Here is a 144,179-nt window from a genome sequence, read left to right as displayed (position 1 = left end):
GCCTTTAGTCCCAGTACTAGGGAGGCAGAGGCAAACAGATCTCCGTGACTTGGCCAGCCTCGACTACAGAGGGAGCTCCAGGACAGCCAAAGCTAAGCAAGGAAACTGTCTCAAAACAAAACAATACAAAACGAAAACAAAGGAACCAGAGGACTTTCCAAGAGAAGGAGGAAGGGGAAGGGAGGTGGATTGATCAAATACATTGCGTAAACATAGGAAATTGTAAAGAATAAACCAAAAATAGAGAGAAGACCTGCTTGAGGTTTGCTTATGGGGTAGGATTTTTCATAGTTTGTTTATTTGGCTTTGGTCTATAGATGTTTTTAATCATTTTTCTAACAGGAAACAAATACAACTTTCTTGAAGCACACTTAAGTAATGTCAAAGTCCAATAAAATTCATGGGTCAAGTTTTGTAAAGTGTTTCAATAGTCTTCCTTTCTTAAACAAAGCTATGAGGGAAGAGTTGTCTCTTTTTAAAGTGATTTACATAATAAAAATAGGAAGCCTAAATTAAATTGATCTCTCCCCTACTATTCATTCTGCCATATTCCCTCTGTAAGATTGATGCTTCATCTTCAATTGTTTAATTTCAACTGAAGTTGAGAAACCAAAGCAACTTAGGTTATTTAATAATAAAATTACCTTGTGCTGCTACAGTTCTATGTATTTCAGAGCACTTTTCCCTTATTAAATTTTGTCTTACAACAAATCTGGTTATTATCGTTTCTTCTCTGATATATGAGTGAAAGGAGGCCAAAATAATCAGTGATATAGCAAAGGCAAAACAGAGATATTTCTCTTTCTGTGATCAAGTTATTTTCTTTCCTATGTCATGATTCCTAATACATGCACGGAAATGAATCAAGAGCATGTATATCTTCATCCTGTGCAATGAAAAATCCACAGATATTGTGAATTCTTCAAATTCTGCAAGAGAGATTGGATAGTATGATATAATTAGTATTATGGTCTTTAGATGAATGAAGAAGGTTCAAGAATATATTAACCCCAGGAAGGGTTGGACAAACACAGTATCAAGAACACTGGCTGAAGTTGAGGAAGCTTAAGAAACAACCCAACAAAGCAGAAGCTTATGGTTAATCCAGACTTTAGCTTTTCTCTGATAAAGAATTTTGACTGGGATGAAGCTCATCTGTGAGAAATAAAGCTAGATAGACTGATTGAGGACATTTTAGTCCTTCAGCTTTTGAAAGAGGAATTCGCAGAAAAAGTTACATGTTACTATTAAGTGTAATCAATTATAAGATCCCAGTACCGAGGTCTGGAAAGGCAGGTAGTGTTGCTTAAAACTAACATATTAGCATGAGGGGTTGGAGAGATGGTTTAGAAGTTCAGAACCCTTACTAGTCATGCAGAGGACCTGGTTTCATGCCTGGCATCCACACTGTAGCTCACAGCCGTCTGTAACTGCAGCTCCAGGAGATTTGATGCTCTCTTCTGGCCTCTGGAGATTTGATGCTCTCTTCTGGCCTCTGTAGCTGCTGTGTAGGTGCACATACACATGTGTAGGTGACACACTCATGCACCTAAAATAAAAATAAATAAATATTTAAAGATATATTAGACTGGGCATGCTAGCACCTACCTGGCATCTCAGAACTCAAGAGGGTAAGACAGTTGAACTCATTGGCACAGGAGACAACTTCCTGAACAGAGCACCAACAGCACAGGCTCTAAGATCAACAATCAATAAATGGGACCTCATGAAACTGAAAAGCTTCTGTAAAGCAAAGGACACTGTCGTCAGAACAAAACGACTGCCTACAGATTGGGAAAGGATCTTCACCAACCCTATATCTGACAAGGGCTAATATCCAGAATATATAAAGAACTTAAGAAGTTAAACAGCAGCAAATCAAGTAATCCAATTTGAAAAATGGGGTGCAGAGCTAAACAAAGAATTCTCAATAGAGGAATACCAAATGGCAGAGATACACTTAAAGAAATGCTCAACACCCTTAGTCATCAGGGAAATGCAAATCAAAATGTCCCTGAGATTTCACCTTACACCCATCAGAATAACTAAGATCAAAAACTCAAGTGACAACACATGCTGGAGAGGATGTGGAGAAAGGGGAACCCCTCCTCCACTGCTGATGGGAATGCAAACTTGTACAACCACTTTAGAAATCAATCTGGTGCTTTCTCAGACAATTAGGAATAGTGCTACCTCAAGACCCAGCTTTACCACTCCTAGGCATATATCCAAAAATATATCCAAAATATGCTCAAGTATACAACAGGGACATTTGCTCACCCATGTTTGTAGCAGCTTTATTTGTAATAGCCCAAACCTGGAAACAACTCAGATGTCCCTCAGTTGAGGAATGGATACAGATATTGTGGTACATTTACAGAATGGAATATTCCTCTGCAATTAAAAACAAAGAAATCATGAAATATGAATGCAAATGGTGGGATCTAAAAAAGATCAGTCTGAGTGAGGTATCCCAGAAGCAGAAAGACACACATGGTATATACTCACTTATAAGTGGATATTAGACATATAATATAAGATAATCATACTAAAATCTGTACACCTAAGGAAGCTAATTAAGAAGGAGGACCCTAAGTAAGATGCTCAATCTTCATTCAGAAAGGCAAATGAGACGGACATTGGAAGAGGGAGAAAAGTGGTAACAGGACAGGAACCTATCACAGAGGGCCTCTGAAAGATTCCACCCAGAAGGGTATCAAAACATATGCTGAGATTCATAGCCAAACGTTGGGCAAAGTGCAGGGAATCTTATGAAAGAAAGAGGAGATAGAAAGACCTGGAGGGAACAAGAGCTTCACAAGGAGAGCAACAGAACCAAAAAATCTGGGCACATGGGTCTCTTCTGAGACTGACACTCCAAACAAGGACCATTCATGGAAATAACTTAGAACCCCTGCACAGCAGTCCATGGCAGCTCAGTGTCCAAAAGGGTTCCCCAATAATAGGAAAAGGGATCATCTCTGACATGAACTCAGTTGCTCTTTGATCACCTCCACCTGAGGGGGAGAGCAGCCTTACCAGTCCACAGAGGAAGACAAAGAAGCCAGTCCTGATGAGACCTGATAGACAAGGGTCAGATGGAAGGGGCAGAGGACCTCCCCTATCATTGGACTGAGGGAGGAGCATAGGAGAAGAAGAGGGAGGGAGGGTGAGATTGGAAGGGGATAGGAAGGGGGCTACAGCTGGGATACAAAGTGAATGAACTGTAATTAATAAAAATTTTTTAAAAAAATTAAAAGAGGCTAAGGCAGGAGAATCATGAGTTCATGGCTAGTATGGGCTACTCTGCAATATTCTGTTCTGTTTGTAGATTTTTTGCTGTTTTGATTTCTTTTGTTTTGTTTCTGGAGATGTACCCATTCAGAATTATTCAAAGTCTTATGCCTCAAATGTCTGCTGTGACTTCAGACAAATATCTGGGTATTCAGATATCAAAGAATACCAGGGTTTCTAAGAACTAGTATTTCAATTCTGAGTATTCAATTATAAGGAAATGAGGTACCTTCCTGTGTGCTAGGAATAGCAATTGCACTAACATGGTTTCAAACATATCAGAAAAAGAATCCCAGTTGCTAAGCATTATATGAGGAATCCACAGTCAGATTTTATTCCTAAAGAGGCAGCCAGGTTTCCTATGAGACAGAAGCAATATGAAAAAGAAGTTTACAAAATTAAGTTCTGAATAAAGGAAATTTGGAAGGAAAGAGATTTGGCTATTCTTAGATTACACAGCCTAGAATGTACTTTGAGCAGGAAAGTTCTAGTTCAAACTCGGGCAGCTAGAGGTGCTTATCACAGTTTAGTCCCCCATCTCCCCACGATAATATTTCTCAAATAAAAGAAAAATAAACCTCAAAAGGACGCACTCACTAATAGGTAGGTGGTCCTAAACTAATCTATAGGCAAACAGGATAGGTAACCCACCTAAAATTAATCCCATGGTGTGTGTCGTAGTTCATGCTGCTCTAACAGCCTAAAATAGAACAGAAGTCTTAAACAATAAACACTTATTTTTTTCATAGTTATGGAATACAGGAAGTCCAAGGTCCAAGTACCAAGAGCTCCAATTATGGTAGGCGTAATTTCCAGTTTGCAAATGACTGTCTTCTCACTAGGACCTCACTATAGAAAGTAGACAGTGAACCCAAACTCTGAATGTCTTTCTTTTAAAGACACTAATCACACTCCAGAGGAAACATTGCCCAAGGCCACATCTCTCAATACCACCTCACTGGAGACAGGGATTTATAAACTTTGGGAGACACAGCAGTCAGTTTATAATACTTGGTATTCCAAGCAAATCAGAGTATAGAGTTCTCTTTCAGAAGGAGAAACAGATTCGCTACCAGAGGGTAGGCCTCTTGGAGTAAACCTACAACGCAAAAGTGACTCTCTCCTCCAGAAACCGAGACCAGGAAATATGAGAGGAAGAAGGAGAAGGAAGATTTGACTTGCTAGGTCTAAAAATCTTCTCAGTCTCTTTTCCCCTTACTTACAAGAAACCTGAGATAGAGATTGACATTCCAAAGTATAGCTTTAAAGACGGTAGGAGGTAGGGAAGGGAAATGAGCATGGAGATGAAGGTTCTGGCTTTGGGGTAATTGAGGACCCAGCTGAGACTTTGAACCTATTCTAACAAGCAACTTTATGTCCCCAGGTGGTTGTAATGAGCTAATAAAAATTCAGATTATCCACTCTGCACAACTACAGAAAAAATTTCTACACTGGGAGATAGGGTGGGGTGAGCAGGACGCCAAGAGGAAGAAGTAGAAATATTTCCTGTATCCATATCCTTGCTCATCCTGGAGTGATTGGTTGAGTCCCAAGATGAATGAAACTTGAGAACCACTTATAAATCTTGTGTTTTCCTTCCATTCATTCTGCCTAAAGAAATCAAGTTGACAAATGGTTTGTTAAGATGACAAATATTTTCTCTGGAGAATATATCGTACCTAGAGAAAAATGTTCTTTTCCCCGAAGCTAGCTCAGGAGAATTCTGTTGTAGGAAAATGTGCACATTTGTTGTAGGGATATTCTACTAATAACAGAATCCTGTGAAGCATCATGTTGTCTTCAAAAATATATTGGCAGGAAAAACTCTAACAGAAGAAAGAGGATAGTCATAGGATCTGAAAGAGACATGTTTCCAGGATGAAGAGGGCTACATATGTAGTTGTCTGGCTTATCAGACATTAGTGAAAGGAGAAGTTATTAAGTCATTGACTAAATGACTGGTGGAGTGAGTTCCACCAGTCCCATTACAGAATTACTTGTAATTAATATCTTTATGGCAGGAAGTGTGTATGTGTGTGTAACCCAGAGTAATGAATTATCTGCAAGCTATTTGAGCTAGCTTATGTGACGATTAATTTTTTTTGTGTGTCAAGTTCACTAGGCTAAAGGATTCAGACAAGTTATTTTGACTGTGAAGATACTACGGAGAGAGGTTGGCACTGGAGTCTATACACTGAGTGAATAACACAGTCCTCATCAATATTGCATGTGTATGCGTACATGTGGGTGTGAGCTTGGTAGGAGGAATCTATTGATAGTCAACCCTCTTGACTCAGAGCATAGCAGAAGAGTGCCTGGAAGCAATTTTCATATGCTACTGGAATGAATCCTTGAAATTTGAAGGTAAAGACAGTCTGTAGTAAAAAAAAAAAAAAGAAAGAAAAGAAAAAAATAAAACAGCATTATATTGGCAGAGTCTTGAGGAAAGTGTCCTGAGGCTCAAAGAGATGTGTTCATTACGTGTTCATTCTGATCAGAAACCTGCCAGCTGATTCTGTTACGTAGCAACCTCTACTAAAATTATAAACGCTATGCCCATAAGGAAGTAATGGCAGGAGTACAAAACAAACGATGAAAATGTCAGTTTTTGACCAGGATTAACGGTAGAAGAGATAGCTATAAAATTGAACAGCCTCATAATAATGAAATAATATGATTTTAGAATAACAGAACCCAGGTGTCATCACTTTATAATTAGCAATGAGGTTGACATAATTAATATAATAGACACAGGGCATATAGTAACCAAGGAAACTTGGCCAACAGGAATATATAATGCTGGTTAGTTGGAAAGTGGAAAAGGAAAACAAATGAACACAAAGTATAATGATACATACATTTGAAAATGTCATTAAAAAGATAATTATTTTGTATGCTAAACTAAGAAAAAAATTTTAGTTAAGATTTTAGAAAGCTCAACAGTCTTTCTGTGAAGTTTAATCTGTTGGGGGGATTGTTTTCCTACCCAAAAAGGTATTTCTTGGAGTTAGATTAATAAGCCACCAATAGCAATTAAATGTTGATTTTTATGACCAAAAACATTTAAAAGCTAGAAGTAAAATAGTTAGTACCAGCCACTGCAGTAGAGAATCATGATGGTGTCTAGATTAGAGTAAATTCTCAGATCTAGGACACCCTGATTAAGAAGCCATGTTAATTCAAAAAAGACCGCTTAAATTTTGTTTGGAAATACCTGATCACTTGAGTTCATTACCTTAATATTCTCTATTTTCATATGGTACAGTCCAGAGATACAGTTCCATGTTCATCAAAGGATCCTCACCAGGACTAATCTCCAGTTACCCACAAGAGGAATCAGCTTGTGAACATGAAATCTGTAAGTCAGTTTTTCCCCGTTTCCCATTCCTCTGTGTCATTCTCTACAATGCTCCCTGCATACGTGCTTCAGGATATTATACTCACATCCTTGCTAAGGACTCGCTATTGGAAGAACCTAAGCCAAGACAATGGATAAAGGTAGAAATAAGGAAAGCATAGCTACAGAGTTAAGGTAATAAGTCACAGAGGATACGAATGTGACAATCAGTGTGGTGACACTTCTTAGGGCAGTACATTGGGCTTCTCCACCAGGCTGAAGAAGCTGCAGAGTCCTGGCTTCTTAAGTAATCAGACTGAAATAACCCACCGTAATGCTCTTTACCAATTAGGAATTGTCAACTCAATTCTAATGAAAAGCTTTCTACTAGTATAATCATCCAATTCAAAATTACCATCTAATGCCGGATGAGGCGAAAGTCGCCAATCAAAACTTCTTTGCCTTACTACCTCCTCATTTACTTTACAAAAGTCTTCTCCTTATGCCTTTTTAATGAAATCATGAAGTGTGCTGGCAGTCTGTAGCTGTGTAATTCATGACATATATCTTTGATCACATGAATTATTTAAAAATTTAATGTGCCAAGCTATCTTCTACCACACAAGATAATTTAATATAGCCAAGAGTAACTGCTTTTTGGCTGTATTTTGAAGTCAGATGAGTGATGATGGGAGAAAGAAGGATTCTAGGGTTTCTGAAAAAAGTTTTGCCTGGGTTAGCTGGAACGATTAAATGTCTTTCAAGTAGATGGACAAGACTTCAGGAATAGTAGATTTTTTTTTCTTTAAAACGAGGAGTTCGATTTCAGTTAGCTTAAGTTGGAGATATCTAGTAGACATTCAGAAGCTTTCAAGGGGGCACTTTGATACATCGATTAAGAATTCAGGGGGAAACCCCACACAAGAGATACAAATTTGAGGTCACTGGTAAATGGATGATATCTTAAATAATGAGAGTGGGTGAGTATATTACAAGAGTAAATGCAGTAATAAAGAGAAAAGGCACAGTGCTTAGGCACTGGAAACCAATGATGCTAAAAGCATGAAAGAACCGGAAACACAGAGGAAGGAGACTGAGAAAAGGCTGAAGGCTGCCAGCAGAGTAGAAGAAAGCCCGGGGACTTGTCTAGGAGACTGCTGAGTGATAAAACAATGTAAATTAACAAAGAGGAAAAGGCCGTCTCTAACATTGCTGCTAAGTCAGCCCAAATAAAGACTGGTCATTTATGAATGATGGCAGGTGAACAGTGTTCAATGATATCATAAGGAATCACTCCTGGAGTGAGCTGAGGTTTAATGAATATGCGAGTATTTCTGGGGCTGAAGGCAACACAGACTTCTCCAACAAAGTGAGGAAGGTGTACATGAACAGAAGGTAGGACTTTTAGGATGAACTACAGCTACTTTCCAATTTGCCTAAAGCTAGCTACGTCGTTGGCGATAAACACTTTAATATGAATGGCAGATGAACAGCCAGCCTTTGTGCCCTAGGGGAGAAAAACGCTAACACCAGAACTCTCCTGGCAGTCAGGCCAGATTAATTTACTGAATGCTTTTGTGGTAGATTTTGCTGTTAAATATTTTGGATAATAGTTTAAACTGAACAATAGTACCAAAAAGTTTCCAATTTCAGAGGGGTTTGGGCTTCTTCCAATCAGTGGGGCGCCACTTAGGTGCCCTGGAAATGGTTCAGGTTGATACTGCCTCTTAACAGCAATGCTAGGAAAGCAGTTGGCAGTACACACTAATTGTTCAATGAGAACCCGAGAAGGATAAATCCTACCCCCCACAAAAGATATAGTATACATGATAAACAACCCATTCAACTCTACCAGGACAAGGAGCAAACTAAGACCACATAATCATTTCATTCACTTTATTATCTGATTACAAACCTGGAACCTGTGCTGGGTCCAGTTGTAACTTTGATGCAATAGCTTTTGCTTTATGATGACAGTATTTGATTTGGATATAGAAACTGTCTTTAGGTGACTTTATCAATATTTAGTGTTTTCTTCTTGCCTGGCTGAAAACACAGGCTTCTCCCTCCATTCTCTAAACAGTAAGCATACTCAGGATAAAAATGCTTATACCATTGTCCTGAAGATCATGTGACTTACAGCACCCTTACAGAGAGGCTCACAACTGCTTATAACTCTAGGAGGATACAATGGGGATAGATATTAACAATTTAAAATAAAATAAAATCAAAGATGAAGAAGAACAACAACAAATGCAAGAAAAGTTCTTACCACTCTCCATTGACCTGCCTAGAATCTCCTTAGCAGGAAGCATCATAGGAACCTACAGAAAAATATTATTGCGTTCGTTTCCACCTGTACATTCACTTTCCCACAATTCAGTCTCCACAGAATCCCTTTTGTTGTGCAACATTATTCCTGCGGAAGTGTAAACAGCTACCTATACCAGGAACTGACAACAGAACAAAGTAAAGACATCACAAAAGCCCAATTTGATGAACCAATGAGTTTTCTTGGGGTTAGTTATAGGCATATGGGTTAGGGGTTACTTACATGGACAACTGGAAGGCAACTATAACACCAAAAGCCCACCCTAGCATGGGTAACAACTCACAAAAGCTGGGACCCTGAAGTTCTCTGCACCACTTCCAGTTAACAGATAAGGGAATGTCTTTGCAGCAGAGCTTATTGCTTGTATAACCTTAGGTACGGAGGGACCTTATAAATCTGGCCAGTTTCAGGGACTCCCTGAGACTTCTGAGTTGTTTATTTCTTGAGTCTTAATGAACTTCCGTTTAGAAGTTTCTGGGTATTTTATATTTATTTTTTATAGAAGTGTATTATAAGTATTTGTGTGTCTAACACACATGTACAAGGACCTGTAAGGTCCTAAATAGGGTGATATATCCCCCAGAACTGGAGTTACAAGTAGTTGTGAGCCACCTGACATGGGGATTGAAAGCTGAACAGTTTGGAAAAGCAGTAAGTGCTTTAACTGCTGAGCCGTCTCTCCGGCCCCCAAACTCACTGAGTTTAAGAGCATCCCTCTGGGATAGACTGCTTCAGTTTGGGGGACATTTCTACACAGCACCTCTCCCTGTCCTTTTCTAAAAATATTTTGTTCTTTACTGATGCTATTTATAAGCCAGGACTCTAAGCCACAGTTCACAGTTTCTTTTTCAGGCATTGGTGCTTTTGAACTTTATTTTTTATTTTTTTTGTTATTTCCTTCATTGTTGTTATTGTTGTTGAAGCATATCAAAATGAAAAGTTACAACGGTTTAGATAAAGGATATTAACTGGCTTTATTTGTGATTCTAGAATCGGGCAACACTTCATTCTATAAACCACAATAAGTGCTCTGATGAGCTGAGCAGAACAGGCTGGTTTTATAGCCAGAAAAGGGCTGATGAAAGTGCAGAGACATGTCATTCCAAAAGTTCTCTCCTTACAAGGAAAACAGGGAGACGGAACACAGCTAGTGCACTAACAGCAGAACAATTCCAGTGACTGGTTGTTGTTTTTAGTTCTGTGGTTTCTTGTGTGGCATGGGGTTGAATTTTGTTTTGTTTTGTTTTCATTTTGGTAAGGATTAATGAAAGAAAAAAAAACTTCCTGCTGTGCTTACATTGGTCTGTCCAGAAATTTATGTATGAGCTCTCCTTGTTTTTTAGAAGGTCAGATGATAAGGTACTTGCGTTTTGGTGATACAGAATTTTAGCACAACTAACACCATTTTGGTTTTAAGTCTATCTGTAGGATCTAGTGCAGTGGCTTTAGACCAAAACAATGACTTTCTGTAATTTTCATTTAACAAGGGTCTCAGCTGGAAAACATAAGTAAAAGTTGGCCCCCTCTGCACTGATGACCCAGTTGCACACTGAGATCCCTGTGGAGGTTGCAAACTTGGATAATTGGGCCCAGGCTTTCTCTTTGCAGGTTCTGATACCTCCTCAGATGCTGTGAGGAGCAGGTGTGCGACTTCCAGAATCCCTGGGCATGGACACCTGCAGGTCTGGGAGCTTCATTAAACTCTGCTACATCTTTCTCCTGAATCCACATTCGTTAATACCCATCCCCACTCTAGATCTATTTTTCTTTATAAAACAACATTTTAACTGCGTAGCAAGTTCTGGGCCTCCGCTCACTCTGAAACTTTGACAGAGCAAAGAGGGGTACTTAAGAAAAGTTTAAAAACACTTATGCTTCTGATCTGCCTATGGAAGTGCAAACAAAACACGGGACGGTATCTTCACAGATGCTTCCGACACACAGCATGGAAAGAGGCTACACCATTTCTTGTCTCTGATCCTCATCTATTCAGTGTGCTCAGTCTCATTCTTAGCTAGCTAACTCCCACTCACTACACATCTTAGTTTAATTTTCATTGGCCACGTTAAACTATGGCTTGGTTATTTCGGTCATTTCTGAAAGTCAAAGATCAGCAATTTCAAGAACGTAGACTTCCTCATTTCCGATGTCCACCGTCAGAGTGAGGAGGAGGCAGGAGAGTCCTCCTGACCTGCGGGTGAGATCCTCCTTCCTTTCCGGGAGGTCCTCCTGTAAAAGGGCGTCCCTTTCCAGGTCTAGGCTTTTCTTTGCAAACTCTTTGAAAATCGTGTGGAGCCTCCCAGGGCAACTGCAGAGTAAAGGAGGCTCCCTATGGAGAGAGAGACCTTGTTCATGAGTAAAGCAGTGTCAGACTGCAGGCAGACAGCTTTGTCTTACTTCTGCTCGGCCCTAAGTGACTTGGAGCCTGCCCTAACCTCTCTCTATCAGTAAAATCCTGCTGAATGTATTCTGACTTTCCCAAGGGTTATTTTGGAAACCAAATGAGATGATGTATTTGAAAGTATCCATAAGAATAAGGGGTTACCCAAGCGCCGAGTCTATTCTTAGCAAGGTGTGTGAGTTTAACATTCATTGGCATTCACAGCCAATCTGAAGATCTTGTATTCATAACTCCCAGTTCTCTACATTGCTTTCTTCTGCTCTGCATTCAGTAGAAGCTGTAATTCCATGTAGATATAAGGACAGGTTTAGACTAGTTTCAGAAAGCAAGAAAAGATTTTTTTTTTCCTAAAAACAATACAAAGGTCTCGTAATGATTTTTTTTCATAATCTTGTTGAATTTTCTTGTGGGTCTCAGTGGGAATCTTCTGAGCCTTCCTTACATTTTCACTAGAGAATACTTATTTTCCCACATAAGTTGAAATATTCTTTCAGTCAGACTCATAAACTGAATTTTGATTATTTATTAAAAACAAGTCATTCCTTCACTTTCAGAGAAGAAGATTTTATGTATTACTTCTTCTAGTTAAATTACATGTATCTGGAGAGGCTTATCTTTGAAAAGTACATTTTTGTGGCATATCAAATATGTGTAGTCCAAACAATAGCATCTACTTCACTTTCCTGCCTGCCAATCTAAGGTGATATATTTCTCCTTTCATCAACTATTATTAATTTGCATCATTAAAAAAGAAATCATTGCTCAATCACATTGGTGGCTTAAATATTTCCAAGTGGTTTAAGTTTTCCTATTTGTGTCCTTATAAATCTACTTTTCCCTGGAGCCAGAAATACTTTTAAGGAGGCAATTATTACCTTATGAAAAAATAATACAAGGATCTATCATTCATTTTATTTTATTTTATTTTATTTTATTTTATTTTATATGTTTGGCCATACTAAAGATCAAACATAGATCCTGTTAGCAAGGGCTCTGCTGCCGAGCTACAGCCAGGTCCTATTTCTACTAAAAATGATATGTACTAGGTAAGAGCATTTATGCTTTCATGTGACTCTAACGTAAAACCCCATGAGCCATAGCAATGCACTTAAAACCATCCAATCATTCTTCAAATTCACCCAACCTACCTCAGGGGGCCTATGAGTGTACTCCACAGCTCTGCATGTCAGGAAATGCAATAGCATACCGTGTATCAGCTCATTTATTCATTTAGAGACAGCACCTGTCTCATAGAACTCAGGATGACCTTGAACTTCAGATCTTCCTGCTTCCACCTCTCAAGGGCTGAGATTTCAGGCACAGGCATGATGACTAGGTGCTAATCAACATTATTTGGGTTGGTAAGCATTGTTTTCATTTATTGATTCATTGACTCATTCATTCAGAACCATTTTTGGCCTACCAGGTACCAGGTACCCATTTAGGTGGACAAGTGGCTGAGCTAGGTATTCAGATGAGTCAGAGAGAAGATCTGTCTTCATGAATAATGTGTTCAAGGAGGAAGACAGTCAGCAAAGCTGTGGAGCAGTCAACAAGAAGCAAGGTTACATGGGAAACTGGTTGTCAAAGGAAGACACAACAATTAATTTATCAAATAACCGGAATGTACCTCTGTGAGGACAGGAAAGTAATACCTAAAGAGAAAGAGGGAGCTGGCCAAATAAAGAATTAAGGGGTGCTTTCTGAATATAGCTACAAGAAGCCAGTGCAGCTGCTGTCTGGTGAGCAGGGAGGAGTGTGATGGACATGAATGTGGTCACGGAAGTAGGGTAGGTAAGAAAGCTTGTGGAAAACAAGCAAAGGGTTAAGTTTCGCTTGAGTGGGAGAGGCAGCTGTGGGAGAGTATGAAGCAGGGATCTGGTTGCCGATAGATCAACCCGAGCTAGGAAAAGTAGTGTACCAGAATCCTACAGGTGTCAGATTAGAGAATGAAATACGTCAGCCAATATTGCTGACCTGCAATTCAGCAAGAAAAAAAAAAAAATGTAGGTCATTCCAAGTTATCTTTTAAAGATATGTTGATTCTTATTTTATGTGCATGAGTTTTTGTTGGCATATGTGTTGCATGACTGTTTTCTTACATTTATGTATGAGGCCACATGGGTACCCAGTGCCAACACTAGCTAGAAGAGAGTGTTGGTTCCCCTAGAACTGGCACTATGGACAGTTGTGACCCAATGTGTAGGTGCTGGGAACTGAACCCAGGTCTTCTGCAAGAACAGCAAGTACTCTTAACCATTGAGCCATTTCTTCAGTCCCTCTTTCAAAGTTTTCTTGGGCACAGAGGATTAATAAACAAGTGTAGAGAACTTGATGGGCTATAGGATTTGGGAGCTCAGTGATTGTGTTAAGACAGAAAAACATAGTTCATAGCCATTTGACAGAACATTTTGAAACATTGGTGCATTTAATTTCATCATATAAGTTTGGAAATATTTTTCCTAGTAGGAAAAACATATGCAGGTGCTATACTATATGTATGTGGTTATACACATAGAACTGGAAATAACCTTGCACATATTTTATGGTCAAAAACTATTGCACTGAATTAATGCACAAATGTGAAAATATAAAATGTAAGTACATGTGCTCATGAAAAAGGCAAGTAAGCATGGCCAACTATTTATGGCTGTTCTAATCTACCTTGATTATTAGATGGGTCCATTCTTAACTGGAGCAAAGCCTAGAGCCAATTTGTGTAAATTATTTTACTTGGGACTTCCAAGCAAAACCATCTAAAGGATCTAGGCAACAAGTAAGTGAGCAAAGGGACTGGAGGTATAGACTTAGTGTCTCTTAACGGGACCTAGAATGCCACAGCTCTTGATGCTTGCACTGGCTGGTTTTGTGTGTCAACTTGACATAACCTAGAGTCATCAGAGAGGAAGGAGCCTCAGTTGAAGAAATGCCTCCGTGAGATCTAGCTGTAAGGCATTTTCTCAATTATTGATCAAGGGGAAGGGTCCACCCCATTGTGAATGGTGCCGGCCCTGGACTGGTACTTCTATAAAAAAGCAGGCTGAGCAAGCCATGTGGAGCCGGCCAGTAAGCAGCACCCTCCCCGGCTTCTGCATCAGCTCCTGCAGCCACTTTCTAGCACTGCTTGAGCCCTTGTCCTGACTCCCTTCAGGACAAGACTATGACTGGGAGTATAAGTAAGCCAAATAAACCCCTTCCTCCCCCAACTTGCTTTTCCATCCTGGTGTTTCCATAGCAGCAACAGAAACCTTAACTGAGACACTACCTATCAGCAAAAAAAGGCTGGCGAGTAGCTACAGGAATGAAATCTTTATGTTGTGCTTTATTCAGAAAGCCAGTGATCTGAGAAGGCAGCCGATTCGCATCTTAAAAAATTTGCCCCGAATCACATCTCCTGCTAGCAAACTTTATAGGGGATGCGAACCAAGACAGCCAATTACCCCAGAGTTTATTCTTGCCATCCCGGTCCAGGTGGTCGGCCTGTCTCTGAGATTCTTGGTGTGGGTCCTTTTCAAAAGGCATCTGTGCACCTGGGGTTGCATGCTGGAGTCACTGGGCTTCATGTTTCCCCTAGTCGTGTCCCTTGGGTTAGAGGTGAACCCGGAACAAAGCTGTAGCAGTGGGTGCAAGCTGAGCTATTTACATGGTATGTGTGCTTGCAAGTACATAACGAGGTACCCTGGGCATGGGACCCAAGTCCAAACATAGAAATTCATTGGGTCTCTACGTACCTGACTTCCATACCTTAAAAAACTGTGAACCGCGTTCTGACTGCACCTTCTATATGAGGTCAGATGTTGTATTTCCTACTTGTGATGGCTTGGTCAGTACTCAACAACTTCAGAATTCGAAGCAGTTTGGATTTTCAGGTCAAGGATGCTTGATTCATATCGGGAGTGGCAAGCATAGAACAAAACAGAGTCCACTTGCTTCGTCGCAAAGGGCAGGTTGGTCTCGGTTTTAGTAGACAATTGCTACTATGCAACGAAGAATCCTATTATGACAAAATTTTCCATTTTTCAGGACAGGAAAAAATAATTTAACCATTACTAAATCCAGAGAGGTTTTATTTGATTGGGTTCTTTCAGACAAACCCTTACTAGGACAAACAAACATATTAATTGGAATCTGGTTCTTGGATTCTTAATTTTGGCCCAGAATTTAATCTTTCTGGGCCTTTTATTGTACAAATCCATGGGTGATATATTAGTGTGAAAAGTAAACTACTTTTTGAGTGGTCTGTATAAGTAAGTACAAAGCTCATTAAGAATCTGGAAGTATGGCTGGGCACAGTGGCACATGCCTGTAATCCCAGCTCTTGGGGGGGCAGAGGCAGGCAGTTCTCTATGAGTTCAAGGCCAGCCTGGTCTACAAAGCAACTCCAGGACAGCCAAGGCTACATAGAGAAACCCTGCCTCGGATGAAAAAAAAAAAAAACAAAAAACAAAAACTGAAAATATGAATGCTTTCCTTAAATTGCCACACTCGTGTTGATATTTGGAATAAATGGTGTCCATCGACTTCGTTAAGCTTGCTAATAAACTTTTAAGAATCATAAGGACTGACTCTAAGACTTCCTTGCTTAATTAAATACAAAACTAAAATATAATGATGCCTATCTTTTTCTATTTCAGACCAAAGTCTGTGGCTCAATTATAATAAAAAATTAAAAAATTAAAAACCTACTTTTCAGTTTGATTTTTCTCCTTGGCCTTGATCATTTATTTTATTTCCTCTATTTTATTAAATTATAGCCTTTTCATTTCATTTATTGTTTTTGTTTTATTGCTTCCATTTTTTCTGTAGTCAGAACATCGAAAATTAGTTAAGCTATAAATAAGTGAATAAATGAATAAGAAATGATAGTAAATTGCAATACAAGTAATAAAAACTTATTCACATAATTCTGTACCAAATAAAAAATGAAAATAACTGTGAGCTAGAGAACAGTTTGTCTCTAGGGTCCTCAGACCTCTGTCTTCTGTTATTTTTCTCTGTGGGTATTGTTTTAACCCTCCTAACTGCTCCCATGCCACCTCAGCCCTCAGAACGCACCATGGTTGTCCATTACCAAAGTGTGTTGTCTTTTGGCAGCAGTCTAGGTCACAAATCCACGCTGGGCTTATTTTCTTAGCCTTTCGCTGATTTTTTTTTCTTTCTCTTTCAACAAAATTTCAGAAGCCCTTGCTAACTGTGTATCGTTCTGACCCTCGATCACATCCTGCTTCCTGATGTCACCGCTCCGCAACATGACTGTGCCATGGTGCTACAGGAAGCTTGGTACCTTGCCCCTCCTTTATAAGCTTCATGGCACCTAGCAAAGTGAGGAAGGTGGATAACGGCTTGGTAAACATAGATTAAGTTTCATAGACATGCTCCTCATTCAAAGCTGCCTAGTTTTTCAGACTATTATTTTCTTTTCCAGATGGGGTAAATCACCCAACAGAAATGTCAGTTTTAAAATAAGTTTTCACCTGGTGATGCAATGAGAGCTGAAGCTACACGGTAACCTAAGGATATGGGCAGACGAAACATTCTTTTCTGGGAACTGTAAGAGCTCATGGTGTAAGGGATCTGGGGGGACTCCAAGGATGATGGGGTGAAAACAGAAAGCTGTGGATTAAAGAGGGAACATACTCTTTAATATAGAGTAGGAAGGTAGGAGCTTATGGTTTCTGATAATTTACCAGCCCATCTTACACTTTTATTAAACCCGTGTTGTTGGAGTAGAAGTTATTGGGCTTTGGATATAGCCTGTTATTCACTGCAAAACACAGCCTTCAAGTAAATGCTAATATGGCTTCTAAAGGTTAATGTTGCCAGTGTCAGATTTTTCTAGGCAGGAGTTTAAAAGGCTTGACATTTGCTGAGTAGCCCCCGAGAAAGCGCCTCTTATTAAAAGTGTGCTCCTCTGAGCTAGCCTCATTTCAGCTAACATTGAGTGCCTACCATATTTGAGGCATACAAGTGTGGGGAGAAAGGTGTTCTTGCCTTTAAGTCAGTAGAAACAGTGAGAGTGTGTTTTTAATAAACAAACACTTGCCTCTCTTCTCCTCACTATTTAGTGAAGAAACAACACAGCAAGGATAAGTGACAGGAGAGTATGAAGGAAGAGTCCATGCCCATGAGAGGACCTTGGCCCAGGAGGCTTTCTGGAGGATAGACTTATGATGTTTATGTATTTTTTTTTCTTGTGAGACAGATGCTTAAAGATGATGCCAAGGTCTGGCATACACTAAGCACGCACTTTATGTCCTTACATCTGGTGTTTATGTTCTGCATCAATGCCGCGTATGGATCATCTATTATTTATCATTTCTTACATTTGTATCTATCCCTGGCACTGAGATGGCAAGCACTAGGCATTTTTAGTGGGTTATAGGGATCTGGCTCAGGTCCTCATGCTGTAAGGCAAGTGTTTTACCAACTGAGATGTCTCTCCACCTCAATACACTGAGTTCCATCAGCATCGTCCTTCTAAAAAAATATATGGAACACAGATAAGCCAAAATAGTGTGTCATAGAGTATGCAAAAATAACAACTCATTTGAAAAGGAAAAGTTTCTGTCTCTCTGTTTCCCTCTTCCTCTGTCTCTGTCTCTCTCTCTCTCTATCTCTGACTCTGTGTGTGTCTCTCTGTCTCTCTCACACATATATGCATACACACACATGCGCACAAACACACATGTACTTAAGTAGAATAATTTAAAGGTTACAGTTTTTTACTTTCAAGTTTTATTAGACTGTTTGGGACAAGGCATGGAGTCAATATATTTTTCTAATAATCACTTGGTTAAGACTAGGTTTTTCTATCAACTACCAGATTTCTATTTAAAGGCAAAGAAAATTTGCCTTTAAAATATTATTTTGAGCACAGAAGAATCTATTAGCTGATTTAATTTTTGTTGTGTAGCTATATGTTTCTGCTTCTGGAGGGAGATAGATTTACAAGACTCAGGAAGTACAAGAAAGTTACAAGGCTCGAACAATTTATGAAAATTCCAAGCCCCTCCCCGTGGTTACATAGGTAGTAAACAATCAGTGAAAGGCCGAAACTGTGGTCTGTGGAGCTGCCTGCAAGTTGAGTAGGGAGACCCAGGGATGAAGCTTTTGTGAGTCCCCACTCAGACTGGGGTTGAGGAAGCATGTCTAGTGATACAGTCACATTTGAGGGAAGCCTCTGTATGTAACCCCAAGAGATTTGTTGGCTCAATAAGGTAGAGTGCAGTGGAGTTGTCTCTTCCATCAGAGGTGAACAAACTGGCATCTGTTAGAATCTCAAATTTTATACTTACTTGATATTACTCATTATTTAGGATATAAAGGAATTCTTGTCTAAAAACCTAAAGGTATCCTAAAAGAAAACCTTTAATATGCCTTGCTTGCTGCCGTACCTTCCCATCGTGGTAGACACTCATCCCTCAAAGACCATAAGCCAAAATAAAGGTTTGTAAAAGTTGCTTCACGGTGCCTTCTCACAGCTACAGAAAAGTAACTAATGCAGTCACAAAGACTCTTATAGTGCCATTTCCAGAATGATAGACTATAAGTTTGTTAGGGCCAGCCATGGGCAGTGCAGGCTTATAATCCCAGCACTCAGGGAGGTTAGCTACATTAGAGAGACCTAGTCTCAAATCAAAAGTAAGTTAATACAAATAATTATGCGCAGTGATCAGCACTTGTCCTTTTCAGAAGAGAGGGGAAGAGGTCACTCCTTATCTTTATAAAGAAGAAGTGCTCTTCTTAACTGCTTTCAGATTAAAATCATTATGCCAAAGGTGTATTTTGTTAGGGTAGCACATGCTGGCCTCAAATAACCATAAAGTTATAAATGAATTTCAAATTGTCATAATTTATAATTACTTTCCATACATATTTGCAATTCAACAAAGAAAATTCTTAAGAAACTAATAATTCTTATGCATTCATTTTTTTTCTGTGCTGGAGATTAAACAAACACTTTGCCACTGATCTACATTCTCAGCCCAAGTTTTACAAATTTAAATTACCATAAAGAAAATCTATGGAAATAGAAAATCTTTTATTTGCTGAGAGATAACCAGCCATATTTAATAGGTAAGCAATTGCTTTTCTCTACTGTATAATTTGAGGTTAAATTTTGAGATGACTGGTAGACTTACAAAGAGTAGAAACATATTCTCCAAATTTGTTAATGTGCCTGAAAAGGTCAGAGGACAAATCCTTTTTTTTTTTTTTTCATTATATACCATTACATAGATGATGTTTGATTGGCTGCTTTTTCCTATCTATCTATCTATCTATCTATCTATCTATCTATCTATCTATCTATCTATCTTTCTATCTATCTATCTCATCACTTTACAGCCTGATCCAGCCCCCTCTTTTCTCCCAGTCCCATCCTCTCATACCCACTTCCCCATTCCTCTCCTCCTTGTTCTCAGAGAAGGGAAAGCCTCCAAGGTGTACCAACCTGCCTGGCACCTCAAGTGATAGCAGGACTAAGCACATTCTCTCCCACTGAGGCCAGACAAGGCAGCCCAGCTAGAGAAAAAGGATCCAAAGGCAAGCAACAGAGTTGGAGATAAGTCCTACAACCATTGTTCCGGAACCTACATGATGACCAATCTGCACATCTGCCACGTATCTGTAGCTGATCAATCCAGTCCATGAAAGCTTTTTCGTTGGTGGTTCAGTCTCTGTGAGCCCCGAAGGGGCCCAGGTTAGTTTACTCTGTATGTCTTCTTGTGGTGTCCTTGATCCCTCCAGCTCCCTCAATCCTTCCTCCCCCTCTTCTATAGAACTCCTCTGATCAAAAACTTAAGTGATAGCAAGGATGTGGAGAAAAGAGAACGCTCCTCCATTGCTGGTGGAAGTGCAAATGTACACAACTACTGTGGAAATCAATCTGGAAGTTTCTCAGAAAATTGGGAATAGATCTATCTCAAGACCTAGCTATACCACTCCTGGGCATATATCTAAAAGACACTCCAGCATACCACAAGAATATGTTCACAGAAGCTTTATTCATAATAGCCAGAAAGTGGAAACAACATAGATGTCCATCCACTAAAGAATGGATAAAGAAAATGCTACATTTGCACAATGGAATACTACCCAGCTATTAAAAACAAAGACACCATGCAATTTGCAGGAAAGTAGATTGAACTAGAAAAGATCATCCTCAGTGAGGTAACCCAGTCTCAGAATACGCATGGATGTACTCACTAGTAAGTGGACATTAGCCATAAAGTACACGATATCCATGCTACAATCCACAGACCCAAAAAAAGCCAAGGAGGTCCCAAGGGAGGACACTTGACCCTCACTCAGAAGAGGAAACAAAATAGACAGCTGAAGTAGATAGAGGGAAGGAACCGGCTGGAAGAGGGGCTGGGGAGGGAAATGGAGGTGGGAATCAGGAGGGGGCAGAGAGGATGAGAAAGAAAACAAAAATCAGTGTGGTAGCATCTTAAGGACAGGGAAGGCTCCAGGGAGTCTATGGGGGGGACCCTAGGTGAGACTCCTAGCAGCAGGGGAAATGGAGCCTGAAGTCACCATTTCAGGTGGGACGTTCAGTGGAGGGAGGGGGACCACCAAAACACACATAAAACCTTCGCCCTAAAATTTGTCATGCCTAAAAGAAGTGTAGGGATACAAATGGAGCAGAGATTAAAGGAAGGGCGAACCAATGACAGGTCCAACCTGAGACCCACGCCACAGGAGACAGCCAACCCCTGACACTATTAAGGATACTTGGCTGTGCTTGCAGACAGGAGCCTAGCATAACTGTGTTCTGAGAAGCCCATCCCAGCAGCTGATAGAAACAAATGCTGAGACCCACAGCCAAAGAATAGGCCAAGCAAAGGAAAACTCTTGAGAACCATTTCTCTCCTGACACCTCGTGGGATCCATGGATCGAACTCCTGTCACCAAGGATTCAGGCAAGAGCCACTGCCGACTGCTGAACCATCCTACCAACCCAAGAACTTTCCCCTTGCCATGCAAATCAAGGAGCACGTTTTGAAAAAGACTTATGTATGAATGTATGTGTAGAGTTTTCGTTTGTTCCTTTTTCTGATGAGGCCTCACTCTGTAGCCCAGGCTAATCCCAATTTTATAGCAATCCTTCCCTTCAGCCTGGTGTTGGCTTACAAGCACAGGCCACCGTATTCGACTTACACATCACCCAGTAAAAAGGTACACTTCGGAAATCTTTCAAAACACTTTCTGAACCAGACAAACAAAATTCATTTTCTACATGAAAATCAGGTCTTAACAATTCAAGCCTAGCAGAACACACGAAACCTCAGGAGGCCTCTATTGTATTATTATTTTCAACTATGTAAAAACAAACCTCCACTCTGGATTTGAAACTTAATCTCTTCCCTATCCAATGTACTTTTTAAAGAAAGTTCTAAGTATCAGTGACTCCCACTGCTTGAATAAATTCTGATCTCTTCCTGTACCGAGTAATTGAAAAGGGGATATGTCTGAATAGCTTTGTTTGTTATGATTCAGCCAAGGCCAGCCATGTAAGCGAGGAACAAGCCATGTTGGTACATTTGCTCCTGGTACATTCTAATGAGTACTTGATTATTTGGATACTCCTTGTTCTGTTTTATAATAGAAGTGAGTACGGAGCACACAAATTAGGTTGCAGTCCAGTCTTAAAAGGCTATCTATAATTTTTAAAGTATATATTTTCACATACCTTGTGGCTGATCTTAATAGACTGTTGTGACCAATAATAAAGCTTCACATACAAAATGTAAAATGATAACTCTTTATAGAACCATGTTTTATCAAGGATTACACTACACTTCTCTTGAACAGTATGGACTACTAATTGTGATTTTTTTTATTAAATATTTTATGATATGTTAAATGTTATTCATATAGAGCACACGTTTTTGAAGAAAGAATATTATGTCTCATTGAAGTCCTATTAGAAATAGTGATATGTAGCCCATGGCAGCTTAGTATCCAAGTGGGTACCCTAGTAGGAGGAACAGGGACTGTCTCTGACATGAATTCAGTGGCTGGCTTCTTGATCACCTCCCCGTGACGGGAAACAGCCTTACCAGACCAGAGAGGAAGACAATGCAGCCAGTCCTGGTGAGATCTGATAGGCTAGGGTCAGATGGAAGGGGAGAAGGACCTCTCCTATCAGTAGACTTGAAGAGGGGCATGGGAGGAGATGAGGGAGGGAAGAAGGGATTGGGAAGGAATAAGGGACGGGGCTACAGCTGGGATACAAAATGAATAAACTGTAATGAATATAAAAAATTAAAATTACAAAAAAAGAAATGAGTCAGAAATTGGAAAGAATTTCACAATTTTAAAATTCTTCTCCTGGCCAGATGTGGTGGTACACGCCTGTAATCCCAGCATTTGGGAGGAAGAGGATCTCTGTGAGTTCAAGGCCAGGGTGATTTACAAAGTGAGTCCAGGTCATCAAGGTACACAGAGAAACCTTGTCTCGAAAAACAAAACAAGAGAAATTCTTCTTTTATTCCACGTTTTTGAGCTAAAATACTGAATTTTCCACAAACATTTTTTAGGTTTTACTGCATTAAAAATAATATTAAATCTCCTAGAAGAACAAGTACAGTGGTTTTGCTCCAGATTTCTTCTGCTCATTTTAACAAACAAGCCATGTGTATGAAGTACTTCATGAGAAATAAAACAGAACAAAATGCCATACCTTGAGTAAAACCTACCTGGAATATGGTTGTATTTCACTTCCCCAAAAGAGTGTTGCCATTTTTCATTTTGAGTTTTTCCTTTACTTAGAATTCATATTGCTTTCTTAACCAGGATGGGATTTTTGTTGCCTCGACAAGACACAGAGTTCTTGATTCATGTTTGCATAGAACGAAAGCACTGTAGTACATCATAACACTTCTAAAGCTTTTCCACCAGCTTTCTGTCATATTATAAATTGATTTGAAAATACCTATGTTCTATAAAGGCAAAGAACCCATTATTCGTGCTTAAATACTATGTAAACCCTATTTAGTGGTCCAGATTTGTTTTCATTTTTTTCCTTCTCCTATGGATGGACACAGTTTATACTTTAGACTGTCAGACTGCAGTCATTTACTGATTAAAAAGAAAGGCCTCCTGTATCACTAGACTCTGTTCCTCTTTAGTCTTATTGAATAATAATGAATCCAGTGATAGATTTCTAGAGATACATATGGATTCTGTACTGTAATATTCGTATGCATTATATCTCTATGTGATAAAGTAGTTACAGTCTATGAGTACACTTGTAAAGTTAGAGAACAATGGAGAAATGCCTCCAGATGCGGACTTAACAACTAAATGAAGACATACTTCACTTTGTGAAAAAGATGTGCAATAATCTACATTACTGTTCTAAGAGGTCTATATCGATACCCGTTGTTATCTATTGTTAACAGTGACCAGTGAGACAAGTACCCTGCTTCTGAAAATAGAGGAATAACGTATTCTCAGTTGATCTTCATGGCAACACTATAGGAAGGAGATTCTTCTTTTGCTTGTGTTAGAGCTAATGAAAGGAAAACACCGGTTGTAAATTCTGTAAGAATTGGCTGCATCACCCATTCACCTTTGTATATCTGGTACCCCACATAGTTACTTTTCCTGTTGCTCGGATAAAAGAGCGTGACCAAGGCAACTTAACGGAGAAAGAGGTATCTTTAGTTCTCTCGCCCAGCAAGAAACACAGATGACTCCTGTGTTTTCCAGTCAGCATGAAGCGTATAGGAGCACTTCCAGCCACCAAGCAATCAGTTCTGTAGTAGCCAGCTGTCACAGTTTGCCGATTCAATTCAATTCAGTTCACATCCTTTCTACCTGGAGGCAGCATTTGAATCACCAGGTTGGGTACTTCAGGTTTGTCCATTACTTCATTTGCCAACTGCAAGCTTCTGATTGTGACGAATAGCATAGGGGTGGCTCACGGAGTTCAGAGAAACACTTATGCACATTTATTCATTTATTATAATGGGTGTCACAGAGGATGAGGTGAAGAGATGCATTAGGCAGGGGATGCGAGAAGGGAGGCGTGGCTTTCCTACCCTCCAGGTGTCTCCAAGTGTTGCATTATCTGGAAGCTGATCAAGCCCGCTGCCTTGGGGTTTGATGTAGGTTGCATTATGCAAGAACATATGATCAGCTCATTTCCACCGGTGATCCATGCAACTGCCAGCCTCCTTCTCCCTTCTCAAGAGCTTGAGGTTAAAAGTCCCTGAGGGCTTGGTTGGCTCTCCCCATTCTGTTGTTACAGTGGATTTTCGAAAAATGACCTCGTTAACAATAAACTCAGCTGTGGATGAGAGGGGCTTATTAAATAACAAAGTGCTGCCTTTTGTCTCAGAAGTCCTTCAAGAACCGTTTAAGGCCAATATTTTAACAAAAGATACTTACTGCTCCAATCATTTAGACAATGACAAGGGTTAAAGGAGTCGAGGCAGGAACAGGGCAGTTCCCTCAAATATTCTGTCCTAGCACTATTTCAAAGCTAATGTGCTTTGAACTAAGTAATACTTGAGAGGTAAGAAATGCACATCTTAAGCAACACTTAACCTTTTTTGAATAATTATAAAGTACTCAACAGAACTGATCTTATCAAGATTGTCTTGATCTTGGAACATGTTGAAGCTCTAGTTTTATTTAAAGAGAAGTACGTAGTATAAAAATAACAGAAGAGGACATTAAGCTATGGTTCTATTTGATTCAATACTAAATGAATACTAAATTCATTCCCCAAATAAGCAGATAAAGTGACTATTTTAATTCAATATTTTTGAAACTTATTTTTAGGGATGGATTTTTTTTTGCTATCTTATACAAATGTTGTATAATAAAAAATTACCTAAAGTCTGAGGATATTTCTGTTTAAATTACAGGTCTTTTTTGTCTGCAGTTCACCTACTAGGATAGAAATAGTTAGATTTTGTGATTCTTGCTCAGTGCTTCAGCTGTTTGTTCTGGCACCCTATAATTCAAGAAAGGAAATTTAATTCCTACTTGGAAATGAAATATAGAAATTTCAAAGCAAGCCACATTATCTATTGATCACAATGGGAGTTGCGCAAAACCTTCAGAGGTCTTTAAAGGAAGATATTTTTTTTTCTAAAGGCAATTGTGCACTGACAATTGAAGTTAATAATTTTGTTTTAACTTAACAAAGGTGGGGTTGGCTGAGCACTTCTTATTTTAAGTTTGAACAAAGAGCAGTATAATAGTCATCCCTGACACGTACGGTTTACAAACTGCTTTTGTATAAGGTGTTCCCTGTTGATCTTGCCAGCAACGCTATGAGAAGGTAATTATTGTTTTGCTTATATTAGAGTTAATGAAAGGAAAAAAGCGGTTGTAAACTCTGAGGACAGGGCCAACTCTTGTCACTCATTCGCGTCTGTCCGTCTAGCACCTGTTTGGTTTTCCTGTTGCTGTGATCGAATATGAAGACAAAAGCAACTTAAGGTAAAACGGATTTTTTTTTTTTTTTTTTTTTTTTTTGGCTCACAATTCCAGGGTATAAAAACCATCATGGTGGGGAAGCTGCAGTGGCAAGAGCGGTGGCTGGCCACAGTAGTGCACCTGTAGTCAAGAGGCTGAGCGTGAAGAAAGCCTGTGGCTGGCTCATTTTCTCCTTTTCAGTAGACAGGGCAGGACCCCTGCCAAGGGGATGGTGGCGCCCACGGTGGACATCTATTACTTTGGTAAACGTAATGAAGACAGTCTCCCTAGGTGACTATAGATTTCATCGAGTTGACAATAGGGGCGAGTCAGCGCACGCAGAGACGGGGCATGTGATAAACACCCCAAAAATCATCCGAGGCACAAGACTAGTTGGGAAGATCAAGATCAAATGGCTCAGTCAGGGCAATAAGTAGCACACACAGTCATGGCATATACGTTCTGTAGAACACTGCCACAGTGTTTTCTTTTCCTGTTGCTCAGTAGGTATTCCTCATCCCCATCTCCTGCCACTGCTTCTGGCACTCATGTTTTGTTTTGTTTGTTTGTTTGAGTTATACATTTAAAAATGTTTCTTTCATTTTGGCTTTAAGTATTCTTCACTACTAAAAAAAAAAAAAAAAAAAAAAAAGCCAGTTGGAAAACAAGTTTATCTTCCCCTTCGGCTGACCATTTGTGGTTTTGATGATTATTATAGCAACATCCGCATACACCTGTAGCGCTAAGCCGGAAAGTTGAGACAGTCTTTGACATGAAGTCACTGAGTGTGAGAATGTGAGATGACGCGATGCGGAAAGCAGTCAGGTTCTATGCTTTGCCCACAGCGCTGCTGTTCCTTGCTCTGGCAGGATGAGCTTGTGGTGTTTGGGATGGTGGAAGAGTCCTGAGAACTGATGGCAGAAACCTAAAGGACTAGCTCCGGAGCCTTTGACCATCTTGTTATGGGAGCAGAATGTTTCTAGCTGGGACAGTGGGATTTTTATACCGGTCCCTAACAACAACAGCAACACAAAAGCACCTGGGTGTGGTAGTCTGTATGCCTATAAACTTAGCCCTGAGGGTCTTTGTGAGTTGAAGCCTGTTTTACAAATCAAATTCCAGGCCAGCAAGGACTACACAGTGAGACCCTGTCTGAAAACCAAACCAAACCAAATAAAAATACCTATTTACAAAACAGCAAAGAGACCTTTCTACCCCAGTTCTACTAAGATAAAGGATTGGGTTTCAGAATAGGCTTTCCCCTCCTCCCTTCTCTTCTTTTCTTTCCTTTCTTCTCTTATTTCCTTCCTTCCTTCTTTCCTTCCCTTTTTCCTCCCTCCCTCCCTCTCTCCTTCCTTTTTCTCGTAATGATTTATATACAATGCTTACAGTTACTTTTGCTTATACAAAAGAACCTACTGAAATGTGAAATTTCTTTACCCTTATACTCAGTTCCACAATTTATACAGCATTTTCCAAGGAGTGAGATCTCATAAATCTATGGATTTCAGAATTTTTCCCATAAAGTACTTATATGGATCTAAAAGAGGATTAAGAGGATTATACAATTGATGTTCCTTGTTTTCACCATGTTCATCTGTCTAACTCCTGAATTTTTTTCTTCTTTTTTTTTTTTTTTTTTTGAGACCTGTGTGTGTGTGTGTGTATGTGTGCAGCTTTGGCTGTCCTGGGCTCACTTTGTAGACCAGGCTGGCTTCTGCCTCCCCAGGTGCTGAGATTACAGGCTGGTACCACTACACCTAGCTTAACTCCTGAACCTTCCACACATTGCCTTTTCTCATTGAGAGACTCCTCTCTTTCCCCTTTCTCTTCTAGTCTCTCTTCTCATCCCCCTATAACTGACTTTTCTCTCCTGGTATCATGAAAAATAGTTTAAGCACTGACCATCGCTGCTTTAGATTTTGATAATATTTACTCACATAGCCAACTGTCTCACTAAGTATTTCCTCCAGCCAGCTCCTCATAGAAATTTGATGTGAAATGTTATATTGTTTCTTTCTTTGACATAGGCTGTCCTTTTTTAACCCAGGATGATCTTGCACTCTCTGTGTAGCTCAGGGCTGGCCTCGAACTCTTGATTCTTCCACCTCAGCTTCTGAGTCCTGGGATTGCAGTCTTACTCTACCACACTCATCTTTAAAAACTTAAAAAAAAAAAATTTTTTTTTAAAGAAATTTTAGGTGCTGAGGTGCATCTCAGTGGTAGAGTGTTTGGTTACAGTGAGATCCTGCTGCTTTTGCTTTCTAGTGCCCCTACTCCCATTCCCGCTTACATGTTCCATTTATTTTTCTCCAGATACTTAGGTTACATTATAACTGCTGTACTTACAACTTTATGTATGGAGAGAAGACGGTGCGGGGAAAGTGTGTAGAGTGAAGCTAAGCTAAGAAGCTTTGAAAAACTGATCACGTTAGAGAGCTTATTGAATACAACCTTGAGACGTGAGCAAATATGCCATATTATTCTGGCAGTACTGTGCTTGGGAGTAATTGTGAGAACAGTCTGAACTTCTATAGCGTGGTAGTCAGGGAAGACACTGGATGTCATATTGGGCAGGGGCCCTGATGTGCTGGTAGACATTAAATGTCCGCCTTTCTTAGTGTATACATATCAACATATATCTTGATCGATAGCCATGTTAAATTAATGAGGAAAAAAATAAAATTTTTCTGCTGGTAAGCTTTAACTCTGGCATTACCAGATAGCCCCCCGAGCTCAGTGCTAAAATGATGGACTTCCTTCCTCAGTTGGGTTCCCTCTTCTCTGCCTGATCTGGGGAAACTCCAGAGGATCTAAGGAGTGTCATATAGCCCTCAGGGAGATGGCAGGCCCAACCTTTTCCGGATGAGAAACCTGTGCAGTGTGCATCTGGGGATTCCTGGAAATACCCTCTATGCTAAGGAGATGTCTTGGTACCTCAGCTTTCAACCAATGACCTTTTTCCTTGCTTGGAGTCCTGTTCCTGCTCCCACCGCACCCTAGCTGCCCATAAGATAATTGAGTATTTCCTTACCCCTCTTATAACAGGACTGTGCCGCTGCATGTAAATGAAGCATCCCTAGCACTCCTGGCCCTAGCGAATCAAACACAGTCACCCCCAAAAGCCCTCCCACTAACCAAGGCCTATAATGTTCCTGATTCATGAAATAAGCTTTCTCACTCCATTCTCCACCATGAATCTCTGAGAGTCATTATTTACTCATGGGAAGAAGGACTCCTCCCCTAAGAAGCCCGCTTGACCACTGCAAGTCACTGACTTCCAAGGAGCAGCCATGGAACCTGCGTTTCGGGCTGTGAACAGATCAGGAACCGGCATTTGCCCAAACTCTGCCATGAGCATGTCCGTTTGGGTATCATTACCAGCTTTGGAACGCCTGAGTTTCCACCCCTGTCTGGAACCAGCAATCTCTTTAAAAAGAGGTCATTGTAACACAACGGAAAAACTCTTTCCCACATCCCAGGTGAGTTTGGAAGTCTTAGCTTGCTCTGAAAGCCATTCCTCCAAAGTTGCATCATTCCCCGCCTGTAAGCTGCAGGAAATACAGAACTACATTCATGGGGTGGCTACTCCCAACCTGACAGCAACAAAGGTGACACGACCACGCCCTCGTGCGTGTTAAGTGCAAAAGCTTTCCACATGGTTAATTCCGACTACCAAGGTGATGTCACTGACCGTCAGGCTGGCAAGAGGTGTACAAAAATATCTTTTCACATTCTATAGTATTTAGTGATAAAAGATAAAAAAATGTAAATAATATCAGAAGCATAGATAAAGAAAACATAGTAAAATATTTGGGAAGTGATGTTTTCAGTATTTATTACATTTGTTTTAAAAACATAATAACCTGTTTGAAGCTGGGGGTGGTAATATATAAGTGACATCCCAACACTTCCGGAGTAGAGGCAGGAGGATCAGGAGGACCAGGGCATCCTGAAGTACTTCAGGAGTTTGAGGCCAGCCTGGGCTACATGAGAATCATCTCAGAAAATCAAAATAAACAACAGTAACAAATTGTGAATTTCATATTCACAAGTGATTTTTGTAGTTATTTTAAACAAACAGCTTATAAAATTCCTGAAAATTTTAATCAATGGTTCTTTTGTTACCGTTGTTGTTAGTGGTGTTTTTTTTGTTTGTTTGGTTGTTTGTTTGTTTGGGGGGGTTGGGGAACAGGGTTTCTCTGAATAGCCTTGGCTTGGCTGTCCTGAACTCGCTATGTAGACCAGGCTGGCATCAAACTCACCTGCCTCTGCCTCCCTGATGACTGGGATCACAGGTGTGCGCCGTGCTTGGTTCAATCAGTGGTTCTTGTAAGCCTTACATATACCAGGTACCACAGGCCATGCAGGATGCCAAAGTTAGAGAAGTGTGGATGGGAATGGGCCTTGGTGCTGTGGGCCTGCCCTTCTTTGGGAGGTACCAGCAGGGGGGCTACAGAACTTTGGGGACAGTCTATACAGTAAGTATAGGTCAGCTAGGACTGCATAACCCATCTGAAAACCAAGAAGCAAAAACCCCAACTACATGTGAATCAATGATTATTTTTAATGTAGCGATGCTTGCTTCCCATCTCAACTACCCCTGAGCTGTTTTAGTTTCTTCATTTTACTCTCTTTCCTTTGATTTGACTAAGGAGTTTTCTCTGTATATGTAAGCACATTACCAGGTGTCTCTGAGAGGACAAAAGTCTCAGCCATTAGCTGCTAATTCCTGTGAATCTCCTTTGGCAAAGGTGACTTTTCACTGGTTTCTCCCCAGATTTTGTCAGTTCCTCAATGAATCCAGATTTGTAGATCCTATAACTGCTACTATCTAATATGAATTAGGCTGAACGAAACAGATTGCTATTGCCTGGCTTTTGTTGACTGTAGAAAACACATTCTATGCTTCCGTTCAGTGTCTCAGATCTTCAGGAAAATGGATGCAATATTTCCTTGTCCGTTGTCTTTGTGTGCTCGCAATTTTGCCCATCCGAAAGAATCCTCCTCCCTTCTTCTGTTTCAAACTGCTTTATTTTCCAGACTTCAAGTTCCTCTTTCCCTTCCCCCACAAAATTAACCATAGCCACACCAATCTTTTTGTTTGTTTTTTGATTTTCAAGACAGGGTTTCTCTGTGTAGCCTTGGCTGTCCTTGACTCATTCTGTAGACCAGGCTGGCCTGGAGTGCTGGAATTACAGGTGTGTGCCACTGCACATGCCTCACATCAAACTTCTTAAAGCAATTTTAAACAGTCTTTCCCTTGACCTCTTTTGATACTTACGTTATTACATATGGAACCAAACACTTTATTACACCACGTACTATTTCCACTGTTTCTTTCATTAGCCTTGTCAGCGACTAGGCAGCCCGTTTTCTGCAAGGAGAGACTATCACGTAAAAGTTCTGTAATGTACAATACACAGTTGTCTGGGAATTAGTGTGCATTTCAATAGATTTGGCCTTAAACGTCATCCTTTGAACTGGCACTAGTTACATATGTTCTGAATGTACGGGCTTTGAAGTCAGAGATACCTGGATCTATTTCTGCACTGTCCTGCTTGTAAGCTGTGTATCCCCGGGAAAGCCACTGATACTTAAGGACCCTGTTTTCTTTTCGGTCAAGATGGATGATAATGGTACCTACACTATAGAGTGATGTGATGATTACGTAATGAATTAGGATTATACAGAGTCTTTTCTCGGGATTAAAACCAGTAGAATAAATATGTGCATTCGAGTGTTTGCAACATGGTTTCATGATAGCTTGGGCTGATCTCAAACATGTGGTCCTCCTGACTCAGCTTTCCCAGTGCTGGGATTAAGGATGTATGCCAACCAGTCCCCCTTTGTTTTAGTTTGTTTTTGACCGGGAACTTGCTGTATAGCCCAGGCTCGCCCAGAATGCTCTATTTGTTCCAGGTTGATCTTACTTAAACTCTGCCTTTTCATGCCTCATCCTCTAGAGTAGCTAGGACTAGAGGGGAGCACAAACACAATGACTTCCTTCTATTATTCAATTATAAATAAATTTGTTTAGTTTCATACAAAATAATAGATTTGTTATTTTATAATTCTTGAATCTAAGCTTTCTTGAATGCAGGGTTCAAAGTGCTGGGATGTATCAATAACATTATGATGTAAGCAACTATGCTGTGTATGGGCTTTTTATTCATATACTAGAAGACATTGTCTATTATTATTTCATATACAAAATATGTAAGGCATCTTTTGAGGTAGTAAGAACAGTTACTAAATAAAGGCATATGCAATAAGATTAAGGTGAGATTTAATAATCTCACATAAAGTGATTAGATTAGGAAACTGAATTTTAATTCAGTTTTAAGTGCATTGCCTCATGGCCTTTTTAAGGGTTCAACCAATACTAATGAAATCAATCCAACACAAACAAGGCATAATTCTCCCAATAGCATATATAATAAAAAAGCTGAAATGCAGTTTATAATTGATCACAACTTTTATTTTAATGGTATATAGTCATTTATTTCCTCTCATATTTATTGAACACATGTTTATGAGGCATATTCAAATATATTGGTTACTTCTCACTTGTCTTTTGAAAGAAATTTTAATCATTGCATGAATTTGATTAAATTGGCTACAGAATTTTGAAGTACAATGAAACCCCAAGTAGGGCCAGTACTCATTTCCTAAATGAACGTTTTATGTGCAAACAAACAGCTGCTGGACTCCAACAGAATTTTAAACAAGCTGTTTTTAAATTTTACTGACAGCTGTTTTCGGTGATTTTTGTCAACAGAATTTTTCAGCTTTGCATCACGGCTTTCTTTTATTACAGTGTCCCTTCAAAGAATAACTTGCTTGCCTTAATCACGTTTACAGAGATTTACGACTTAATGCTTATTCAGTGGTGGGGCTTCTCAACACAAAATGTCACTGAGCCTGTTATAAATTGCTTCTGGCATTGCTACTCTATCTTTTATTTGGCTGGGAGTGTTTCCACCTGAAAGTGATAAATTCCTGCTATAACCACTTTATGTGCTTCAGTAATTACACTGTACCGGAAAAAAAGGGGTGGGGATGGGGGTTTGTTTCTCCTGAGGTGTCTCCTTAAAAATAGCAAGTAATAAAATGCAGTGCAATGGGCCGAACTCTGGCATCTGTTGAACAAAAAGCAATGACCAATAAGCTATCTGTGTCAGATGGAATTTGACAAGTGACTGGGAAGTATGTAAGGTACACAAAAGCCTTTCAAAAACAATTTCTAGAGGGGCCTATTGTTGTAGCTATGCCCTTAGACTGGCTGCTTTTGATCCTGTGACAGAAATGTGGGAGTGCCCACAAAAATGTTGTTTACATCTTCCCAAAAACTATCTCAAAACATAATTGGATGCGTTTATAGCCTTGGGTAATTTTTCACTGAATGCCAAGGTCTACATGACTTTGAGACCTAATCTGTATGTGCAAGTCAAAGAGACTGCAGCCTGTCAAAAGCATTTAGTTATGCAAACAGTCACCTGCAGCCGATATCTTGATCAATATATACAGGCACAACTGAATGGATCAGGAGGAGATCCACATTAATCATTATGATATCCATGGGTGGTGGATATTGACTAATTTTCATCCTACTGGTGTGTTTTCTTCATAAAATCTGTCTATTGTGCACAGGAAAAAAAATAGCATTAATTGCTGAGGATGTTTTCTTCATGAAGGAGAAACACAGCGATATAAGCAAAAGATGTCCAAGTTAATTAAACACAGTCATAAAAATTCTTATTATCAGGCCCTTATGACAAGCCATGGAATCTTAGGGATCCAATAGCTGCTTTATTTAAGATGATACTAAAAGCGCCTTTGATCCTTAAATAGGATTTCAGCTTCCTCTCATGACAATTGCACCATTTTGCAAAGGAATGACCATAGCAAGTATGTCTCCTAACAGAATGAGCTGAATCTTCCATAGAATAACTATTCTTTCAGAAAGGAATTTTTAGGTACATATATCTGGCACAGTTAAATTCAACAAGCATAAACCAGTTCTAAATGTGGGGTCAAATACTGAATATTTTGCATTACGTTTTAATTGTAAGTGTTTAACTGTTTTAACTGTAGGTGGGGAAGGGGGCTCCATTGTTCTGTACTCATGGCTTCAGACAGCTTCACACTCTGTGATTGTTTTCAACAGCCCTATGAGTGTGATGTCAGAACTTCTTTGCCCTCTGTTCTTTCTGTCGCCTCTCCCTCTCCTCCAACTCCTCCTCCTCTCCTGTCTGTCTTTAAGTCCTCTCCACCTCTCACCACGTGAAGTTTCATATTTGTGAAGTCTGTACTTCACTCAACTCTATAGCTGCCTCGGAGACAAGTAGAAAGGAATCCTAAATTTACAGAAGATGAAGATTAATCCTAAAACAGGCAAAACAATGGGCCCAAAGAGAGACTCCCAAGAAACGGCAGGACTTGGCTTCTATCTCGGCTTTGCTCAACTCCAAGCTCTCTGTCCTTAATCATTTGCCACAATGGATTCCAGCGGGAGAGAAGCCACCATAAAGCACATTACTTTAGCTTATTTTAATAGCATTTTTTATGCAGGAAGGCTAGCTCTATCAGATGCACACAGCAGACACTGCGATGCTAAATTCTGTGCTGGTTTGTTCATTTCCTTAACATACTTGATTGCTCTGAATCAATTGCTTTCAAACTGCCTCCTACCCACCCCCTTTTTAAGATCTGGATTTCATAAGTCTTTGGGTTTTTTGTTGTTGTTGTTATTTGTTTGTTTTTTGTTTTTATTTTTGAGACAGGGTTTCTCTGTGTAACCCTGGTTGTCCTAGAGCTTGCTCTGAAGACCAGGCTGGCCTGGAACTCAGAGATCTGCTTGCCTCTGCCTCTCAGCACTGGGCTGTAAAGTCTTTCCAGATGGAATTTGTATCTGAAGAAGAGAATGCACTCCCAAAATTTCAATGCGGTTGACCCGATCGCGTGATTCCATAACGGAAAGCCAGAGAGAAATTGGTGTGAGGGCAGGGATTCGTGAACTATCTTTCCATTCCGTGGGAGAGAAGTCTGGAAGAGTCTGATGTTGTATAAATTTCACTGTCTTGTCGTATGTGCTTATCCACGTGACTGTGAGAAAGCTTTACCACTTGTAAAAACGCTTCACTACACAAGCGAAGGAAAGTAATGGTGTTGTGACAATTTTCAATTAACCTTCACATGACTTTGAACCTGAAGATCAGGAAAGAGGTCCAGGCTGAGATGCCTTTGTGCACAGAGGCACTGCAGAGGATAATTCAGAGCCCGTGGGGAAGGTGCAGGAGAGCGGGGGAGCGCAGGATGGGTAAATAGGTTAAAGGGAGCAATTTGTATGCCTCAGAATCCTCCTAGGATCACAGTGTTAATTTGGGGGAGGATGAATGGTTCTGAGGGTCTTGGGAACTTAGGACTACTGCTTAGCTGGGGAGGACATGCAGAGTGAAATGGAGCAACAAGCCTAAATGTCCATGTACACAGTTGGTTCTTATGAAGAACTCTGAAAGGGAATAGGAAACTGCTTAGCCCCTTTAAAGTGGGAAGCGCTATAAACCAAGGCTTTAGTAACACCTTCTTGATGAACTAGATTTCCATACAGATTCTCCCCTTCTGAGAGAATAATTCCAGTGTTCATTTACTGCCCTCACTATTTTGGGGGGTAGAAGATACCTTGTGAAGCACTCTACCACCACCCAGGAATTCTAGTGTTTTCACAATTATTGGTCACCTCATCCTAAACGTGCTATGTTTTACACACACACACACACACACACACACACACACACACACACACACAGATACAAGCAGGAGAAGAAGTGGTTCTTGAAATTGAGCATTTATGGCTGAGGTAAATAGCCGGTTTCAAAACGTAAAACCCACCATCTCCAGTAATAGTAAGGAGCCAGCAACTTGAGTGATAGCAGAGTGAGCCTGAAGGGATGGAGTTGGCCATTGTAGATAAAGGGGTAATCTTGCTCATTGTTTTTAGGTTTATGATCACCACCATTAACAGCTGCTGAGATGACATGAGCCCTGGAGAGAGGTGAAACCATGGCAGAGGGAAAGAAAACAGGAAAGTAAGAGAGAACTCATTGCACTTGCATCACTATTGCTTCAACAGTAATGAAGAAATGGGCCAACTGCAGTCATCTGGTCCCGAAAGTGTTTTACAAATGGTAAAATTTTCATTACTCTGATCACAGTTAAACAGTGTCATAATTAAAAAGGCATTTGATAAATGTGTTCCCTGTTCTTCTTCAGTAAGGATGAGGCTGTCCTCACTGCTACCATTTCTTGGATGCTTATAGATACAGGCGATTCATACTTATGCTCATGATAATATCAAAAATCTATATGATGTATTATCTCCATTTTCCAGATAAAATCAATGTTCAGAGAGCTGCAGATTTGACCTAAATCTGTGATCCTAGCACTCATGAAGCTGAGGGCGGAGGATGGAAGGTTCAAATCATCCTGGGCTACATAGCAAAACCTATCTCAAAACCACATTTGTATGAGCTTGTAGTGGGACTGAGTCCTAAAATTATCAGTTTATTTCATGAACGCTGCAGTGGCTTTCTAAGTTTTAACATTTGAAGTGACCTAGAACTTGATTATCCCAAGGCTCAGCAAAGAGTAAACAATGGCTTGACAGAGTGTGTGACCAAGAATTAACTTGGAGGGAGAGTGCCTCTGAATTTTAGAAAAACTATATGGTTAGTCTACTTATCTTATTGTCTCATCAAAATTCTTTATAAGACCTAACAGGAGAGGCTGGCATGTGGCTCAGTGGTAGAGTACCTGCCTAGCCTGCACTTGTGGGTGGAGGTGGGATTGGGGGGTTGGAATTAATGTTTTGTTTTGTTCACCTACTTTTCCTACTCACATGTTTGAGTAGATTAAGTAATGTTGGTTAAGTCATGCAAGTTGTTGGGACTTTGTATTATAGAGGACTACCGAAGTTGAGGAAAAAAAGAGCAATGAAAATAAAAACATCTGGATCAAAACGAACATCTCTGAGTCACACTCTAAGTTTGTAATCAGAGGAATTCTAGACCACAGAGGTAGAGTGAGTGTCAAAGCTTTAGATTAATTTTTTTCATTTATTTATTTATTTAGTCATTTTACAGCCTGATCCCAGCCTCTTTCCTCCTCTTCTCCCAGTCCCACCCTCACACCCCTCCCCCCCACTCTCCTCTTCTCAGAGAAGGGGAGGCCTTCAAGGGGTACCAACCCATCCTGGCACCTCAAGTCACAGCAGGACTAGGTGGGTCCTCTCCCACTGATGCCTGTCAAGGCATCCCAGCTAGGGGAAAGGGACCCAAAGGCAGGCAACAGAGTCAGAGACAGGCCCTGCTTCCCGTTGTTAGGGGATGCCGTTGACTGGCATGATGACCAAGCTGCACATCTCCTGCAGTAGGTATAGGGGGGTTAGATTCAGCTCACGCATGCTCTTTGATTGGTGGTCCAGTTTCTGTGAGCCCCCATGTGCCCAGGTTATTTTACTCTGTAGGGCTTTCTCCAATCCTTCCTCCCACTCTTCCACAAGACTCCCTGAGCTAGGCCTATCGTCTGGCTGTTTCCATCAGCTGCTGGATGAAGTCTCTCAGAGGACAGTTATGACAGAGTGCAAGCATAGCAGAGTATCAGTAATAGTGTTAGGAGTTGGCTTTCTCCCATGGGTGGGTCTCAAATTGGGCCAGTCCTTTTTTATTTTTTATTTTTATTTTTTAGGCAAGACAAATTAGGTCAAAGGTTTTATGGCTGGGTTGGTGTCCTCCTCCCTCCATGGTTAGTCTCACCTGGCTACAAGGGACGGAGACTTCAGGCTCCGTATCTCCCACTGCTAGGAGTCTCAGCTAGGGTCGCCCGGGAGCCTCTCCTGTTTCAGGGATGCCCCTCCACCTATTTTCCCGATCTCTCTCTTGGTGATCCCCACCCCATGTGTTTTTCTCACACCTGATCCCCATCCGCCTTACCCTCCCCAACCCCTCTCCCACTCAGTCCCCTCCCTCCATCTACTTCAGAGGTCTATTTTATTTCCTCTTCAGAGGAGTGGGATTCAAGATCTTCCCTGGGGCCCTCCTTGCGAGCCACGCCCTAAAGTCTTCTTTTTATAAAGGGTTTTGTTTGGCTGGGCTGCTATTAGAACATCACAGTTTTGGTGACAAAAACATGAAGAATTTATGACCTCCTTGAAGACAGATATCCAGGATCAACGCCAGCACAGCCAGGTTCTGATGCGGGCCTTCCCTACTTCCTGTACTCTCACAGAGTAGAAAGTGAGCTAATTCTTCCTCAATGGGAGATTATGATGGTTCTGTTAATTCCAGAGATGGGAGAGAGACCACCGACCCAAATCACCATGGCCAAAATAGTTAAAGCAAGTTTTTAGTTTTTATTCGTGTATTCAGAATTCTATCCCTTAAGGCGGGGTTTAAGAGATGAGCATTGGATGTGAGGAAGATGAGGCTTAGGGGGTAGGGGTTTTCCAAATGGGGGATCTGATTTGGTGGGAAAAATAGGTGGGACAACAGGAGCAGAGCATAAGCATAATGAGCTTATCATAACGACCTCCTGAAACAAAGAAATGGCTGCCGGGTGGACATAAGGTTGACATAACAACAGGTCCTCCTAACAACCTTCTGAAACAGAGGTAGGGTTACAAGGTTTCTTGAAACAAAGACATGGTTGCTGATCCCTGGAACTTCCAGTACAGAACCATTTGTTATTAAACAAAAGATTAATAATAAACAGGGAAGGCCCTGGTTTGTTTTTACTGTGAGATAGCGTTCAAGCCTATGATGAGGCAGTTCGATCCTCCAATTCTCACTTAAACCTAGGGGCTTCTATAAGGCACTGCCTCCAGACGCCATCTCATTAGGGGCTGGCTTCCACTCATGAACCTGGAGCAGACACAGTGATTCAGTCCCATGGTGGATTCAGTTTCAAGATGCAGTACACATATGAGGCTTGAAGCAGGTAATTAAGTGAAGCACTTACAATAGACCAGGCTCATAGTCCACGATTCAAATCCTCAGCTGTCCTTAGAGCTTCATACTGTATGTACATGCTGGCACTATATTAAGGAACAGGCCAGATGGAGTGATCTCTGGCCTTTTGGGATTTGGGGCTTCTGGAGGAAACATGCTCATAAATGTACCTGCTATGAACTGTGAGGTTAAAAGTACCTGAGAGAATCTAAGTTCTGGATCAGGAAAACCTTTCGAGGACTGATGTTTGTGCTGAGATCTGAAGGAGTCCTGCTTAACTTAAGAGGAAAATTCCAGGTTCCAAAGTGAGTCTTTGTGTAAAAGCCCAGAGGCAGCAAGACAGAGGCTTTCGATGAAGAAAAGCCCCACAGGAAAACAATGGCATGCTTTCCCAGGTTAGCATAGGCCACCTTAACACATCAAGGAAACACCTTTAGAGTTTTATTTTTATGTGTGTGTGTTTTGTTTTGTTTTCTCTGTGTAGCCTTGGCTACCTTGGAACTCTGTAGACCAGGCTGGCCTTGAAATCAGAGATCCACCTGCCTCTGCCCCACCTCCCCCACAGTGCTGGGATTAAAGGTGTGCCCACCCCTAGGCCTTCTGACCTTTAATCAGGGTTGTGTCAAGATTAATCTGGTGTTTGGTAAAGTTTTAGATGGCGTTAGGGAGGCGTAAGGATTGGAGGAGACCTAGGCAGATTGTGTGGATTCCAGTGTGAAGGCTGTAGCAACAATTATGGGGAAAACAGGCAGCTGGGGCAGTTAAGCAGAGACAGAAGTCATTTCGGAAGTACTAAGGGAAAAGACTGTGTTTGTGGGTTGGAGGCTCTGGAGAGGCACTGCTAGGCTTGCCCAGTGTTGCTTCCCAGGAGAGCAAGAGGTGTGACTGGTAGAGTGCTTCCCCCACGCAGGAGGCTTTAGGCTCAATGCAGCACCCTCTGAACTGTGCGTGGTGATGCCTATCTGTAATTGTTAGGAATTGTAGAAAAGATGTAGAGGTTCCACGCGGGTCCACAGATCACACCACGAGATCGGTTCCATGCGGGAGGTTTATTAGGTAGAGGGGGGTTACAGAGAGGGAGGTAGATAGAGATAGAGAGAAAGAGAGCGACAGAGAGAGAGAGAGAGAGAGAAGGAGCGAGAAGGAGGACAAGGGGAGGGGCCCCAGTTCTCTTATAGCATGATCCAGAGCACGCGCAGGTGGTTCCAGGTGGTCAGCAGGTGGTCTGGGTGTCTTTCCAAATGCCTGATACCCACCCAGTTGCCAGGCCCCAGGGGCTGCCTGTAGAAATGCCTGCTTGCTGATCCCAACAGTAATCCCATGGATCACTCAGGTGGCGAAGAGGGATCAGAAACTGAGAAATTGAAGGTCACCCTTCGCTTCACAGTTAGTTAAGCAAGCTTGGCAAACGCCAGACGCTGCTAAACTAACTAATTAACTAAATCCTCACCGCTCTTGGTGGCACAGGCCTGTAATTTCAGTGAGGCAGAGGCAGGCACAACTCTGTGTGAGTTCGGGGCCAGCCTGATCCAGGACAGCCAAGGCTATACCGAGAAACCCTGTCTCAAAAGTAAAAGTAAGCAAGCAAGCAGACAAAAAAAAAAAAAAAAAAAATTCCCCGAGGAAGGCAGGCACTCTAGCAAACAAAAACATTTTATGAAATTCTTCCTATTTTAAAAGCAAGCCAGAACTTCTAAGACAGGCCCCTGGTCGGATACTCACAGCTAGTTACAAGTTAGACTGAAACCTTATATTTACAGGGTTCTTATATCCTACAGCAAGGAGAAAAAAAATACCCTCTTCCATAAAAAGTACCGTTTTTACTGTCACGGGACATGCTTTTCCAAGTTCAACAGGACCGAAAAGGCCACTCTTGGAGTATAGATATTGCAGCAGAAACTGCTGAGGCTGTGGGAGCTGGAATCCGACTTCCGGGGAAGAAAGCGAGCCTTGCGGGCGGGCATCACGGCGCGCCCCTCGGTTTCGCGCCCAGGAAGTCCGAGCGCGCTACGTCCCGCCCGCCAGGACTTGACCTCGTGACCCCTACACACGCCTCCTCATCCCGGAGCACAAGGACCTTCCTTTTTGCGGCCCCGCCCACAACTCCTGGAGGCGTGGCCTCGAGCAAGCCACGCCCCTCGGCCGCCCGGAACTTTCCCGCGGTTCCGCAGCCCAGCGCCCGGCGTCCTCCCGGCTCTGGAACTCCGCCGGCGGCGGGGCCCCGCGGCGACCCGCAGCGTGCGGCGCTCAGGCAGACCTGACCTCCGCCTCGCCCAGGGGATGCCGCGCCGGCCGCCGAGGGTCCACTCGGGGAACAAGCCTCCTCCGGTGGCCGCCATGGAGCCGGCTGCCGGCGGGCCCTGGGCCCACAGCCGCGCGGCGCTCGCCCGCCTGGAGAGGCTGCTGCGCTGCTCCCGCTGGTAAGGTCCCGGGGTCGAGAGGCCCCGTGTCGCCTGCCCGTTCCGTGCCCCCTTCCTGGGCCTCCTGAGTGCCTTCCCGGCCACTTGCAGCAAGGTGGAGTCAAACGGCACTTTTCGAATTTTCGCGGGAGAACTGCCTCGTGGGCGTGGCTCGAAGGAGCCCTCGGCTCGCTGGCCCCGCCCTGATGGTGAAGCTCGGAGCTGGGGCGGGGCTAAGGCCTCGGGGCGGGGCTAAGGCCTCGGGGGCGGGGCACATTGGTGGTGGTCCTGTGGTTGCGGGTCGCCGCAGCCCCTTTGAGGATGACCTTTTGGTCCTTTGGAGGTTGGGGTCCTAGGGGCCTGTGTGGGTTAGTTGGAGGACGGCAGTGTGATGGACAAATTATGGCTCTGTCAACGCCCTCCCTCATGGATTTTATTCTGTCCGAAGTGCGGCCCAGGAGGTGCCCTTCCCCCCCTTTTTTTTCCTCTTTGATAGTGGTGAACACCGAGCCTTCGGCTTCCGGCGCTCAGTTACTGCAGTGTTGAACTGCAACTTTTATTTATTTATTTATTTTTTTAATTTTGCACTTAACGTTGTTATTTACAAAACCTTAACATCTGCCAGAATGGCATTACACTTTTCAGAAGAATGGCGGTTCTGGTAGCATGAAGACGTTCTGAACGTTTTCCTAAAGCCCATGGGTCATCTTTGTGTGCCTAGACATTATCTGAAACTGTACTTCTAGTGGCAACAGCAGAAGCCAGTGATGCCCCATCCTGGAAATCAGCCGTTCTCAGCCTGTGGGTTGCACCCATTGAAAAACACATTACTGATGCTCTTAGGACCTGAGAAACTGCTCAGTAGCAAAATTACAATTATGAAGTAGCAAAAAAAAAATTTTTTTTTTATGGTTGGGGGGTTCACCACAATAGGAGATATATTAAAGGGTTGCAGCATTAGGGACTGTTGAGAACCACGGCTCCAAATACTTGAACCAAAGTTAGACACGCAGGTGGAAAGAGCATTTCCTTAGAATGTGGCAGACCATGATTTGAGGCTCCAGCTACAACCTCGATCCTCTCTGTAATAATGGTTTGCTCATTCATGTGTTAATTTGTCGATGGTAAAATCTGAGAGTAAACATTTATTGAACACTTAAGGCATACCAGACGGTGTTCTGAATATGGAGAACTCCTTAGTAACCAAAGCAGACAAAAATGCCAGCGTTTTTGTCACACTACCTCGGGTCCCAAACGTTCTATTCTTTGGAAGAGAGAAGAAACAAAACCAAAACCAAACCACTAAGTACGTATAAATTGTTTCCTGTGGTGATTATCTGAAATGGTAACAAAAAGGTGTGATGAAAACACGATTTACTCTGCTCGTTGAATCATTTGGAAGAGACTACCCCGGTAATGTATATTAAAAATTTATAGATTGTCCTACAATTAAACAAACCAGTTGCCCTCTTTACCAACTGCCAACTCATCTAAACTAAGTGAGCTTATCATAAGAGTCAAAGGCCTGAAGACAGACCGCAGTAATTAGGCTCAGACTTTAATACACTGCATCTAGTTGAGGAGATATTGTGGCATTTCTGTGGTTTTGTTTTCTTTTTGTTGATGAGTCTCTGATAGATGAACCAAATTTTTGACTACTAGAGCATATAATTTTATATAGTACTTGGAATGTTTCCCTATGAGGTATCAACAGATGTTACTTAGGTTTTGCAGCCGCAACTCATCTCTATTTTCTTCCTTTTCCTTATTCTTTAAAAGAGTTGAAATAGGCCTGGAGTGGGTGGTTCATGCCTTTAATCTGTCGGGAGGCAGTTACAGTCAGATTGCTCTCTGAGTTTCTAGCCAGCCTTGTCTTGTCTACGTTGAGTTCCAGGCCAGCCAAGACTACACAGTAAGACTTGGTTTGAAAAAACAAACCAAACCAAAAATACAAGAATCTTCTTTGTTCAAGGGCTGTAGGAAAGCTGGCTGTTGGCTTGATTTAGACCAGAGACAACACCTTTCCAAACTTAGTTTTTGTGTGTGTATATATATATATATTTTTTTTTTCTTTTTTTTGATACAGCGATTTGCTTTGTATCGTAGGCTAGCCCGGAATATGTTATGATGTACCCATGCTATCCTTTAGTTAAGTGATTTCCTGCTGTAGCCTCTTGAGCACTAGGATCACAGATTGTCCAGCTTCAGGCTCAGTTTTAACAAAGACCTTTTGAACACACAGTTTGCATTCCACAGGAAATGATTTCTACCCATTGGGATTTCTTTTCCCCTTTTCCTGTCTTCCACGCTTTCTCTCTCTCTCTCTCTGCCTCTCCCCTCCTACTTGCTTAAAAAAGAGCAGTGCCGGCCGGTCTGCTGCTTGCTTCAGCTCATCATCACCCAGTGTCATGATATTTGAAACTGTATATGTCCTTTTACAGAGCTTCAGAGTTCTCCCCTGTAGGCTGGCGATTGCCCCGATTGCCCTCACATTCAGCTTGCAGCTGTCACCTGCCTGGTGTTCCCAGCTGTCACCTGTCTTGTGTAGCACATTGGATCTGTTTTGTAGCAAAGGTGGCTTGTTCTTTCAGTGGATTGGCCACATTACAGGGCATCTTTTCCTGACCTTTAACATAACCCTGGCTTCAAGGTGAGGCTGGTGAAAGTGTTCAAGAGGCCAGATGTGACATTTGTGTTAGGGCCAAGCCTCACAGCTGAGTAGAAGCTATTTAAAGATTAGGGAAAAGGAAGCCGGAAGACCTTAATATTTAAGAGGCTGGCATAAAGCAGGGTACTAATGTGCTCTTAAAGGAAGCAGGAAATGCATATAGGAGCTTCAGGTGTCCTGCGATGCTGTTTTTGCGAATTAAAATTAATTAGGTACTTGGCATATTTTTGAAGTGGGGAGGGTTGGGCTTTTTATGCCAATTGTATTTTGTGCTTTCTATATCACTTCAAAGAAGCTTAAAAAGTAATCATAACTTTGAGGATAGTTGTTAGTTTTCTTTTTTTCCAAGTTATTCCTTATTTAAAAGACAAATTTATTTTATATATATGTATATACATATATAGTACGCATTATGTGTGTGCACGCAGGTGTCACTGTAGGTCAGACTGTCCTGTTACTCACTGTGGAGCTGAGGGTGGGCTCAAATGCATAGTGATCTTCCTGCTGTCCCCACCCAAATACAGTGGGTACTGGTGTGGACCTGGCTGTCTCATATGTCTTTTGGGGGGTGGGGTTGGGGTTTGAGGTATAGGATCTTGGCATGTAGTCCACCTTGGCTTTAAATTTGGGACCCTCCTGCCTCAGCCTGGAGGGTGCTTGACCCACAGTACTATACATGGATTCCAGTGGCTGGAGAGGTTGCTCAGTGGTTAAAGTGTTTGCTGTACAAGCACTTGTAAAAACAGACTAATTCAGATCCCCAGCCTCGATGTAAAAGTAAAGCTGGCTGTATACTTCTATAACCCCAATGCAGGAGGCTGGGGGAGACAGGTGGATCTCAGGGCTTGCTGATCAGCTGTCTGGCTAAATTGGCTATATCCATTCAGTAAAAGTCTCAAAAAGTTAGGTGAAATGATTGAGGGCGATATTCTAACATGAGCCTCTTACCTCTCTATGTGCCTTCACATACATGTACCATACATGTATCCACCATGCTTACAGGTATACATACAAATAAAAGAACATGGCTAGATACCTGCCACTTCAGCCCAGCTTCAAATTCTGTTGGGTCAATGCAATTTCTTTCTCCCTCCCTCCCTCTTTCCCTCCCTCCCTTTCTTCCTTTCATTTTTAAACAGGGTTTCTCTATGTAGCCTTGGCTCTTCTGGACTCTTGCTTTGTAGACCAGGCTGGCCTTGAGCTCACAGAAATCCGAATGCTGGGATTATAGGTTCATGCCACCACTGGCAGCTTCTCGTTTCTTCATGCTAATAAGATTGTCTGTTATATACCTGATATATATGAATGTTCTTAAAATAAAGCACAGATTGCCTGACTCCAGCATTTAGCTTTTGCCTTTCTTTACGAGTTTTGAATCTTCAGAGTGTTTTTTACAGGCCAGTGAACCTTAACTAGGATGATTGCTCCCTTTGGTTTGCTGTGGCACTGGTTATTCATTAGATCAAGAAACCACCAAGGCATAGTAGCAGCAATGCATTTTCTCCCTGTAAGACATACGTGCTCAATTTTAAGGCATACAGTCCATGACAAGGGCCCAGGAGATGTGAAGGAAACAGTGTTGCTTAGGTCTGGGTAGCAGAGGAAAGCCACTGGTCTCTGCAGTTGTAACTTTGAGATAGATGTAGGCAGGTTTTTATTAATAGGCAACGTTGGTCACAGTGGTGATGGTGTGGATATTAGCAAATGACTGTATGCTAAGGATAAACAGGGCATGGGTTGATGGTCTAGGAGTTAAAACCAATTAGATCTTGAGGGATAAGTAGCCTAAAAACAGTGTCCATTTAGTTGACATAATTAATGTTCTAGTTTGCTTCCCTGTTGCAGTGATTAGCACCATAATCAAAAGCAATTTAGGGAGGAAAGGATTTCCTTTGGTTTATACTTCTAGGAAAGGGTCTATCACTGAGGGAAACCAGGGCAGGAACTCAAGACAGGAAGCTAGAAGTGGGAACTGAACCAGAAACTATGGAATACTTCCTGCTCTCAGATCTCAGCTGGATTACTTATTATCCAGCCCAGGCCCAACTGTCTACAGGTGGTGCTGCCCACAGAGGCCTGGGCTCTCCACACCAATTGTCAATCAGCTCAGCAGCCAATTGGAGAAGGCAGATTTTCAGTTGAAGTTCCTTTGACCCAAGCAACTCTAAATTGTGTCTAACTGACAATAAAAAAAAATAAAATAAAATAAAAAAATAAAAATAAAGCTAGCACAGTTAACTTCCTAAGGAAAGTTCTTCATGTGGCCTTCCTGAAATTCTGGATCCCTAGCTACCAGATGATGAGCAAAAATGAACTGGCTTTTAAAGCTGTCTCCAGTGTACAGACTTCATAACTATATTAGCACTGTTTAAAGCTTTTAATAAAAATTTAACATGTATGTAAATGGGGGCGCAGATTGTTAGCATCCGGGCTCTCACCATATCCTCCAGCCTAGAATTTATTTATTTATAGAATATATTTATATGTCATTTTACTTATTTGCTTGATATCTGCCCCCTTCAGTTATGGTATATTTTTCATAAAGATAGGGTCACATTTTTAGCCACAGTGCCAGATATAATGTTTCTTAGTGTTAAAATAATGAATGAAAAAAAAAATTAGGTCAAGTAGGTCCCAGCTTCAAAGTGATGATACCAAGATGACCTACTTAAATTCAGCAAGAGCACAAGAGAATCCTCCACTGGTTTCTAGTGTTAATTACCAGTACTGAGCAGTGGTTAAGGCTTCCAGGCAGATAGGGGTGCATGTAGGTCAGTTTGACTTCTGAGATTCAGAGTTAAAACTGCCATACCTGCAGCTCCATTTATGGTTGAAGGCCCAGCTGGTGTTATATAGGGCTTGTGACTCCTAGAGAAACTTATCAGACTCACGGGGCACCTTTATTTAATTAATTTTAGGCAAGGTCTCATCATGTTGCTCAGGTCGGTCCCAAACTCCCAGAGTCTCACTCCTCAGCCTCCCTAGTGCTGGGACTGCCTGCTACTGAACGCAGCTGGATGCCTCTATTCTGTCCTTGATAACACAGGTGAAGGTGTTACTGGTAAGCAGGCTTGGGCTCAGAGGAGACATCAGAGAATGACAATGCACATGTGAGAGTTACTTGCAAGTGACTGAAGTCTATTTCTAGAAATGGGAAGGAAGGCTTAGGTGTGAGCCCTGAAATCCAGCATTCGAATGGCAGATGAAAGGGGGGAAGCCTTAAAAGACAGCCACAGCAGCAGTTGCTTAGGTGGTGTTGTACTTGGGAGGAAAGGGAACCGAAGACAGACTCTACACTGTTTGGTCGGGTCCACATGATAGTCACTAGGGCTTGTATAGCAGATTCTCCTAGGATAGGATCTACTATAATTAGTCATCACCAGAATTCTGTTGTGCATTTACTTTTGGGATAATTGTCTCATTCATTCAACATTTGCTGACACCAAGCAATTAAATACAAATTTAAAGTTTTCCCATGTGATTTACCTGAATCTGGCATATGAAATAGTCACAAAAGGAATCCAGCCAGGGAAGCAGATCAGTGCTTTGCCCAGTCATCATCAGATGGGAACAAATACTGAGACCCACAGCCAGACAATATGCAAAGAGGAGACCATGGACCATCTCAACCCTAAATGGGGTGTCCCACCAAATCCCTTCCGTCACAGCTCAGGGATCCCTGTGGAAGAGGAGGCAGAAAGCGTGTATGAGCCATAGGGGATAGAGGACACCAAGGACATCAACAGGAGGACTCTCTTATGAGCTCACAGAAATTGAGGCAGCCGGCACAGGGCTATAACAGGTCCTCTGCATATATTTAATGGTTTTATAGAAATCCTGAGTGTGTGGATAAGGGGGTTTCTTTTTTAAAAAAATTTATTTATTATTATCATTTATTACAATTTATTCAATTTGTATCCCAGCTGTGGCCCCCTCCCTCTTTCCTCCCAACCCCACCCTCCCTCCCTCTTCTCCCCCTTTGCCCTTCCCCCAGTCCACTGATAGGGGAGGAATTCTCCCCTCTATTTGACCCTAGCCTATCAGGTCTTAACAGGACTGGTTGCATTGTCTTCCTCTGTGGCCTAGCAAGTGGGTTTCTTGTGCCTTCTCCTGGGCTCTTTTTCTTCTGTTTATTTGTTTTGTCTTATTCTGACATGTTTTTGTTTTACTTTATTATCATTCCTTAGAAGCTAATGAAAAACATCCCTTAGAAGCTAATGAGAGACAAAAAAGAAGTGGATCTGGATGAGAAGGGAGGTGGGGAGGAACTGGGAGGAATAAAGGGAGGATAACCTGTAATCCGGACATATGTGAGAAATAAATCTTTTGAATAAAAGGAAAAAATAGTCACAACGAATACTATGCTTAGTTGGGCCTAGTGGTTCATGTCTGTGATGACAAGCACTTGGTAGAAGCAGGAGCACTTTGAGTTGAGAACAGCCTGAAGTAGGCGGCAAGAATGTCTCAAACAAACAAACCGGAAGCCCAAGCCAAATGAATAAGGCATTACTCATTTCTCTTTTCTCCTAGTCTCTTAAAGGGAAATATAACACATTGCTTAATTAGGTTGGGAAGTTTGCACAATTCATGTTAAACACATTGATCTGTAACTTAAAAATACCTTGGGGATACCCTAACATGTAAGAGCACTGGAGTCCTTGTTCCATCCAATATTAACTAGCAGCTGGTACCTCATGGGAATTTAGGGAAGCCATTCAGTAAAATAGTTCTGCTTCATTAGAATAATGTAAGTTGAATTCAGTTTCCTTTGTAAAGACAATTTTATCAGTAGGTGTGCTGGCTAGTCTTATGTCAACCTGACACACAAACTAGAGTTATCTGAAAGGACAGAGCCTTAATTGAGAAAACGCCTCAATAAGATCTGGCTGTTAGGCATTTTCTTAATTAGTGATTGATGGTGGAGAGCCAAGCCCATTGTGGATGGTTCCATCCCTGGACTGGTAGTCCTGGGTTTTATAAAAAAGTGGGATGAGCAAGCCAGGGGAAGCAAGCCAGTAAGCAGGACCTCTGCATGGTCTCTGTATCAGCGCCTGCCTCCAGGATCCTGCCCTGCTTGAGTTCCAGTGCTGATGTCTTTTCATGATGAACAGCAATGTGGAAGTATAAGATGAATAAACCCTTTCTTCCCCAACGTGTATTTTGGTCATGATGTTTTGTCGCAATAATAGAAGTTGTAACTAAGACAGTAGGATTGTTTGAGAATTGCTTGTTCTCAATGTTCAGTTTGTCTCTAAAGTTCTAATGCACTGATTTTTGGAAATCCACTACACATAGTTAGAGAATTGTGAGTGTAGTTGAGAGAGAGTTGTACAGCTGAAGTTTATAAAGGTATGGAGGTTTTAAACACCCCTTACCAAGCAAGTGTATTTTCTGCTCTTTTTTTTCTCTATTTTATTTGTGTCTCATAGAAATTAGGTTAAGGGTAGAGTATAAATGATAATATAGGTGCATTTTTTTTCACAGTCTTTCCTTTGCTTCATCCACTAAGGGTCATTGCAATCCATGCTAGGTGGATAAAAGGGATTGGGGAACTCAAAACATTTTTTAGGTCTCATGTGCAAGGAAATGTGAATCTAGCAGTTAAAGTAGAATTCAGCATTAAATTCCTGAGCCCCAGTTAGATGCCATCACTGCTCTTTAGAACCTTAGAACATTTTATATTTCCGTGAAGTCTTATATTAATTTGTTTATATAATATCCTACTGGAATGGTTTAGGCTTGGAGGACAGGTGAAGCAAAGCTGTGGGGCTTGAGCTGGACACTGGATGTGTGGGAATGGTCAGTGTCACTGGCCCAGCCACAGAGCTTCTGCTGAGGAGCAACAAGAAGAAGGGTCATACTGCACGGCTTTGCTGTTAGCAGATGCTGAAGGGTACTGCAGTGGTCAGTAACACTCTTGAGGGAGTGAATGGCAGAGAAGTCTGAATCTTGTCTGATAACTCATGATTGACGATCAGTTTTTCTGGTATATTTAAGAGATTCTCTGTGAATGCCTTCATATGAGAGGATGTACAGGAAGTGGATGTGAGGTGGCTTAGCTGTACCCTTGCTGGTTAAGATTTACATTGATCGGAGTCTTTTGCAGTAACAACCAGTGCTGGAATGAGTATTTTTACCATAATTTTAAAGGCTTATGTATGAGCATAGTTGATTAAGGCAAAAAGCCTGTGGTAAATACATTCTTCATCTCTCATCACTCCTGAGGTCCATAGTTTGGGTCCAACTGACTTTTTTTTTTTTCTTTTTATGTATACAATGTTCTGTCTACATGTCCAGCTGCACACCAGGAGAGGGCAGATGGCTGTGAGCCACCATGTGGTTGCTTGGAATTGAACTCAGGACCTCTGGAGGAGCAGCCGGTGCGCTTAACCTCTGAGCCATCTCTCCAGCCCCGGGTCCAATTTTATTTTATGTGCATGTTTCTGTGATACAGTATGTCTGTGTGTGCAGGGGTCAGATCCCATGAAACTGGAATTGCAGAAAGCTGTGAGCCATCAGGCGGTTCTGGGAATTGAGCCTGAGTCCGCTGGAAGAACAGCCAGTGCTCTAAACTGCTGAGCCATCTCTCCAGACCTCAATTCACTTTTTACTTCTAGGTTTCTAAGTAACATTTATACCCCCATTTCTAGGTTGTCTTCTAGTTTAGATGCTATTTCCTTACTTACAGCTGAATTTTCTTATTCTCTCTTAACATTGTCTTGTAGAAGGTGAAGAGTAGAGCCTTCAAAGTACAAAGTAATTTTCCATTATTAAGTCCACACTCCACTCTTCTGTCACATCTCTTACAACCTTTGAAAAGTCCTAGGGGCCGATTTCTTTTTACACAATATATATGACATTTTAATTGTATTTCTCTTTCATTTTTTTTTGAAAATTTCATATAACTTCATTCTGGTGCCTTTACGGCAGCAAAACTGGATTACTTTTAAAACTTTTTTTTTTTTTAATTTTGAGGACTTCATACTTGTGTACACTGAACTATAAAATGTCAGACATGATCCAGTTCTTCCTCTCTTCTCCCAACACCACCCTGCTTGCAGCACTGTCTTTTTAAATATTTTTCTTTGAACACACTAAGTCGCATTACTGCTGCCCTGTGCATATGGGTGTTGGGCCATCCGCTGGAGCATGGGAAACCTACCAGTGGCCACACCCTCAGGCGATCCTCCCTGCCTGGCCGCCTCTCTGTAGCTCCTGAGGAAGGATCGAGGTGTGAAACCCACCTACCTCATTTCTGCTTTGTCTGTCTTGATCTTGTGTAGGCTTAGTGTATGTTTCTTAAACCCCGAAAGCTTTTAAAAGCTTATCTAGATAATGCTGGTGTTTTGAAGTTTCGTTATTTATAAATATCTACTATACCCAACAGAAATTCCTGCAGCTTGAATAATTGAGTTAAAGTTGGGTGCATTTGAGATTTTGTTTAGTATCTCTTAGTTGTAAGATAAAATTCTTTCTTTCTGGGTATCTTCTTAACCAAGGGCTGGTGATTCTCTGAAGTCTGTCTTTGACACAGATGAACTCTGCCCCTACAGTGTCTGCCTTGTACCTTCCCTTGAAGTTGTCCCTGACCTCTCTCTATTTGGCCATCACATTCCCCTCACTGTTCCTTTCCCCAGAACCCACACAGAACTCACTCATGTTTCCCATATCTTTTCTCATTCATTAACAACTACAAAAAATCCAGTCTAATCCACTAATTAGAATAGTTTTACTGAAAAAAAAAAAAAAGGAAAAAACAAAACAAAACAAAAACCAACGAACTGCATTTGCCCCTGTAGCTTTCCATAGATCCTGTGCCACTGCTAATTAAATGATGTCATACCCCTGCTAGGGTGAAGGGCAGGAACTACAGAAATGGTTCAGAGTTATTTTAGGATAACTTACATAAGATAACTTAGGAAGGAAAGATGAGGGTTAGAACAGAGTGCAGACATTGAATTTCGCAGTACCAGAGAAAGCCGGCAGGCTTTCGCCTAACTGCTTGTGGAGATCCGCTGACGTGGAGAGTAGGAAGGGAAGCCGCCCAGGCAGAGCTGAAAACACCCGGTGGAGGTGCTGCAGGAAAATTAAAACTCAGCTGGGCGTGGTGACACACCTTTAATCTCAGCGTTGGGAGTGGGAGACGGGGGTAAAGATAGGCAGATCTCCGGAGTTGGAGACCAACCTGCTCTACAAAGCAAACCCTGTCTTGAGAAAACCAAAAGAGTAAAAAAGAAAATTTAGACTCTGTGGAAGGAGAGGCTTCAGGAAGATAAGGTCGGTGTAACTTTAGAGAGGTCAGGGAGGAGGAAGAGCCAGAGTCCTCAGAAGAGCTTGGTGAGGGGTGGGCCAGTGCTAAGAGGACACAGATGGGACTTAGTAGGGAGCACTTAGTTCAGCTCAGGGTGGGGATAGGGTAAGTGCAGTGTTTTGTTTTTTTCTTCAGGTTGGAGGAGAAGCTACCTGGTAATGCGTACATTTGAGTGAAAGTGATTCAGGCGATGAGGCTCACAAATTTTAACACAGGGAAGCTATAGAGGCTTGGCAGCAGCCAGTCTCAGGAATGAAGAACAGCGGAGGGAGGGAGGGCTTCTCGGAGATGGAACAGATAGCAGGCAGTCTAGTCATGGGTTCGCACCGTTTGAGGTGCTTAGGAGCACAGGTAGGCTTGAATAACCAGGTAGCCACTGCTCAGCACCTTTTTTTTTTTTTAAATATTTTTAATATTTTTCTGCTTAGCTTCATCACTGTAGACATACCAAGGTGAAGAAATATTGATTTTTAAAGACAGCTCTTTCTCTTTTCCTCCCTCTCTTAATTTTGGATAGAGTGTAAGTTTTTTTATACCAAGGTGGCCTGGAATCATTATATAGCACAAGTTGTCCTTAAACTTAGGTCCTCATGCTTCTGCTCCCTGAGTGTAGGGAGGTTAGGTGCGCACCACCAGGTTAACTGTCATTCTGTGGTATCCAGAGCTGGAACAGGCAAGGCAGGGAGCCCTGGGGAATATGTAACATTATGAACTTGCGTTCAGGAGTGTCTTTGGAGGTCAGTAATAGTGGCCCTGAGCCATTAAACCTGTGGTCTGGGTTGACTACGGAGTCCAAGCAACCACAAGGATGGTCAGTAGTCACTCTAGATGGAGAGCAGTTGGGTTTGGCCAGGATGTTACAACAGGAGATACACAAAAAGGGTGTAGGAAGTCCATGTTGTAGAGGACCAAGCAGAATTTAGCTCTTAATTGTGAAAGAGGTATTTAGGTTTGGTACTTCATATAATAAAAATTATAGCAGCCACACGAGCACTGTTTACAATCATCGTATTACTAGAATCATCAAACTCATATTCCTTCAACCTACCCCACGTATGGTTGAAAAGGTTTGTGAGTTTCTGAAAGAAATGGATTTTATAATGTCAGTGAGCATCATTTTTAGGAGCTTGAGAATAATGGGTCTGAGTACTGTCTCTTAGCCTCTTCCTGAAAGCTCAATTTCACTTTAATGTTCATAGCTATTAAAACGTGCAATGGGAAACTTTTGATCTTTCCAGAAATGCAGAGAACTGTGTTTTACCAATAATGCGGTTTGTGTGCAGAGGTAATTGGATAACAATAGTGTAAACACCTATAGGTCTTGGAGTTAGTGCTCATCCTTTGAAGGCTTTACTTGGGTGCTGTGCTCCTGATGCACTATCCTCACAGAAGGTCATGGTTTAACACATGCATGTTAGTAAGAGCCCGAGCTTTCACAGGGCCTCCAGAGGCAGTAGGCATGCTGATGGGCAACACTGGGGAGATTTTGCTGATGCCTTTCTTTTCCCAATATATGGACTCTCCTTTAGTCTGCAGACTGCCAGCTTGATTTGTGTCTGCAACTGCTTAAAAAGCAAAACAGTCAACTAGCTGTGTACTGGAAGAATGGTCTTGTTTGGTCAAAACTCCTGTAAAAGGTAGATGGCTCCTTGATAGTAAGAAACAGTGAGGGTTTGGTTTATGTTTTTACATGGGAACCCATGTCTTACTATGGGCAGGATGTTCCAGTGCCCTAGTTTTCAGGGACAGTTCTGGTTTGTACTTCTTGTCTCAACATTCTGGCCACCCCCTCTTCACTCTGAGAAATGCTCTCATTTGGATGGCAGGCCACATTTTGAGATTTAAGGATTTCCCTTCAAGTCAGTCAGGGAAGGCGTATCTTAACTGCTGAAAGAAGGTTGGAGGTGCTTAAGCACTGATCTCTTTTTCTAACCTCTCAACAATTACATTATATAAAGTACTAAAACTTGGTCTTAGAAGGATAATTGCTATTCGAATTCAGCATGGGGTATATCACTAGCAGAATGAAAGCCTTTGGGATAAATGCATCCTTAATGTTTTCAGGTTTGATATAGAGAGAAAGGGATAGTGTTGGGTCTTTGGTTTGAAAATATGGGCACGAAACAGTTATCTGACAATGAATAATTTATGCTTGTCTCTTCCTTTTTTCAATCAGTGATGATATTCTGAAGGAGCCCGTGTGCCTAGGAGGATGCGAGCACATCTTCTGTAGGTGAGTAGTTTGTGCTTGATGTACGCTGATGTAATTGTGATGTCTGCATATTATTTTGAGTTAGTCTTTATACCTGTTTTCATTTACAAGTAAGAAATAAAACTCAGAGGATAATGTCCAGAGTTCCAACGCTTAGTATGTAGCTCTGCTAAGATTTTGGAAAAGAAATAATGCCTTTGACATAATACAGATATGTCCTCTTAGACATTCAGGAAATTGAAAAAAAAATTTCAATTTTGGAATTGAAAAATTCTAAAAAAAAAAATTGAATGACTGAAGTAATCTTTTTTTTCAAAAATTATTGAAGTCTAATTCTTAAATTTCTCACCTTGAGTGACATAAAGCAGTAGACATTTATTATTGTAGATCAGGAGGACAGAAGGTCAGGTCCTAACATGTTGGTAGAGTGTGTTTCTTCTGAAAGCTATGAGGGAGAGTCTGTCTTTGCCTGGTTTCTTGTGGGCAGTTAGTGCGGCTTTCCGTTGCTGTGACCACATCTGATATAAACACTTGATGGGCATGTGGTAGTCACACGGGCAGATAGATTTTGGTACTGTGACAGAATACCTGACATAAGTTATCTGAGGAAAGTTTGTTGGCTTTGCCGAATTTGGTGCTTGAACACTTTGCATCTTGGGGTTATTCTAACAAGCCAAGGGCAGGAAGTGTTCACCCTTCAAATGCCTTGAGAGGACACCGTGGCGATGGCACATGTGGAGGTAGATGCTCTGTCATGGCGAGTGGAGACAGACTGGGGGTTTGGCGTTAGGCAGAACCTTCAAAGGCATAACTGTAGTGGCGTATCTAGCTAGGCCCCATGGCTTAAAGTTCTATCTACCTCCCCGGATAGCGATACTTAGTTGAGGACCAAGTGTTCAACAGTGAGGTGCTCAGGGACACCTGTGACATATGTCTCTAAAGCACCCATTTTAGATTGCCACCATACATAACAAGGAAAAGGATTTATTTTGGGTCACGGATTTAAAGGTTTCTAGTTCACCGCCCTCTATATTGAGACTGTGTTTGTGCACATCTTTATCTCCTTACCCTCTTAGGGGCCATAGATTGGTTTGGGAAGAATTAAGAAGCTTGTTATATTGAAGGAAGTCTCATCACATTCTCAAAGCACACCGGTTTTACCATTCTATATGAAAAAACCTGTTTTCCTTCTGTTCATACTCTTTAGCATTTGGAGTTCAGATTCTGGTGAATTTTCTTTTACTTTTTTTAAGTGTCTGTATAAGTGACTGTGTTGGATCAGGATGTCCGGTGTGTTACACCCCAGCCTGGATTCTAGACCTCAAGATAAACAGACAATTGGACAGCATGATCCATCTTTATAGTAAGCTTCAACATTTGCTACATGACAATAAACTTTCAGGTGAGTAATATCTCTTTATTGTTTTGTTAAAGAGTGGACAAATTACAATTGCTAATGAGCACATGAAGAAAGAATGGAAAAAGAATTCTGAATGATGTAGTTCAGATTTTAAGATTAGTAGGATTTTTTTTTGAAGTCACTTTGAGAAATGAGATAATTAAGTCTAAACTTTTTAGATGAGGTACCAAGGCCCAGAGAAGTTAAATACTCTTGCCTGCAGTCACATGTATAGTTAATATGAGAAGCAAGAGAAACAGAGCCAATTTCCTGATGTCAGTCTGGAGATTCTCAGGACTTCACAGTGGCTTCTTTCTATAGTCAGGATAATATCTGTAGACTGTAGGTGCTAAAGTGATTTTAAATATAATAGTGCATAAGTCACTTAAGTACACTGTTACAAGATGGAATACAAAATATTCTTGCAAGGATCACTTTCTAGACTGAATTAATTAGGTCTACATTTTGAAAGAGCAAAAATCTAACACTTATTTTCTTTTTTATTTAAGTGGGGGTTAATGTTTTTCAAATTGTTCTTAGACTCTGCATATTAACTACGCATCTTCCCATTGTGCTTTCTGCTGAGAACTAATTGGCTGTGAAAAGAAAGAAAAGTGTTTTGAATTTTCATAATTGGATGTTGGAGTTGTCTTTTCATTGACCAAATCATATCTAAAATGCTTGTGTTTATAGGACAACCTTTCTGGCAGGATGCCATGAAAGACTGATAATGGTAATATAAAATTGTTGGCTTTGTGTTTTTAAGTCTTTTGCTCTTTGAATTCTGATGCAACATTGTAACTGTCAACTGCTAGTAAAGTTGATTGAATGAAATTGAAGACGGCAAAAGCTTTGAAGTATTACTGACACATTTGTATTTTTAAGAATGTTAAGTCACAGTTAACCCTTGTTTACATTTAGTCTTCTGATCGTTAGGCTACATTTTAAATGGTAACATATCTTTTAGTAGTATTGTGCTTTCTGAGATACAGTTCTTTACATATATTTTGTAAAGGACTTGCTTTAAAAAGTATTGTGGCCATAAGGCTCACAAATGCATTAATTTCACAACTGACTACTTGGCATTGGATAACTACTTGGGGGACACTTCTCTAGCCTTAGCCTCTTACTCTTAGCCTCTTAGTTTCCTGTAGTCCTTTGTTAACGGTTGAGGCTCGTGAGCTTTTTTCTTTTTGTACTAGCATGTCTTTTGGTGTCATTGGTTAGGGTCTTGTTTAGGCAGCTGTGATAGATATAAGTATGTGTGTGTGTATATACATATATATACATATGTATATACATATGTGTATATATATGTATACACACAAGTCTATTTGTATAATTTATATTTATGTATATATGTGTATAACAACTTTGTGTGTGTGTGTGTGTGTGTGTGTGTGTGTGTAACAAAGAAAAAGAGGCCATGAACTTGAGGGAAAGCAAGGTGGGAGGATAATTTCGGAGAGTAAACAATTATAAAAAAATGTACTGAGGGGGCTAGAGAGATGGGTCAGCAGTTAAGAGCACTCATTACTCTTGCAGAGAACATGAGTTCTATTTCTTAGCACTCAGACAGGTGGCACGTTCTACATCTCTATATCCAGAGGATCTGACTCCTGTTCTGTAAGCATCTGCAGTCATGTGCACATATGCATATTAATAATATTAAATCCTAAGAGAAGAAAAAGGACTGCATTGAGGAGAAAATGTCATTAGTTCATCTGAATGCTTTTCTTCCTTAAGAACAGTGTCTGTAGTATGTATTTGGATATTGAAAAGATTGTATATATGAGCTCATCAGTTTCTACCACACATATATACTTTATGATGTAGTGATTCCCAGTCAGGGGTCCATGTGTTGTGGGCAGTGTCAGAGCTGGGAGTGGAGAAGAATCAATGAGTCACTTTAAGTACTTGGACATGAACAATATGTCTCTGGAAGTGCTTTCTTTTGAATCTTACAGGTATGTCTGAGTGTTAAGATCATTGGCCAAACACTGAAATGTGGGGTTCTACTTTTGAGCCTGTCATAATATTTTACCTTGATTCTTCTCCAGTAATAGAACTATGTAATCCCTACTAAGTTACTGCAGATGGTATAACAAAGAGTGACAATCAAGGCAGCTGAAATAAAAGAAACTGTCTCGGCTCTGGAGGCTTGAGGCTTGAGCTTCAGAAGTGTCCTCTCTGAGAGCTGTGGATTGTACTCTCACCTCATGTCCGCACGCAGCTTCATCTTGGAGGAGTCTGTCTAAGTTAGTCTTTAATTAAGATTTGGGGTACCAGATATTAGTTATGGCTTCAGCATACAGATTTGGGGAGTAAAGGAAATGAACAGTTCAACGCATAAACAGATAATTTAATGTTTTTAATGGGAAGTGGGAGGAGGGTGCTTTGTGGTACAAAAAGGAATGACTAGAAATACTGTAATGAGTAAAGGGTATTTGAATCATAAGTATAGCATTCGTATTTTGCAGCCAGTGAAAAAATGGAGTTTCAAACAAGGTTCGGGGTGAGACCTGAGCCCTTTTAGAACACATTCTTACTGTTTTCCTGTTGTGAACTTCTCTTTGTGTGGTAGGTTAAGTTTGTTGAATTAGGTTGTGTAGAAATCGGTGTTGTGGGACAGGAGTTCAGGTCCTAGCACCCACGCTGCAGAGCGGACATGCTGCACACTCATGTGACTGCAGCTCCGAGAGAGCTCACAGAGGCCTCCTCTGACCTTTGTGCATGAGCATGAGTACACACACACACACACACACACACACACACACACACACAAACTTGACAATGGGCCTTTGCTACCTTAATAGGAAATCACAGAAATGTTAAGTTATTGAACATATTTACTATGAAACCTCTATTTTCCTGGTATAGTTATCTTTTTCTATTTATTTATTTATTATAGATACAGTGTGTGTTTGCATGTACACTTGGACGCCAGAAGAGGACACCAGATTTCATTATAGATGGTTGTGAGCCACCCACCATATGGTTGCTGGGAACTGAACTCATGAGCTCTGGAAGAGCAGCCAGTGCTCTTAACCTCTGAGTTATCTCTCCAGCCCCTATCTTTTTCTATTTTAAATTGTATCACTCGCTGCTTTTTCTCTAAAAGTCTGAAAACAAGCCAGCTTTGAAGGATGTTTGGCTTTTCAGTTTTCATTTGTGTGTGTGTGTGTGTGTGTGTGTGTGTGTGTGTGTTTCTTTTTCTTGGAGTAGGTTCCAGTGTTCTTTACAGTTTATTTAGTGCATATAATGAGGGCCTGTGCTAGTTTATATAGTAAGTACTTGATTAAGTGGCAGAAGGTGAAATGTTTAATAAGTAGATGGAACCAGAGATTGGGAACAAGTGAGGGCTGGTCTTCCTTAGGATAAGGACGTTAGTCTGAGTGGTTCCTGAAGCCTCACCTAAGTCCAAATGATGCAACTGTTTCATGGTCATGTGCTAAACTAAGTGGAATGGCTTAACAGCGCTCACATTTTCTGTCTTTACACAAAAACTTCGAGTTCATAATTTGTCTTCCAAGTGAACCTTGGTACTTGCATTTACTATAAACTATATAATTACTATAATTAAGGTGGGTAATTAGGAAGTGCTTGTCAGCTCATGGACATGGTACACGGTATACTGGAGATAAAGCCTGATATATAGGGAAACATGCTAAGATGAGCTTCTAAACTTTTCCATATATTTTTCTCGGTTCAGTGTCCTTCAAAGAGAAGAGGTTGTCATTTTTTTCTGATCACCGTTTATGGATAATTTTACTTTATTCTATATAACAATCTATTTTCCACTAATAGGGTTAAATTTATAAAGTTTCTGTTTCACCATGAACCCATCGTATTAAATCAGCCCCCACAGGTGCTAGTCAAGTGTTGTGGAACGAGTTGGTGTTGATGACACTAAAATAAAGACCATTGATTACGCTTTCATAGCATCACAATTTGCATTTCTCATTTGTAGTTTTGGGGAAATGTTGGTTCTTCTGAAGTGATTACATAGTGTTTTATATATGTTGTGACTTTTTATAATATATGGAGAGGAGTATTTGGGTAGCCATGTTGCTGTTGTTATTTTAAGTAGATCTAAATACATCTTCATTTACAGAATAATTACTCTTCAGTGAAGGTGTTAATGTTTCACAGATGGTATACAGAGGACCTTCCTTTGACTTTTTTTTTTTTAATAAGGAACTAGCTAGTCACAATTCTCAACTTCTGTTGTATAACTTACAATAAAGAATAATTTGGAAAGTACAATGTACATCATTATAATCCTTTGATGTAGATTAATGATTGCAAAATAACATTTTCTAATTGCTTCTCTTTTCTATGCTTATTATTTTCTATGCTTAAGGAGAAAAACTTGGCTCAGCAGCTCCTAACACACATGTCTGCTCCTTGAATTTCATAGTATATTCTGAAATACTTAAAATCAGAAAGTAAGATTTTTTAAAATGCCATCATTAAGAAATTTGCAATGCAGAGGCAGGACCAATGTTTTTCTTCATGAAATGAATATGATAATTTATCAAGCTTAGAAGCATTCACCCATAAAACAGTTGTAGCTGTTAATAATATGATTTATGTTCTAGCAACTGAGTTGTTTTGCTTTTCAGTTTTATCTTAGATATGCTGCATAAAATCCAGAATTTACAGTTATTGTTTGCAGTTATCCTTGCTTAGTTAGACCGAGTGAGGTGATTAAAATCTTTGAGCAAGTGTGTTAGTGCATGATAGTCACTAAAATGATTGTATGAATATAAATTACATAGTTGTGTGCTCTTTATTTGCTCTTTTATAAGTTAGAAAACATGCTGCTGAGGCAGAATTTTGTTATTTTTTTTTAGTGATTGAATGTGTTATCACTGTTCACATATCTTAATTTCCGTTTAGCTGGCCTGTTCTACTTTTTATTAGTATTATAAACATTGAGAAATCAAGATTTGACTTGATTTTAGTTGAAAATGTCATCATCTGTGTTTAAAATAATAAATTAAAACCAAATACAACTTTTCACAGACTACTTGAGGATTAACCTTTAAATCTTTGTAATCCTGAGGACTTCTTAAGAAGTAATCCCTGGTAACATTTCATTTTGACCTTTCCCTAGACTCAAGATTGTATTAGAAGTGGCTTGATTTTAAAATCTACTTATCAATGCAGAGAAAAGACCTTGTTGAATTTAGATGTCTAGTCTCTCCGTGAATGGGTACCTCGTTCTGATGCCCGAGATTTGGTCTGAGTAACACTGTGTAGACCATTTATAGCTCAGCAAATCCTTTTCAGTGGCTTTGGAGACTCTGCCCTCACTTGGTAACTTCATTCTGCTTATAGTCAGTCTTCCCTGTTTACTGTCTTCATTGTACTGGCTGTGCTCCCATGTCACCAGGAAGAAGTGGTGGCTTCTTTAGAGTGTAATCTGAGTGCTGTCATTGTGTGTGTGTGACATTTCCTGCTGGGTTAAACACTATGTATTTATTAAGAGTATTTTCCATTTCTTCATTTCTTCTTTCCTACCTTGGGTCTTTGTTTGTTTGTTTGTTTGTTTGTTTTTTTTAACCTGGTGTTTATAAGATGGGAGGTGAAAGAATAGACTAAGGAAGCAATTCGAGGCATTTAAATATTAGTAGTCTAACAGTAGAGCAGTAAAAGTAAGAGTCCTTAGGAGAACTAAAAGTTGGAATTCATCAGTAGCTGAAGATGGAGAAATTCATCCTCAGCATGTTTCTTTTCTTTTTTTCTATCAGATCCAGAAGATGACACATCTAGGGCAAGTTTATCTGTTGATGCAGAAAGGAAGAAGAATTCAATAAAAATGTGGTTTAGTCCTCGAAGTAAGAGGGTTAGATATGTTGTCAATAAAACGTCAGTACAAACCCAGCCTCGAAAGGCAAAGAATGACAAAACCCAGGAAGCCTCAATGTATGAATTTGTTTCCACAAGTCCTGTTGAAGTTGTTTCTAAGAAGGCCAAAACAGCTTCTAAAACATCTGCAAAAAAGCAGCAGAAGAAATCTTTAGCTGGGATCAACCAGGAGGGGAACTTAAGGACAGAAAAAAAAGATGATAGGTTTGATTCTAAAGAGGAAGTGAAGGAACAGAGGGTTCCCTCCTATAGCCAAACACCAGTTGTGGAGAGGCCACAGGGAAATAGTGAAATAGACTTACTAGCAAGTGGCTCTGTTGTAGATTCTGAATGTTCTGGAAGCTTGACTAAAGTTTCTTTACCATTGGCTGAGCATATAGTGTCTCCAGACACAGAGAGCAAGACTGAAGAGACTCCTGAGAAGAAGGTCTGTGTAAAAGATCTCCGTTCAGGAGGGCCTGATAGAAACCGTAATGGCTGCAGCAGACCCCCCAGTTCTACTTCTAAGAATTGTGGGAGCAATGTTCCGAGCACCAGCAGACGTGTTAGAGATGTTGTTAAACCAACAGTGCTCGCCGAAAACGTACTGTTGGTGGACTGTTCTTCATTGCCTTCAGGCCGAATTCAAGTTGATGTCACATTTAGAAAAAACAGTAGTGTATCCGATGACTCTCTTAGCCTTTCACCAGGCACACCCCCACCTCTGCTGAATAATTCAACTCACAGACAAATGATGTCAAGCTCTTCCACAGGGAAGCTGTCACCCAGTGTTACAGCTGGGAAAAGAAATCACAGAGGAGAGACATTGCTGCACATTGCCTCTATTAAGGTAAGCTACCTCCTCTGAACTAAATCTTAGAGCGATACTGTATTCGTAGGTTGTTACTCTCACAAATAGCTGAGATAATAAGAGTCAAGATTTAATTTGTCTCACAGTGTTTCATACCTGGTAAGTTCTGTTGCTTTGAACTTAACATGGTAGAAGTGTGTTGTGGAACAAGAGAGGGGATGAGTGCTTGAAGACCTGAATGAAGAAGGTAGAGGTGAGAGGTTGTGTTAAGGGAACCATGCCAATAGTTCCACTCTAGGGATCATACACTCTTTGAACAACTCAAAATTTTAGGAGTTACCCCCAGTTGTCTTGCGTTTGGTTTCCATTAGGGCTGACTTAGAAAATTAATATTTTCAGTTATCCTTGTCATATGTATAATATATATATGTATATATGTACACATAAGGTATTGCAATGTTGTTAATGCTTTCTAGACACAGCTAGTTATGGCCTAGTTATTTTTCTAGTAGGCTGATGTAGTTTCTATGTCTTGCCCTCTGGGAGTTTTCAGACCACGAGCCACATTCTTTTATATTTATCTATTTATTATTTAGTTACTTTTACAGTTGCCAAGCATTCTCAGTTTTGTGGCGAATGTTATTCCGACTGTAAGAAAATTTACTTTTAATAATGAGGATGTCTAGCGTCCAGGCCAGGCCTTAATAAACTCTTTCATAGAGGGGTTGCTGGAGAAAATGTTCTCAACTTTACATATGCTATAGTCTGTGTCAGCTGTTCCCCGAGAGCAGAAATAGCCATAGACAACAAGTAAACCAATCGACCTTGCCATGCAAACTCAGGTGGCTCACCCACAAACTGTAGATTATATTCTGAGTTCCAGGCATAGAAGAAAGCCACAGTCGAATAGATAGGAAAAACCAGTGGGCTGATAGTGCCCTGCTGACGTTTTCATTGATGTGCCCGTAATTGCTTTGGGTGAGTTTTCTCAGTTGGCCATCTACTTGAAAAGTCGTGCCCAAATTAAAGTTGCTGGTTTTGTTTTCTTGAGCCTAATTACCTGATACTGTTGTTATTACTTGACGTACTCTGATTTCCTACACTTAAACATGCATTGATTTATATTGTTTTTTAAACCACTAATTAACAAGCATGTTCTTTAAAAATTTTATTATGCGCCGAATGTGTACTTTCCTTACCTGTTTGATTTTTGTTTGTTTTTACAATTCTGGGAAGCAAACACAAGGCCTGACACAAGCACTCTAGCAGGGAGCTGTGCTTTCAGCCTCCATGTTTGAATTTGATCTACATGGTTTAAGGGGGAAAAAAAATCATTGGTTTATCAACGCTTTCTTTTTAGAAAAGTAGTTTTCATTTAATTCTCACTTTAATTTTCTCATTTCTAGCAAGAATAAATTATCTAGATATATGAGGAAGGCAATTACTATAGCTCTGCAGACTTATTTTATCTATGTGTCCACCTACTTCAGAGAAGGATTTGCGTGGGCCTTAAGGTTACAGCTACCATAAAGTAGAGCAAGGAGCAGAGAAACAGGAGTTCATTTTGCATAGCAAATTCAGATTTGGTGACCTCTGTAAGGCAGCCTAAGCAAAGAAGGGGAAGTAGTGGGTTTATGCAAGCCGGGGAGTCAGGCTTGCCCAGGCTGCGGCTGTGCTTGCTACGTCCCCTACAGCACACAGGTGGATTTGCAGCGTCCAAGGGCATGGTACTCGTGATGGTTCAGCTGGGTTGTCAGCCTTCTTGGAGCTGAGTCCAATGGTTCACACCTGTAACCTTGGCGTTCAGGAGGCCGAGGCAGACGTATTACTGTGAATTCTAGGATAACTTGGATTATGTAGCTAGTTCAAAGCTATTCTGGGCACAAAGCAAACATTCCCCTAATGCCCCCGCTCCTGGTGCCAACTTCTGTCTTCATCTGCTCACTTGCTGTGAAGAGACAGTACGAGCAAGGCAATTCTTATGGAAGAAAGCATTTATTTGGGGGCTTGCTTACACTTTCAGAGGGTTTAGTCCATAATCATCATGGTGGGAAGCACATGAAGGAGAGATAGAGACAGACACACAGAGAGAATATGGCCATAGACAGACAGATTCATACAGAGAATATGAGCTATGGGGGACATTTTTATTTAAATCACCACACATTTCACTCTCTTGCCCCCATAGGCTTGCAGCCACATCACAATTTAATCTAAATTCAAATCTCCCCATAGTCTTTCAGTCTCAACACTGTTTAAAAGTCCAGAGTCTTTTCCGAGACTCAAGGCAGTCTCTGAACTGTAATCCTCTGTAAAATCAATTTCAAAAATTAGATCACATACTTTAAATATACAGTGGAACAAAAAATGTATTATCATTTCAAGAGGGTGGAGAGGCGGCACCGTGAGGAAGTACTGGACCAAAGCAATACTAAAATCCAGCAGGCCAGATGCCACATTCTGCATCTCCATGTCCAATGGAAAGGCGCTCTTCAGATCTCCTCTTCCTTTCAGCTACCTTGACTTGGTCTGCAGCACTCCTTGACAGATATATCCCTACACCTCCCAGATTTTGGGGCTCTCCAACACAATCCATGCTTTACCTTCATAGCGTCATGCAACGGCTAGCTATGATGGTTAAGTGACTTTTACTGTACTTAATTATTATGTCCTATTGTTTTTTTCTCTTTGTTTGTTTGGTGTTTAGAGTCAGTCTTCTAATAGGGAAAAAGCATTTTGTTTGTATGCTTTCCAAAAAGTTACTTTATTTATGTTGCTGGAGTATGCACTTATTCACAGTATGTGAGACTGTATAAAGAGTCTCTCTCTCTCTTTTTTTTAACTAAGTTGCTGTTACACAAATTCACTTGGGGACACAATTCTTTATTTTGGGCCTTTAAAGTGTTACTTGAAAATACCAGAAGCATTTAAAATTTCTTGCAAACCTTCGTAAATACTTTCCTCAGATGATTTTTTTTTTTTTTTTTTTTTTGCAGGGCTTTAAGGAAATCTCAATTATTCTTTTAAGTTGTAAGGAATGAGAGAGTGCTTCTATTAAAAAAAACATAATTCTTTTAGAGAAGAAAGTAATTTAAAGCAACAAGAAGCAGAAGTTAATTTATTTCCCAGAAACTTTATATTGGTTCAAACTTACCCAGTTACTGTGGACCCTTTCTGATTATCATAATTTTATTTATGTGCATGACATTAAATTTACATGAAGTAGAAAGATGAAAATAAGACAAACTGTTAAGTATTAGGGAGGAGGAAGCGGCTTGGGTCTAAAAAGTGACCAGTTTGCTAATCAGCTTTATGTTTTAGAGGTAGACTATTGATGACACTTAGAAGTGACATGAAAGCAAAGCAGGGAGTCTGGAAAACAGTTTGCTCGTGTCTCTGTCACCGCCACTCGGTTCCTGTTGGACATGGACGTGTGACTTCTGCCTCCTGCCTTTTATTTGTGTTTCTAGTGTTTTCTTTGCTTCTTAGGTTTTTCTGTTTTGTTTGTTTGCTTGATTTTTGCTAATAAAGAATTAAAGTGGAAGAATTTTTGAGAAGTGTATGTGTGTGTGTGTGTGTGTGTGTGTGTGAACACTTGTGGATGCTTTCCATGTTGAAGGTAGGGTAGATGTATCATTCTGGCAATTCGTCTGTCTAGTGTTCAGGTGAATTTAAAAGGAATTCAAATTTGTGTTTTGGTAGTTTTCTGAATTCATTTGGAACTTGAGTATAGAACAGAAGTTACCAAATTGTGATAACTTGTACAGGAATTATGGAATTTATACTTTAGGGATTTGAGACAAATATTTTAAAGTTCTAACTGGGCAGTCCTTTTTTTTTTTTCTTTATATAGTCAGCATACATAATAGTGAGTCTCATAATGACATTTTCTTCAGTATCTGACATACTTAAGCTATCTCTCCATGTTCTAGTTTCTGCCTTGTTTCTGTGAACACCATGACCAAAAATAGCTTATTGGGGGAAAGGGTTTATTTCTACCTAACCTCTAAGTCTCTACCCATGCTTGAGGACAGGGCAGGAACTCAGACAGAAATCATGGATGAGTGCTGCTTATTGGCTCACTTGTTTTCTGGTTCATGCTGAACTAACTTTCTTGGACAGCCCAGGCCTATCTGCTTGATTGTTCCATCCCTGGTGAGCTGGGCCCTTCTGTATCAATCATCAGTCAAGACGATTTCCCTCAGTCCAGACTGAGGTAATTCTTCAGCTGAAGTTCCCTCTTCCCAGCTGACTCAAGATTGTGTCAAGCTGACAATAAAAACTTACAGGACCTTCTTCCCTTTTCTCCTCTCCACTTTATCATCCTAGGCAGTTTTGCTTCCACTTACATGTCATATTCATACATGGTTTTTTATGTAGAGGAATTTTAATCCAGCGACTTGGCTGCTCTTGCAAGGGATCACATCCAAAGATGCTTTAGGTCTGTGTGATCCAGCTGTAATGACGTACTTTTAATCCCAGACAATGAAGGTAAAGTTAGTTTGTAGAAGGAAGCACCCATGTTTGATGTCTAATTGAGGGTCAGAGAAAGAATTTGACAGAATGAGTGAGAGATGCATACACCCAGCTCTCCCAAGAATAGAGATTTGAGACAGTAGGGGACAGTAAAGAGAGTGCAGAGAAGACAACACAGTAGAGTACAATACAGGCAGTTCAGTGCAGTCAGTGCAGTTCAGTTCACGGAGGTCAGAGACACTTTTTCCACGCAGAGCAATTCAGTCAGAAGTCAAGAGAGGCCAGATTGTATCCTCTTGGAGAGGAGTGTGAGCCAGAAGAGCTGAGTTGAACCAGCCAGCCAGAGTTGAGAAAGAATATGGATGAGCTTATCCACAGTAAGCCTCAGAGATAACAATTACTCCTGGCTAATAAAAGATGCTTTTACATTTATATGTGTTTATAAAATCCATATAAATCTAGGCTCCACAAATGAGAGAAAATGTGATATTTGAGACTATTTTCTTCTTTAATGTCATTATCTTCAGTTACATCCATTTTCCTACATGTGGCATAATTTCATTCATCATATGGCTGAATAAAATAAAATCCAAGTTCTTGTTCATATGTACATTTTATTTACCCATTTCTGTGTGACAGATACATAGGTTGGTTCCATAACTTAGCTAATTATGAGTAGTGCCACTACAAACATTAATGTGTTAAAATATCTCTGAAATGTATTGGCTTCAGTTCTTTAGGTAAATACCGAGGAGTGTTAGAACTGTTACATGGCTGTCTTAGTTACTGTTTTATTGCTCTGAGGAGACACTGTGACAAAAGCAATTTATAAAACAAAGCATTTCATTTGGGCCTTGTTTACGGTTTTAGAGATTCAGTCTATGACCATGGTAGTGGTGGCTGGGAGTGGCATGACAGCAGGCAGGCAGGCATGTCACTGAAGTAGTAACTGAGTAGTAACTTTTTACATCTTAAAAGGTGGAGGCAGAGAGAGGGGCGGTGGGGAACTGGGTTTAACATGGGCCTTTAAACCTCAGAGCCCACCCCTGGTGACACCTTGTCTAAAAGGTCACCCCATCTAAACTCTCCCAAAACGTTTGTACTAGGGACCAAACATTCAGTTATATGATCCTATAGGGACCTTCTCATTCAAACCACCACAATGGTTAAATTTTTTAATTTAGCTTTTCTTTATCTTGTTTTACATTTATTTGTGTGAGTAGGTGGGTGGCAAGTGTGTGGTGATTAGGGGACAACTTTCAGTTCTCTTCTTCTATCATGTTGTTTCCTGGTGTTAAACCCAAGTCAAGGCTTGGTGGCAGACAGACACCTTTAACCACTGAGTCATCTCACAGGCTTAGTTTCTTTTTTTTTTTTGAGGACAATTAACTGATTCCCATCCCTGGATAAATTATGCTCCCAACAGCAGTTTGTAAGGGTTCCCCTCTCTTTGCATCCTTATCAGCATCTTTTCTTGTTTTCTAGGGGTGGGATAGAATCTCAGTGTTTTTATTTGAATTGAATACTGATGGCTAGTGTTTTTTGTTTTGTTTATTGGTCATGTACTTCATTTTTTGAGAGTTCTCTATTATTAGCCCATTTATTGGGTTCTTTGATATCTTTTTTTTAAAATTATCTGTTTATTTTTATTTTATGTGTATAGGTTTTACCTGTGTGGATGGCCAGAAAAGGGTGTTGAATCTTTTGGAATAGGACTTAGAGATGGTTGTAAGCCACCATGTGGGTTCTAGGAATTCCAGTGCTCTTAACTACTGAGCCATCTATCTCTCCAGGCTCAGATTGTTTGATTTTTTTTTAAAGTTCTTTATATATTGTAGATATTAATCCTCTGTCAGATGTTAATAAAGATTTTATTCCCTTGTATATGTTGTATCTTCATTCGATTCTTTGTAGAGGTTCGTTAGTTTCATATAATTCTATTTGTTAGTTCCTGGCATTATTCCCCGAGCACTGCAGTCTTTTTCAGAAACTTCTTACCTGCCCCTGTTTTATGAAGTGTTTTTCCTGTTTTTTCCTCTATGAGGTTCTATGCCTTTGATCTATTTTGAATTGAATTTTGTACAGTACGAGAGCTTGGGAATCTGTTTTAATTCTCTTATGTGTGGACATCCATTTTCCCAAGCACTAAAGGGCTGTTGCTGTGTATTTTAGTGTCTTTATCACAATTAAGGTGGCTGCAGCTGTGTGGTAGGTTCTTAACTAGGTGAGTCCACTGATTTTGTGTCAGCACTATGGTGTGTACATGCATCTTTGCTTATTTATTTATTTATTTATTTATTTATTTATTTTTGGTGCTGGTACCATGCTCCTGTTACTGTGGTTCTGTACCTCCAGCATTGTTCTTTTTGCTCAGGATTCAGGATTGTTTGGCTTTCTAGAGTCTTTGCTGGTTCCAGATACATTTTAGAATTCTTTTTCTATTGCTTTTAAAGCAAGGTTTATTTGTATGCGACTATGGATGTGTGTGTGTGTGTGTGGGGGGTGCATTTGAGTGCAGGTGCTTGAGGAGACCAGAAGAGGCTGCAGGATCACCTGGAGCTGAAGGTACAGGCAGTAGCTTCTTCCTGTTAGTTAGCAGCTTCCTGATGTGAGTGCTGGGAACCAAACTTGTGTTCTCTGCAAGAGCAGTAGGCACTCTTAACAAATGAATTTCCCCAGCCTCTCTGTTTTCTTTTTCTTTGGAATTTTGTGGAGATTGTATTGAGTCTTGGATTGCTTTTGGTTGTATAACCATTTCCAAAATATTCAGTATTTCAGTTGAAATGTATTTAGTGCTCTTAGTTTATTAACATTTAGTCATTTGGTTAATTTAGAACATTTTAATGTATGTTGCACATGGATTAAAGAAAGACTTTAAGCTACTGTCTGAGGATATTCAACATTTGAGAAGTAGGAAAGTAATATTTAGGGGCTGGAGAGACAGCTTATGGTTACGAGTGGTTAAGAGTACTGGCTGCACTGGGTGTTGGGGCACACACCTGTAATCCCAGCCCTCTGGAAGGCAGAGACAGGTGGATCTCTTGAGTTCAAGGCCAGCCAGGAGGACTACATAGACTCTATGTCATAGAGAGAGTCTAAAAAAAAATTATACAAATAGAACCAAGGCAATAGCCAGGGGACTTAAATAACTTCTACATTTTTAACCCAGTAGAGGTACAGATGAAAAGCAGATGGTCTGGATTATAGTGGATGGAACTGAGAGACCCTTGTATGCAGTTGTACGATAGGATGCATATAATAATGGAATAATATCTATTATTAGTATAATAATAAAATGGTGCTGTATATTTACATCTCAGAAAGCTAGAAGATTCTGACTGGTTTCATGTTTCAGCTAAAAAGTAAACAGAAATTGTATTGGGGCTGGGGCTAAGAGATTGCCATCTTCCTCAAAAAGGATTTCAGAGATCAATTGAATACAATGTGTTTGACTTGCATGTAGGGTTTTATTTGCCCAGAATTTTCAAGTAGGCTAATACTCTGATTTTGCCTTTCTTTTTGCCATGAATTTAAGTCTTTTTTCCCCCTTTCGTTACCCTAAAAATAGCTGGCTTTGTTTTGCTTGCCATGACTGATAATTTTAAGAGAGTTTTATTTCATCCCACTCTAAGAATGCTATCTTTTCCTACAGCTTTAAGTTGCTTTTAAAAGGGGTGATATCTTCTATAGTTAGAGATTTCTAAAATGGCTTTAGAGGTTGACCAGTACTTTGATTAAATAGGTAATCAATTGTGGCAGATAGATGTCAGATCCATCTACCTACTTGGATGGGGAATGCATGTCTGTGTGTGTATATGTGTATATAATGTCTTAGAATAATGAACAATGAGACTGCAGTCGTACATAGTTTGGAGATTGTGTTTCTGGGAAAAGAAGTAGAGAGGAGGGTTGGGGTATTATAAGGGAGCCTGCACAGTGTTGGGAAACGAGATTATGCAGGCCTAATTCTCAGCCTTAACTCCTTTGTCACTATTCAACTTTTGTCAAAGGCTAGCAAAAGAGGGACTCTTACTAACCAAGCCATTTTATATCTTCCTTCAATCCACTCACCTATATCAGGCTTTAGTTAGATAGAGATACATAAGACACAGAAGGCTCAGAATTGGAAGGCTTAATTTTTACGTCATTTTAATAATTGAAAGTATCTTAACTTGAAGGGAGAATGAATATTGTCTTCCGGTCCTTTATCTCATTTTCATCCACTTATTCTTAACATCTTGTTTATCTCATTTGAAAACAGGCTCTGATACTATAATAAAGTGACTGCATTCGTGTGTGTGTGTGTGTGTGTGTGTGTGTGTGTGTGTGTTTGGAGACAGGGTTTCTCTTTGTAGCCTTGGCTGTCCTGAATTCACTTTGTAGACTAGGCTGGCCTTGAACTCACAGCCTGCCTCTGCAGCCCCCCTCCCCGAGTGCTGGGATTAAAAGTGTGGGCCACCAAGCCTGGCTAAGTGACTACATTCTTATTTTCTCTTTCTTCCTTCTGCCCTCTCTATGTCAGTGAGCCAGTGGTGAGAAGTCACTACATGGATCTCTAGAGAAAGATGGAAAACTCTTCAGCTAGTGAGAAGGATATCTGTAAAGAGTCGCCTGGGTTTTATGGAAGCTACATTTCCTACCGTTCAGTTAGTTGATAATGGGTGATGGTTTTAGTGTCAAAGCAGAGGATAAAAATTAAATGCTGATTTTGTGTGCTGTTTGATTGTTTCTCTCAATCCCTTTCCTGGCATTTTAAACAGCAACTGCTTCTGCCATGAAGACACCTTTGGTGCAAATAAAGTGAATATAAACTAAATTAGTGACTCAGGGTAAATGGAGTAACTGTTGATAAAGCAGTAAGTACTTTTTGACAGTATTAATGTTGTTTTTCTTGAGTAGCTTGTTGGCTATAAACAGCTTTGTTTTAATGTTCAGAAATTATTTTCATGTATGCTCAAAATGATGTTTTTGCAAATGAAATGAAGACTTGCATTTTAGGATAGTCTTTGGTGTCATTTTATATCTTGAGCTGCGTCTTCAATATGGATTGCTAGTAATATTCAAATACAGACAAGATGACTTGGCATCCCAGAATTTAGAGGCAGCTCATGTTTCTTGGCTCATAGGCAGTAGTCAGGCTGTAAGGCAAAAGATTTGTTTGACTCTAAGAAGACAGAATCTTTAAAACAAAGCCTCAGTAGCCTCATTTCATTCATGACGTATTTTAATGTCCTTTAATTTCTTTTTTGTTATTCTACCAGGGCGATATACCTTCTGTTGAATACCTCTTGCAAAATGGAAGTGACCCAAATGTTAAAGACCATGCTGGATGGACACCGTTGGTAGTTTTCTTTTGTATATCTTTACAGTGTTGTGGATCTCTTTAAATTTTTTTTTTTAATTTTTTTTGTGCTTATGGTTCTAGTTTATGGTTTTGTGGTTGTTCATATATCATGCTCTGCCACCTACACTCTCTTTTAGTCTGAAGAATTTATGTTTTGACCAAGTATGAAAAGAAAGTTATTTTTCATCTGGCTTTTCAGTTGTGACAGGAAAGTAATTGGTTACCTTTTGAGTCCTTTCAGATAGAGGAGTCCAGTTTCGCTGCATTGTTGAAAGTTAGCTCATGTGTGGAGGCTGCATTTTGCAGATTGCATGCCACTGGAGCCACGTGGATTTTGGTTTCCTGGAACAGAGTGGTCAGAAGGATGGGATGGGATGACCAGGGAGGACTTGGATCTTGCCTCAAGCTCTGTCCATTTGCAAATAGAGGCAGTAGCAATAGAAGGCTTTGTCTTATATATTTAAAAAGTCTGTTCATTAGTGCTAGTATTGTTGCAATGTGAAGGATACTCTATGAAAAGAAAGGAAAACACTTGGAAACAATTTCCACATGTGTTAATGAAGATAGTAGGCATTGCGCTAGAAAGCAGCCCAAAAATGTCCACAAAGGGGATCTCTATTTTGTAGACTAGAATTTCAGCACAGAAGTGAGACTCATTAGGCCAGATGCAAAAACGACCTAAAGGTATAATATATAAGTATGTAATATTTGAATGTTAAAATAAATATGTAGCACATATGTAATGACTTCTTGTCAAGGCTTAGTCTGGATTCAGTTCATTGCGCTCCATGGTCTAGCTAACACTGTGGAGGAAGGTTAGCTGTCTCACTTAGTCCTATTGCTTCTGTTGTCCCTGACACCAGATACCCAGTAGTGTCTGTCAGTTAAGAGAACGTGTCTTGTAAATCTTCCTAGGATGTCACTCTGCTGGGTAGTTATGTGTAAATGTTGGTGTACAGTTTGGTGTTTGGCAATGAATTCTGGTTCAGCCTTGGAGAACTCCAGATCTGTGTGTGATCTGGTTGTTAAACATTAGTTTTTTTTTGTTGTTGTTGTTTTTTTTTTTTTTCTAATGTTGTAAAATATTGTAAAAAAATTTAGGAGCTGTAGTTACTCTAAGGCACATTTTTAGAAAGAAAAGCATATGATCCAAGGCTTGTCCTTTCCCACGGATTTTTCATTGTGTATTTTACCATGAAAATGATGATAAGTGGCATTGACTTTGTCAACAGCCAGGCAGAAGTTATATAAGTTTCCTGACTTGAGGGTCCGATTAATTTCTCTTAAAGATTACGTATTAATATACTACTTTCTTCCATCCTCTTCCCACTTCCCTCCTTTAAAACCTACTTTTGATTAGCATGAAGCCTGCAGTCACGGGCACCTGAAGATAGTGGAATTGCTGCTCCAGCATCATGCTTTGGTGAACACCACCGGCTATCAGAATGACTCACCACTCCACGATGCGGCCAAGAATGGCCACCTGGATATAGTCAAGGTGCTACTGGCTCACGGCGCCTCCAGGGATGCTGTGTAAGTGTTATCTCCAATTCTCTAAATGGATTTGTGTTCCTGAATGAAGGCATGTACTGAAGCAGTAACTACCCAAGTTGGCACTTTGGTCTTTTGTCTTCCACAGCTAAAGTTCGGTGTGACCATCAGGTTGAATGTTAGAATCTGTGCTTCTCTTCCCCAAAACTTCCACATTTGAAGGAGATTTGTTCTCTTCAGAAACAATTTCAAATCCATTTAGAAACTTCGGTTTCATAGACAAATTCACTTAGTGGTTATATTCTGTAGATTGAGTCAGACTCAATGAAGATTAGATATTTAATAAAAATTAGATATTTAATTTTTTGTGGTACTCAATACTTCAAACTCATTTTAAGTATTTTGTTAGTCCTTTCTGCGTATTATCCTACAAAAATAAAAAGTGTGTAAGAATTCATATATCGGGCAAGTGCAGTTGAATTATCTCCCAGATTTTTCACATTATTCAAATGAGGCTCCAAGCAAATTGTTTTGCAGTGTCAGGGCACAGAGGAGCATTAGCGAATGCTGGTGGCTGCATCTTAAAATTGCTATTGTCAAGAGGCTCGCAACTAAATGCCTTATGCAGATTTTATATCTTTAATCTGTAACTTGGCTCCTGTCTCCCTGTATGTTATTTTACTCTTTTCAGTTAATTAGGTAGTTGAAATGAAAATGCAAGAATTGCTTCTCTGTGCCCTCATTGCTTTTGTAGGCTTCACGAGAGCACAACAAAAAAGCTTTACCCTCGGTAGAGAGAAATGCAAGAACCACAGCTTGGAGGTCCTCTGTCTAGTAACTTTGCATAGATAGCCGCTTAATAGAATGGAATAACAAATGACTAGTGAAGAATGTAACATGCCCTAGTGCTTTTAGCTTCAGTAAGCTTGTCAGCCCTTCTTAACTTCCCATCATGAGTTGTAAGGCAGTTGGGTACACGCATATGTGTGTGCGCGCGCGTGTTATTTTCTGTCTCTCCATGTGTATTTGTATACAGGAATCTCATAGAGGTAGTATATAACTATGTGAAGAGAAGACCTTACAGATATGACCTTCCTGTGAGTGTAGTAAGCCATTTGATAAAGCAACTGGTTGCTTGGGTCAGGTGGCACTGAGTAGTTTCCAACCCAGGGTTCTTAAATCAGCCGTGACTACTTTAATGAATGGAGCACTGGTCATGTTAGGGAACCCAGCTTTTATTTGTGACTCCATTATTGACTTTATAGCCGCAGGCAGGTTAATTTCTGTGCTTTGGTGTCCTCACCTATAAAACATGGTGCTGCCTGCTGCTTTTCTATTTCTTCAGAGCACAGTGAGGATTAATGAGCCAAAACACAGAGCCTGTCTTGTGGTTTGTACACCATGATTCTTCACTGCACTGTGAGGACTCATTAATACACAAGGAGTGGGCATGAGGCAGGGGACGAGTCTGCCTTCACAGGTACTTTCTCAGAGGTCAGGTCCAGCTTGTAATAAGTGGTGGCTGGACCTAGCAAAGTGACACCTTATTGCATTAAAGGATGTTTGTATCACTGTTTGGTATTCAGGAGCCTGTAGCTATCTATATCTCTTAGAACACTTGGAAATCATTACTCAGAATCTTTAAAGATGCTTAATTTTTACTAATTAAATAGCCACATATATCTGGTGACTCCTGTGTGGGTCAAGTGGTTGGTACAGGTAGAACAATTGGGGAGGAGGATGATTTTTTTTCTCCAAAAGAAAAGTTAGATTGGTGTTGGATAAAGGATAATAGGGGAGATGAAAGTATAAATATAATACTCAGATATGGTATGATTTCTGTTACTAAACATTCCTTCTTTTGTAGACTCTTGGTTATGGAAAAACACTCCCTTGTGTGATGGGGGGGTAGTGTAGAGGGGGTTGGGTGTGAGTTGTATATTAGCTGTTGTTCACCCAATTATCGGTGTTCTGTTAGTTTCCTTTTCAAAGAGCTTTTCTTTAATTCATCCTGTATACTGGATAATTATATATAACAACAGTTGAATTAAACTTTGTAGTCATGTTAAACACTACACAAATCAGTCCAAATCATGTATTTCCTTTCTCACAATGATTTTGAGATAAAGTTCAGCCTGAGAAATGGGTTTTTGAGGCCCTAAATGGCTTGGTGCTGCTGGTTTGTCCAGTCCCTTTTCTTTAAGCATTAAAGGCATGTGCCACCTAGCTCCTTTCTTAATTTTTATGTCCTTAAAACAAAAAGCCATTCTACCTCCTGGCCTTTGTACATTCTTTTTCTTTGTTGCAAATAATTCATTTATGAGAGCCAGTTGCTTATCCTTTGATTATCATTTTAGATTTCATTTCATTTCCATTGTCTTTGCTCATTTCAGATGTCTGAATATGGTACCTTTTTTCCCCAATAAATTTTAGGTTATAGTATACTTTCTTGTCTTCTCATTAGGTTGTTCGCTTTATGGAACAGGCAGGGATCACGTCAGCTCTCCCAGTCTCTATCAAATACCTAACATAGTCTGTACAGGCGTGTTATGTTTAGAGAGAGTCACTGAGAATTTAATGAGTAGGGAAATCCTTTTTTATCTTTCAATAAAAAGTTGAATGAGATGAAAACTTTGTCAAGTTTTTAAAATATCCTGTTAGGATTTTGATTACAAATGAGTAGAAACACCCATTGCAGTGAGTTGGCAGAGTTGATTTTCTTTTTTAACGTGGCATTTTCCCCATTTCTTTAAGCAGTCTACTATGTGTCTCTTATGAAGTTTTTCATCTGTTTTGATGTGTACATGTAAAAATGTGCCTAAGTCCTGAGTCTGTTTTAGGTATTCGATTTGTTGGATTCCCTCATGAATTAGATGCTTTGAATAGATATAATTTGCTTGCTTTTTCTCTTCCTTCCTCACTCCTTCCTCTGTCCTTCCCTCTTTCCCTCTCCTCTGTGTGTGTGTGTGTGTGTGTGTGTGTTCATTTTTCTGGTCATCCTTTGTTATTTCCTTTCCTTAATGTCCCAGGGTTTATCCTGGGCCCATGGCTGTATGGGATAAACTTGATTTCATATAACTGTAATATATCTTTTGTTACTTTTTTGAAGCAAAGTCTTGGTTATTGCCCAGACTAGTCTGTGGAGCTCCTGGGCTCAAATGATCTCATTCGTCCTTAGAAACTGGGGCGAGTCAACAAGTCAGCAATACAATTAGTTGTTGAGTATTTTTGGAAGGTCAGATTTAGAAGAAGAAAAAACAACATTTTCAGTTACAAGGCAAGTGGGATTATAGGTGTTTTATTGAATATGGATGGAAAGAAATCTTGAAATGATCTAAGACAAGTCATGATAGTGCAAATGTATAACATTGATAGTCCTTACTATCCTCAGTGAAATCTTATCCATCCTATTTTTTCTCATAGAATCTAGGCTCTTCAACTGAAATTTTCTGTTATAAGATTTTTGATCCGAAGTTATCTTCTTTTTTATTTTGAGACATGGTCTCTTTGTTTAGTCTTGGCTTTGTAGACCACACTGGTCTCAAACTCACAGAGATACAACTGCCTCTGCCTCCCCAAGTGCTGGATTACAGGCATGCGCTACCGTGCCCGGCTTCCTAACTCTTTGTAATTATAGAGGGACTGACTATTAGTAAGGAGTAGTATGTGTCCACTAAAAGAGTTTACTTTTTTTTTTGAGTTAGCTTAATTTTCTTGTATCTCATTGTTAAGTCACATTTTGCTGGAGTCTTTTATAGTGTGTATTGAGCTTATGCTGTGCAAACTTCATACTAGTTTACATTTGTTCTGGTTTTCATTTGTCCCTATTTAATTGTCAGGAATTTGTCTCATGTAAATCCTACAAATCCATTGTCCAAGAGAAAAACTTAATTCTATTTTAATCTTAGCTAAGACAAAGAATATATATATATAGTATAGTATTTATATTTTTATTTTTATATTTTTATAGTAAAGTATATATTTTATAGTACAGTAAATATTATATGGATCATTGGACCTATTGTTTTCCTACCCTAGTACATTTTATAGTACTTGTTACCCAGTAATTTTCATACTGATGGGCTGCATTTGCTTTCTGTCTTTCCCCGTGCCTTCCCTACAACCCTATGCAAACCTACTTTCATGCTGTCACCTTAGAACTGTTTGGAGTGTGTTGAAAAGCTCCCACATTACCCCTCTTTTCCAAGTATGGAGCTGGTGCTTAGTCTGCTGTTAAGAACTTTTCCTTGGATGGACATTGGATTCTCAAGAAGAAAAAATATTATATGGATCATTGGACCTATTAATTGTTTTCCTACCCTAGTACATTTTTTGAAAAATGAATCATCTACAGCAAAAGATAACTGTTTTATGGCATTAAAAAAAAAAACATGTTGCTCTTTTTGCCAGCTCACAGCAAGCAAAGTGATATGAAAAATTAAGTCTTTGTGGTTGCAGTTTCATAGTTGTTTCACACAGGCTTCCATTCATTGTCCGTCTTGCCATTCTGTCATGCTCTTTAGATTTAGTTTTAGTAAAAGTACCTAGCTTATGTTTTTTAATGTTAGGTACTCCACACATGCAAACATACATTTTTGTTTGCTCATCTCTCCTTACTTTATCCAGTTGCTGCAGCTGATTCAGGGCACAGCTGTAGGAAGCTGTCTACCGTGTCACTCCTGTATGGGGAAGGACATTAAAGAATTTTATCGATACTGCTTTCAGGGTATAGCTGAAACATTAACCACCTTAGCTTAACCCTCAAGGTGAAGTGCACCTTTTGTTTGTTTGTTTGTTTTATAGTAGTTTTTACAATCAAATTTCTTTTTTAAAAATTTTACTACAATTTATTCACTTTATATTCCAGCTGTAGCCCCCTTCCTCATCCTGTCCCTCCCTCTTCTCCCATGCCCCTCCTCCAGTCCACTGTAGGGGAGGTCCTCCTCCCCTTCCTTCTGACCCTAGCCTATCAGTTCTCATCAGGACTGGCTGCATTGTCTTCCTCTGTGGCCTGGTAAAGCTGCCCCTGCCTCAGGGGAAGATGATCAAAGAGCAGGCCAATCAGATTATGTCAGAGGCAGTCCCTGTTCCCATTACTATGTAACCCACTTGGACACTGAGCTGCCATGGGCTACAAATGAGCAAGGTTTCTAGGTTATCTCCATGCATGGTCCTTGTGTTGGAATATCAGTCTCAGGAAAGACCCTTGGGCCCAAATCATGAAATTTTCAGGCAAATGGATGGAACTAGAAAAGATCATCCTTAGTGAGGTATCCCAGAAGCAGAAACACACACATGGTATATACTCACTTATAAGTGGATATTAGACATATAATATAGGATAATCATACTAAAAATCTGTACACCTAAAGAAGGTAAGCAAGAAGGAGGTAAGATGATCAATTCTCACTCAGAAAGGCAAATGGGATACATATTGGAAGAGAGAGAAAACAGGGAACATGACAGGAACCTACAACATAGGGCCTCTGAAAGACTGCCCAACAGGGTCTCAAAGCAGATGCTGAGACTATAGCCAAACTTTGGGCAGAAAGCAGGGAATCTTATGAAAGAAGGGGGAGATAGAAAGACCTGGAGGTGACAGGAGCTCCACAAGGACAGCAGCAACAGGCAGAAGTGCACCTTTTAAATCAGTCTTGATGATAAAAAAGAATCCTAGTTAAGAAGGGGATTTCTAGTCCCCATCTCATATTCTTTATGTTTAGATTGTACAAATGTTGGAAAATGAAAATTTCTTATTTTAGTATTTTTTAAAAAATCATGTTTTTATGTATTTTCTCTTATTAAGCTTCCAAACTACTAATACAAAATGTGCGTGGACTGTGTCATCAAATGGGGGAAATTATAATACTCCAGGCATAGCCTAGCATGTTTTCTTATTTCTATTCTGCATTATCTCCAACAGTGCAAATCCAGCAAGGTTAGCAGTTGCTGAGCTGGTACTACCTGCTAGCCACTGTCTTAAAGTCTTTTTTCTTTTTTACTTTAAAAAAAATTTTTTTTATTAATTACACTTTATTCACTTTGTATCCCCCCATAAGCCCCTTCCTCCTCCCCTCCCGATCCCACCCTCCCTCCCCCTTCTTCATGCATGCCTCTCCCGAAGTCCACTGATAGGGGAGGTCCTCCTCTCCTTCCTTCTGATCTTAGTTTATCAGATCTCATCAGGCGTGGCTGTATTGTCATCTTCTGTGGCCTGGCAAGGCTGCACCCCCCAGGGGGAGGTGATCAAAGAGATAGCCACTGTACCCCTTACTAGGGAACCCACTTGGAAACTGAGCAGCCAATGGGCTTCCTTTGAACAGGGGGTCTAGGTCCTCTCCATGCATGGTCCTTGGTTGGAGTATCGGTTCCTGCAGGACCCCTGGACCCAGGTATTTTGGCTCTGTTTTTCTCCTTATGGAGTTCCTGACTCCTCTAGGTCTTTCTGTCTCCATCTTCTTCCATAAGGATTCTGGCACTCTGGCCAAAGTTTGGTTATGAGTCTCAGTATCTCCTTTGATACCCTGGTGGGTAGAGTTTTTCAGAGGTCCTCTGTGGAAGGCTCCTGTCCTGTTCCTTATCTTCTCCTACTTCCAATGTTTGTACTGTTTGCTCTTCTTAATGAGGATTAAGCATCTTCCCTAGGGTCCTCCTTGTTGTTTAGCTTCTTTAGGACTATATATTTTAGTATGATTATCCTATATTATATGTCTGATATCTACTTACAAATGAGTATATACCATGCGTGTCCTTCTGCTTCTGGGCAACCTCACTCGGGATGATCTTTTCTAGTTCCTACCATTTGCCTGCAAATTTAATCATTTCCTTGTTTTTAATTGCTGAGTAATATTCCATTGTGTAAATGTACCACAATTTCTGTATCCATTTCTCAACTGAGGGACATGTGGGTTGTTTCCAGCTTTTGGCTATTACAAATAAAATTGCTGCAAACATGGGTGAGCAAATGTCCTTGTTGTATACTTGAGTATCTTTTGGATATATGCCTAGGAGTGGTATGTCTGGGTCTTGAGGTAGCACTATTCCTAATTGTCTGAGAAAGTGCCAGGTTGATTTCCAAAGTGGTAGTACAAGTTTACATTCCTACCAGCAGTGGAGGAGAGTTCCCTTTTCTCCACATCCTCTCCAGCATGTATTGTCACTTGCGTTTTTGATCTTAGCCATTCTGATGGGTGTGAGGTGAAATTTCAGGGTCGTTTTAATTTGCATTTCCCTGATGACTAAGGATGTTGAGCATTTCTTTAAGTGTTTTTCTGCCATTTGATATTCCTCTGTTGAGAATCCTCTGTTTAGCTCTGTACTCCCCCCCCCCCCTTTTTTTTAATTGGATTACTTGGTTTGTTGGTGTTTAACCTGTTCAGTTCTTTATAATCTGGATTTTAGCCCTCTGCCAGATATAGGGTTGGTGAAGATCTTTTCCAGTCTGTAGGCTGTCATTTTGTTCTGATGACAGTGCTCTTTACTTTACAGAAGCTTTTCAGTTTCATGAGGTCCCATTTATTAGTGATCTTAGAGCCTGTGCTATTGGTGTTCTGTTCAGGAAGTTGTCTCCTATGCCAATGAGTTCAATGCTCTTCCTCTCTTTTTCTTCTAACAGATTTAGTGTGTCTGGTTTTATGTTAAGGTCTGTGATAGATTAGGACTTCAACTTTATGCAGGGTGATAAATATGGGTCTATTTGCCGTTTTCTACATATAGACATTCATTTAGACAGCACCATTTGTTGAAGATTGTTTTTTTTTTTTCCATTTTATTGTTTTGGCTTCTTTGTGAAAAATTAAGTTTTCATAGGTTGTGGGTTTATATCTGGGTATTTGATTCAATTCGTTTGATCCACCATTCTGTTTCTATGCCAGTACCATGTAGTTTTTATTACTATTGCTCTGTAGTACAGCTTGGGATGTGAGATAGAGCTACTTCTAGAAGGTTTTTTATTGTACAGGATTGTTGTAGCAATTCCGAGTTTTTTGTTTTTCCATATGAAATTGAGAATTGTTCTTTCAAGTTCTGTAAAGAATTGTGTTGGTATTTTGATGGGAATTGCATTGAATCTGTAGATTGCTTTTTTGGTAGGATGGGCATTTTCACTATGTTAACCCTACTGAACCATGAGCATGAGATATATTTCCATCTTTTGATATCTTCTTCAATTTCTTTCTCCAGAGACTTGAAGTTTTTATTGGTCTTTCACTTGCTTGGTTAGAGTTACACCAACGTACTTTATGTTATTTGTGGCTAATGTGAAGGTGTTGTTTCCCTAATTTCTTTTTCAGGTCATTTTTTGTATACAGGAGGGCTTCAGGTGTTTTTTGAGTTAATGTTGTATCCAGCCACTTTGCTGAAGGTGTTTATCAGCTGAAGAAGTTCTCTGGTAGAATTTTTGGGGTCACTCATGCACACTATTTTATCATCTCTGAATAGTGATACTTTGACTTCTTCCTTTCTGATTTGTGTCCCTTTGCTCGCCTTTAGTTGTCTTATTGCTCTAGCCAGAACTTCAAGTTACTGTGTTGAGGAGATACAGAGAGAGTGGGCAGCATTGCCTTATCCTTGATTTTAGTGGGACTGATTTACGTTCTTCTCCACTGAGTTTGATATTGGCTATAGGCTTGCTGTATATTGTCTTTACTATGTTTAGGTATGTGCCTTGTATCCCTGATCTCCCCAAAAGTTTAAACATGAATAGGTGTTGGATTTTTGTCAAGTGCTTTTTCACCGTCTGAGGAGGTGATCATGTAGGTTTTTTTGTTTGTTTGTTTTTGTTTTTCTTTCATTTTGTTTTTATGGTGGATTACATTGATAGATTTTTCAGATGTTGAACTGCCTCTGCATGCCTGGTATGAAGTTTACTTGGCCGTGGTGGATGGTATCTTTAATGTGCTCTTTAATTCGTTTTGTGTGTATTGAGTATTTTTGCGTCAATGTTCATAGCAAGGTTGGTCTGAGGTTCTCTTTTTTTTTTTTTTTTTAATTTATTTATTATGTTGTCTGTATGTACACCTGCACAACAGAAGAGGGCACCAGAACTCGTTATAGATGGTTGTGAAACACCATGTGGTTGCTGGGAATTGAACTCAGGACTTCTGGAAGAGCAGCCAGTGCTCTCAATCTCTGAGCCATCTCTCCAGCCCTATGAGGTTCTCTTTTTTCTACGGTCCTTGTGCAGTTTAGGTATCAGCATGACTATGGCTTCATAGAATGAGTTTGGTAATGTTTCTTCTGTTTCTATTTTGTGGAATAGTTTGAAGCGTATTGGTGTTAGCTCTTCTTTGAAGGTGTGGTAGAATTCTGCACTGAAACTGGCTGGCCCTGGACCTTCTTTGGATAGGAGGCTTTTGATGACAGCTTTTATTTCCATAGGGGATATAGGACTATTTAATTTATTTACCTGATTTTGATTGAGCTTTGTAAATGGAATCTATCAAGCAAATTGTCCATTTCGTTTACATTTTCAAATTTTGTTGCATGTAGGCTTTTGAAGTAGGACCTAATGATTCCTTGGATTTTCTTAGTGTCTGTTGTTATGTCCCCCTTTTAATTTCTGATTTTGTTGATTTGGACAGGCCTTTTGTATGTTTATGGGCATCTCTTTCTTATGGCTGATGGAATTTTCTTCTATGATCTTCTTGTAAATATTTTCTGGGCCTTGGAGCCTGGAATCTTCTTTTTCATCTATTCCTATTATTCTTAGGTTTCGTCTTTTCATGATGTCCTTGATTTCTTGGATGTTTTGTGTTATTTTTCCAATTTTATTTTTTCTTTGAGAGATGTATCAATTTCTGCAATTGTATCTTCAGCGCCTGAGATTCTCTCTTCTATCTCTTGTATTCTGTTGGTGATGCTTACCTTCGTGGTTCCTGATGTCTTTTCTAAGTTCTCTAGCTCCAGGTTTTTTGTTTGTTTGTTTGTGTTTTCTTTATTGATCCTAATTCGTTTTCATATGTTGCACCATTTCCTTCATCTGTTTGAATGTGAATTCCTGACTGTCCATGGCAGCCTCTATCTTTTTGTTCCTTTCCTCTTTATGTGCCTCAAATAACTGCATAATTACAGATTTAAGATCATTTTCCTGTGTTTCAGCTGCAGTAATATATCCATTGACTTCTGGGTTTTGTTGCCTATATGGTTGTCTGTAGCCTTAACTGCGTATTCTTGGAGCCTGTACTACAAACTGGATCCACCTGTCTCTAGAGTCTCACGTAGTCTCCCCTGGAATCACTGTCTCTGCTGGCTGTTTGTGACCCGGGTAGCTGGGGCACAGGCGCAAAGATCTCTGGGTCTAGAGCTACCCCAGTGTCCCACTGGCTTCCTTAAGAAGGTGGAGGATGGGATTTCGGTCCCAGACCTGGCTCAGCTCTGCTGGGTTCACTGGCTGTTCTGGCTCCATTTTTTTTGGAGGGGCGGGTGTGTGGTTTTGACCCAGGTGACCTAGGCTGCTGGGAGCAGGCAGAAAGATCTCCTGGCCTAGAGCTGCTCCAGTGCCCCACAGGCCTCCTTTGGGAGGAGGACAATGGAAATTTGGTTAGGTGCCTAGCTCAGCTGCAGTGGGTTCTCTGCCTGTGCTGGTCTTGCTGATGCTGGCCTATGTGAGCCAGACTGCAGGATAGATCCCTGTGCCTAGAGCGGCTCTGGTGTCCCTCAGGCTTCCCTTAGATTGTGGGGAATGGAACCCGGGTCCCAAGCCTCGCTCAGCTCCACTGTTTCACTGTCTGTGCTGGTGCTGGCTGATTCTGACCTGGGTGAGCCAGGCAGGTGGGGAGCAGACACAATGGAGCTGTACCTCCCCCGCAGTACCAGAATGTATCCCTTCCACTGGGCCGTGAGAGTGAGCGCCACTAGTTGCTGTGACCAGGAAGATGTCCACAGGATGTTGATTGTGGTCTCCAGGGTTTGGGAACAGGAGCCTCTAATACTCAGAAGATGCCTACAGGACTGGGAGAGTGGGTGTTCAGGTTTGGAGTCCAACCACAGTACTGGAAGGTATTCATTCTACAGGTAGTGAGGGTGAGTGCCCAAGGTCAGAGCTGCCTGGCTCTGGTATCAGGAAGATAGCCAAGAAAGTGGGGTTGGGCAGTGGGTGGCCTAAGGCTGCGGGGTCAGAACCAAGCATGCCCCGCTGCTGCCTGTCCTGGAAGGTATCCATAGGTGGTGTATTTGGGCGAGTGGGTGGCCTAAGGCTTCTCCCCCACTCCCTCGGTTCGTGGTGCGGGTCTCAGGAAAGTATCCACTGATGGCTGGTTCCAATGGGTGTCCTAGGGCTGCGGGGTCGGAACAGAGCGAACTGCTGCGGCAGGTCCCCGTGGATTTGGGCCAGTGGCCTAAGGCTGCAGGGTAGGAGCCTCCCCCCGCATGTTCCCCAGCTGCTGGTCCCAGGAATATATCCACAAATGGTGAGTTTGGGCGAGTGGCCTAGGGCTGCAGGGTCAGAGCCAGATCGCAGCAGCCGGTCCCTGGAAAGTATCTGCAGGTGGTGTGATTGGGCGGGTAGCCTAGTGCTGAGGTAGTGCCGGGCGTCCACCCGGAATTTTTCCGGTATTAGCAGGGTGGCCTGCCCGTGGATTCTCCTCTCACTTGAGAAACACAGATGTCGGGGTTTTTGGGGTCCTCAGTGTGGCCTGCCAGGCACCCTGCTCACACTGCTGCTCTGCTGTTCAGATACCCTGCGTGGCCGGCTCCGCCATCTGGGATCCCCCTATCCATTTACTTACTTACTTAGACTGGCTGGTGGGGATATGTTGTGAAGGACTTCCACTTAGCATGTTTATGATGTTGTCATAGGAAATTTTTATTTCTGCTTTTGTAAATAAACACTAATATCATCAGTTACTGTATATTAAAGTTCACTCGATTAAGCTTTTCTTTGAGATCCGAAATCTGCTTTCAATCCTTGTGTGCTGTGTACGTGTTTGTGTGTATTCACATATAAAACACAACATGCTATGACTTTGTTCATCCATTTTTGAGTTGGTGGTTTAATAAGTAGAATGTTGATTCTTTAAATCAGGCTTCTACGCTTTGAATGACATTTTTAGTGTATGTATGTGAGGAGACAGTAACGTTAGTATGTAAACGTAGTAGAATGAAATTGGGAAGTCTCCAATAGAGTGGATGGGATCCTTTTGAAATGCTCGGACATTGCCTGCTCTAACCGTAGACAGTGGCTTGGGTAGCATTATTGTAAACAAGGTACCTAAAATGCAGTTGCCTTTTACCTTGACTGGAGAAGGTATGTTGCAGGGAAAGGCACATACTGGTGTGGACCTGAGCGTAGAGGGGATCCTGAGGACGCAGACTTGTCACTGTTTATTCAGCACTGCTGAAAGAAGACAAAAGCTGAGCCTGGTGGTCATAAATAGCTGTCCTGAGAGATTTGCCGAGGCTCATTTCTTATCTTAATCCACTAGCTCTCCTCTCAAGATGCCATTATAATAGCTTTCACCAAGGTCATTGACTCTTGAGAGGTTTAGATCCTTATGTGTGTGACTTGTGTGACTCATCCAGCACTTTGACACTTTCCCTTCTCCTTCTTCCCCTATTCTTTTTCTTTAAAATGTTTTCTACACACTGAATTCAGTTCATAGAATTGGTATAATGCCTTATTAATGTTTTTTTTTCCCATTTAATACACTATATTTTCACTTGTTTTCAGTGCTCTGGATCAAACCTAGAGTATTATGCATGTTTGACAGGCATGGAACCACCAAACTATATACCCAGCCCTCATGAACTTTAACGGCATATATACATACCATACTCTTTTTTTTTTTTTCATACCATACTCTTAAAAACCATAAATGTTATGAAAGATATCTTTTTAGGGGCTTAATACCATAATATGGTTGGTATATTAAAATATATTTTAAAATTTTCTCACACTGTAAAGAGAACTGGTTGGCCAAGTGCTGTAGCTTTAACAAATTATTTACAATGAGCATATTAAGCATGGGCAATATTGACTATAACTGAGTATACAAGACAAATATGACCTAAACAGATCAGTGAAACCTGTCGCTCTGTCTTATGGTCTGTGAAATAATGGGTCATACTGTGACCCATTTGAAATCTCTTCAGTATAACATGCTGTGACTTGTAAAGCAGTGTGTGTTCAGAGATCTGCATCAGGCTGTTCTCTGAACCACATTAGTTTGCTTTATAGTGTCCAAAGTTTATCTCCACTAGATTGAATACACATGCTTGCACTGACCCCTACACACACATACACAAACACACACATTTCTAAAAGCACCTGATTCGTTATTTTTTTAGTTGTTTGTTCTGTGGTGTAGTTTTCCTTATAGTGGATCCATGTGGCTTTCCTGTTAATACATAAATTTGTATTTGTTATATGTAGACAATAGCACCCACAGTAGCTCTAGTAAGTGATTTATGTTTGCACATGAAAGCATCTCACCCATGGTGATTAATGACCAGGAAATCATTAGGAAATGAAAATATGATACAAAGAACAGAATTGTGAAAAGTTTAGAGGTAAGTTCTCTTCAGTTAAAGATACTCCCTTGATTGGTATCAAACTGAAAATTTCCATTTAAAGTATTTTACAGAATATATTCAATCACATTATTTCCCCCTCCCCGACCCCTCCTAGATTTTACTCACTTTTGTCTACTCAGTTTCATTTCATTGAGTCTTTTGATGTGTTGTTGTTTCTGTTTCATTGTTTTCAGCTCTGAGTTTGAGTTTCCTTGCCTTCTCCTATTTGGGGTATTAATTTTTTGTTGTTGTTCTAGAGCCTTCAGGTATGTCACTAAGTTTCTAGTATAAAATCTCTTTAGGTGGTGTAGGCATTTATTGCTGTGAACGTGTCTCTTGGATGTGCCTTTACTGTGTCCGGTTGGTTTGTGTATGTTGTGTTTTCATTTTCATTCAATTAAAGTTTTAAATTTCTTTTTGATTTTTATCCTGACCATTTTTTTTTTTCATTCAGTTGTGAGTTGTGAGCTTTCATGTGTTTTTATACTTTCTGTGGTTTCTACTGCTGATATGCAGGTTTAACCCATGTTCATCAGATAGGCTGCAGGGTTTTTTTTTTTTCAATTGCTTCTTTTTTTTTTTAAATGTTGAGGTTTGCTTTGTACCCTAATCTGAGTTGGTTTAGGAGAAGGTTCTGTGGATTGCTGAGAAGAAAGCATATTCTTTAGTGTTTGGGTGGAATGTTCTGTAATGGTCTATTATATCCATTTGATTTATGATTTTACTTAACTATGGCATCAGTTTTTGTCTGTCCATTGACAAGAGTAAGGTATTCAAGTCTCCCAGTGTCACTGTGTTAGGGTCATAACTTTAAAAGAGACCATGAGGATACTTTGACTTCCTCCTTTTTTATTTGCATCCCTTACTGTCTTTCCATTGTCTAGAGAACTAGGCAGACTCAGGTCCACACTAAGAAGCTGAGTCCCAAGGGGATGGAGCTGGGTTAGAAGGAGGCTCTGAGTCCCAGCCAAGTGTCATGGCACTAGGCTTCCTGGTACAGATTCTGTATACTAGCCTTGGCGTTTCTGGTAGAGAGAGGTTCTGTGGGTTGGTGGAGAGTCTCAATGCAGTGGAGATGAGCTAGAAGGAAAGGCTGAAAGGGGCCATAGGGAACCTGGGTCTGCTCTAAGAGGCCATGACCCTAAAGGGATGGAAGTGGGCTGGGAGAAGGAACCCTTCCAGACAGGCTGGAGAGACCTTAATGGAGGACAGGAAGGGGGGTAAATGTTGCCTCTCTGAGTTCCAGCCTCGTGTGGATGCTGTGGGTCTCTGGTTGAGAGCTGTTCTGTGCGTGGGCAGTGTCACAGAGGAATGGAGATGGACTAGGAGGAAAGGGTGAAGGGGGCTGCAGGGAAGAACCAGAGACAATCGGGGTCCTCACCAGGAAGCGGAGTCCCCAGAGAATGGAGATGGTAGTCCCGCTTCCTCCTTTTCTCCCTAACTGAACGTAGTAGCACTTGATAGTAGAGCCTCATGACGAAGTAAGCTGAGTCAGTCACCTTCGTTACAATTGTGTATTATTAAGGATATTGAAAAGTAGTTCTGGAAGTATATCTGTTTGCTAAGAATGAAGTTACACATTTTATTCACTTAAATCCTCTGCACTTATTTTACTAGTAACATATTTGGTGTACGGCCTGTGGATTATACGGACAATGAAACTATAAGATCACTGCTGCTGCTACCAGAGAAGAATGAATCATTCTCAACTAGCCAGTGCTCAGTTGTAAGTATGGATATAGCTTTGGGACATTCATGCTGTTTATTGAATTTGGTTATGAAAGGAACATAATAGGAGAACTTCCGGTTAGCAGATAGCTTTCATTCACCAATTATTGAGCACTTCCAGAGTACTGACTACTATGGATTGAGAGACATAATCAGAATAAGTCTGTCAAGAAATATTTATTGAACTATTTATATTTTGGTCAGCATTCATACAATAATGAATTTGACTAAAGTAACTCTTATATTTCAGGGAACTTGCTTGCCAGTAAGAGGTAGAGGGAAAAAAAAAAAAAACTGCTCAAGAATATGTAAATTGGTCAGTGCAGTTATTTCAAAAGTGGGTACACAAGTGCTTTCAGGGTGGTTTGGTAGTGTAATTGGGTAGAGGTGTGAGGCTCCTGAAGGACACTGCATTAGTGAGGGCCTTTTAAGAACCAACTTGAACTGAAACTTGAATTCTAAGGAGGAGGCAACCAGGTAACCACGTAAAGGAAATTGTACAGAGACCCTCAAATAGATGAACGGGCGTGCTTGAAGATTACAGAATTTGTTATTGTTGCGGATAGTGAGAGTCTGAGAATGGAAACCATTGCAAGGTTTCAGAGTGCAGGAGTGACAGAGTTGAATTTTGTTCTGAGCATTTGCTCTTTTGATTTACAAAAGGGAGTCTATGCGGGATCGGGAGAAATAACACTTAGGATTGTGACAAACAAGTGCCAACATGACTCCATGTCAGTGAATAGCACTGACAGCCTGTAAGTAGTGAAGCTCAGTATATGTTTTCTCTGGCAGCGCTTTTTCTTGCATTTTCTGTGGTGAGTGAGAAATGAGTGGAATCCATTTGCTGCCATAGGTAGGGGGAATCTTTCATCCCCCGTTCCAATTTTATGTCTGGTGATGGAGCTGTGACATAGTAGTTGGATATGTGAGCCTGTGAATTAGACAAGAGGTACAAGCTAGAGACAGTGGAGAAAAAGACCCATTCCTCGGGAACACACAGGCAAGTGGAAGGCGTAAGATAAATGGAAAAAGTCTGTTATAAATTGCGATACATAATAACAGCAACAAAATGTGCAGAAGCTGTCACATGTGCAGTGGAAGCAAGCTCACTTCAGAAGCTGTCCAGAAGAACTTCCCAGAGGAAGTCTGAGGGAAAGAGCTGATGAATGCTGTCGTGGAAATTAACGGAACACTCCAATTCTGAAACTTTTGACTCTTACAAAGAGCATTCCATTGGCGGTTGTGACTGCACTGAGATCCCGTGTGGTTTCCCTTACTCGCTGTCCTTGACTTAGCACCTCTGTTGTTACTTGTATGTCTTCGTGTAGGCTGATTGCTGCAATGATAGGTGTGACAATGGCCAGATGGAAGACACCAAACTGTTTTCTTCGAGCCTTTGCTGAGATCTTTTTTGAGTTTCATTGGTTAGAACTGGCCACAAATTAGTTTTGACATATCCAGGGATAGACATGGGGCAGATCCTACAGGGTAGCTACCTGAACAAAATCTGGTCTTGTTAGTGTAGAAGATGGAAAAATGGGTTTTGTGCTGTAAGCATGACGTGTAGCAGCACGACCCACTGCTACAGCTCTTTAGAGGAAAGGAGGCATAAAAAGCCCTTAGAAATTTAAAGAACTACAGGGTTTAGTGTGCAGAGAACATAGAGAATGTTAAAGTAGTTGCAGTGTGAAAAAGATTGGGGTCAGCTTGTGGAAGGCCTTAACTTTCTTAATAGGGCCTTTAGATTTAATGGGGAATCATCAGTGTGTTTACACCTGCAACAAATTGGTCTGCAGGACAGCAAGGAGTCAGAAGAAACTCAGCTGAGTGGAGACTGCTGTGGCGATGTCTAGGATTAGTGGGGTCTGAAATTATGGGTGATGGTAGTGAGGTGAGGATGGGGAGAAGAGATAGACCCAGTGAACTCACTATATTTGTATTCAGATGATAAAAGGTGCACACAACTATGACCAAGCATTCTTATTGTTTGAATGATTGACACGTGGCTTGGGAAGCTAACGAATGCTAAACAAATCTGTGTGGGTGGAAATAGTAAGTCGTGTGTAGCCGTTGCGAGGTAATGTCTGAGATGGGATTCCTCTAGCCACTGCCAGACTCGACTCACTCAACCCAGGCTGCTTTGCTGAGTCTTGTCAGGCAGAGATGAAGCCAAGACTGTTCTGCAGATCCATCTTCATCCAGAAAGAGCAGAGTGACTGATGCCATTGCCTGGTTACAGATTAGCATGACGTAGTTATAATTTGGTGTGGTCACAGTTTCGTGAGACCACCCTGAGAACCCTTTATCTTTTGTTTTAGACCTTAGTCTGATAAATGTGTTCCAAATGATAGTTTGGGAATCGAAAAAGGACCTATAAAATGAGGGAAATACCTTTGAATTTGTTTGAGCATCATGGCTTTGAGACCCCCTTATTTGAATTAGAGCCTCAGTCCCTATGATGTGCAGTCAATCCCAGGCTACCATGTGATTTTGGCAGCCGTTACTATAGCATTCCCTAACTATCAGAAATTATACCAGTTTCATGCAAATTTTTAAAAAAGACTTTGATAGGAAAATGCTTGTCCCACTTTGATACTTCCTTTGGATGGCAGAAATAGTATTATTACATGCTATATTTAGAAATGATATATTTTCACTCTTGCATTTTATGCAAAGAACTAATTTAGCTAAAGTAGAGTCATGTAAATCAAGAAGCAGTGTGTTCTCTGCAGAGCTATTTTGATGGCACTCATTTAAAGACAAGAATTTCTGACAATTGATTTTTAATACCATAATTGAATGATTTAAAAAATAATATCAAGCTATTTTCATGTTATAGAGTTTTACACTGTTTGCATTTGACTTGGCTGTGTTTTCTTACAGAGACTAGTAATGTCTCTGTGTGTGTGTCCAGTCAAACTTTTGTTTTCAGAACTGTAACTTGCTGAACTTAAGTGCTGAGCATTGTCACTTAAAAACCTTATCATGATATTTTTGTGTGCTAAGTGTACAGTAGATCTCATTTATTTTGAATGAACTGATTCAACTGTTTACAGATTTAAGCAGCAGCTTAACTGTCATATGTACAGGGAGTTTGAATAAGTTATCACTATTCTGATGTGTGAAGTTAATGTTTAAATACTCATCTCCTCTCATATAGTTGCTGAACTGAGTTGGTGTCTGTGCCTTTGCTGTTTCCTTCATTTTTTTGCGGTGTTTAAAAGCCCAGCTTTCCAGTTCACGTTGCACTCACGGCATGCAAAGGCCCAATGTCTTGTGTGGTGTGTGGCGTCTTGTCCTTTGTACAGTAGTGCTTGCTGGTTTTGCATTTTCCTCTCTGGATCATTCCTTTTCTTTCACAGGCAACTTTTGTCTAACTCTCATTCTAGTTCTGTTTGTTCAGTCTTTTGGATCTTCCACTGTATCATTGTTCCTCTGAATTGTCCCTTCTCATCTCACATGCTGTTCACTTGTGCTGTCTTCTGTAAGTGCTGAGTTTAGATAATAAGCCGAAAGCATTAGTGTCTGTAAGTCATCCTTTCTTTCTTAGGAGCAACAGGGATCCCTCCTATTTGTGCATCTGCTTTCTGGAGTCATCAGTTCATCTTTTTGTTTCAAATTTAAAAATTTAGTTGTTTTCTTTAGAATTAGTGCTGATTTTCAAAATAATCTTAACTTAAACTGAATAGACCAAGTTTGGGTTTAACTCTTTGGAGGAGAGATGTGAAATGGTCATTTTTAATGGTTATTTTAGGTTACTGGGGACAGTATGAAATTATAAAACCCTACAGGAATCCAGTTCAGCATCAGGGAAAGACGCTTGCCTGGGTGGAGAGAGCTGTTCAAACTCACATTGACTTGGGAGGAAAATAAATAGAAAAAGTTATTCAAGTATGTTCAGTATTAGGGATGTGGGTGCTGATTCACTAAGTAATTCCAGGGGATTATTACGTGGAGTAAGGTAGCTCATGAAATAGATCTTTTGTTACGTGAGTGTGTGCCTTCTTTCTGTTCCTTACATGGTTTTACCGTGGTTCCTCTCCATTTTCTACTAACAGGTGAATGCTGGGCAGCGAAAGAATGGGCCACTGGTATTTATAGGCAGTGGGCTTTCTTCACAACAGCAGGAGATGCTCAGCAAACTTGAGAAAGTTCTTAAGGCTAAAAAGTGTGCTGAGTTTGACAGTACAGGTGAGAAGTTTGGTTTTTGTTTGTTTGTTTGTTTGTTTGGTTGTTTGGTTGGTTGGTTGAAAAGAATTTTAAGTTAGTCCCTTTAAAGTATGACTTCTGATAATTTATATATGTTTTAAGTATTGGGTTCTGGTTATATATTTTGCATCTTGTTATCTGAAATGTTTGTATACTTTATAGTTTTAATGTAAAGTGTTTATTTTGTTTGTTTTTGTGGTGCTGGGGAAAAACCCAGGCTGTTCACATGCTAGGAGGCAAGTGCACTACTGTTCTACTACATGTTAAGCCTTATACATAGTTTAAGATAGAGCACTGTCAGAGTAACAGAGTTTTGAGTTTGTTAATAATAAATTATAATACAGTCTAATACGATAAATCATTTTAAAGTAGCTGAAAAATTTTTACTTGTTAATTTGTTTTGTGATCTGAAAAGAAACATTATATAAATGTAAAAGTTGCCTTTGAAGAAAACTTAAGTGTAAGTTTGTAACTCGTTATAAGAAGTAGACAATTACTTTGCTCTGTTTCTGTTTTCCTTACTGCTTTCTTTTATCTTAGTAACTCATGTCATTGTTCCTGAGGAGGAAGCTCAGAGTACTTTGAAGTGTATGCTTGGGATTCTCAATGGATGCTGGATCCTGAAGTTTGATTGTAAGTACTGCATTTGGGATTATTTGACACTAGTTAGTACATTCCTGTTCTTTGCGATAGTCACTTTTGAAAAGGATTCGCGTAACATTGGTGCCATTCAGGTTTTCTTAATAAATGAGCATAAATATGCTCTGATTTTAAAGTAACTTTATTCTTTAATACCAAGCATATTAATAAAAAATAACTGTAGTTTGATGTTAACTATGAAGTCTAAATAGTTCATATTGATCCTAAATGGTGCATTTGACAAAATATGCTCATGTTTTAAACTCATTGCATGGTATGTTTATGAAGTGAAATTATTCATTGCTTTCCATTTACGATTTCTATAGTATTATTCATATAACATCTCTTGATCTCATAGCTGACTCAGTCTTTTTAGGCATCTGTTGGGGACTTTACTGTTTCATTCTACCTGATCTGGGTGATTATAGCAGCCATTACCTCAGCCTCTACTGAAACTATATTTCTTTCTCTCTGTTGGCAGTCAAATGCCATCTCCCTCAGAGCTGCCTTCTACCTACCCTACTGTTGCTGTGTTTTTCTTAACCTACTGTTCACTTAGGATTAAACAAAATGAATCGTATCGTAATTATTCTCTTTTTGCTTATTTTTGAGATTGTATTTTAATCACAACACTTCTCTCCCCCCTCTCCTCCCTCCCAACTCTTTCACGTCCTGCCCTCCCCCATTCCTATTTATTTTCTGTTCCTCGGTACCTGAAATGTCTACTTTTTGGTATGTTAGCTAAACTATGATGGCAGATGCACCAGCTATTACTACGTACTTCTCTAGAAAGCTAAGTGCTTGCAAAGGACTGACAGGGAGTCTTCTGATCCGCAGTTGGGAGCCTTGGTGTTGGTTGCTTATGCTCAAGAATGGCTGAAGGCCAAAATTTCCCAGGCCCGCCACACACAGTTATGCACATGGAGTTGCTCTGTGTTGTGATGCTCTGCTGGTTTGGTGCTAGAGCTCCATGCTGACACTGGGCAGTCACACTCTCCTGTAATGTTAATTACACCAAAGCAAGAGAGCGGGCATATTGTTTTTAAGAAGCACATCGTGTATTAAAATTCATTGAAAATATTGGCTTTGTGCTTTGAAGGCCTTATGGTAGAGTGCTTATCAAGACCATAAGTTGACGTTGATTTGATCTGAAGAACAGTTTGGTGTCAGCTTTCAGTAGTCAGGTCCTCTTAAACTCAGCCTCCGCTTCCTCCTTGTCGCGTACTCTTGAGTGTGGTTCCCTATGATGAAATGCCACACCCGCCCTCTTTTCCTCATTCTCTGTTAACAGTTGCTCCCAGCTAAAACCAGTTGGAGAAGCACGATAATTATATTGATTGTTAACATGTCTGTTTTTGAACTTGATTTTACCTTTTCTGTGTATAATAACTCTTTCTGGGTCTTGCTGTTTAAATCTCCAAATGCCTCCGAGATTTTAGATTTTTTTCTACCACACCTTGGCCAGAACCATTGCCAAAGGCTAGAACTAGTTGATTTTCACTATAAAGATCTTATTAATAAAGACACCGTGTGGAATTTCAAATAATCTGATGCTTCTGAACTTAAGTCTGTGTCTAAAAAATTTGCTGAACTGGCATTAGATTATATGTACAGGCTATGATCCATTTCCATAAAACCCACCTTCTGTAGGAAATGTGAGTTTTGTCACTTTAATGGCTTGACTATGTCATTTTTATAGAATCACTGATGGACTCAAGCTGAGTTAATAGTGTGCTATTTGGTGAGTCTCACAGTAGTGAATAACATCCTCTAATACCGAAGGTTCTTTCAGGATAGAAGATGGATAGGATCCCTTATTGAAGTTTTTATGTTCATATTTTCTAATATAAAGCCCAGAGAGCAGTAAGTTCAAAGCTTGAGACAAGTATTTAAGTAGTCACTGGGTCGCTGGGTTTATAAAAGTAAGTCGTCTACTCTCAAAGTCTTTCTTTGCTTACAGATAATTCCTCAGTCTATTTTTAATATCAGGCACCTTAATTTTATTGGAAAATATTTCAGAGCAATTAAGAACTGTCTGGAAATCATACATATTAGGAAAATGAATTAATTAACTATAATTAATTATAAAGGTGTATGACGTACTAAAACATTGTGTTTGATTCTAAGTGTTAGTTTCTTGGTAAATAAAATTGTTAATTAGAACTACTTATAAACTCTTAACTTTTAATGACATTTTCCATAAACCCAATGAATTGAGGAAGGATTTCATCACATGTGCACATGTGGACATCAGAACTTGACACCAAGCATCCTAGGCTTTCACCTTACTTTTTGAGACAGTGTCCTGATGCGACAGTGAGGCAGGCATTCAGAGATTTGCTGGCCTGGCTCACCTCCACCTGGAGATCTGCCTGTGTCTCAAACAACTCCCCACTCCACTGAGCCAGGGTTACTCTAGAAATTAGAGATTAGAGGTTAGAAATTAGAAATTAGAGGGAAAGAGCGGGGAAGCTACCCTGTGGTAGGTTGACTTGAGTGATGGACTCTCAAAGGTGGGCCACAGTCACCTCATGACAAGCTTAACCACCATTCTTTTCTATTAGAGCCTCTTTATTACACGGACTCTTGAAAGTGCTGTAGAGTTGTAAAGATCACTGTAATTTCTGTTTTTCTCAGTAAACTTTGCCAACTTATAAAATAGATGTTTCTGCAAAGTAAGACTGAATAAGAAAGTATGTGTCCAGAAGTCTCATTGGGTGGGGCATGTGGAATTAAAGGACTATAATTCCAGCATTTGGAAAGCCTTAAGGTACGAGGAGGAGGAGTTCAGAGCCATCCTTGGCTATCAAGCGAGTTTCCGGCCAGCTGTTCTACACAGACCCTCTCTCATAAAGAAGTTAAGAAATAATAAAAAAGAAATCTGTCATAAAAGATTTTCTAAGAATAAAGAAAATTTATTTCATCAAATAGCCCCATTTTTCTTATGATTTGCTTGAAATCAGTAGTGTAAATGGAATGAAAAGGCATTTGTGTTACAGTAGCAAGAAGTAGAGACTGACCCAGATAGGAGTAAGGCAGTTTTTGTCTTTTCTTAATAATAACTGCTAGTGTGTGAGTGCACGCAGAAAAAAATATGGTTGGGGCTACAAGAGGCTTCATGTGTAGTCCAGACTGGCCTCAAACCCTGGGTTTTCATGCCTGTGCCTTGAGTACACTTGCTGGCATTAGAGTGAGGGTGCCCATATTCTAATTCATTTTTTAATAGTTCTCAAAAAATATCTGTTGTATTAAGTCTACATCCTCTAGCAATGAATTCAAACTTTACATTTCCAAAACCAATTAGAAAATGGTTTTTCTTTTTTTGTGTTTTCCGAAGATTAGTTAGACAGCTCAGTGCTTTGATCTTGAAAAGAGAAATTAAAACCTGCATTTTAATTGTTTTCCAGCTGATATAATAGATTTGTATTGCAGATCTAGAAAATTACATAAACATATTTTTCAAATTTGACTGAAAAATACTGAACATGAGTTTTCTAATTATTACAATAATCTTTGGACATTTGTTCTTTTTTTTTTAATGTTAGTTACAATTTATTAACTTTCTACCCCAGCTGTAGCCCGCTCCTTCATTCCCTCCCAATCCCACCCTTGCTCTCCCTCATCTCCTCCCTGCCCCTTTCCAAGTCCACTGATAGGGGAGGACCTCCTCTCTTCCCATCTGACCCACTTGGATACTGAGCTACCGTGGGCTACATCTGAGCAGGGGTTCTAGGTTATATCCATACATGATCCTTGGTTGGAGATACAGTCTCATAAAAGACCCTTATGCCCTGCTATATTTGGTCCTTGTGGAGCTCCTGTCCTCTCCAAGTCGTACTAACTCCCCTTCTTTCATATGATTCCCTGTGCTCTGCTGAAGGTTTGGTTATGAGTCTCAGCATCTGCTTTGATACACTGTTAGGTAGAGTCATTTAGAGGCCCTTTGTGGTAGGCTCCTGTCCTGTTACTTGTTTTCTCCCACATCCAATGTCCATCCCATTTGTCTTTCTAAGTGAGGATTGAACATCTTACCCTGGGTACTCTTTCTTGTTTATCTTCTTTAGATATACAGATTTTACTAGGTTTCTCCTCTATCTTATAGGTGTAGTACCCACTTATAAGTGAGTATATAGTGTGTGTGTCTTTCTGCTTCTGGATCAACCTCACTCAGGATGACCTTTTCTAGGTCCCACCATTTGCCTGCAAATTTCATGATTTCCTTGTTTTTAATTGCTGAGTAATATTCCATTGTGTAAAAGTACCTCAATTTCTGTATCCATTCCTCTGTTGATGGACATCTGGGTTGTTTCTAGGTTCTGGCTATTATGAATAAAGCTGCTATAAACATGGTTGAACAAATGTCATTGTTGTGTACTTGAGCATCTTTTGGATATATGCCTAGGAGTGGTATAGCTGGATCTTAAGGAAGCACTATTCCTAGTTGTCTGAGAAAGTACCAGAATGATTTCCAAGGTGGTTGTACAAGTTTACATTCTCACCAGCAATGGAGGAGGGTTCCCCTTTCCCCACAACCTCTCCAGCATGTGTTGTCACTTGAGTTTTTATCTTAGCCATTCTGATGGGTGTAAGGTGAAATCTCAGGGTTGTTTTGATTTGCATCTCTTTAAGTGTTTCTCTGCCATTCTGTATTCCTCTACAGAGTATTCTCTGTTTAGCTCTGTATCCCATTTTTTAATTGGATTGCTTAATTTATTGCTTTTTAACTTCTTTAGTTCTTTATATATTCTGGATATCAGTCCTCTGTCAGATATAGGGTTGGTGAAGACCTTTTCCCAGTCTGTAGGCTGTTGTTTTGTTCTGATGACAGTGTCTTTTGCTTTACAGAAGCTTTTCAGTTTCATGAGGTCCCATTTATTGATTGTTGCTCTTAGAGCCTGCACTGTTGGTGTTCTGTTCAGGAAGTTGTATCTTCATTTTCATTGAATCCTGGGGATTCAATGAAATCTTTAATTTCTTTCTTTATTTCTTCCTTAACCCAGCTGTCATTGAGTAACAGGTTGTTAATTTTCCATGTGCATGTAGGCTTTTTCCTATTTCCATTGTTGTTGACGTCCAGCTTTAGCCCATGGTGATCAGATAGAATACAGGGGATTATTTCAGTCTTCTTGTATCTGTTGAGGCTTGCTTTGTGAACAACTATATAGTCTGCTGTTTTGGAGAATGTTCTATGCAGTGCTGAAAAGAAAATAGACTCTTTTGAGTTTGGGTGAAAAGTTCTGTAGACATCTATTAGGTCCATTTGAATTAGGGCCTCTGTAAGTGCCTTTATTTCCCTATTTAGCTTTTGTCTAGGTGATCTGTCTCTTGGTGAGAGTGGGGAGTTGAAGTCTCCCACTATTAAGGTGTTGGGATCTATGTGTGATTTAAGCTTTAATAATGTTTCATTTATGAATGTCGGTACTCTTGTAGTAGGGGCATAGATGTGCAGAATTGTGATGACCTCTTGATGTATTTTTCCTTTGATGAGACTGTAGTGTCGCCCCTCCTCGTCTTTTTTGATTAATTTTGATTGAACGTCTATCTTATTAGCTATTAGGATAGCTACCCCAGCTTGTTTTCTGGGTCCATTTGTTTGAAAAACATTTTTCCAGCCCTTTAATCTGAGGTAGTGTTTATCTTTGTTGCAGAGGTGTGTTTCTTGGATGCAGCAGAATGTTGGATCCTGTTTCCACAACCATTCTGTTAGTCTGTGTCTTTTTATTGGTGAGTTCAGTCCATTGATGTTGATAGTAATAGTGACATTAGTTCCTTTTATTGTGGAGTTGGTGGTCTTACTGTGATTCATTGCTTGTTTTCTTTTAATTTTTTGGGGGGAAATTATCTGTATCCTATGTTTTCTTGGGCATAGTTGTTTTCGTTGGATTGGAGTCTTCCTTCTAGTATCTTCTGTAGGGCTGGTTTCCTGTGTAGAAATTGCTTAAATTTAGTTTTATCATGGAATATTTTGTTTTCTCCATCTATGTTGATTGAAAGCTTAGCAGGGTAAAGTAGTCTGGATTGGGATCTGTGGTTTCGTAACGTCTGCATGACATCTGCTCAGGCCCTTCTGGCTTTCATAGTTCCTGATGAGAAGTCTGTGTGATTCTGGTAAGTCTACCTTTATATGTTACTTGGTCTTTTCCCCTTGCTGCTGTTAATATCTTTACCTTGTTCTGTAGATTTAGTGTTTTGACTGTGATGTGACGTGAGGAGTTTGTTTTCTGTTCTAGTCTATTTGGTGTTCTGTAGGCCTCTTGTATATTTATGGACATCTCTTTCTTTAGGTTGGGAAAATTTTCTTCCATGATTTTCTTGAAAATAATTACTGGACCTTGGAGCATGGAATCTTCTTTTTCATCAATTCCTATTATTAGATTTCGCCTTTTCGTGGCATTCTTGATTTCTTGGATGTTTTGTGTTTGGTACTTTCCTGATTTTACTTTTTGTTTGAGAGAAATATTAATTTCTGTGAGTGTATTTTCAGCACAAGAGATTCTCTGTTCCATCTCTTGTATTCTATTGGTGAGTCTTACCTTTGTGTTTCCTGATCTTTTCTCTAAGTTCTCCAGCTCCAGGGTTTTCTCAGTTTGTGTTTTCTTTATTGATTCTAATTCTGTTTTCATGTCTTGCACCATGTCCTTCATCTTTTTGAATGTGGCTTCCTGTCTCCGTATGATGGCCTGTATTTTTTTGGTTTGTTTCCTCTCTATAAGCCATTAATTGTATCTCTATTTGTGTCTCTGTTTGTCTATATTTGCCTGTGTTTCTTTGAGAGCTTCGTTCATTTCCTCTTTCTTTGCCTCCACTTGGGTGGCCAATTCTTTGAGAGTGGTGTTTGTTTCCTCTTTAACTGTCTGTATTTGTATGGCTATTTCTCTGAGAGATTTGTTTCCTCATTACGTGCTTCTAATAACTGGATAAGCATAGCTTTAAACTCATTTTCCTGTGTTTCTGATAAATTGGAGTATCCATTGATTTTGCAGGTTGCTGATGAAGCCATGATGCCCTGATTTTTGTTGGATGTGTTCTTTCACTGTTCTCTGGGCATTTGCTTATCCATAACCTTCATTGTTTGTTCCTGAATTCTGCAGTTCAGACTGGTACCGTCTTTCTCTGGTGTCTGGAGAATTCTTCAGGAAGATTAGAGAGGTCCAGTGGTTTCTGTGTGTTCGTTGGTGTTTCAGCTGTACCTGTGGGAGGAAAAGTCCTTGGCACAGAAAGACAAGTGTGGGCAAGTGTGTGAGTGGAAGTGTGTCTTGAGGGACACATTGCTAGAGAATGTAGAACCCTTGAGTGTGTGGGAGGGACGCTGCCTTGCAGGCATCGATGGGGTTGCATGTGCTGAAGGTGTAGCAGGCGCTGGTGATAATTTCGGGTCCAATTTCCTTATGCAAATTCCCTGAATACCTCAGTGGCCTACAGGCTACTGGTATTCGGCTCTGTCTGAGCTCCAGGTGTTATTTGCCTGAACTCCACTGGTAGACCCACAGAGCAGGGGCTTCAATGTCCCAAAAGTCCCTCTGTTAGCCACAGTGTGTGTGGGGTGGGAAGGATCTGCTGTCTGGCTGCTAGCTTAGGAGGACCCTGCATCTGAGGCTCTGCAGACACTTGAGGGTGCACTTACTCTCAGGCAGGTCACATAGGCAAGGCCTGGGGTACCCCTGCGCTCTACCCTCAGGTTTGGACCTGCTGAGTCATGTGCAGGAGGACTGACTAGCTCCACCAGCTCAGTGGTGCTGCAACTGCTGAACTAGGGAGTCCAGCTGCAGCCACAGACTGGGAGGCTGGTCCAGGTGCCTTCTGGGAAGTCCTGGGGAGCCAAAACAGTGGTCCACAGATCTCGGTGGCCCGGCGCCTGTTGTACCTGGTTTGTTTTGGCGGGTATGCTGGACTTTGGTGGCTGTACAGCTGGCTATCTGCCACTGAGGGGTTGGGCAGGCCTTACAGTCACCGGCTGGGAGGCCCAGCGGTGTCTGTATGGCCACTCGCAGACGTGGGACTCGGGAGGATGGTACCTCAGATCTGGGACTCCGAGGGCTGGTACAGCCGGCAGCTGTGGCTGAGGAGTTAGGAGTCCCGCCTCTGCTGTCTCAGTCCTTAGGCAGTGAATTCTCTACTGAGAATCTCTGTGAGCCAGCGCCAGCGATGAGGGAGGCCCGAAAAAGGGAAGTGCAAGGGGATCAAAAGATCGTTTCTCTCTGTCCCCAAAGAAGTCTGCGGGTGACCTGAGTCTAAAGGTCTCAACTCATGTGATGTTCCCTTTTGTTCAGAAAGCCTCACTGTCGTTTTTCTGGCTTTAGCTGTCCCTCCACTCACCTATTGCGGAGTTTCAGATCCTCTGCCTCTCATCTACTGTGCATACTCGTTGCTGCCATTTTGGATCTCTCAATTTGATCTTTATACATCAGACAAGTTTGATATTACTTTTCATAGTATGAGTGTCAGTACTGATACCCAGGTTTTAGTTTAAAAATTTTTATAATACACTAATACATTTAGTGATGGGATTTTTTTTCCTTTTGTATGTATTAAGTAAAATAAATTCTGCATCTTTTCTCAAGAAGTATATATTCATGTATAAATATGCTCATAATTGGAGCATTAGCTTGACATAGAGGACAAAAGAAAATGAATACTAATGTATTATGACAGAATCTACTGTCCTGTGACAGTTTTTTTCTCTGATATTACAAACTGGATGTTTATGATATATAAGCGGGTTAGTTTTTGTCACTTGACACAAGCTGGGATCAACCGGGAAGGGGGAGTCTCGGTTGAGAAAACGCCTTCATCAGATTAGCATGTGGGTGAGTCTGTGGGTTATTTTCTTCACTAAGGATCATTACTGGAGGACACAGCTCACTGTAGGTGATGTCGCCTTTAGACCATATCAGAAAGGTACCTGAGCAAGCCAAGGAAATAAGACAGGAAGCAGCATTCCTTCATTGTTCTGCTTTAGTTCTTTAGTTCCTGCCTTTAAGTCCATCTGCGTTCCCCCCCTCCCCCGTCCAAAGTCTGTACCCTGACTTCCCTTTGTGACAGACTGAGATCAGGACATATAAGCCAAATAAACCTTTTCCTTTCCATGTGGCTTTTGGATCAGCAACAGAAAACCACCTAGGGCAGCATGAATGGAACATTGAGGCTTTCTTTAATACTTTCAGCCTTCATTTCTTCATTGCTTCACTCTTGGTATTTCACACAGTCAGCTCATTTCTCTGTTGCATAACTGCCACCTGACCCTTGAGAAAATGTGGTGATAATGCACTTTTTTTCCATTTTGTCTCTGTGTAGAATGGTTCTTTCTGTGATTTTTTTTAACTGTAGTACAATCATAGTCTATTTGACAAAAAACTCTAATGTAGAAGTGTTTGCAAAGAAAGATTCCTTTGGTTTTACAGCCTGTGTGTCGTTTTAACTGAATCAGACAGGAACTGCATGGATGTTTATTCACTGTCATTCTGAGTGACGTAAAGTCCTAGTTTGGTTCTAATGCCATATCTGTTCACACTCTTGATTTTGATTTGTGGTGAATGCTTCTGTGTTTTAATCTCTTTAAAGGAAATTTGCTGATTGAGTGCGATATTTAATTCCATGCTCTTCAGCTAGGAAGAGCCAGAAGCCCCAGAAAGATAACAGTTTGTTAAAAATCTACAACAATGTATTGCCCTAGCTTTTGAAGAGAGGAAAGACATGTTTTGTTTTGGGCTTGGGGTTTTGAGTTTTTTGCTTTCCATGCAAGACAGAGCTTCTCTTCCTGTGGAAACTCAGCAGATCTGTATCCTTACACTCTGTCATGTTTTTGTATTCTTTAATAATTTTGTGTACTTTATTTCATTTGTTGATCCGTTTCTAAACTTCAGAAAAATGACTCAGCTTAGTATAAATGGATGATCATCAGTTGTTCATGAATCTAAAATGAAGATATATCCACAAATTATGTTTTTATAATGTAGAGACATGAATGGATATTAACAATTTAGAATAAAGGAATACTTCATTGCATAATACAAATTTCTTTTTTAAAAATACTGATGTAGCCCTGACAGTCATAAGCTGCTTGAATATGCGAAGAACCTTGGCCTTGTCAACGTCCGGAACTGCCCTAATAACTTTGCATTAATGTCTTTGAGCTCAGTGGTGCTTTGGGAATTGTGCTTCTTCTGCACACAGAAAAATAACACAATTTCTGGGCCAGAAGAAAATGAGTATGAAATAGTAGATGTGGTCAGGAATTCATCTGTACTAAAAGGTACTGTCTGAACAGGTGACTTGTTCCCTTGTCCCTGTAAAGTGATAGCTCCAGCTAAATCTTAATGGAATATATTCAAGGCAAAAAAGGTGAAAGAAAGCATACATTATATAAGAATAGCAGCTTGACACATTCAGGAATTGGAAGATAGCTGAGCTTTTATCTCAGATGTCCCCCTGGGAAAAACCATTTAAATCTTTGAGGATTTCTGTAGTGTTTGGCCTGACTAGGCCTTTGAGTTGCAACCTTAGGAGTAGATGTCACTAAGCTTTTAAACTTCCCGGGATTTTCTGTGCTGTGATAACATTATAAAAGGACTTTGTTACCATAAATGTATTTATTGTTCTGGTATATGAGGAAGTCTTTGTTTATATGTATAACTATCAAGTTAATCTTTGAAACTTAATAGTAGAGAAAACAAACAAAAATATATCATCTTGAATTTACTTCTTTTTTCTTCAAAAGTAAAATTATAAACATTTTCCTGCCAAACTTAATAGCATAATGATAGCATAATAATGGGCTTTATTAAGCATTTATGATAGATATAGAATAATTGGATTAGAGAGGCAGAGCCAGGTAGTTCAAGGTCAGCCTAGTCTACAGAGTGAGTTTTAGGACAGCCAGGGTTATACAAAGAAACCCTGTCTTGGGGAAGGAAAAAAGAAAGAAAGAAAGAAAGAAAGAAAGAAAGAAAGAAAGAAAGAAAGAAAGAAAGAAAGAGGAAGAAAGGAAGGAAGGAAGGAAGAAAGAAAGAAAGAAAGCAAAAACCCAAGAAAGAAAGAAAGAAAGAAAGAAAGAAAGAAAGAAAGAAAGCAGAAACCCAACCAACCAAACAAAAAGGATTAAATTCTAAGAGGTAGCATTAAGTTGTTGATAAATGACTAGTTTTTAGTCCAATGATGTAAGTGTAGAGGTTCTGGATTATGGTATATATTATACTTTATATGAGTTAGTGAATAGGAGATAAAAACATATCTCCAAATGGAAAGTCAGTTGAGAGTTCTTGTTGCGATGTCTCCACATGGGTACCCTAGTAAGGGGAACAGGGACTGTCTCTGACATGAACTCAGTGGCAGGCTCTTTGATCACCTCCCCCTGAGGTGGGAACAGCCTTACCAGGCCACAGAGGAAGACAATGCAGCCAGTCCTGATGAGACCTGATAGGCTAGGGTCAGATGGAAGGGGAGGAGGCCCTATCAGTAGACTGGAAGAGGGTCATGAGAGCAGAAGATGGAGAGAGGATGGGGTTGGGAGGGGAGGAAGGAGGGGGCTACAGTTGGGATACAAAGTGAATAAATTGTAATAAAATAATTAGGGAGGGATTCACGATGGTGGCACTAAGAGGACACTGTGCCTGATGAACAGGACAGCAGTAACTGCACAGCAACCAATAAACTGAACTCTGGGCCCTAAAACACCAGCAATTGTGTTTCCTAAGTGAGACGAAACCCCTTGGTGTGGGAAGCAATCGGGTCTGTTCTTAGTCACCCAGCTAAAACCTGGAAGACTTCCTGAGTCCTAGCAGGTACTCAGTCACCAGCCCAGAGCCACAAGCCTGCATGCTCTGATCACCATCCCAGACTGAGCTATGGCCCCACAACACCAGAAACTGACTTTCCTTTCCGTATGGGGAGGAAACCCCATGGTGAAGGAAACATCAGGTTTGACCTCTGGGCACCTAGCCAATTCCCCCTCTCTCCCCCCCCACACACCACAAAAAGTTCCCAGGTTCCTTCAGGCGCCGGGTTGCCAGCGCAGAGCCACTTGCCTGCCCTTGCGTGTTCTACTCACCATCCCAGACTGAACTGTGGACCTCAACACACCACAGACAGAGTCTCCCTGTTGGGAGGGGGAACATCAGGTCTGACCTCAGGACACCCAGCTAATCCCCGGAAAAGTTACTGGGTTCCCTCAAGCTCTGGGCTGTAGCCTCCTACTGCACGCCTGAGAGCTGTACTCACCTGCCACTGATTACCATTTGGGTACTAGGGCACAGAGCTCCAACCTCAGACCTACAGAAGCTTGGGATCCATGGGATCAGCCCCAGACACTGCTCCAAGGTGCAGCCTGTCTCCCCAGCTAAACTAACCAAACCATGGGGCTCCCTGCTTCTTCAAGAGGCTGTGCCTAGCAAACACAGTGTAAGAACAGCAACAGCCGCTCACTAAATTCGGAGCAAGAAACCCAGTGCAGGGCAGCTGTCTCCAGGATTTCTCCTGGTGAGAGAAGAGACCCCTGACTACCAACAACCATAGTTATCACACAGGTCCATAAGCCTGTGAGCTGTGGCAGTTCCTGAGAAGCACCTGCCATTTGATGACCATACCCAAAAAGCTGAGGAGGCCTTCTTCAGGGAAAGCCATCTTCCTGTCGGGGATTCTCTCCAACCCAGGATTCCAGCAGGCACCAGAAACTAACAGCCAACACCTGAGACAGCCAAATGGGTAGAGGCCAGCATGAAAGCACAACCAACAAAAGCCAAAGCAATATGGCATCTCCAGAACCCAGTTATCCAGGAGCAAATAGCCCTGGGCATCCTAACATAAGTGAAATTCAAGAAGATGACCTCACATCTATGCTTATGAAGATGATAATGGAGGAAACAAACAAAATGCGTAAAGAAATGGAGGAAGATTAAAAAAACTAAAAAAAAGAAAAAACTCATCTTAGGTTTGCATCTTAATTTAGGATATATAAAGCACAGTAGAAGCCACTAGCATGGTTTAATATTTTAAAATAAAGCCATGTTGCTTGTTTCTACTAAAATAAAATAAGAGTTCTTGTTGCCATTTGCCCAATTTGGTGGAGTAAGTCAAACTTTCAAATATCCATTTTTCTGGCTTATTTAATAAGTGATATTTGGCTAATTGATGCTTCAGTTTCGTTGGTGATATTACATCATTTAATTACTGAAAGTTTACTTTAGAATGTTTCATGTATGTTCTTTTACTTAGTGAATCGGTTTAGTTGATTAATCTTTAAGGAAGTTCAGAGGCACTGAAGTTTTGATTATTTTGATTATTTGATTCACTGGCAAATGTCCATTGAATAGTGTGTCTTCATTCTGAAACTTGGGGAACCAGTTTGACGGTGGCAGTTTGGGCATCAGATCAAATAACCTCATTGACCTATTGAAGACAGAGAAAAATATATTTCTTGTTTTTTATCCCTTCTCCTTTCAGAGTCCTCAGCACTTTTTACTGTGCATTGTGCTTTTTTGGCTAATCTTTCAACAAATGGCCTTTTCTGTTTAATCCTTAAGAAATTGGCCATGTGATTTACTGTAAGAAATAGAACATGTCGGCTCTAAATAGAGATAGCTGGTGTTTCTTTAGGTGATTTTTTTTTTCATACCCAAGAAAAAGACATAAGGAAAAACTGGTCAGGGGTTGGAGGGTATCTGAGTTTTCATCTCAGTTTTGTCCCTGGGAGAACCATGTAAAGGAGTAGATGTTACTCAGCTTTCAAAACTCACTGGGTTTTCTGTGCTGTGATAGCAACTTAATCAAAGAACCTTGTTGCCATTCAAACACATTCTAGACATATCTTAGCTGGTACTGGCTGGCATAGAATTTGGTAGTTTCCTGAATAAGAGATGGTCAGAGGAATGTCTGTTGAGCTCAGTAATTGCAGTTAGATCACTGAATTGGTGGTGCTGGGAGGTTCCTGATAGCCTGGCACACCTGTGGGCTAGCTGTGGCAGTGGGGGTGTCCAGGGGTCACAGCCCCTGTACTGGTGCCTCTCCCCTCTCCTGCCCTGTTCTGAAATCGCTGACACTAAAGCTGACCACCTAAATGAAGAACAGAGTTCTGGATTCAAGGCAGCTTTCTCTTTATCAGGTAAAGATGGTGACAGCACCACTGAAACAAAGGAAATTGGAGTTGTCATGAAATCACTGTGTCAAAACACAGTAGAACCTAAGCTGCAGGATATGGTCAGTGGAATGGTACCACTCACTTCCCCAAATACTAGGCTTTGTTGGCTAGAAAAGGGAAAGATACAGGTAGCAAAGAGGAAATCCGTGAAGTGTTGTAAGTCCATGACAAAGGTGGTGATAGCTAACTTGGTCCAGCAGAACTGTATCACATCATGATAAACCCAGAAGAAAAACCAACAAATGAAGTGATCAGAGAAGCAAGATATTGAAGGGAACGGACAGAGTCGACAGAAGATTTTGTGCTTGTGATGGCCACAAATGAAGATAATTCTTTCAGCTACGTTCTCCCTGTGCAATAATCATGCTGATTCTTTTACTTACCTCTTGCAAGAAAAGGGGTTATTTACTGTTTTTATATTGCAAAAAATGAATGTCGAGGAAGCCACATGTATTACCTGTGGTCCTGTCTCTAAAGATATGCTTCACATCAGTTTTGCAATATAAATCCTTGTTTTACTTCCGGATGGTGCGCAGAAAATGACTGAAGGATGCAATTGAAATGGTAGCGGTAGTTGTGGAATGCTTCTCTTGTATTTCCAAATGTTTCAACCCCACGGTGACAATGCCTGAGCACCTTAGTTTAGTTGTGCATGCATTGTCCTAAACTGTCAGGCTGCCACACATTGTTAGTAAGAAATCCTCACCCGAGGAACATCTCTGGACTGTGTCCTTACACTTGCTGTGAAGCCAGCACAGTAGGCTCTATCTGTAGACTTCGCACAGCCATCAGAGCTGCTCTTCAAGAAATTAGGATCGGTGTCATGGCAACTTGTAAACAATCCTTCCATTTTTTCCAGTTTAAAAAAAAAAATTATCCTTGGGTTTGCTTAGTAACTACTACCAAGCTGAAGATTTTGTGAACTGGGGTGCAACTGGTGCCTTCTGATGGGAAACCGTGCTGCCCTCTCTGCATTTAGTATCTGCCAGTGCCATGCTGCACAGCTCTGCTCTGTCCAGGCTGAGTTCTGTTGAGTGGCAGCAGCACTTTGTTCACAACAGCAGCAGGTACCATTGTGGGCATTAAAATAACCAACCAAATAAGCCCACAAAATGGAGAAAGCAGCCCACAGGCACAGTCCACCGCACTTTGGTTAGTGTCTGCTGGCTACTTCTGGTACAGTGGCCATTGCTGCAGTTACTCGCCTCAAGATTGTGCTGCCCCGCAGGTAGAATCAAGAGTGGATGTGTGTGTGCCTAAGTGACGCAAAATGGAAGTAAGAGCTTAGACGGAAAAGAATGAGTTTCTTGCTGATTTTGCTAGACTGATGGTATCTTTTCGGCTCATATTTTGTATACAAACAGTATGTGGCCAGCGTACTGGGTGTCATTGCTGGGATGGTATTGTGACCTAATCATAGATTTTGAGCCTCATTTTCAATATACAGTAAACGTCATTCCACACACATGTCCCTTTCTTTTGAAACATGGTCTTATTCTTTACTCAAGGCTGTCCTGGAACTTACCATGCCATCCTGGTTGGCCTCAAACTCACAGCAGTCCTCCTCCTGCCTCAGCCTCCTAATGTTGAACATTTCATATGTGAGCCATCATACCCAGCCAAAGTTAATATATTAATATCAGCTGCATTAGATAGCACTTTAACCAGCGATTACTTAAAATAATGCAATTTAAAATATTTATTGTATGCCAAACCATAGTTTATAAATTAGAACAATAAGATTTAGGACTTCAGCTCAGCAAATTCCAGTGATACATTCTGAAAAATGGTGGAAGAGAGCTATTTGAACATCAAAACACAGGCAAAACCAACAAAATAATCATAGGAATAGGGAATTATGGAAAGTTTCTTAAGTGTTGTCTGTTGTTGAATTTGTGAAATATATTTTATTTCTGTTTATGTGTGTGTGTGTGAGAGAGAGAGAGAGAGCATGTTTATGCAGGTGGTTCCAGAGGCTGGAAGAGGACGTTGGGTCCCCCAGGTCCGCAGCTACAGGCAGTTGTGGGCTACACGATTGTGGGTGTGGAATCTTAACTTTTATCCTCTGCAGGAACAGCGAGGTCTCTAATCTCTAAAGTGTCTCTCTAGTCCCTTGTTGTTAAATTGAGTACACATTCATGATCCTAAATGAAGGGGAAAGTCTATTGACAGCACTTAGCTTTGGAAGAAATGGGGTATTCAGTCGCTAACATTTTCTTTTATAATGTGCAACATCTTGGAACATTCAAAAGCAGCTTAAAATCATTTGACATATTCACAATCACGCCTTTTAGAGTCCAAGGTTTAGCTTGCATACCAAAAGATATATTTTTTTGTATATAAAATGCATAGGATTTAGAAAGCTAAGCAGACTTGGGTTCAAATTCCCATTCTGCAACACTTAACCAGCTAAATGGCTTGGAACCAGTTAACTACTTTGGAAAGAGTGCACTGTAAATCCTATTGTTTGTGGATTCTACACTTTTGAATTTGATCTGCATGCTAAATTTTTGTAATCCCCAAGTCAGTACTTAGAAGTCTTTGTAGACATGTGGGATGCTGTAGCTTGAGGCGCAGGTGAACATGCTCCCAGCCGGGATCATGCGTGTGATTCTTTGCCTGCTCCACTTAGCTGCACACTGGCAACAAGAGGCCCTCTGCATAGGCAGAACATGCTTCTCACATGGATTTGTGTTTGGTGAGTCCCTGCTTAACGTAGCCCCCAAGTAAAGCACTGCAATGCTGTCTACCCCGCAGAAAGACACTTTTCTAGAGAAAACAGTTGGAGGAGAAACTTTTTTCAGGGCTAAATTTTCATGTTCCAATGTTAAAGAATGGTACATAGTAGAAGGACTATGGTGATTGTAAGTACACACAGAACAAGAGGCATTCATCAGTTTATAAAAATGTGGGACCCCAAGTCTCACAGGAGCCCAGCATGCATTTCTAGACCAAACACTGAGTCTCCCCACACTCAGGGTTTGCAGCTTCTTTCTCGAGCATGACTACTGCAAGTCAGGGGCATCTCACCCATACACATACCCCTACCACATTGCTGAAGAAAGAATGGTACACACAGTAAAACACAGATAGTAGCTGGAATGCCTAATAATTGTCAGGGTTTTCCATTGAAACAATACCAGCATCCTTGGACTTAGAATTCGAGAAACAGGATGTCAGGACTGGCCCAGCAGGTATCAAGCCTGATGATCCGAGTTTGATTCCTAGACCCCCATGTGGTAGAAGAGAACCAGCTCCTACAAGTTGTCCTCTGACCTCCTCATGTATGTGTGTGCATGCACACATGAGGCATACACACACACACACACACACACACACACACACACACACACACACTAAATTAAAATGATTTTAAAAACTTAAAGTTGGGCCATTTTAAAAAGAAAAATGCCAGTGTTTTGTCTTTTTCTTCTTCTTCCTACAATTTCATCAGAAACCATTAGTATATAGTTTTATCTCGTTAAGAAATGCATTTCTTTTAATGTTCTCTGGTTGGGCCCTGTGCTCATTAGTACTTTATTATTTAAATAGCGGGAAGGTAATGTTTTCAGATTATTAGACACCTTTTATGCATTGGATTATAACAATGCATTCTGCTCCTGGGATGAATATTAGATTACACAGCATCCATAGATTTCATAAAGTAATGTTGCCATGATGACTTTCCACTAATGAAAATGAATGGGAAGAAGGTGTTTGGAAAAGATTTACAGGTGTTAAGACTAAAACAGCACTTGAGCAAGTACCTTTTATTCATAGTCTACTCGTCTGTACCCAAGGAAATAACAATAAACATTTCAATATTTTTCATATTTCCTTAATGATACTCTAGTTTTCCTTTCAACATTTGATATTTCATTGTTATTTAGTACCATAGATGAAAGAATTAAAACTCTAGCTGAGCATGATTTCCTACCTTACTACAAATTTCACATTTCATTTGACTATCACAGCCAAACCACTAATACTTCTAGAATATTTCAACAGCAATTTAAAAAAAAAAAAAATGAAGGTAAATTGGTCTAGAATTGTGTTGTAGAAATAAGTATGCATTCAAAATTTTTTTACTAAAAAAGTCTAATTATTTTTGCTCTTAGTGATTCTGAACTAAATGTGAAATGTAATGGAAAATTTTTTCTTTAAATTACCTCTCTGTCAGTCAGATCTAACCCATTCTTCTGAAGGTTTTCAATTCGATTGGAAGAGAGGGAAGAGGTGAATCTCAAGCTTGGCTCTGCTCGAGTCCGACTGTATCCTTGACCCGAGTTCCATAACCGGCTTCGTAACAGAAATGCAAATTCTCCTGGGTTCCGTAAACTGCTGAGCAGGAGTAGGGACTGTCATTTGCTGTCATGTGTGCCTTGGCCGCAGCCTATAATGCTGACATCCTTCTTGTCTTTCACACATGAGGAAGACCTCAGATGCACCTGTGAAGGAGTTTACTAATGCATTAGTTATTGACAGGTAGATAGAGCTATGAAATCACATTCATTTTCACTCACTTAAAGCCTTCCAGTTTTATTGAAAGTTGAAGATTAGTTTTGTAACAAAAACTTAAAGACATGTTTTGTTTATGTGAGCATGTGGGTAGCTTCTGCTTTCCTTTTTTTATCAGTGATCTTGGCAAATCAGAGCTCAGACTAAGTTAGGTTTTGTTTTTGTTTTTCTGTTAAAGATGTCATGAGCTTCAGTTTTTGGCCCTTACTTTACGTTTGCAGGTTGACTCATAGATGTTTTATCATTATTCTAGTTTGGGATAAGGGGTAAGAAAGGTTAAGAATGGGTACCTCAAAGTCTTGACCAGGCTGAAGTGAGCTGTCACTCCTGGAAAGTATGAACTGTCTTTCATGTCATTTTTATTCTGTCAACATGGCTTTTCTTCTCATCCTCACAAGATCCTGTTTATTTCAAGCACAGCGTGAGACAGTTGGGGTGCCGGTAGCAGATTGACAACTTGGTTCTGGGTCACTTCTGCTCAGAAAGGAGGCTTTCATGGCTCTTCAGAGTTACAGACCAAGGTGTCACCCTTCATCGGAGTCTAATCACTGACAATTTTTACCTATTAGGATGTGAAGATATTTTGGGCATATCTGTCTAATTCTCATATATGTTTATATGGATAAAAATTTCTTTTGGATAAGTTTTTGATAGCAGTGGTTGAGGCTAGCATGTTTCAAATATCTAGGAATTTGAACAGTAACTCTGGTTTGATTTTTTTTTTTTTAATTGCTGATACTTTCCCGTTGTTTTTGTCTGAAAAAACTGAGGTCATTAAGTGAAATAATCTCAAAGACAAATAGAAAATTGTCTGGAGACTTTTTTTTTTATCACGAAGATAGTTTATTATGACATCTATTTGGAGGTGCTTTCTTTGTTTTTTAGTTTGTTTGTTTTTGAAACAGGCTTTTTTTTTTTTTTTGTGCAACAGCCAACAGCCCTGGCTGTCATCAACTGTTTTTAGACCAGGTTGGCCTGGAACTCACAGAGTTCCACCTGCCTCTGCTTCCCCAGTACAAGGTGTGTATCACCTTGCCTAGCTTAATATCTTTAATCAGAACATAATTATATTATCTCCTCTCTTTTCTCCCTCTAGCCCCTCATAGTCACTCTCCTCCAGACCTGTTCAATGTCCCCCACTCTCAAGTTGATAATCTCATTTTTTCAGTTATTAAGTGCACATCTGTATGTGCATGCACAAGGAGATAGAAATAGTGCCTGCTGAATCAGTTTCTGTTGCTTGTGTGTATGTGGTTTCAAGGCTGACCACATCGGTCAATCCATAAGGAGGCTCATCCCTAGGAGACACTGACTCTCCTCCCAGCAGGCTGTAGTCACCTATATTTATTTATTTAGGGTAGGACCTCTTTTCTTCCTCATTAATTTGTCTATTATTGTACTATTGTTCCTGCCCTATTTCTAGGAGAGGATGTTTCACAGCATACTTTGTGGTATTCTGGCTCTTAGAACGTTTCTACCTCTTCTTCTGTGATATTCCCAGAGTTAACAAATGCAAGAGCATTGGTGGTGCCTGTCTGCTAATGTCCCTGCTCAGGGGTTTCCTACTCACTAGACAGCAGGAGCAATCTTTTTAAACTTAAACTGTAAGCACAATTGTTCAATCTGTTGGAAGAATTCTTTCTCCAGGGACTATCAAGCAAACTTCTCCGCAGGAGTGTTGTCAGGTCCCAGGCATGTCATGGGCTCTGCTCAGCATGTGTTTATACAAGCCCTGCTGAGGCCCTGCCGTGTGCGTACCTGAGAGAGGTGCTGTAGACGAAAGTACTTTTCTAACTTTGGATCATTGGAGTCTAACAGGAGACCATATATATAACTGCCAAAATAAGCAAATCTTTATTAAGTGCTTAGTTCACCGAGGGCTGAACTTACTCATTGCCTAAAGTCTTCCATAGAAAGGGAGGAAGGATTTCTTTTTTTTTTTGCATTTTTTTAAGTACAGAAAGCAAGCTTCATCATACTTTCTTTCTCTTTTCAAAGTGGTGTGAATGTGCAGGCGCGTGTGTTCACGTGTGTGCTGTCACTCTGTGTGTATCGGTGGTGCACTGACCTGTGTATTCACATGTTGGTACCAGAGGCTGATTTGGGGTCTCCTCTCGTCCTCTTCTCCCAAATTTTTGGAGACAAGGTTTCTCGTGGAACCCGGAGCTTATCATTTTGGCTAGACCAACTGGCCAGTGACCTCTGGGGGATCTGCTTGGTCTCCAGAACCCTAGCACTGAGCATGGCACATACTGCCACACCCATTGGGGATACAAACTCACTTCCTTATGCCTACACGCCACACTGTTCACCTGCTGAGCTGTCTCTCCCGCCCTGGCTTTATTGTATTTCCTTTTGGTATAATTGAGGCTTTAAGATTTCAGAATACTTAGGGCATGTAGGGCAACCATAAAGAAGAGACTACTAAGGTAGATGTCACCTATGCTCACATGCTATTTATTTGATTAATCCTCATTTCTCATCAGGGGTGAAAGCCTGTCTGCAGAGCAAAGTGCGTGAACCGGAAGAAAAGCACGAAGTTTCTGGAGGTCCACAGAGGAGCAGGCTCAACAGAGAGCAGCTGGTATTTTTCTTTTATATACTACTTGCCTCCTCTTATGGCTTCACATCATTATCACCATCGGGAAAACTTTGCCCTTTCATCCAGTTCAGGTGACTGATTAAAATTTTAATTGTGCTGATTTCAAGCACTTGATTCTGAAAGATGATCACGGCATGCAGTAAAATCCAGAAGGTAATAATTTCACACTGTTAATGGATTTTTGGCATCTCGAACATTCCCATAAAGCCTTCAGAATCTGGGGTAAATCTCAGATACAGGAAGTAGCTTGAAAGAAGACTTACAGCTGTTGCTGGGATTTAGTTACCATATGCCTTTATTGCCACATATTGCAGTTTTAATGGACAATATTCCATTATTCTTTTGATATATATAAGTATAGTACAAATGACAAAAGACATTATCTAATTGGATGGCTACCCATGACTACATTGTCTGTTGCGGACTGGCAATGCATCTCTGGAATGCATCTCTGGAACCCTGAGGCCACACTCCTACCATGGCTGCCAGAGAGACCTTAAGTAGCACAGAGGGACCTGAATTTAGAGGAACAGAACCAAACTGTCTGGGAAAAAATGCTACTCTTTGGTTTAAATCCAGGTGGTGTCTCTGATGCTTACTTTAGATGTCTTAGAATTTAAGCAATTTAAATCCTACCCATGTATACAAGCATCCTAATGGAGAGGGAATTTGATGAAGAGGTTTTTGTTTTGTTTTGTTTTCTCTATTTTTTAGACAGGGTCTCACAACAAAGCACAGCCTGCTCTTGAACTTGTGGCATTCTTTTCTGCCTAGCCTTAGAGCTAGTATTATAATTGTATACTACTAATGCCTGGCTACAGATTGTTTTATTTTGTTTTGTTTTGTTTTTCACTGCAAAACACATCTGAAATTTTAGGAGAGTAAAAAAGATTAGGCAGTGGCTGAATTTTAGATGGAAAAAATTATAAATAAGAAACACTTTTCTAAGTATGCTTCCTGATCCCATTAGTTTGGTTGAGATAAAGTTTGTCAGCACCTCGTTATGAAGCTTCTTAATGACTGCTGTGTTTATGTCCTTCATTCATAGTGTTTAAAATAGTTTGATCTACTTGTAACAACTGTTTTCTTGCTGTTTCAGTTGCCGAAGCTGTTTGATGGATGCTACTTCTTTCTGGCGGGAAACTTCAAACATCATCCAAAGGACACCCTCCTTAAGCTCATTGCTGCGGCAGGAGGCAAGGTCCTTAGTAGAAAGCCCAAGCCAGACAGTGATGTGACCCAGACCATCAACACAGTTGCATACCATGCCAGACCTGATTCTGACCAGCGCTTCTGTACACAGTACATCGTCTACGAGGATCTGTTTAATTGTCGTCCAGAAAGGGTTCGCCAGGGTAAAGTCTGGATGGCTCCTTCCACCTGGCTTATTAGCTGTGTAATGGCCTTTGAGTTGCTTCCCCTTGACAGCTGAGTGACATACCAGGTGAACATTTTAAGTTGAACACGCATGCTTTGTGAGAACACAGCCACTGTGATATGTTTGATCATTTGCTTTTTATGGATAGGCAGAACTGTTCATATTTCCCCCTTTGAATTACAAAATAAAACAGTTGATGCTAGCTTAGGAATTCATTTAGATGCCTAAACTGCTTTTAATACTTTTTTCTTTCTTACTCTCTTGAGGGTGGAGCTATAACTCAGTTGTTGAGTCTTTACGAACCATGCATGAGGCACAGGGTTCCACATTGGGAACTGCAAAGAAGTTTTCATTTTACAAGTGGCCTGTGGGGTTTTGAGTAATCATGTCTTTCAGTTTTATCAGCATCTATCAAAGATTAGTAAGTGAGATGGCATGAGAACTACTTGTTAAGTCTACATGTGGTCTGTCTTTAATTTAGCATCCTTTAGTAAACAATATCATCTGATGATTTATTCTGCCTCTGCTGTAATGATAGTATAGCATTTATATAAAGGCACCACTGTAGGTGAAAAGTTCTATCTGGAGTTATCTTTTTCTTACATTGTGTTTTAGTTTCTTGTGTTTCCTTGGCTTTCCTTTGTGTTTATTCATTTGTAACAAAATCTTGTGTAAATCAGGAAATCTTGATTTGAACCACTGGATGTTAGTGGCAAAATCAGCAGTATGCTTTTATTGTGCTCATTTGCTGTCTGTCTACTGTGCATTTGTGCATACCTCTATTTTCTGTAACTTATTTTAGTGTCATTGTTTCTTAGGTCTTGCCAGTTTAGAAAGCTGCCAAAATGTCAGCTCATTAGACTAGAAGCAATCTGTTTGTGGTAAATCTCCCTGGGCATTACTAAAATAAGTCTCTGTGAAAATGTAATCCCTTCCCCATTCTTTTTTTTCCTCTTTTCCTGTCTTTCTCCTTTCATCCCTTTTATTTGTTATACTGGGTATGGAAGGATATTGCATATTCTAGACAACGACCTACTACAGAACTATATCCCTAGGCCAGTTTGACACCTCTCTCTCATTCTCTCTGGTGGGTGAGGGGTGGAGGTGGGTACGTTGCACATGGCCTTTATTCAGTTTGAGACAGTCTTGCTAAATTAGCCAGGTTGGCCTTGACCTCACCCAGTTTTAATTTCTTTATAAAGTTTTTAGGTGGGTGGATAGGCGAAAGTTTGAGATTGCTTGATTTCTAACATTTTTCACCATATCCTACACAGAGGCTGTAGCAGGAAACACGGAGATAAGAGTGCGAAGAGCTTCTTTCTGATATGGAAGGAGCCAAAGCAGAGAAGTAGGGCAGGCACTACCCGAGCATGCGCACTGGTAGCTTACCCTGTCTGCTGGGCAGGTTCTCATCGTGAACGGACAGCCTGTGTACTTTTAAATGGTCTTAAAGAAGAGGATTCTTTGAGGAATCTTCCGAGAAGCTAAAGTGTTTGCAGCACTGCAGTTTGCAGCAGGAGGTCCCGAGAGCACCGCCAGCTCTGTTGTTAGATGCAGAGCTGGGCAGAGTGACCACCAGCCGGTAGAACTGTCCCAGCTCGGAACACCAGGAGGCTGCAGTCCTTTCAAGACCCGCTTACTAGGGAAGATTGACATTCTGCCGATCATTTGAAAATAGACCTTGCGTCCATTCTCCCTTTACATACTATTTTTCCATGTCAACAGGTATATTATATGAGCAGAATGCTTCCCTCGTCCTGGCTTCCCAGGGTCAACAGTTCTGAAAGTCTAAGCTCTTACTCATGTTTGACTCACAGTTCAGGGTAACGTCTAGATTAAGCCATTTACAATCTGGGCGTTTGGGTTGTAGGGCTTTGTTTGCTTTTAATTCCCACCCTGAGTTACTTTCTGTTGCCTCTGTTGTCTCATTCCTGATCAAATTTGTATCTCTTCTTTGCTGCTAATTCCCGTTTCTAAAAATGCCTTCGGGGTTCCTGTTCATGTTTTATTTTCTTATCTCACCCTCTTTCTCACCCCCCCTCCTACTAGTATTACTATTTTTGAATGCTCTCAATGCTGATTTTTTTAAAAAAAATTGTTTGAAACAGAAATACGTTCTCAGAAATATGCACAAAAACACAGGTTGAGCTACACCAAAACTTCCCTCCCTTCCCCTTCCTCCTCTTCTCTTCTCTGAATGGCAGGGAGAACGTGGTGACAGTGGCCAACTCTAAAGACGAAGGTTTGGTCCAGAGAACTTAATGTCATCTATCCAGTTACATGAACAGCATCACTGAGTAGGATTAAGATGTGGAGATGTCACGTTACCATAGGCGGCTCTTCAGTGCCGGGGGTGAGGGTGTGGCTGCTTCAGGGAGGTAAGGACCGAGCCCAAGTGGGAGACATCTTTGGCCTGTCTGTCACACGGCTGAGCCACCGACTCCCACTCAGAGCCTAGGGATAACTCCTTAGTGTCCTTACAAAGGCTCCTGTTGCCTCTTCTTTCCTGTAGCTACTCACCTGTCCCACATACCGCGTTTCTAGTTCCTCCATTGCTCTCTTTCCACTCTGCTTCTTGCTTCCAAGAATTGGTGTCAAGGGCTTCCAAACTCTTCTCTCCCTTTGTGGATGCTCTCGCTGTGGTTGCTGTAGATTCACCTCTCAAACAGCTGCATAACTGGCACCATTGCCCTCGCGGTAGTGTTTGCCACCCGTCACTCCGTCAGCAGTGTCAGGGCTTGGTTTATGTTCAGCTTTAACACTTACAGTTGTGCTTCCTTCTGTAGAAATGCTTGTAATTATAATTTGCCCTAAATGGATTTAAACTTATAAATCATTAAAATTACTTGTGCTTGTATTTGTGACTTGTGTAAAAATGGCTTATTTCCATATTGAAGAATGAGACTGAAGAAGTCTTCCAGCTGTTGTGGTCGTGTGGCTCGGTAAGCACAAGGTGCCTGTGTTAGTTACTTCCCGACAATTTATGAGAGATTTATTATGGCTCTCCGTTCCGGGTACAGTCCATCCTGGTGAGGAAATCTGAGGGACAAGAGCTCTAACCATCTGCCACATCCATTGGCAGGAAGCAGAAACGGTTGAATGCTGGTGCTCACCTCCCATACACTTCCCCCTCCCTCTACCCCTCTTCCCCTCTCCATTTCCAGTTGAGACCCTCAACCCACGAAATGATGTCATACCACCCGTATTCAAGAAAGGTCTTCTCACTGCAATTGCCCAAATGTAGATATGCCTAGAGGCTTTTCTACTGGAGCATTCTGATCCTGTCAGACTGATAGTGTTAACCATCACAGGTAGCTTTTGGTTTTGAGAAATTCATTTGAATGGTGATGTGGAAGAGTAAAAGTCACTGGGTTATCAAGGATTCGTGACTGAGGTGCAGCCCTCAAGGCCGGGTCCTGTACAGACTGGCTGGTTCTACTGTTTGTCTTCTAGTTTGTCTCCCTGAGGTCTCAGTTGCAGAGTTGGAGGTATGCTGCACTCTTCATGAATCTCAAGTGTTCTGAGCACATAGCTACTTTCAGGCCACCTCTCAGGACCCGTGTGAGTTCATGGCTCAGAGATGTCTCTAAAAGCAGCTTAGGAAAAAGTAGCTTTGGCAGCATAGTTTGTCTCAGACTGGAATAGACATGGCTATTCTTTCCTTCCCAGTTTGACTGCTGTCTGCCCTGTGCTTTACTGGAGTAGATGCTATAAACATTGTTTATCAAACTGCATAGGCCTCCTCACTGCAGGGATGAACCTTAGGAAGGCCTGGCTTACCTACTTTGGGCATGGTGCCACAAACAAAGCTGTCTCAGGCTGAGCCCCCAGGTACCCTTGAATAACTTCATACATCTGTAATGAAAGGAAATCTAAGAAGAGCTGGTTTCTAACTTTAGTTCTAAAAACTAAAAACTAAAGTCAGTAGCTCCACACTTTGCAGGGAGCGGGTGGGTACTCATTTCCCTGCTGGCTGAAATAATGTGACCTAGAAGATCCGCTGTGAGTCGAGTCTGAAAGTCTTTTTCTGGAGTTGAACTTAGCTGTGGGTTTCTTAGAAACTGTATATAAGTGTTAGATAATTAGAAATTTTGAGAAGAAAAATAAAAGGGGGGGATGGGTAGAGAGATGGCTTGTGGGGTAAGATCCCTGGCTGCTCTTGCAGAGGGTCCGGGAACAATTCCCAGGACCCACATGGAGGCTTAGAACTGTCTGTAACTGCAGTTCCGCAGGATCTGACACCTTCTGGCCTCCGCCGACGTTGGTACACAGTGTACTCAGGTGGTAACACAGACATATGTGTAGACAAACGTTTATAAAAATAGATAAAATCTTAAATTTAGGGAAAAATAAATTGTCCCACATCTAGGATTCATAAACTAAGTGTCATGTTACTTTTTACAGCACTAAAAATAGCCTGACACTGTCATGAGAGCCACGTACATAGCCCCCTCACCACAGTCCTGGACACTGCACTAGTCTTTTGTTGCATTTGGAAATAGAGTTAACCCTTTCCTTGGGAACAGCAACTGCCACTCCTGCTTTTTTCTCTTCTTTACACTTGCCTCTGGTCTGCCCTTATGATCCCTGGGAATTTGTTCCAAGAAACCCCTCAGAAACTGACATCTAATGTCAGCAGAGAGCCTGCGTGTGCTCTCTGTGCTTTACATTGTCTTTCGGCTAGCCGTCATACCAGTATAGTGCAGGCACCCTGAAACTCCTGTTTAGAGAGTAATGACAGGAGGGAGAAAACACATGAATAGAACAGATGGAATGTTTTTTTTTTCTAAGTATTTTGGATCTGTTGTTGAGATCCAGACAGAAGTCACAAATATGGAAAACTGACAGCAGCCTTTAGAACTAAGGGCGTTAACCTTGTATGCAGATTTCTTTCCTACATTATTGCATATATAATTTCAGGTGGTTACCACCCCCTACCAATAGGCTCCATCATTATTTAATCTGGTCTCTTGTTGTCTCTCTCGAATGTTTCTTTAAATCAGTTAAGAATATTTCACAGTCAGTTTTTATGGAGAAAGTTTTCGGTATGTCAGAGGAAGTCAGCATCTTTACAGAACATACCACCCGGCCTTCACATTTAAATTAGGTGCTGAAGTTAGGCCTAAAACATTAAAATTAGAAAATGAGCCTGATCACTATGTTACAAGTTGATTAGATTTGGGGTATAAGGTTCAGGACATTACAGTTCTTGCAGGGTACAGGTGTGCGGGTGAGTTCAGCCTTTTGGTAATAATTTGAGATGACCTGGTTCATGTGGAGTTTGGGTTGGATGCACGTGTGGGAACACCAGAGGCTTGCCCAAAGCCATGCCACTCACTAGGTACAGAGTCTGCACAGCTATCTATTAAAATGCATTTGTTAAAGGAGTCTGGGCTGACACAGACTCCTGGGGACTTAATGGACTGGGCTGGGGCAGTGAGAAGCAGAAATGGCATTCTACATTTGCTGTAGCTACCTCTGCTTCAGCAAGCGTTAAATCACCATGCTTCAGTTTGGAGACAAAACAGATCTTAAAATCTCTCCACTCTTAGTATACATCTGCAGCAAATTGGTCGAATTGATTTATTAGCTGTAACTTAACCTTATCCAAACCAGTGGTTGTCAACCTTCCTAATGCTACACTATAACCCTTTAATATAGTTCCTTATCTTCTGGTGATCCCCCAACCATAAAATTATTTTCATTGCTACTTCATAACTAATTTTGCTGCTGCTGTGAATGGTAAATGGTAAATATCGGACAGGCAACTCCTGTGAAATGATCGTTTGACCCCCAAGAAGGGTCGCAGCCCACAGGCTGAGAAGCACTGGCCAAAGCTAACCCATGTTAAAATAAAACAGTATAACTGAAATCGTTTAGCTGAATATGGTCAGCATACAGCATATACATCTATAAAAATTTTAAATGAGTTCATTAAAAATATAAGGTATATATGACATCGATATGTTTATTGCTTTCTTCACTTGAAATAAATAAAACAAGGAAAAAAAAAAAAAGACAGCCAGTCATGGTTAATGCCTTTAATGCCAGCACTAAGGATACAGAAGTAGGTGGATCTCTTGAGCTCTAGAGGCTAGCCAGTTCCACATCGTGAACCCCAAGCCAGATGGAGTTGCATAGTGAGACCCTGTCTCAAAAACAGAAAGCAAGCAACAACAAAACGGCCAGGGAGATGGCTCATTAGGTGAGGCACTTGTCACGCAAGCCAGCGAACGCGAGTCTTGTTCCCTAGAATCTTCATGATGGGAGGGGAGAACCCACTCCCCACCGGATTTGCATCATGGTAAGCGTGTACACAGGGAGTAAATAAATAAAACTATAACCATTAAAAAAAGCATGGCCCCAGTTCCTTCTAAGCGGCTCACTCAGTTTAAAGTGGGTCTTAACTAGGGGCTAAGTGTCTCTTCTTGGGGGGTATCAGGGTAATGTGTGAGCATGCGCACATGTATACCCTCAAAAGTTTTCCAAAAAAGAGCAGGAAAAAATATGTGGTTTTACAAATGAGTTTACAAAACTCCCCAGATGTCTCTTGTGCCTACTTTCCGCAGCTGCAGTCTGCCACTTTAACACCGTTTTATTTTTGGAATTAACCTCTAACATGGTACACAATTTAGAAGTTGCATTTTTCATTCAAGCACCTTTTGCAGTGCAAAACTTTATATGTGCCTGTGTGTGTGCATGCACTTCTCTCAGTGTAACCAAATACTGTGTATCTGAATCCCCAGGACACACGTTTCTGAAACAAAGCTCTGGAATATGCAGTGGAATATAATGCTGTGCTTTCAAGTCATCGCCACTGTTGTTCTCGGGGCAGCATCTCTCTCCTCCAGCTGACATCCTGAACCAGGTGGTGAATTCAGATTGCTTCTCTAGCCGCGCGGAAGTTCCGATTAACATGTGATCTTTAATTTCTATTGAAAGAATGAGTTCTAGGAAGTGATGTGCAGAATTGTTTCTTTTGCCCTTTGCCCACGTATGACAGAAACCATGACGGGCAGGTAATTGACTTCCAGTAAGTACTCTTATTTAGCTTGACGCAGAGATTTGTGTGCGGTGATACATACGCATTTTATCCTTTCCCTTAAAAATACAGACCTGGGCTTCACATTTTAAAAGGAAATCGAACAAGAATCTGACACCGATTTGATGAACAATCCATGCATTAATTCATCAAATATTTATGGAGCACCCACTGGATACCAGGGATTAAGTAGGTTATGGCCTACCCAGGTCTCAGGGTACCTTGTATTCTAGTAAAGAGCCGAAGGACCCCACATCACTGCACAGATATTGGTCCTGGCAAGACAGCCCCTCGTCCTATTGAGGAGGAACAACACCTTAAAAACAGATCCATTGTGGTCTTAGGACAATGTTAAATGACCTGCCTTGCCAACCTTGCCTTAACTGGCAAAAGAACTAACCAGCCTAACCAGTGATTGCTCTGGACTTTAGTCCTTTTTGGAAAAGTACCAAGATGTACTTTAGAAACAAATGAATAGTCACTGTGGAAGCTTTCGGAGGCCATGCCCATAAGTCGTCCACTCAGAGAAAAATAGTGTTGTGGTTTTTTTTTTTAATTCTTGAAATGATACTTTAGTGTTTTATAAAAGAGGAATTCAAGTCAGGAACAAGAAATGCTATTTAATGAAACCGTGAGTTGAAAATGTTTTTGCTACCCATGTTTAATTTGCTAAGGTAATGAATTTAATCTGAATATAATTTAAACAGTGAGATCTATTTAGGTTCGCTGGATCTAGCTTTTAAAGATGCATCTTTTAAATATTCATTCTGACTTTCTATGAATCCAAAGATAGTTATTAGTTGGGGGAACTGGCTTTTCTCTGGTGTCAGGAAGTTTTTTCTTAATAGAATCTTGGCATTTGAAGAATTTGTTCTGTAGCAAAATGATTTTGTACACATTGAAAATGGTTCAAAAGTGTGCTAACAGATTTAGACCCAGGAAACGGGTGTGTGGTGTGTGTGCTAACAGGTTTAATCTAAACTCATGCTTCCTGCAGCCTCTGTCCAGAAACAGTCATTCTGTACACTTTCATATTTACCTCCCATATGGGATGTCTGTCCTGTGTTCTTTGGGGTTGTGGTTTTAGTGAGCCGTTGGTTTTATGGTCTAGTATGTGATGGTCTGAAAACTCAGATTCCTTCTCATCATCTTCCCAAAGGTCATTTCTTTCTCTTTCCAGGGTTCTCACCAAGATCATTGTGGAGACATTTATATTTCAGGTTATTTGCAATGAATGCAAATAATTGCATTTGGGAGATAAACTTTTGTGTGTCTCTAGAACTTTCATTACTTAAAAAAAAATCTATTTGAAAACTCGGGTCTAAATCTTACATAACTTTTTAGTTCTTTGTAAGAAGGCTTGTAGTATAAAGTTTTCACCAAGATAAGCCTGTTGCTGTAATATATACTGCATTTAGCTTTTCCTGAAAGTGTCTCCCCTGAAAACTTCTGTCTCACTCCCATGCAGACTGTCTATGAATGCTCTATCCTTCAGGCTGTTTGCTCTTCCCAGATCCTGGGAGCCCGCTGCTTCTCTTCATTGTTGAATTTCCTGTTATCTGCTGCATGTCTATATTTTGTTGGAATTTATGCTTCAGTATCTTCATCAGAAAGAGTGTAATAAGTAAATAAAGTAAATATTTGGTTTGCAAAAGCTATTTTTTCATTTTGATAATTTTCTATCTGACTACTGAACTTTCATTCTGCCATCACAGCCTGACTCTTGGGCTTCAAATAATTTTAAGGGGCAGTTGCTTCCCTCCAAGTGAAGTTGTGTGGGGTGAATGAACCTGCTTCTTCTCTGGTTCTGTTGGCAGATACGGTTGAACACCTCGGATAAGTAAGAGGTGACTACAGTATGTCATGTTGAGGGCCATATCCTGTTGTTGCTTGTGCCATTTCTTTTTCCAGGTAGAGAAGAAAGCAATGCCTTTGCTATCCATACTCATTTTACTGAAAATGCAAAATTGTTACCTTCTCTATATTTAATAGTGCTTTAGTGTACTGCCACTTAAGGAATAAAGGCAATCTTTCCTTAAAATGACTCAGCTTAGCCTTTTGAAAGTAATGTTTGCAGAAACAAGCACGGTAGTCTTGTGGGTCTTTGGACAACAAGCCTACAAAACTTAGCAAACATTTTATTTTCCAAACGACACAGGAGACCATGAGTTGGAATGTCTTGACTCATCTCCTGCCCAGAAAAGGCCAGTATTCTTTCCAAAGTATTCTGTATACACAAATGCCAGTATCTCCATGACTGGTCTTGGTAACAGCAAGCCTTTCTGTCTCATGTTGCCTGGCAGGCACTAGTATAGAGAGATTTGTAAATCTTGTAGTTAAAACCTAGGCCATATTCACAAGAGCTTTCCTAGAGTGCTGATACATGCCATCCACATGGAGGGATGTGATGAGGACCTAAAAGACACAAGAACAGAAGTTACTGGTTAGGAGGGCCTCAAAGATAAGGCTGTATCTGGACATTCTAGGCAAAAAAAGTATCAATATCAAGCAGAAGGCCAACTAATCTTCAAAGGAGAAGGGGGAAGCAAACTGAAGTAGATGCTTTTCTTGATGTTTGATGTGGTCAGAATTCCTTGGGAATTGTCAGAAAGGCTCTTTTCTTTACCTAAAGGTAACCTTGTGCTTTTGTGGGTTTCTTCTAAGAAAATCTAGCCATTTAAATTTCATTAGATATCTGTTGTGGGAGTCAGGAACAATAAACCACTTCACCTGTTTTGAGTAATAAATAATACACAGAAATAATGTTCAGCTGGTTACCTCTGGGAATGTTGTAAAAAGTATACAATAATTTTTGATGGGATCCACAGAGCAGAACAGGGAATTTAAGAGATGAGATCATTTGTTGCTGAGATCATCAGCCTGTGCGGAGGGTCAGGAAATGATGAATTGCCCTTGTTTTTCCTTTTCCCTCCATCTTGTTAGCTATTTCTTGCTAATTTTGTCCCAAGGTATACTTCACATGTGTTTCTGCCTGTGAACCGAAGGCTGGCTGATTGGTCTGTAGCCTGCTACATGTTTTTGTTTCTGTAAGACTTCCATTCACCCTGCTACAACCACCCCTTTGCTGGTTTTAGCCCTGCTGATTGTTAAGAGTGTGTTAACTTGTGAATATGGCCTAGGTTATTCACCCTCTCCAGTTATTTTCTGGCTTTACCATCCTAGAGAAAGGAAGTGTTCTGGATTCTTGGAATTCCCCACCTTTATAAGCCCATCAGAGGGTACACCTTCCTTCAAGAATGGATCACACCGGTTTTATTTGCTATTTATCAGCCTCCCCCCATTTTCTCTGCACTGCGATCCAAATAGTGCTTCAGCATTTACCCAGAGTTGCTGCCAGAGTAACCAAATTTGTGTTTCCAAGATCCAGTGAGAGTCAAGGGTCCTTCGGGACTTAGTAAAACAGCCGAGACCTAATGACATGAATCTCTTAAGGCAAGGACTGTACATTCTGGCAGCAGTGAGTGGTGTCTTATCCCATGCCTGCTGGATGAGACCGTGTTCCATCATTTCATGTGTTATTCTTACAGTTCCCTTCACTTCTTAGGGACCACCTTTTCCCCACTTGGTTGATGAAAAAACAGGTCTCTAACAGTTTGAATAACTTGACCAAGGACATGAGCTACCCTTAGTCTTTCTGAGAGTGGACCCTCCCTCTGACTCAGGAGCCCCAAATATTAAACATCTTTCTTTCGCCATTCACAAGAGTTACCTATTAAAGAGGATTTGTAGGACTGGAGGGAGAAAAAGCCCTGAAGACCTGAGCACAATGAAAGACAACACAGAAGAATGAACTTGCAAAGGCAGTGTGGAAGAGGCGTGCCAGAGTGCCAGATATGTGCCAGAGTGTTTAGTGGTGGGCTAGCTTTAAGTTAAATTAAAGCTATCATTTGAATGGTTGTAGCAAATAAGTTCATACATGGCATTCAATTGTCTCCTCTGAATGAGGATGGTAATGATACCTCGAGGGACCCTGAAGATTAAATGGAAATTTACAAAGTACTTGGCCTAGAGAGGGCAATAAATAACATGATATGTACCTCAGAAGTCAGGCAGACACTTGTGTTCTGAAGGATAGCAGCCTAAACAGTAGAGGATGTGTTTTTTCCTCTTATGTAACTTAAAGTCTAGAGAAAAGTGGTCTGATGTGGTATACTGTTTCCCCCTTCTCAGGGGGCATCCTTGGTACAGAAGAGCATTAAAACTGTCACTTCTGCATTTTCAACTGAATGAGGGGAGGAGGAAAAAGGAGCTCTACCAGCCACACCCAACAATTGTTTTGTCTTCTTGCCCAGAAAGTCACATGAGCACCCTATCTGCCAAGTGTTGACTGACAACAAAATTAGCAGGGAAGAAAGGCTGGCGTATGTGGTGTATGTAGGTGGTGATTAAACGGGTGTATTATATACCCAAAGAAGCAGCAGAGCACACACAAAGACTGGCAGAAGAGAGTGGCCTACTGCCAGTAGCAAACCTGAACAGCAGCAGCTGAGTAGTTCAGGCAGAGCAGGTTGGAGAGAGAATGGGAAGATGTACCTTCTACATACAATAAAATGGGAGTTTGACCCTTTCAAAGTAATGGCTTGAGAGTATTTGTTAAAAGCTCATATTTACATTTTAAGTTGGTGGGAGGGTGGGAGTGACAGGGCAAAGCCCTGGCTTGAGGTTGGATTGCATGCAGATTCATTACTTTATTCTCTAACCTGGATGAACCACATGAATGAGTGAGATTAAACAATACTGTGGAATATTTTTTCTCAACCTACTCCCACAACTAAGGGAAGAGCCATCGCAAACCATGGGATATTCACTGACTAGAGAGTGGCTGATGCTACACTCTTGGCTATTAAAGACAAGATCTAGTTTTATGATGACATACACATGCCATCGCCTTAGGGTGTGGAAACCAGTATAGGGAGCTCATTTACCAACCTACAGCAGGCTGGAGCCTTTCTGGAGCAACTGTTTACAAGTCTCTAGCCTTGAGACAATCTGATGGGTTTATTTGGCATTTGCTTTGCAAATGATTGATCTATAATGAAGAATGGACTTTGAATGCCCAAGCTCCATTGTTCTAACCAAGTCTATTATTAAAGGCTATTTAACCATATATATGCACATATACATATATATAGACATGCATATATATCTGCATGTGTATGATCAGATACATTTAGATACCATTTTGGTGTCATTTTGTTAGGCTGAGTTGGCTTCATATGAAGGCAAATACAGATAAGTTATTTCAAGTCCATTTTCTAAGGCTGGGATAAATAAAAGAAGGACTGTTCTACATAGCAAGATGATTTTTTTAAAGTTACACTAAAAAAAAAACCCTATTGTATAATATTTAATAATGAATGTGGTAATATCAGGCAAGTGGTTTTCAAAACCAGCTAGGGGTGATGCCCAGAAAGCATGCTGTTTTCTTTGTAAAGATGAATGTGGGAGCATGTGCTTGAGCTTGCTCCACAGTGGACGTGAAAATAAAGGAAGCCCTGGGTCTCCTAGCTGGCCAGCTTAGCCCAATGCTGAATGACCCTGTCTCAAACAAACAAAAAACCCAACGTAGATGTCACCTGTGGAATAATACCTGAAACTGACATCATGATGCTGTCCAAGTTCACTGCTTATCGTAAATACTTTATAACACTGGGAAATAGGTGGGTGAAGAGGATATTTATGACTATTCCTTTCATTAAAAGGTGGATATAGCATCATTTTAATGTGCCAAATCTTAGTTGGGTGTGGTAGGCCACAACATTCATCCTAGCGCTTGGAAGGCACAGGCAGGAAGCTCAAAAGCTAAGGTCCTGCCTGGGTCTATAGCATCATCTTATCTCAAAAAGGAAGGGGAGAGGGAGGGAGAGAATAAAAAGAAAAGAAAACAGTGTAACTTATATTAATAAAGGACAGTTATTTTTAGGGGTTTTTTTGGTATGTGATTCTAAATGGCACACCAAGGCTAAGCACACAGGCCAATCCACCACTGGGCTATGCTTCCAGCAGTTCAGGATCAGTACCAGTGTGTGTACGTGTGTGTGTGTGTGTGTGTGTGTGTGTGTGTGTGTGTGTGTGTCACAAGTACTTCACGTCTCATATTTTTACCATTTCATAAGATTAGCATTTCCCCTCCTGTTTCAATTAAAGTCAAAATGATGCAGGAGAGAGTCCAAAGTTTGTTTCTTCTATTAAAAACCATTCAGAAAATCGGAGAGGAGTTCAAAGGCTTGAAGGTTGCAGGTTCTTGTTGCCATTGTCCTTGGAGGAAGACAGGCACACGTGGGCCCTGCTGTTCCGAGTGGGGCGCCTTTCTCTGTGGCGGTGATTGAGTGCTGGCTTTGGCTGCCTGGTTTTTGCCATTATAAAGGTAAGAGCTGCTGCAGTCATCTCAAGCTCCTGATATTTATGTAGATGGTGCTCTCTGCGGCAGGGCGGGATGTGCTCTACCTAATTTCAAATCACTGCTAGGCATGATTGGGCCCGTACAATGTTTCTCAATTTCTTGGAGCTTTGCTACATATTTCTGACACATAAAAGTCAAGGATATATTGAATTAAATCTCTGTCTTCTGATAATGAGATCTGTGACTGTCATTCAGATCAGAGTACATCCCCACATCCAAGACTTTGAGATGTCAAGTGATTCTGTCTCTATCAGAATAAGTTCAGGCATTCCTGAAAGAGGGCTCCAATTTCACGTTTTGCCTGACATTTATATTTATTTTATATAATTAGAGCTCGGCATCGAAAACATTGTTTTGTTTTCGTCTCGCCTTGTATGTCACTGCCAATGATGGTGACTCAGAAATCGGGTTAGTCGGTGATATTGTTGATTCATGAGGCAGAATATTATGCATTTTCCTCTTTTGTAGAAGGATTAGTTCAGCAGGGAAAGTGGTTGTAAAATATTTATTTATTTTTTCAATAAACTAAGCAGACATGAATCAGGACATGTGGGAAAGAAATATATGTTCTTCCAAAACAGGTTTTGCAAAGGTATTTTATGATAATAACCACACTTTATGTGCCTGTCCTTTACAATATTCTGAATTTTCTAATGCAACATAAAATAAATTTACATTTCCCTTTTAAAGACAGCAATTGTATGTGCTGCTCTCAGTCTCTCAGGTTAAGGTGTGTTGTGTGGTCGGAAGCAGAGTAACACAGAGGCAAGTGTCTGAGGTTCTAGGTTGAGGCCGACTGGTCTCACCAGACCTTGTAGAGGTTTGTTCTCTCTCTCTGCCTCTCTCTCTTTGTGTGGTATATTTATATTTACATATTTATGTGCATATAATAGTGCACATATGTGTAGGTCACCAAAGATGATGATGATGATGATATTGATGTATGTGTGATGTATTTGTACTTCCATGTTTGTGTGTATATGTGGAGGTCACCATATATGTGAACCAAAGCTGGCCTGGAACTCAAAGAGATTTACCTGCCTGTAACTTGCTTAAGTATTAAGTGTGTAAAGATGAAAGGTCTGTGTTAGCATGCCTGACTCTATTTTTGCGACAAGGCCTCCTGTTGCACCTGAAATTTGCCAATTTGTCCAGGATGAGTACCTGCAAGACCAATGGATCCTCCTGTCTCCAAGTCCCCAGTGCTGGGATTATGGGCAGTCACTGCCATGTCTGACCTTTTGTGTATGTGCTCGGAGTCAGACTCAGCCCTTTCATCCTGGCACAGCAAGTGCTGATGACTGAGCCATCTTCTCATGCCAAACTGCCTGGCTTTCCTGATTATTTTCTTACTAATAAAAATTTATTGTAGAAATATCCTGAATTTTCTACAGCATCATGATTAGGAGATCATGCTACCTACCAATACTCCACAAAACCATCAGAACTGTCCCCCAAAGTTTCTACTGATGAGAGTGAGTTATAACTGGGATGCTTTACTTTTTTTTTTCTTCTACATTTTGCTGTCTCCCTCCTAAGGTTTGATGCCCAGATGTTCTACGATATTTCTTGCTCTCTTATTTTTCTCCCCCACCCCTTCGCAAATAATGTTCTTTAAATAAATGCTCATATACAGTACTTCTGGTGACGTCAGATGACGTAAATGGAAATGGTTAGGTTCCTCCATTGATACAGGAGGCATTTGACACAGTGCCCATTATAAATTGAGGGCTTATTCCAACTAAGTTGAAAAAAAAAAAAGAAAAAAACTAAACCAAACAAAACCAAGCCAAAGCCCAACCATACTGGATAGATGCACACGATGAAGGCAGACTAATTCTCAGCTATCAAAAGAATGGGAAAATATTTTTACATCACTGCTCTGATATCTTGGATGCACGTAGCCATTCTAGAAGCTCACTAGGCCCATATGCAAATTTATAATAATTATGTCATTGTCAGAATATTCACAAGCTATGTATGTTACAAATATTCCATAAATGTAGGTTAAATCAATAATGTCTTTAATAAGTTGCTTGAACTATTAAAAATCTTGGAATATTTTTGTTATATATGATGTATTATAGGTTGATTATCTTCAGGTTGTATTTTCTCCTGCTTTCATGTGATTGCATGGTAGTAATTAGTTTCTTGAGAGAGTGTTTGCTTTCTTAAATAAGGGAAAACTTAGAGATAGATTCTCTTCATCCTAAGACTTGTAATATATCTTACCTTCATAGAATATAGAGAATATTTTTGAATATTTCCTCATAATCATATATTCAGTAGTATAAGAAAATCTTGAGTTATAGTCATGATTAGTCTTTGCATTATTTTTATTTATGCATAGATTGTTGATCATTTTACAAATTAGGAGGAGGGACTTTAAATTGCATAAACTATTAAGTTCACAAAGTAAACATATAAGACCCCCCCCACAAAGCTGCCTATAGTCTGAGGTTTTGTTGTTTTCAATGTGGTAAAAATATATGGACTCCAAATTTGGCTCTGAACTTAAAAACCTGCAAAATCTGCACAATGGTACAGGAAATGTGTTTTGAAAAGTAGTTGAAAATCAAAGGTCAATTCAATATGACTAACAAAATATGAGATTACCAAAAGTGGGTTTTTTTTTTTGCTTTTTTTTTTATTGAAGGAAAACATTTTATCTGTAAATGTCATTCCCTTAAAATGTTCAAAATAATTTCCAAAAGCATAAATATTTTATTGAAAATTTTACACTGCTTATCCAAAAGTCTTCGTTCTTTGTACCTTACTTACTTTTGACATTATAAATGTGTATGTCTTGAGAAGCATCATGTTATTCAATAAATATTTATGTAATGACTGTGTCTGCCACTAGCCAAGGCAGTATGAATTAAAAAAATGATTCAGGAGGAGAAATTGGTATTTCCTGATGTTTTAATAAACCTAAATATTATTATTTTTAAGTGACAGCAAATATTATAAGTCTAAGACGAAACCAAATTACATTTTATTATACTGTAACACTGCAGTGTATGCATCACGTGGTCTAAGAAAGTTTTGCCCGAAATGTACCATATTTTATGAATTTGTACCTTGACAAACTCAGCTGGATGATTCTCCATGTGTCAGCTGCAGTGGTAAACCTCTGTAGTCTTGGCTTGCTATACCACCCGGCAGCATTCAGTCACTTGGCTGGAACTTGGCTGTGCATCCTCCTTGTGTCTTGGTTCTTCCCCAGATGGCCTCTCACTCCGGATTAGACTTCTAAGGATATGACAGCTAGGTTCCAAAAAGACATATTTCACGTAGTGAAGGAAGACACTGTAAATTTCAGGCTTAGGCTCGGAGGTTACATGGTTCTGCCTGTGCTGAAAAGTCAATTAAGTTGTTAAGAGAGGAGATAGAGTCTCGTCTCAACAGAAGGAAGGACGCAAAAATTTACAGCAGTTGTCACCCAACTATAGGGAGGAGATGTGCCATGTCTGGTGAGAAAGTGTCACAGCCTCTTGTAAATTGTGTCAGATTGTGCCACGACTTACGGCTTGCCTTTTCCTACCATCATCCCTCAATGCATAATGTTTAAAATAAATCTTTGATCTGTCACACAGTTTTAAAATAAAATATAGAGGGGAAAAAGGCTGCCAATCCATGGCCACCATCACATAAAAATAGGAGAGAAAAACTTGAAACTGGAAATGTCTGCAGACAGGCCATAAATGTCCATGCTCATCGCTTACCTGGATTTGGTAGACCAGCAGGAACTTTGCAATTTACACACACAGTTAATAGGGAGTTCTAGATATTGCCTCTTATTATTCATCTTCTCTTCCTTACTTAGTGGAAACTTACAAGCTGGAAGTGAGCTAGCCTATGCCACTTCCCAATGTCTGGGTAGTTAGTGATGGGACTAAGTGCCAGTGATTGATCATGACAAGTGTGGAAGAACTCATGTTCCTCTTCAAAGTGGAGAACTGTCAGGCAAGAATCTGCCCAGATATGGAGTGGGAAGATGGAAGGAGTTGTTCTCCATGACAGTGGATCCCCTATGCCAGATCCTAGCTGCCAGCCCTGGGATTTCTTTTATGTGAGATGGGTGAGCTTCTGTCTTAATAAGCCACTTTAGTGTTGAACACTTATTATTGTAAAGAAACAGCCTAAACATACTAGTCCACCTCATCATCCATGTTTTCACCCTAAACTTAAACCATAAAGAGACTAAGAAACGGTCTAAAAATGTGGACGTTGGGAAACAGGAAGAAAGGATCTCCTTAAGAAAGCATATAACTTTGTCTTATGAGTTCAAGGAAAACTAGCAGCAATCAGTATTAGCCATCGGGCTTTAACAACATCAGAACAATTTGACAAAATAAAAGTCAGAAAAGAATGTGGAGTAATGAATGGCTATCTAAGGCCTGTGGGATTAGTGAGCCTGGAGTAAGAAGGAGTTATTAGCAAAACAGACATTGCATAGTAGGAAACAGTGTTGGGCAGAAGTCACAAGTTTGAATGTAAGTCACCATTGCCACCTGTCAACCATGTTGCTAGTTACTCCTTAATGTACCTGCTTATGAATTTATGATGCATGTGCCAGGGCTCTCATAACAAAGTAACACCCAGAAAGCTGGTGCACACATTAAACATTGTTTTCTCATAGTTCCTGAGGGTAAACGTCTGAGATCAAAGTGTTGTAAAGGTTGCTTTCTTCTGGAACTTTCTCCAGGCCTTGCAGATGTCACCTTTGATGCTGTTACATGGCCTTCCCTTTGCATGCTTATGGACTAACTATTGTAAGAACAAAGACCACATCAGCTCACATATATGTCCAAGTCAAAGGAGGACCTTCTGAGGAGTGTCTGGAAAAGGGACAAGCAAGGGCACATTTGATCTAAGTGTGTTACATGTATGCGTGAAAATGTCTCAGTGAGAAGTATTATTTTATGTAATATGTTTGTAAATTGTGTCTTGAGCTAAAGAACACCTATCGTATCGAAATAGGACCTACCCTAATAACCTTATTTTGACTTACTGCATTTCTCCCAAGCATTAATACTTCCTACTTAATTTTTTTGGAGTTAGAATACAAAACAGCAATGTATTTTTATATACATATGACTTTATGTTATTCTTTGAAGATGCTATTTCTAATTAAGAGTCACATTCTCAATACTAAGTATAAGGGTTTTAATATTTGAATGAATTGATGGGGAAAGACACAGGTGAGCTCACAACAGTGTTGGAGGTTGGTCTAACGCTAATTACTGATTACTGTGTGCCAGATACACCCATCCTTGTTTGTGTAAACCTGCCTAAGGCATCCCTGATTGGTTGATTAAACAGCCTATACCTGGGTAGGGCAGAATGCGGTAGGCGTGGCTAGGCTTCCCTGGCTTTTGAGAAGAATCAGGCTTGTATATACTACAGAGAAGCTGACTCTCCTCACACTCTGCTCTATTTCCCCTTCCTATTTCTGTCACTAATAGGTAGCTAATATTTTCCTCCATGGACCGAAAGAAAAGCAGGAGACCATTGCTAGCTTCCTTTCAGTATGGGTGTAATTAGGATGACTGTTGAGTGTATTGAATATTGTCTTTCTGTGTCTGATGCTCAACAATAATGGCTGTTTCAACACACCTATGAAAAAAGCCTGGTGTTATGAAAGCTCACCAATTCTCATTGAGTAAATATCTGAGATCACCGAAAGCTGTGAAAAAAATACAATCAGATGAAAACTAAAATAAAGAAAATTGACGCCAGTTGAAATGGAACCCATTTTGTATCCTCAAAGATATTGCATGCATAAGACATGAACAGAAATGTATAGTACTGGAAAAGTGTAGCTACTAGTTAATGTTTTTCAAGTAAGTGTTAAAGTAGAAAAGTTGAAAATAAGGTGAGGAAATCTCCATCAGGCAGACAGATACATGAAAATGAAGACTAAACCCACTACTTCAAGTATTTATGATCATGATATCAACAACAGAGACACAGAAAGTGTGCATAACTTGTGTGATGTATGTATGTATGCATGTATGTATGTATATATGACCCCAAATTTAGATATTTAGACCAAGGTCAGACACTGGTCATTATAATTTTACAATTCTAATGTAATTACTTAAGAAAGATGTTGCTACGTGGTAGGTTTCGAGGAAGTAAGTGTGAACTAGGTCAACCACAAAATCTTAGTGTTCATTTCAAAGGGTTTCTTTTCTAGTCCTCCACTGTACAATCCAAGACAAGCTGTATTCATGGGGTAGCAAAAACCACTTCCATTTCACCTGCAGGCTGAATAGAAGAGAGCCAGCATCCTGCAGAGCACACACTTTGTTTTTCTGACAAAGTTCTCCCTGCCGAAGGACATTCTGAAGATGCAGAGTTCTGAGGAAAAAGTTTCGAAGAAAATAAAAATGTTTTGAGGAGTTGACCAGCAAAAGAGATGGGGGCATGGGTCTACCTGGAGTGACACAAAAGCAAGCCCATTAGATTTAACTGGAAACTTTGGGTGGATCATTGCTTCCTTGCTAAGGAATAATGAATGCCCTGTCATGTTTACAAAACTCCTTCTCAAATCACAAGTTTTGTTTCTCACACCATGACATGCCCAAAAGAAAAAAATCAATTTTTAAAAATGTTTTCAAATGATGGAAATATGAGAAGACTGTGGGAAGCTAATGGCTAAATGTGTAGATATTTAAAATGTGTGTGTGTGTTAAAATACTAGATTCCAGAGAGTACTCATTGAAAATGTGTGTGTATGCACATATATACAAATACACATTATCAGCTATATATGGATCAGCTGACAAATAATATTAATACAGATAATAGCCAATGCTCCTGAATACTTCATGTTTTAACTTTCTAAGCATTTCATAAGTCTATTGTTAAATCTCACAGTAACCACATGAGGTCATGTTTAACTTCTCCATGTCGTTAGAGTTGGGTTCAGTGGCAGAACAAGAATTTGACTCTATGGTTTCTGAATTCATCCTCTGAACCAATACACTCAGAAGCTGTAAGCTGATGGCAGAAATGGAGAGCATGAGCATATGATGAAAAGGTGGTGGAAAGCTCAAGGATTGTAACAAAGAGAATAAGAATAGAAAAATAGCAAGGTCAGACAGTAGAGACAATAATCAGAATTTCAAATCTATTGGGCATCTTACTATTCTATTGCTGCTAAGAGACATAGTGTTGGAGAAATAGCTGAGAGCTCGTATCTGATCTGATACACCAGGCTGAGAGAGGAAGAAAGAGAGAAAGAGGGAGAGTAGGACTAGTGTGGGCTTTTGAAACCTGCAAGCCCATCCCCAGTGACACACCTTCTCCAACAAGGTGACACCTCCTAATCATTTCTAAACAGCTCCACCACCTGCAGACCAACCATATATATATATATATGTCCATATATATATACCATGTATATCCATATATAACCATATATGTAAATACACATGTATATACACATATATGTATACACACATATATATGTGTGTTATATATGTCTGTGATATTTTTATATATTATATATAATATATATTAATGAGCATATGGGGGCCATTCTCATTCAAACCACCAAACTGGGATATACATAGCATTAAATAAAATGGAGCTAGAATTTTATCAGGATGCTGCAGAATTTATCAAGGGAACTCCAAGATTTGAAAGCACAGAAGCAGTAATGCAGATTAATAGTGAAGACAATTACATGTAAAGATGATGAAGCACATTTCAAAATCCATCACTTGGAGGAGAACATTTAGATAAAATTTAATGTAAAACTAAACCAGTAAGAGCTTTAAGAAAGTAGAGAAATATTATAGAGCCAGCATGGCTTGGCCCTCTCTAAAGTTAAATGAAAACTTTAAAACTGTAGTCATGCAGGGCCTATGCCTGTGCCTCTGAGGAAGTAAGGTCAGAGGAAGGACTATGGGATTTGGTACTGCCCAAAACAAAGCCCTATTCCAGGTGTTTTGTTTGTTTTTGTGACTCAATGTAAACTTTCTTAATTTTCCTGAGTCTCATAAGGAAAATGGGAACAAATTAGCACATGGTATTATGAAAGCTAATTAAAATAGCATGGTAAAAAACAGCCCATCTTCTAAATATTAGTACTCTGTTGAGCCTTTTCTCATTCTGACTGTGAATGCTTTAAATTGTTGAACTACGGATCCACTGCTTTTCTTTGTCCACTCAGTATGGAAGAGGAGAAAAGCTTTGCTTTTGTAGCAATTGCTCAGCAGTCAGGAAAAATAAATTTAAAAAATATATATATATTTAAAATTAAATAAAATTAAAATATTAAAAGATATTTAGGTAGTGAAAACATGATAGAAATCTTGGCAAAAGATGAAAGTGAAGTGGAGAAATAAGGTATAATTTGGGCGTCTTTTCTAATCATCCACTTCTGCTCCCAAATAATTGACAGAGGCCTGTTAGATTTCTTTAACAAGCTTTAAAGTACTAGAACTGGGCAGATACTTATCTGTCTTGACCCTAGTTCTGGTTACTTCCAAACCACACTTCCGAGATTACTTGCCATATTGGTTCCAGCTGGGCTCCATCAGGTCAGTCCTCATCGCCAGCTTCTCCTGGCTGCCTATTTTCTCTCCCTCTTCTCACTTGTCTCACTCCTTTTTCCTACTTCATGGTCCCTACCTGAGACCTCTCAACTGGGAACGGAAGGCCAGTCTCCCTGCCCAGCTACAGATTAGCTTCTTTATTAACCAATCGGAGATAATTGGGGAGCAATGTTTGCACAACGTTGATCAAGGATAATGACTGCAACCAGATCTCAGCGCCCAGAAATTAGCATCTGAATACACAGTGCAGCAGACCAGTGTGTTCTCTTACTGTAAATTAGTAAACTTTTAATTTCAGCATTCGTTTATCCTTTTATCTCAGACTTAACATCGTATGAGGTATGTTTCTGATTGACTTACCGGTTCAAAGAAGGAATCACAGGCAAATTAAATGATAATGACTTTAATAAAAATAAACATTCTAATGTACTGAACATACAGAATACAAAGAATCAAGTGATGTTAGAGCTATAATTTCCTATATATAAGAAAAGACAATGGTTCAGTATACTAACCATGTGCCTTGTAAAATAGGGAGTTAAAAACAGCAAACAGCCAAATACCGGCAGGAAAACAATAACAAAACAGTGGATGTAAGTGGCATAGGATGTACGACCATTCATAAGAAACACAACGAAAAGAGAAATTGACTCTTTGAAACGGTTTACAACATAGGCAACTTTTGCTTTGACTAAGAAAATAAGAGACGGATACTATTGAAATTAGGAATGAGCACAAAGGCATTACTAAGGAGATTTAAAAAATAGACAAGATGATAAATGAACAGTATGAACAAGTATTGACAGAGGTTTTCTAATGTACATGAACTATACAAATTCCTAGAACAGCATAAACCAATTCATAAACCAGCCACGCAAACCAAAGGAGAAACCAACTCAGGAAGGAAGTTTAAAATCTGAGTGCAGTGTGGGGCTGTGGATCTCTATCAGTCAAGGCCAGCTTGGCCAACCTAAGGAAACCTAATTCTGTAATTCAGAGCAAGGAGTGGTTTGGGGCACCTACTAGTCTTATAAGGACTAAGGAAATAATAGATTTGAAAAGCCTAGGAATATATTGTTAGAGTACAGTCCATTGACATCAGGGTGAGTGACTATAGTAAACCAATAGCCTTTTCAACAGAGTGCTGAAGTAACTGGATATTCACATGCACAAGAATGACGCAGCAGCAGGCACACATTTTGTAGTCCCAGTACTTGGGATGTAGAGACAAGAGAACTGAGAGGTAGAGGCTAGCCTGTGTTACATGTGACTGAGAGGTAGAGGCTAGCCTGTGTTACATGTGACTGAGAGGTAGAGGCTAGCCTGTGTTACATGTGACTGAGAGGTAGAGGCTAGCCTGTGTTACATGTGACTTCCCTGATACTTCCCAGCTGTTCACAATAGTAAGATCTTGTCTCAAACAAACAAACAAAATGAAGTAGGATACCTGCCTTGAACCAAATACAAACATTAACTCAACATAGATCATAGACTTAACCCTAAGACCCACGCCTATGAAATCTTAATAAAGGTATAAAATAGTTAATTTCCACAACTTCCAGGTAAGCAGTGGATTCTTAGATATGAGACCAACTCCATATTTGGTGGAAAAAAAATAAAACAGGTGAATTAGACTTCCAAGGATGCCACTTAAAAAAAAAATGGAAAAACAGCTCAAAGAAGGAAAAAAAATCTGAAATAGTATATCCGTTAGAGAACTTGTCTCCAGGACAAGTAAAGAACTTGTATAACTCGACAATAAAGAGACAAATAACCCAAATAAAAATGTGTAAAGTCAATGAATATATATTTCTCCACAGAAGATAAATGAGTGGCCTGTAAGTATATGGATGGTACTTGACAACATTAGTTATTAGGGAAACACAAAAGCATAACAAAATGCCACTTCAGACCTATAAAGATGCCTAGGATGTAAAAGTGACGGTAATAGTTATGAAGGCTGCAGAGAAATGAGACCCTTCGTCCACTGCTGCTGACAATGAAAAATGCTACAATCACTGTGGGAAACAGCCAGGCAGTTCCTAAAATGACTAAGTATAATATTACCACACACTTGTCCAACTCTTGGGTATAAATTCAAGAGAAATGATAGAACGTGTCTACACAAAACTTTTACATAAATATTTATGGTGGCATTATTAATAATAGCCAAAATAAAACATATTAATCCACACCGTGGAAAGCATTCAGCCATAGAAAGGAATGAAGTCCTTGGAAATACTGTGATATAGAAGAAACTTGAAAGCATCATGTTAAGTGAAAGAAGCCATTTCTCCAGACCAGTCATAACAGGACAGAGAGGAGCTTCATTGCAGAGAGTTAAGTTGGGACTAATTGTTAATGGATAGCAAGATGTTAAGGTGGTAAAAGATTTTGAAGTTAGATGATGGTGATGGTGTAGATGACTAAAAGTTATCAAGTTGCTCACCTAAAACTGACAAACGTTACAGCAGGTAAATTGTGTCTTTAAAGTGCATTATTTTAAAAAGTAGGGATTATGACAATAATGATGTAGTTCAAAGAGGAGAAAATCTCAAGGCTGTATTTACATATTTCTATTTATGAAAAGTGCATGATTTTTTTTGTGACAACTGTTGATGACATAATCAGTCACAGCAAAGTTAAGATAAAAATACTCAAATGCCCGCTTGGTTTTAAAATAGACTTACTTATTTTCTGTTTGTGAAGTTCACTAGTACCCCGGTGGCTAAAGCAACAGACAAAAGAATCTACTTTCTTCAGGGTAGCCTTTGACCACCTACGACTTGGCAAGCAGAAGTCAAAAATTAATCTGGAACCAGACATGGCTGCTAAGTGACAGTGATGGCTTCCACCTAAGACTTGTGCCGTCCTGCCAGACGTTCCTGGCTGCGACTGACTGGATCTGGGAGACTACCTTGTTCTGAGTCATTAATACTACAATCTGCAGGCATTCATCCTTTGCTTCATATACGTGTGTGTGTGTGTGTGTGTGTGTGCGCGCGCGCGTGTGAAGTTGAAATCTGTAGTTAGTAGTTCTGACCACTGCTAGATTGTCCTTAAAGTCAAAATAAAGGTATTTTCAGGTGGTGACCCCTTTTGCTCATTTTCTACTGGTTGAAATATTTTCAGTCCCTTCGGAAGTTTGTACCTTTACAAATCGTGGAAAATGCAAACATCGTAAAATTACCGCCTTTCCTTATCTTCGCGGTTCATTGCGTTAAGCACATTCACATTGCTAACACGATCAACCTGCGCAGTTCTCTTCATCTCGCAGAAGGGAAACTCCATAGCAAGTGAACAACTTCCCGCTTCCTCTTTTCCCAGACGCTGGCAAAAAGCATCCTACTTGCTGCCTCCAAGACCCTCCCTCCCATGAATGGAATCATGCCAAGTTTGTTCTGTGACTAGTCTCTTTCACTAGTGTAACATGCCCATCTCCCACCCCATGCATCCCACACTCTCTTGTCTGAGTGCCGTTAGCTCACACTCCGCTGAAAAGGGGGAGCTCCGAAACCATTCATTAATCCAAGGGCCATCTCTGAGGCAGGGAATTCTCTGAGGCTGTTACACCTGTAATGAAGGTTAGTTTACAGTTCCTTGATGGCACCTCGCCCCTATGGACACACTCAGAGAGCTTCACCATCAACTGAAGTGGCTGAGCCCTGAGGCACTCCCTTACCCCAAGGCTCCCGCCTCCCTTCACAGGCTGCAAGTTGGATCAGCAGGCACAAGAAAGCCTAGAGATTATGCCTTACCGTTATCACAAGATCAGCAATGTGTGTAGTGGATCACATGAAAAATACGTTTCTGTACTCAGTTTCCTCTGTAAAAACACTTCATCTTATCATTAATCAGATCTACGGAGAGAATGAACGCAGGGACGCCGGGAGAAAAAGAAATAATAAAAACTATTAAAATACACTGACCTCGGTCTTCATATTGATGTTTTACAATGACTCAGAATCACTACACTGAACACTTCTTTACAGGTAGATGTAAACACATAAAATTGAATTTTTTTTTCTTTTGCAGACGCTAGTTTGCACTTAATAAGCCAGTAGCTGTTAAAAATTATACCAAGCCATACACGTATGTGCAATGAAATAGGCTGTTAACTAAAGAACACGCTATCGTCCTAACAAGAGTGCTTGAGGCTAGAAGTGAAAACTTATGTGAAAAGTTAAGGTGGAATCAGTGATACTCTCACCAATTTTCTGGGTTAGGAGAAAAAAAAAAGTTGAATTGTAATTAGTTAGCAAGGTAGAAGTTGAACATAATTCAAAGCCTTCTCCCTGGAATGCAGCTCTTATTAATGTGTTGGTAATTCCTCGGGGATTACAAATCATTTAAATTCCTGTAAGTCGCAATTTTAATTATTTTTTACTACTTAATTTTACCAAATGGGCAAATTTATAATAAGGAAGAAATTAAGTACAAAGAACATGTAAATAGGAAAATACATCTTATTTCTACATCACACACATGGGACTATTTAAAAATGTGTTAGGTCCTCGTTATTTTCTTTTTCCTTCTTCTTTTTTTGGGAGGGTGGGGTTCAGCAAAATCTGTATGAATATTGTAATGTGAACATGATCTATCCTGTATTTCATATATCACAACCAAAGCAAGAGGTACTAGATTACACGGGATAATGTTTGCTAGGAACACAAATACAATATTTTTATGTATTCTGGGGAGCCCTTACGCATGTTTAAGGTTGTTTCTGATGAGACACCTAAAACATTGCTAAGGCAAATGGTATCTCATGGTTGGTTAAATTCCCTAAGAAAGTAATTCACTGATCTCTGCCAGGGGGAAGAAGTTCAGACTCTACGTTAACCCTTGTGTGGTAGTTTAGATAACAATGGCCCCAGAGTCTCATAGGTTTGAATGCTTGGCCATTAGGGAAGGGTGCTAGGTGACTGGGATTAGGAGGTGTGGCCTTGTTGGTGGAAGTGTGTCACTGGGGATGGTCTTTGGGGGTTCAAGTCTGGCTCAATGTCTCTTTCTCTTCCTGCTGCCTGCCCATCTGGATGTAGCGCCTCCGGCTACCTCTCCAGCACCGTGTCTGCCTGCATGCCTTCATGCTCCCAGCCATGATAATAACAGACTGAACCTCCGAAAGCAAGCCTGCCCAATGAAATGCTTTCTTTCATTACATTGCCATGGTCACGGCATCTCTTCGTAGCAATAGAACTAAGACACTGTGGAATGGGCAGACTGTGGAGGATTGTTATGTCTGAGGTTTAAGAAATTTGTGTAGCACATAGTTTTCAGCTTCCTTTCCAAATTCAGGAAACTTTTCCAAGCCGTTTTAAACTTTCAGATGATGTCAACACATTCAAACTACACACTATCAAAAACACAACATATATCCATTTATTAGTAAATAGTAGAGAGGAACTTCTCTATATTCCCCCCCCCAGAGAATAAAATATGAAAAGATGTAGCTAGAGTGTTCACATTCTCTTTCAAATTGGTGTCTTTTTTACCTTTAGTTGGCCATGGTTTTTGCAGTTTGACTAATCTATCAGGCATGTCAATGGAGGAAGAAGTTTATTAAGAAAAGCTGCTTTTTATTAAGTTATTTAAAAGTATTTATGTATGTATGTATGTATGTATGTATGTATATATGTATGTGTGTGCCATATACTA

General features: G+C 40.3%; 1 protein-coding gene across 5 annotated transcripts; it reads left to right on the top strand.

The window, feature by feature from the left end:
• The first annotated feature begins 40,981 nt into the window (after positions 1-40,981).
• Positions 40,982-125,089, top strand: Bard1 (BRCA1 associated RING domain 1). Of its 5 annotated transcripts, none has more exons than XM_060368587.1 (12): positions 40,982-41,227; positions 54,362-54,418; positions 55,651-55,799; positions 61,553-62,499; positions 72,198-72,278; positions 73,641-73,813; positions 88,898-89,006; positions 93,067-93,199; positions 93,758-93,850; positions 114,992-115,089; positions 116,207-116,551; positions 123,232-125,089. In XM_060368587.1, the coding sequence occupies exons 1-11, from the start codon at positions 41,088-41,090 to the stop codon at positions 116,537-116,539; spliced, it is 2,313 nt and encodes a 770-aa protein (XP_060224570.1). In that variant the 5' UTR covers positions 40,982-41,087; the 3' UTR covers positions 116,540-116,551; positions 123,232-125,089. The 5 variants fall into 5 exon arrangements, with proteins under 5 accessions (XP_060224570.1, XP_060224572.1, XP_060224571.1 ...); XM_060368589.1 differs by lacking the exon at positions 123,232-125,089 and adding an exon at positions 117,760-119,342 and having other exon boundaries at positions 116,207-116,462; XM_060368588.1 differs by lacking the exon at positions 123,232-125,089 and adding an exon at positions 117,760-119,342.
• The last annotated feature ends 19,090 nt before the right edge of the window (positions 125,090-144,179 follow it).

Source organism: Meriones unguiculatus, chromosome 15 (genome assembly GCF_030254825.1).
Source record: "Meriones unguiculatus strain TT.TT164.6M chromosome 15, Bangor_MerUng_6.1, whole genome shotgun sequence".
Lineage (NCBI taxonomy): Eukaryota > Metazoa > Chordata > Mammalia > Rodentia > Muridae > Meriones > Meriones unguiculatus.
The sequence above is the reverse complement of the archived record's forward strand: the minus strand, read 5'-3'. Positions and strand labels throughout refer to the sequence as shown.

What these genes read in the sequence shown, in the direction of transcription:
- Bard1 (XM_060368587.1), top strand. Translation starts at nt 41,088, where the DNA reads ATGCCGCGCCGGCCGCCGAGGGTCCACTCGGGGAACAAGCCTCCTCCG. An exon ending in TGCGAGCACATCTTCTGTAG is followed by an intron (nt 54,419 to 55,650) that starts GTGAGTAGTTTG and finishes ACTTTTTTTAAG; the next exon opens with TGTCTGTATAAGTGACTGTG. An exon ending in GGCGCCTCCAGGGATGCTGT is followed by an intron (nt 73,814 to 88,897) that starts GTAAGTGTTATC and finishes TTATTTTACTAG; the next exon opens with TAACATATTTGGTGTACGGC.